Below are 142,015 nucleotides of genomic sequence, written 5' to 3'. Positions count from 1 at the left end.
AGGTCAGTTAGGCAGCCTTTAATGTCTATTTAAATGGCAATATTGCCATTATGTGAATATGTTCTAGTAGAAGTCTTTGCACTTGGATCCACCTGAGTGTAACATAATGGAGTGTCTTAATGTTGTGGAGCTTTTAAATAGTGATTTAACTGAACCTTAAAGGAAAGGACTTAAATTTCCATTTTTAAATATTTTTAGTTTATTCTTAAGTTTACTCTTAATTTGGTGCATCATAAACACGAGTTGTATCTCTAATATTCTCTATAGCGAGACATTGGAAAAATCATTTCATTTGAACGTGATTTCTTTTCTTTTTTTAAAGCTGATTTTATTTGAAAGAAACACCTTATTTGATAAAGGTGAAAATGGCAATGAAAGGTCTACTGAAATCCAGAAAAAAATCATATCAAAGTTGGCATTAAGAGGGAGCATTCAGAACTGGTTTGTGATCTGAGAAATCGATTTCCATTAAGTTCAAAGAATGAGTTTACATGCTTGAAGATGAAGTCCCCTGGGAGTTGTCAGCTATTGGAACATTTTCTTTATTCCTGACAGAGGCACTTCTCTGTACCTGTATTCAAGGTTGTGTATTACCATAGCTGTCTGAAACGTGATGTGTGCTGCTATCTCCTCAGCCATGTCTCCCTTGATAAAATCTCAGCAGTGCTAACCTGGCAGTTTTTTTAATGAAAATGTTCATGCTACAAATACAGCCAAAATATGTCTATTTGCATTATACTAACTTACTCAAGGAGCTTGTCATTTTATAAATGGTGTATGAAGTGTTAAGATTTGGCTGCAGTAAAATAATGGCTGCCAGCTAAGGTCTATTGGTTTTGAGTGAGACTTACAAGTGAGTACATTGGCCTATAATCGCAGCACTGGATGTCTATCTGCAACACAGAAACCATGTTCATCTGTTGCAATGAGTGCACACTGCAGGTACAGTGTGTGAGTAGTGTTATTTGACAGGACACTGCCATCCAGTGGTGTGAACTAAGAAGTCACCACATCTACCAGTGGTCATTTATAATACGTTACTGAGAATTTCAATAACAATCCTTGTAGTAATTAGACAGACAATACATTCTTGGCATTTCTTTAATAAACATTTGCCAAAGGAGCAGGGAGGGAGACAAAATCATTTTAGTACAAAAAAAAACGACATTTCGAACTTGGGTTATGTGTGTTTTTGTTTTGCTCATGATTATGAACACCTATTGGCAAAAAGGCATGTGGAATTTAAAGTCAAAACCGCCTTTTCTCCATGAAATCGGATCTGATTTGTCATCCAAGTGCTACCAGTCTGTCTGGAACTAACAGTCCTTTTTCTTCAAATAGCTCCCTGTGCCGATACCTACACCATCAAGCCAATCAACTGAACCATTTACATAATCATGGCCATAATAAAAAGAGGACACTACATTACTGGTCATATTCCTAATTGTGCAGATAAAGCACACCATCCATTTCCTTTCATCACTAAAATAGTTTCCGCCTACTTCAGTCAGTAGTGCAAAACATTAATACTAGTCTGCCCTGGAGCAATTACAGAAAGGCTAAGGTAGAGATTTAAAATGTACCCAGCCTGATAAATGTACACTCAATAAAAGGTAAAAGTTTAATTTAAAAGACAGCAGAATAGATTACAAAAAAATAGGAAAATGGTATGAGCAAGAAAAGCTCCTCCAAGTGTTATTGGGCTGTCCTTCTGCAACGTACTCCACATTCCAGACTGAGGAGGAATACAATGCCTTACACAGATTTAAGTTATTACAAACTGAGTGTGCATCTCCAGATCTCTCTGATCTGGCCTGAGAGGCTTCAGGCTCAAAACTGAGTCCTCTAGCATTTTGTCCATTGTCACAAACCCCCATTTCCAGTCGTTCAGAAAGGCAGGCCTCGTCCTCTGAGTGTTGCTGTTGAGTTCACATGTGGGACAAAGCCGAGGGGTAGTGGTGGAGCCCCAACTTGGGAAGGGGAACCCCAGGGTTGTCCTGGCGCTGGGATGGGTGGGGGAGGAGGTCCACCATCCTTTCTAGCCATAGCGTGGTTGTACAGGTGGATAGCACTGGGGTTGGGCTGTCCCTCCACGGGTAAGGGGCTGTGATTGTACTTAAAACGGTGGTCCTTGTCCCCAGTGAACACCATGCTGCTGGGTCCAGTGGCTCCAGCGCCTGGAGGATAGGGGTCTGAGTGGGCCGGGGCCAAAGCCCCTGCAGCAGACGACGAGCTGGCAGCCTGGCCAGGTCCGCCAAACACTTCTCTCAGAGCGTGAGGTGGCAGGCCTCCACCTAACATGTGACCCATGTAACCGTCCCCAAACCCTGCAGGAGTGAAGGGTGGAGGAGGTGGATGGATGTAGTCACCGCCGTATCCAGGCCCCTCTGCGGTAGGGAGAGGCGGGTAGTCTGGCTCTGGGGGTCTCCCTCCATCACCTCCACCTGCAGATGCAATAGGTGGAGCGTGGCCAGTCTTGGGTTCAAGTGGAGGCTGCCGGTAGTCCAGGTCGGCATGTGGAGGTGGCTCTGGAGGCTCAGGCGGCCTCTGGTCTGGGGGCAGGATGGACACACCACTGACTTCAGACACTGAAAGACAAGACATTACAACATTATATACTACTATATAATGTACTATAAGTACTTAAATGTATTTCTTATCATTTTATTTATTTATTTTTATAATTTATTTATTTATTTATTAAGACTTGTGCTGCTGTAATGTGAATTTCCTTACTTCTTATCCAAGTCTTAAAGTGCTCATATTATGCTCATTTTCAGGTTCATAATTGTATTTAGAGATTGTACCAGAATAGGTTTACATGGTTTAATTTTCAAAAAACACCATATTTTTGTTGTACTGCACATTGCTGCAGCTCCTCTTTGAGGCATCTTACGTCTATCCCATCTTTGTTGGTAGGCGCACATGCGCAGTAGCTAGGTAAGGATCACATCAGCTAGCGCTTTGTTTCTACAACTTCGGTCAGTACAAGGCAGGATTAGCTGGGAGACTTCTTCTAAACGAGGGCGCACTTCCAACTTTGCGTGGAATACCTGCAGAACAGGGACATGGAAGTAGCTCTTTTGTAGATTATGGTTAACTAGTGTGTGTTGTAGCAGTGTTTTGCCATTGAGGACGAGCTAACGTAGAAAGCCGTGCAGATTTTGAACAGCTCACCCGGAGACTGAAGGCAGAAGACATTCAGAAACCGTATCTCACTCAAAACAGCATGGAGGTGGACATCCAAGTTTGTATGCGTGTGGAAGCACCAGAGACACAAAATAACACCCCAAATCCCAGAAAAAGTGATTTTTTTTTTTTTCATAATATGGGCACTTTAATATATGGTTTGGGGAAAAGTGTTAATTTCTTATTTTGCACCAGGACTTTGATCCTAATGTACCTCACTGGTACTCCACCTGTTGAGCACTTTCCCAGGGATGCACTCTTAGCCTAATCTGTATTCTTTGAATATTATTCCATCTGGTAAACCAGTGTTCTTTACGGTCGTTGACAATTCTGTTATCGACACGTGGTTAAAAACCTTTTGAAAACAAAAATGACTCGCAGGGCCGCAAGTAGAACTAGATATTCCACTCTATGTCCAGCTGTTTCACTGAAAAGATTAAACAGAAGAAGGGTTACCTGGAGAGACTGGGCTGGGCGCTGGAGGCTGTTTGACCTCGGGAGGTAGAGCCTGCCCCCCTGGTGCTCCTCCTGCAGGGTTGGTGCTCTCCGCCCCTTCCCCGCCATCACTCGGCTCCTGCCTCTGGGCCTGCTGAGCCTGGAGGAGCTGGGCCAGCAGCATCGTCATGGCTGTCTGCGTGGCAGCTGCGGCCTCCCCTTCTGGAATACCTGACGCTGCAGACATGGGGGGTGAAGGAGGCTTGGGCATTGGGGGTGTACGGGGCACTCCTGCAGGAGCAGCAGGCTGGGGAGGCTTGGCAGGCGTGGGTTGAGGAGGAGGCTCAGCTGGGTCAGTGGGAGCCAGGGCTTTGGAGAGCTGCTGTAAGGTTTCCTGATTGACCTTCGTGCCCATGGACTGGACCAACTGGGCCGTGTTGACCGAACTCTTGGGCTGGCCGAGGAAGTTCAGGAGGACCGCTAGCTGTTCCTGGGTTAACTGGGAGTTTGGACCCTTTGGGTCTGTAAGAAGACAGAAGATACATTCAGAGACGCATTCCTAACCTCGGATAACCACAGCCGGGATGGAATATTCTGAAGTCAAGGTTTATTTTACTAACTTTTTGTTCTGGAGCATTCGACTGAAAGCCGTACTGTATATCACAACGAGTCGTAATAGTTTTCAAGAGCTTTTAATGCCAATTAAAATGACGCACTCACTCTTAAAAATCACACAATAACTCTGCCATGTGACATGAAATGTATACATGAAAACAAGTTAGACCAGTCAGACTACTGGTCCAGCTGACCAAGCCGGGTCATCACTAGAACAAGGACCAACAGAGTCATAGGTCTGAAGAATACTACACAGTTCAGTACTGTAGAAAGCGGGTACTGACTAAAGGAGCTCGGTTCAGTGTGTTGTCTGTGCACATATTCCCCAAAGACGTATGTCCTTCAGAAGATTTGGGAAAGACAGATTAACTAAGTGAGTAAAGGAATTAATGAGTATTATGGACTAATTATTATTGTCAAGCTTTTAGGACCTTTAAGGCTGACCTATCGGGTATTAATAAGTGTTCTATTATAAGTGTTGTACTTGTTTTGGATACATTGCATCATACTGATATCAGTATGTGCAATGTAAAGTTATTTACCAGTGACTGACAAGCTAACAATAAGACACAAAGTACAAGGGGTGGTACGGTTCACAAAATCCACGGTTTGGTTCGTATTACGGTTTTAGGGTCACGGTTTTCGGTTCTGTACAGTTCTTGTTATTTTTTCTTTTAATCTTTAACACTCCAGAAATATACTTCAGCATATGATATATAGCTAAAATTAGCATATTGAATGCATGTTGCACAATGCTTGCACACAGCTGCAGTTCTGCCGTTGTCATCATAGGTAACATGAAATCCAAAATGTTCCCACACACCAGACTTATACGACGCTGGCGCATCCTCCGACTCGGGCAGCCTTCCTTATCTCTCCTACTTACCATTTCTACACGTGACGTGACCTGCAGCACTCCACCTGAGGAGCCGTCGGCTCGGCGCCTCTCAAAATCTGACGAAAATTTTTTAAACTGAACTTTGTCGATCAAAAAAAAAAAAACAGACAGATTCAGCAACTGTGTGGCCTATTTTTCACTTAAAATGTTTTCAGAAACACGTTTCGGTGAACTATTTTCGTAAAATACGAGATCGTATTCAGAACGAGACGCCATTAGAGTCGGTTTTGAAATTCGGGAGCAGCAAGACCCACGTGACGCGTCCGTCCAATCAGCTGCCATGTGTTGCGTTCGTCACGCTCATCCAGCTCGTCATTTCCAGTAAATGTTTTAACATAGGTGTCGAAAGTAGGCACTACGGCAGTAAGTGGTTAGTGCACATTAACAGTGTACTGACGAACCGTGCGACGCGCACACGCTCCGAACCGAGACAAGCGAACCGAGCGGTTCGGATGTTTTTTCATGAACCGTACCACCCCTACAAAGTACAAATACAAACAGTAGTGAAACTCACCCAGCAGCGCGGAAGCAGCCACATTCTGAGCTTTAATACCTCCAGGAGCAGGGAAGCCCTGGGGAGTGTTACTGCGGCTGTCGTCAAGGCCCAGCTCTTTACGGGGCGCTTTCGGGGCTGCCACTTCCTCCGGCATCTGCTTCTGCCGCCGGCGTTTCTTACTCCACAGCTCGTGACAGTCCTGCCACAGTGGAAGACTGGAGAGATGGAAACGGTTAACATTGTAAATGCAGGTAAACCAGACCAAACATGTTGATGCAACACGACGCAAAACATACTCTGGCGGGGGCATCTTGTCTGGGTCCACGTCCTTGAGGAACTCGCTGCCCAGCGCTTGTTCAGCTGTACAGCGTTTACTCGGGTCCAAGTTTAACATGTGGTCAAACAAGTCCAGGGCAGACGGAGGGATGCTGGACAACAACAGAAGCACAAGATTTCAGTACAAGGTAGGGCTGGGCGATATTTTGTTTCATCATCTACATCGCGATGTGCGCATGCGCGATAGTCACATCGCAGGACGTTGCGATGTTGACCATGGATGTATTATGCAAAGACAAAACTAAATCACCTGATTAATGCAACGTAATCACGACATATCCCGGCCATTTTTCACCGCAGAAAGCTGCTACCAGCCAGGCTAAAGCTAACATAGTTAGCCTAAAGAAAGAAGGCGTCCGTCCCAACTAACGTTATGGTTCGGAGCTGCGACGCAGGAAACGTAACACTAATCTACAACAGCAGTCTGTTTCTGACATAACGTAATTTACACTGATTTAAGTGCTCTTGGATACACAGTTTGTTGCAAGAGTGTGACATGCAGGCTCTGCATGCTCAGCAAACCAACAATCATGATCAATTTTAATCAGTTTATCAAACAACCAAAGCAGGCCCCGCTAGTCGACCACAACCTGAAATTTAGAGGAAGCAACATGCATGCATTATTAATATCATTCACTTTAGCCTGGATTGATATTATATGAATACAGTGGTGTCATGTCAGTCAACCAGTGTATTTCTTCCTAATTTCCCTCTCCAAAATCTCTTCAGAAGAGTAGTCACAGTGCTTACTTGCTTTGGTTTTTTGTAAAGCATTAAAGTTCAAAGAAAATTTACTTTTTCATTTTCTTTGTAGATGCACTCCCGTACAAAATCACCCCAGTAGTTGAGAATGATTTAGTACTTCTAAATAGGGATATTTATGTCCTCTTGTAAAAATTTGTCTTTTTTTTCATATCGCAATATATATCGCAGGGGAAAAAAATATCGCAATGTAAGTTTTTTCCAATATCATGCAGGCCTAGTACAAGGCATTGTCCAATCTTCACATATTCAATTTGACACCATACACATGAACTTACAAAGCATACTCCTCTCGTAGCCGTCTCCTGTACTGTTTCTTTGGCTTCATGGTGTTGAAGAAGGGAAGTTTTATTACATCTGGCCAGACAGCAGGGCAGGGGCTGCCACATATTCGGCTAAAAGACAAATTAATTTGTTTAAGCAGAACTCAGCAATGTGTGGGCATAACAGGCAATGGTGACTTCCTACATATCTCCAAATGACTTCATGACAACACCCAGAGAACTGGCCTGACTTGTTGCTTTAAATCACATTCGCCTTCACTGGAGCTAATTTCCACTTCTCCCTCACTACCACCAATGCTGTACCTTGCAAAGTGATAAAGTGATTAAAGTAAATGTCAGAACAAGTGAAAAAATGTTTCTTGCATGTTATGCCGCGCATAGCTCACAGCAAAATAAGATCTTTGCAAACGTTCAGGGTTTCCCCCAGGAGAGGCGGGCTGCCTCCACTAGATTAATCACTACCTTCACCTTTCCTCCAAACAAGGGAAGTCATAACAAAACAAGCAAGGCCCGTTAATCAAAACATCATGTGGTGGCGTAGCTTTATGGTTGATTGAGACGATAAGTGGAAAAAATGAGTACAGCGTTCTCTTTCTGTTTTAGATAGCTGAAACCCACTCCCAGTTTGTGTCTGGCTCAAGTGGGTGCAGCACTATGTGTGAATCAACTCTAGAGTTCACAACTAAATCTAAATGTCAGACGTTAACATTGAACGGGATTTAGCCTAAACTTACCTGATAAGCTCTAACTGGGCAAGCTCCTGATTAGCTTGAAAAATTGGTTTCTTTGTGAACAGCTCTCCAAGAATGCATCTGTGAGAGACAAAACAAAATACAATTCACCATTATAAGTAACAGAAAAACAACACCGACAGGGCAGATAGGCAAGTGACCTACAGTAATTAGACTTGAGTCAATATCCGTCCTGCTCTTACCCGCAGCTCCACACATCTATAGCCGGCGTGTACCTCTCCTCTCCCAGAAGTAACTCTGGCGGACGGTACCATAGTGTAATCACTTTATTGGTGTATGGACGACTGAAAATGAGAAGAAAAGACAAGAGATGTTAGTATTATCACACACAAATGAAAATGCAAGTAGTAGTAGTTTATTCAGCCTTCATAAAAACAATAATGATATACATATCACAGTGTAAACTTAAACGGTAAATAGTGTCTGATAAGATTAGGCCGAGTCAAAAGCTTATATATGCCTATCCTATGTTCATAATCGATTAAATCTAACCACCTCAACAGGAAAAGGAAATACAAATTAAAAAAAAGATATAAGTAAAACAATTGTCAGGGCGCGACAGTTTAACAGGTGTAGTGTATATTTACCAAAAACATAGGAGACTCACCTCTCTTCAGAGTTATACAGCCGCGCAAGACCAAAGTCTGCAAGCTTTATTTGACCTCTGAATAGGAGGGGGAAAAAAATCTTAATTAAATGTAGTCGGGAAAACATGCGTGACCACGTAATGAAATAAGATGTATAGAGGACTCACTTGTTATTGAGCAGAATGTTGGAGCACTTGATGTCTCTGTGCAGAAAGTTCTTCTTGTGGCAGTAATCAAGGCCCTCCAGCAACTGTCGCATGAAAGACTTGATGTGGCTCTCGTTGAAATGGACCAGGCCAGACTCGAGCAAACCCATCAGGTCGTGGTCCATGTATTCAAATACGAGATAGAAAGCACCTGAGATGAGAGGGGAAAAAATAGAGACCATGTATTAAACAGATCACTGTTGTGTGGCAGGATTATAGAGCCACTGCAGAGTGAAAACATAATGTACCTTTATCATTCTTGAAGTCTAGAGCATCTTCCTTGTCTGTGACGATCTCCTTCATGTTTATGATGCTCTTGTGGTTGAGCTGTCGCAAAATCTTAATCTCTCGGATGGCTGTGATTGGGAAACCCTCCTTTTCATTGTCCAGCCGAACTTTCTTCAAAGCCACCATTTCAGCTACGACACAGAAACAAGAACAGTGTGTCAAGACGACATCACAAGCTGGCCTCACGCTAAACAGATTCCTATCTATGACCACTTGCATTTCACAGAGAACATTCGAAATAAGAGCTCATCGTCATCATCAACCTTTATTTCACCTCAGCAGAACATTGAGAATGGATCTATGTTTACAATGTTGATGAGGAGTTAGGAATGAACCTATATCTTCAAAACACTCACCAGTGTCTTTGTCTTTAGCTTTGTACACCTGACCGTAGGTGCCTTCTCCTGTGATTCCAATGATTTCAAACTTGTCCACGCAGCGTTTGCCCCAATCTATCTCTGTTTCCTTAATCTCGCCGTATCTTGGGCCACAAATTCTGGAAATAAAAAGAAAATATTTCAGTGGAAGCAAAGTGAATATGCAGCAAACAATAGCAAAAGAGGATATAGCACTAAATGCCAGGTAACATACTTAGGTCTTCGGCGAACTGTTTGGGACTTTTTGTCGTCGGGTGGGCTGTGCGGGGAAGACGTGCCACCAGGAAGTTCAGGGGGAAGAGGCAAGTCGGTAAGAAGCGGACGGGCCTTTCTCTCTGACTTTTTCTTCCCTGAGAGCAAGCTGTCCTTCAAGCTGATAGTAGAAAAATGCAGGAGAAACAGAGAGTGAGTAAGTCTTAACAATCAAGAATAAAAAAAAAGGTGGATAAGAATTCTAGGTCAATTGGCACAACAACACACCCATACCTTTCTCCTTTATTCATGTGCTCAAGAACTGTTTGTGGCAATGGTAGGGATGGCAGAGTAGAAATGAGTGGACCAGTGGCTCGTTCCTTGTCTTTGCTCGGTCCAGATGCTGGTGCTTTCCTTTTGTCCCGGTGTAAAGAGTCATCTTTCCTTTTTCCATCTCTGTCCTTGCTGGTCTGGTGCTCAGTGGTCCTCTTGGACGACCTGTCAGAGGGGGACTGGGGCTGGCTCGATGTGGGAGTTCTGGGACCTTTCTCTGGTTGTGGTGGAGAGGGAGGACGGCCCTTTCGGGAAATGTGATTGGACTTTGGGCTGGGTTGATGAGCAGACAAAGAACCCTTGGTTGGAGTAGATGTGTTGCTGGAGTTCTTGGCCTTGGCAGCTGCTTCTGCAGCTTTAGCCTTTTTCTGCTTACTGAGTTCAGCAGCAAGACTGGTTTTGAAGGTGAGCGTGCTTGGTGAGAGGCTAGAGGGCCGACTGCGGGAGCGAGAGTGGCGGTGACGGCTGCGAGAACGTGAATGCCTTGTGGATGAATATGGACTTCTGCTGCGTGACCGAGCAGATCGCCTGAAAAGAAAAAAAAAAAAAAAAAAAAAACAAGGACACCTTTTTAGACTTTGTTCCAACATTACAAACTTTATGGGACCGTTATTTTACTTGCATGAGATAGAAACGCAGTGGATATCTAAATTTGGAGACATAACATATAAAATGAGTTATAACACCAATGTTACATGCAGGACTTCTTCTCTCACTCTCACAGTCTGGCAAAGGTTTTTGGAAAGGCATAGGTAATCCAGCAAATATTGACAGAAAACATAAGGCCTCATTAATAATAAAAGTTACAACTTTGTCCTTGCTTGGGTTGCATTATATTTTCAAACTGTACAAATCTACACCCCTTGTTGTAGAGAGCCAATGTCCAACGAGTCAAACAAACAAAATTCCACATAAGCCTAAACAATCAAGTCTGAAGAAAACGCATCATAAAAATACACCACAAAATTAGACTACAGCCAACAAATGAAATACATCATAGTATTAGCTGCTATATAAAAGCTCACCTGACATCTGGACTTGGGCTCAGGGACTTTCTGTATGGACTTCGTGATCTCTTGCGGTTTCCATAAGGACTTGAACTGACCTCTCCTTGTTCATATGGACTGTGTCGGCCGTAACTTGGGGACCTGCGCCAGGTTGCTGGGCTCGCTGGGGATCGCTTCCTTTTGTTGCTGGAGTATGAACTGGGTGACTTTGGCATACCGTATGCCCCATACCCATCTACATCCCGGCTGTAATATGTGGAACTGGGAGAGAGTCTTTTGCTCCCATAAGTTGGACTTCTTCTAGATACTAACTGGTTATAACCACCAGGAGACTGGTAGTTATATGAATATGATGTCCCATAGGGACTTTCTGCTTTGAAACCAGGACTTCTCCTGTATGTCCTGAGGTCTTCACGGTCATCTCTGTAAGATTGTGGAGCATCTCTGTAGGCAGATGGGGGCTCTTTATCAGATCTTGTCTTACTTTGCCTTTTTGAATCCCTTTTATCTGCAGATTGTAAGGACTGAGATGTAGATGTCCTTTTACCGTTTCTGTCATTGCTCCGTGTAGTGTCTCTGTGATTTTTAGAGCCACTAAGGCTGCCTCCACTCCTAGCTTTTGAAGAGTCTCTCTCACGGCTCTGGCGGTCCTTTTTCCTGCCTGGCTCCTTCTCTTGCTTGCTTCTCTCAGATGGCCCCCTTGTTTGCTCATCCTTGCCGATGCACACTGCCTCCCGGTCTCTCGGGTGACTTCTGTCTGGGGATGCTGGTCCATTATAGTCACCAAAGTCAACATCGCTTAGTCGGTCCACTGAGAGCCTGTCAGCATGGGGGTCAAGTTTAGGAGAGGGGCTCCCAGAAAATCGCTCTGACTGGGAGCTCACGTCATCATACTCCACCAATGTCCGAAGGTCTGCGTCTTTATCAAAAGTGCCTTTTCGGTCATTGTCAGGGTCTCCTGTTGTACCCGTATGCCACAAGTCTCTTCCCTTGGCCTGTCTGCGTTTCTTTCTCCTAGAAGCCGATGAGCGCCTCTTCTCACGGTGTCTGTCTCGCTGAGCAGCAGCAGCAGCAGCGGCAGCGGCAGCGGCACCGCTCCCTGGTTTACTACGCCTGTCCTGTCGGTTAGCATTTCTCTGAGCAGAGGGGCTCCGTCCCCGACCCTCGCGAAGCACCTCTGAATTAGGCATCTATCTACTGGATAAACCCTATACCTACGTTGAGAATAATCCTTATATACTTTACCTATGTTCCTTGTTGTGTCGTGGAACAAAACATTGGGCTAGCTGTGTGACAGGCTAGTTAGCAACAGCAAATCCACAATTAAGACAGCCAGCTAAATAGCTAAATCACAAGCTTAACATTAGCATTACAAAGCTAGCTCGTTACAGGTTCACCCAAGTTGCCCCCGACAATAGTTATTTTTATGAGACTTTGTGCCTGTAGATCCCGTCGCATAAAATCCACAATATGGTGTTTAGTTATAGAGTCAGTCGGTACTCAACCATTGTACTCCAGGACGGAAATCTCCCAGATGTGGTATCTAGCTAGCTAATGGTAGTCAGTTTAGCCAGCTAACGTTAGCCTCTAATAGCTAGCTAACTGTTTCCAGCTAGACAGTCGCATTCATGGTCAAAGCACAGGCCCAAAGCCCCTCCAAATTTGAAATCCAGTTCTTCTGTAAGGTTGCCGTTCGTGCAATCGTGTAAATCCATTAACAAGATTGTGTTAAAGTGGAAGTAAAAAAGTCCGTCTCCTTCTCACAAACTTCTTCTCGCCTTCCATCACACTCCAGTGTGTAACAAGGAAGTGAATAGCACGTTGGTTGGATAGCCGCCGCCAGCTAGCCAGCTAGCCGCTATCGCATTAGCCAGCTAGCTTTATTTTCTCCTTTGCGTGGAGTTCAATGAAACTCAGTCAAGATGCAATATAACAATGATAATGCTGTTCAAAAACACGTCCGCTTTCACGTATCCCTCCGGGTTGTTGTTCCCTCTTACCACCGCATGGTCCAAAGGTAGGAAACGTGTTTTGTAAAATGGCTCCACAATTCCTTGAATTTCTTTCAAAATATTGTAACTTTGTTCGCAATGTGGCTAAAATGGTACAACTCGCCAGGGCCTAGACAGCTTTCAAACTACAGGCCTTGTGCGTCGGTGTCAACCAATGACACCCGTTTGCGTAATCAAGATCAGCAGTTACGTCACGCCAAGGGATACCCCTACATTTTCCTCTTCTTTGTCATTTGTTTTATCCACGTATAGATGTATACCAGAATATTTCGGAGTGATATTCAACATTTGATAAGAAGAAAACTGGACAAACAATTCAATTTGAGGATAAAGACATTCTTTGAAAAATATGTCATTTTTTGTGCAGTTAATTTTATTATTGTGAAAATTCTACATTCACAAGAAGAAATGGACGGACTCCAAATCAAACTTTGGACATTTTTGATCAAGAACTGCATCAATATGGCAACATTATAAAATATATTAAAAATAAAAAGGCAATTAAGACTATTCATTTCGTGTATATATTTCTTTTTTTTTTATTTCTATATGCACTTCTGGTATGGACAGTGGTATTAAATACTATTTAAGTACTTGTGTTAAATATATATATACATATATATATATATATATATAAACAATTAAGTAAAAAAATTATACTGTACAGTAAAAAAAAGAACTTCTTCTTTGGGTTTTAACGGCAGCTCTTGCACTACTGCCATCTTCCACTCCTGCTGTTATCCAAAATCGTTTCATTTCTTTCAACATGTCTTTTCTCTCTGATACATTATTCCTGCAACTAACAAGCATATGCTGTTATTATGTTAGTTTCCAGTACACACAAAAAAGTGCTGGGTTGTTTCTGTAAACACATTGTTGGGTTGATTATGTTGGGTCATAATTCTGGGTTGTTTGGGGTACTGTGGGGGCAGTGGTGGCCTAAATGTTAGAGGAGCGAGCTTGTGACCGGGAGGTCGTCGGTTCAATCCCCAGACCGACAGGATTAAATCTGAGTGGGGAAAGTGAAAGAGCAGCGCTTGTCCCTCCCTCATTACCACCACTGAGGTGCCCTTGAGCAAGGCTCTTAACTTCCAACTGCTCCAGTGGAGCTGCTCAGTGGCCAGCAGATCAGACTGTGGTTGTACTGGGCAGCTTCCAGGTATGAATGTGTGCAACTGTGTGAATGTGATCAGGGCGTTCCTGCAAAAGAGAGGTTGCCTCTCAGTGAACCTTCCCTGACTAAATAAAGGTTAAAAAAAATAACCCACAAAAAATAACCACAAAAAAACAGTTGGATCATTCCCTATAATGTGATTTGTGCTGTTAAAGTTACTGTGTCAGCCTGCTTATTGTTACTTGCTCTTTCCATTTTGTTCCCCTTTCTTTTTAGATTGAGTTTAAATGTCTCCCTCTCTTTTGCTAAAACCCCTACTTTCAAAATATAACACAAGGTAAACATTTCAAAAACAATGTTTCAATTTAAACAAAAGGTAGCGTCTTATTGACCATGAACCACATATGAGATCGTTCAAAAACTGGCTTTTCAGACATTAGATTAGATTATTACATTGATTATCCCATAAACATCATATATGCTATATACAATACTATTATACTGCAGGTAAAATACTAAAACTGTAATTGATTCCCACATTATCTGGAAAATATGTTATAAATCTGTGTTCATGTTACCAGGTATACACTGATTTCACGCTAATGAAAAAAAAGGCATCAGTAGTCTGCATTGTGCACTAAATGCTATTTCTTTAACACTCAAGTTCCACTGTTATAAAACGGCATACACCAACTGCAACATATCCATTTCTGTACTATGGTAAATCAATATTCCCCTTGTCTTCCTCTATGACATTGACATAACCGAGCATTAGGAGAAACATATTTGCAGCACAAAGAATCTGTGTGATTGTGCAAACACAGATATATGGGCTGTCTGTGCTTGCGCATGTATTATAATGTGCAACAACAATTTGATGCAGTCAAATGTTGCCGTAAAACCTGCCTACAAACATGACAAGTTTGAGGTGAAGTCATAAGAAAATTACATAATAGAGTAAAAAGATATATCTGAGAATTCACTGCTTGGATAGTGTTAGTAGTGCTACTGTAGGTACTTCTTTCTTTCTTCATCGGATCAATAAAAAAGGTCAGGGTCCACAGGTGGTCAGTGTGTTCAGAGAAATATGAGCAGCAACATGTCCAAAGTCCCAGAGGAACCTTCTGCCTGCTCAGTGTAATAACTCAAGACAAGACATACATTTCCACATGAAAAATATCTGAATACATTTGGAAAATGTTATTAGTAATATCCACTTTATTTGCCATTTCCAAATAACTCACACAAAAAAAAATGAATTGAAATGTAAGCGTCACCTCTGGCATTCACTAACAGATAGGCTACATTAGTGGCTATGTACATGTTCAAAGTAAGTAAACATGAAGGAACCATTTAATTGATGGCATACATACAACCATCCAATCAAAGACATAGATGTCTGTTCTTTATTCCAAGGGTATTTATATAAAAGGCAAAACAAGTCATTTGAGGACAGTTAGCTTTCCCACAAATATCTGTTTTAGTATCACCTCTTAAATCCCGCTGAACATATTTGGGTCATCAAGTCTATTAACACGAAGACAAAGAATAGAATTATGAATATTTTCTTCTTCTGAAAAAAGCACTGAAACAATATTAGCCTGTGTTACGGCAATGTTAACAGTATAGCAAGCACTGTGATGGTCACTTTAAGCATAGCTTCTGCAATCCTCAACGATGAAGACACACAGCAGTTAATGTAATGGCCGTAAGCTGAGGAAAGTATGCCATAACAAGATTTAAGTGCCTGCCACTTTAACTTTCAGGTGTGTTTCATGGTACGGTGTACTGGAGGTTAGCCCTTAAAAAAATATTCACCCAAAACTACTTTATAAACATTCTGATGCCATGAGTTCCAAACATTTTGGGTCTGCCTCACATATCTTTAAACTCTAACTCTCTCTACTGTGTGCTTTTCAGTTAGCAAGAAATACCAGACAGACATGTTTTGCATTACTGTGTTTTTTTTGTACAATTAACACACTGAAATATGTGACAAACAAAGCCGGGAATTATTTAGTGTTTATGTATTAACTCGGGGAATCAATGAGACGATGTTAAAGGTGCCGTTAGGTAGGATTGCGAAGATCCAGGACTTAGCCAAAATTCCTGAACATCAACAACTCCTCAGTCCCTCCCCTCTGTCCGCTAAAGCCCAAAACGGTCTCCTAAGCCCCTCCCTCCCCAAGGGAGAATGAATAAGAGAAATTCACACTTTTTACTCTGTTAGTACATGATTGACACGCAGTTAGACACCCCCCCCCCCCAGCCCTGATTGATGCATCTGAACAGGGAGCGGTGGATTTTTGCAAATCGCACTACAGGCTGTAGGTGGTGCCAGAGGAGCCAGATTATTTTTTATTACCTGCTTCATGTAGTTCTACTGGAACATAGGGTCAGTTTCAGCAAATATGACAGAAAGTTAGTTTTATAAGTCTTACCTACTGCACCTTTAAGTAAAACAGTTCACAATGTTGGGTTTTCTGAGCTGGGTTCAGATCATCTGAATTCAAGCGTTCAGTGCACTCACGGACACTGTTTTGATTTGTTTCCAAGTTCCATATTCTCTCCCTCTTTGCATTTACAACAATCACTTCATTTTGCATAGACTGCAGTGTCGGGCATCCTATTGGTTGAGGAAATCCTTTTATGTAATATGTGAGCTGTTGCTGTTAATGTACATTTACTCTTTAAACTCAGAGTGTCAGGGTCAGAGTGAACCGTGGCAATAACCTCTGGAAGGTGGTCTGACTTAAAAAAAAATAAAAAAAGTTAAGTTATAAAAAAAATAAGTCAAAAGAAAAAAAGAGTGGCTCAATCATAAAGGGAACTAAGAGAATGGGGGGGGGTGGGGGGAGGGGAGATGGGGGTCAGATTTCACAGTGTGTTTTGGTCTATGCAATTTAGCTGTTAATCATTTATAGCTGGGTCATTTTACCAATTTGTTTACACTGCTTCAATCCTCACCTGCCCGTAAAACTACTGCACGAGGAGCAAAGTGGAAATTCATTAATCAGGTAGTTCATTAAGATGTTACTTCAGCTTTATAACATCGGGTTTAGCCTTGCACAAAATGGAACAAAGGTAAACAAAGTACAATGTCAATGACCTCTAGTCTCTGCACATCATTTGCAGGCTAAGATTACAGGCAAATAGGATGGGTATGGGAGGAGGGTTCACATTCACAATGCAAAGAGAGGCAACAGTGATGCACTGCACATGAATTACTAAATACCTCGTAACTTAATATTTTCACCAGGCCATTCACAATGAAATACTTTAAGTTCCCCAACTTTTGCCTCCATTAGCTTTACAAAAGGTAGATTTGACACAAACACTGCAGTGCTTCCTTTTGATGCTCACTATAACAAGTTATCATTTACTTCCATTAATTAATGGGCACTTGTTTGTACTAGCTGGCCATTTTCTTTGGTGACTGAGAGCAACTTTATTGGTCAGGTACCACCGTACTTCTATGAAGTCTGCATTCATTTTTGATTTTTAAATGACTTAAAATTCATCTATCCATTATTTTATTTCCAGTTGAGTCACTTTTAAAACATACATTTAAGTGAAACAAAAAAAATAGGGGACTACAAGGTTGGTGATTAAAAGTCTGAGTTAGGAAAAGTAAAATTGGCTAAATAAATCTTTACATGTTTGGAAGCAATTTATTCTATCAACTGTAAGATGTGTTTAAAAACAGCATGGAAAGGATGTGTGGTTATGGAATCACCTTTTATCAGAGCACCAGGGATTCCTTTATCGCAACAACAACAACAAAAAGGGCAATGAAAGTCATTGGCTGAGTGAGGTAAAACTTCTGAAGTGTTATAATTAAAAAAGGTTCAAGTGTTGTAAAATCCCTCACAGATTTAAGGGTAGTGATTAATGCTGTGTGTGCATCTGAGAGGACTCAACAAAGTGACGCAAAGAGGAAAGAAAATGGAAACATTAGTGCTCTTAAATTACATTAGAGGATATGATAGGAGGACAAGAAAAGAAAGAAAAAGTTTGACTTCACAGATAAATAAGTGTTCAGAACCTTACCAGGTGGCAAAATTGAGGTGTAAAACAACAAATAGAAATGGCATAAAATCCCGGCTCTTCATAACAATTCTTCAATTAAAATGCTTCATAGATTCACCAGTGCAACGTACATTTTCTTGGTGGCACTTGATGAATGGGTTGACACTACACTGCCGAGTCTGTTCACTTACTGTACATTTCCTACCCAAGCTCCAGTTACAATTTCCCCAATTTTAAAACCTTGGCTCTGACACTTAATCTTTTCTTTTAAACTGCACAGTTGTCTGAATATATTATACACATTGAACTTTACAATGAAAGGTTTTGTAACATTTCAGGGCTTAGCCTCTTGTCAAGCTTAGGCTTAAATTTAACACCATCCATCTATTAAACTCTAATGTGGTCAGAGTAAGAGAGAGAGTACATAAATTATTTGGAGTGTCAGCACATAAAAAGTTATATGGAGTGCCACCTTACTACTCCCTGACACACGGTCAGATGTCCTGTTAGCTAGGAACAGAAAGTCATGGTCAGGTATGGGCACAAAATAAATGCAAAAGTCTGAGAAATGTATATATACATAAGCAGCCATCCTGCTCGCTGTTTCCACTATAAAATGCAGCATCTCTCTCTAATTCTCTTGGCCAAACTTTTGCTTTTCTTCTTGCCATTCTTCTCTTTGCTGTCCTCCATTTTCCTCGCCCGGATCTCTCTCATCAGGTCAAAGAACACCTGTTGAAACAAACAGTAAGGGGTTCACGTTTCTCTGTTTGCTCAATGTCGACGATGTAAACTTAGCCAGTTCGGCCTACCTTGTCAACATTGGCACGGGTTTTGGCAGAGGTCTCCACATAGCACACGCCCCACTGCTCAGCACGTGCCTTCGCCTCGTCTGCGCTGACCTGCCGTCGGTCGTCCAAATCGGACTTGTTACCAACCAAGAGAAAGGGCACGTTCTCATCCTCCTTCACTCGCAGAATCTGCTCTCTGAAAAAAATAAATAAAGAAATATCATTCAGCCATGAATCATGTAAATAAACAGACTACTTACTAAAGTAAATGAGGTAAACTTGTAGTAAAATACAGTTGTCTTTAATGGTGTTCCAAAATGTCAAATCAGCATACGTTGTCTATGCATTTTAGCAGGGGAAAGATACCTAATAGTAGGGTTGGGTATCGTTTGGGTTTTTTCCGATACCGGTGCTAAAGCGATACTTTTAAAACGGTGCCGGTGCCTGAACCGATACTTTTTAATAAAGTTGAAAAAAAGAAGAAAACAAAGAAGGGTACTAAACAGTCGGCGTCATTAAAGAACGGCTTGTTTATTGTTAAGGCCATATGGTCAAAATTAAAGATTTAATAACAATGTAATAACTCTAACTTACAACAATAACTTATTTAATCAGTACATTGTTGTTGAACAACAAAAACAACCACCAGGTGGGAAAAGGGTATTTTACAATAACTTTGAATGCACCACGAGGCTACCTGTTTAAGTGAACGCACCGTCTGTGTTGTTTAATTCCGACAACGGCAGCTGCTGCGCTGCAGAGCAGACTGTTACTTCCCGCTGTTGGAATCCTCTACAGTGAAATACAGTCACACTTTACACTGTCGAGTGTAGTGTAAAGTCAGGCACCGAAATGAGGCACCGAAATTTTCGTTCTTATTCGGTCTGGTTACTACCGTTTACGTCGGCACCGGTGCCCTATTGGCGCCGCGTTTCGGTACCCAACCCTACCTAATAGTCACTGTCATTAAATTCTAACGGATGAAAAACTGCCTCGTTCAAATATCGTTATGCCGCCGGACCTGAAGTCTACTGTTGCTGCAAATGATTCCAGCTCAGTGATGGAGAACACACAGAGAAAACCCTCGCCGCTGCGGAAGTAGTTATCCCGGATGGCTGCATAGTCCTCTTGTCCAGCTGTGTCGAGGATGTCAATCTGTACCTCCTCTCCGTCCAGCACCACTTTCTTCCTGTAGCTGTCTGCTTTGGTGGGCTCATAGTCTTCAACAAACTATGGAGGGGAAAAAAAAAAAAAAACATGTTAACAACTGTGGTCAACTTAGTCATCCAATATGTAGTCTCGCTATGACAGACCTTCCTCCACAGCTCGGCGGAGGAGGGTCTGGCGAGTCCACACAGCCTTCCGGGGTGGGAGAAAAACGTGCTCTGGTTTATTGGCATTTCTTTAAACCAATCACAATCGTCTTGGGTGGCGCTAAGCGCCCGACAGAGCCGCTGCAAAATAGCCTCGGGAAGGAACTTGTTTTGGTGAAACGTGTACGTTCAGAGGACATTTTAGTTGTGCAACAGAAAACTCAGATTGGACAGATAGTCTAGCTAGCTGTCTGGATTTACCCTGCAGAGATCTGAGGAGCAGTTAACCATAGTCCTCACAAATCCACCGGAGTTTAAAATTCAAACACAAAGAAAGAGGAAGGTAACGGACATCCGGGTGAAAAGAGCGTGATCCGGCAGAATTTCCGGCAGCACCGGAGCAATGGCGGAAGTGGAACGTCGTGGATATAGACTATCCATTATGCAAACAAGAGAAGCTTTCCTCAACAACTTGGGAATTTTTGTTGACTGTTGTGATGCACGTTGCTCACCTCGTCATACATGAACTGGAGCGTCAGGGCTGATTTCCCCACTCCTCCACTGCCCACCATTATCACTTTGTGAAGGGCTAGAGAGTTCTGCCCTTTTGGCTTTGCAGCTGCCATGGCTCTGTGTACCAGGAGATCTGAGTGTGAAAGGTAGAAAGTTCAAGGTGGAGCTGGAGGGAAGGATTGTGAAATGAAGACGGTAAAATCCAGCTGCAACAGGGGGCCGAATGATAATTCCTGGGGAGAAAAAAGAAAAAGAAAAGAGAGAAGAAATCCTAAGATGTTTCATCATCATTTCCGAGGCTCTAGATCCCATTTCTGCAGTTAGATTGCAAAGCCATCACTGTGTCTCATAGCAATCAAATAAAACCAGGAGAAACTGCCTTTCCACTATAAATGTAGTGCAGAGGAGTACTTTCTGTCCCTGGTTAAGACTACAGCAAGATAAGATGTGTTAATCACCCCTGGCACTAGATTGATACATTAGAAACTGCTTTATAATCAGTATTTTTCATTATCACTCCTCCCTGCAGCTATGTGTCTGCAGAAAGATTATATGTCCCTTAATGTAGCTAGTGAATACGGTCCCTTTACTTTTTCTTTGCAAGGACAAAAAAAAAAAAAAAAAAAAAGTAATAGAAATAGATTTCATTACTGGAAAAATAATACTCATGGCAGTATTTCCCTGTACAATATCCAGAAATTATTTGGGTGAGCCAAACAAAACAGATATCTGCACAAACATGAAAGTTTATGAGAAAAAAAGGTCTGCCCAAAAGGTGAATTATGGTCAATTTTATAGATCAGCAAAATGCCAAAAATCAAGAGCTTAATGCAATGCTATTTTGCAGACAAGTTTCACATGCTGGATATCAGACCACCACAAATAAATTTGCAAAAGACTGCTTGTGGCATGCTTTGAGAAAACACTAAAGATATATAGATAAGCAAACAGTAGGCAAAGCCCAGTAACTTAAGAGGAACCTGTAAAAGCCATTTAGCAAAGAAATATAACTTCTTTTTAGAGCTTCTGGGGAACATCAGTCAGTATTTTTTAAAATTTTGACAGGACTGGATAAAATCTGACATATGCGCAAGTCATTTAGTGGTCAGTTTCCTATAGTGGACAGTTCAAGAGGACTATGGGAAAACCATGGCGTGTGTGTTAATGCCCTTTCCCTATCACAGCCCCACACAGCCCTCTGGGGACCAGGGATAAAGATGGGAGTGCAGCCAATAGGTCATTATACAAATTAACAAAAGGGGTGTATGCACTTAAAGTCAAGATTACAATTTAGTACAGGAGGCAATGTTCTTTTACCTAAAACCCCCATAAGTAAGGAAATAGTTATCTTCTTATAAAATAGTTTGTAGTCTGTTAATCCATGTCGATAGTATCTAACATTTTAAGTAACGTTAGGTAAATTAAGGTCTTAAAGACATGTTTACAATGACAACACAAAGTATAGGTTTCAATGATGACCTCATAATTAGGTGTAGCTGTAATTAGGCGTGTCATCATAACCGTTGAAGGTCTATGCTGTTAGTTCAGCAAGCGAGACGCTTACCTTTATTATTACAACAACTGACTGAAATCACAAATAACAACGCAACATACTCTCATGATCACATTAACTTATTAGCAAGTTAGCTGGTGACATGTCAACAGCAGGTACCCTAGCAGGTTGACTACAGTGGGGCGATGCGGCTAACAAGCTAACTAACCAACCCAAGCAAGTTCACGTCACCTGGACGTTAATTAACATTTGAGGATGTTCAACATGAAGGTAAGGGCTCAGATAACGCATTAAAAGTCAAATCTTTAAACTCGGATACCCAGCAACAGATGTTCGGTCGATCCTCGCTAGCCACAGCTAGGCTGGCCACACAGGCAAAAAGGCTAGCAAGCGATAACAAGCAGCTAATCACAACTAACGTTACATTATGCATCGTAAAAAAAAAAGAAGAAGAGAGCAAACACGCAAGCGGTAACGTTACAACAGCAGCATTTGAATGAATAGTATCACCTACCTGTGAATTAAATAGTGTTCACCTTGGCACGACGTCTGACAAAGGTTGAATTATGGTGGCAAGATGAGAAGACTCAGCTAGCTACTTGTTAGCTCATGGCTAGCTCCCTACAAGCTACCTCCAGAGATTTAGCAGCAGACTGACTGCACGTCCTGTGGGCTTGGCTCCGTCTGACAACGCCCGCCCGCATGGGAGAACCAGACAACACTCAGCTTTACTTTTTGTGTGAACGTAACATTAATTTCTCACTTATAAAAACATCGCTTAACAGGTATAAATAATAATACATTTATTTATTTATTATTAAATATGTTATTTCGCTTCGTGGGTGAACATGAAATACAGATAAAGGCAGTGGATTAAACGTGCAAGATAATTGATTGGATAATCCGCATAAATGTTGGCACGTTTGTTAAAGTGGAGACCCTTTGTCAAATCAGCAAGAGTGATTTTCAGGAGCCAGGTAACGTTAATGTTGGTTTAAAGTTGTTGTTTTTCTTGTTTTAAATAGATACATTTTTCTAATCATTAACTCCAAACACAAACGTATATTTGTAACCCAAAGATATTTTAAAATGGACGAAAAGACCATTTCAAAATTAAGCTTCTGGATATACTGACGTTTTAGCATTGTAACTGTCAGTGTTTTTTCTTCTTTCTGTATGCTTTAGTCATGAAGTCCATAATATCTGGGCTGCACTTGAAATTTGCAGAGAAGACCTGGAATGAAACCTTTCAGCTTGTCCGAAGATGCATGGTAAGACAAATTGCAGTGAATGCTACATTTGTTGCATCAGCATGTTGGCTGTAACTGCGCTTTTTTTTTTAAATACCACAGTGCAAATCATGGAGATCACACAAAATTCCCATTGGCAGGATTATTTGAACGTATGCCCCTTTTATTAGTTCTATGCAAAAAAAAAAGAAGTGAAGATTGCTTAAATATAAGTTATTAAACTTGTTACTTGATGGCTTCTCTAATATGATGATGTGCTGCAAATCAGTAACTGGTGTGGTCAAGCACTGAGAATGAGATCATCTATCCTGGAACACACAAGTCTTTGTTGTTGGATCAGTTTGTGCATTGACAGTTAGGCCTAGTTGTTGTTTTTTAAGGTTCTGTTGTTTTCTATATGTTTAAACTGCCCTGCTTTGCAAAACAATCACTTTCTGTTCATTAGAAGATGCATTTTCAGATGTATATCATTTGGCTACAGGTTTAGGGCCAAACATGCAAAGCTTCATAGATTCCAATGTCTTTTACAATTGACAAAAAAAGGCTGCAAAGTTGCTCTTAAAGTGTTTTAGCACTTCTATACTAACGTGTATGCTGAGGCAATGAGAGGGCGTGTTAGATTTCTTTAGATTTGCCATGGGTGGAGCAGCAGGATACATAATACTTGTGGGTTAATGCAAAGTGGAGCTTGGCAGTGGTCAGTCTCTGGAGTCTGGTTGATTACTTGGTGGTCTGAAGTGGTGTGGTCCAAGGGGATAAGGCAGCTGAGGCTAGTCATATGGTTTCCTGCCAGCAGTTATACTGAAGAAGATTTTTTTTTTTAGATCCAGGCTTCTCAAGAACGAAGCACTGAGTGCAATGCAAAAATATTTTCACACACCCAGGTGTGGCAGCCTCCCTGTCTTTTAAAAACATACCCATCCCAACGTGCAAAGCGTCCACATGTCAACATTACCCTTTGCCGTGGTGTCATGGGATGGGCTGGGAGGACCAAAGACTGTTTACACAAGGAGGACTTTGCCACACAACAGGTCCATTGTTGTTTGTTTCTTCCCTTTGTCCCCCAATAGGACAAACCCAAAGATGAATCCAAACCCTGTCAGCTGCTGGTTAGATCTCTGGAAAGGCTCCAGGAAGTGGTTACTGGTAAACAAACAATATTCCAATGATTTTTTATATATATATATATATATATATATATATATATATATATATATATATATATATATATATATATATATATATATATATATATATATATATATATATATATGAGTACAGTACATTTGGGTCACTTTACCTGCAAGTAAGTCGGCCTCTGTATGTTTCAGTGTCCTCTATGAATACCATGAGGTCTCGCCTGGAAATGATTGCCAAACAACAAGGGTAGATGGTTGACTTGTGATATTTGACTCCAAAGCCCTACAAGATCTCTTTTATTGGTCTAATGTTATTTTATTTAACAGAGCTTAATTTCTCTTGTAATCCAATGTGGCGGCACAAATTTCCTCCCACATTCACGTTCTGTCCTCCCTAGAATGGGCTTCCATATTACTGAGGCCACATGCTACCTGACAGCCGATCTGTTCTACCTGGAGGTGGTGTTGCTGCCGTGTGGCGGGACGAAGGAGGTGAAAGTGGCTCCACATGGAGGATTCCCTGTTGTAAGTGGATTACACTGCCATTCACATTACTCCCCTTTACTCCTGATAATAAAAATTTTAATTGTCTTGCAGCCCAGTGAGTCCCTTCTTCAGCCGCTGAGGTAAGCATTAGAGCGATGCTAAATTTTAAATGTTGACATTTTGCTTGCGAGATGAAGAATGACGGTGGTGTTTAAATGATTACTTAAAGATAAATTGCATTAGGTGCTGATTGTACCGTTTCTCCACAGGTCAAAACATTTTGCTGAGTTCTCTGGGAAGTTGGCAGACCTCTTCACTCAGTACAACATCCCTGGAGACAAGTATACCTACTCTTAAAATGTTATTAAACTGTTAAAATGTTGGGCCTCTTGCAGTCATTTAGCTTTTATGTCTTTTTTTATGTTTTGTTTTAGTGAAAGCAAATTAAAATTGTTTGCATCTCTGCAATGCCTCGGGAAAGACTTGGAGCAAATATCACATTTACCAAGGTGAGTGACTTAAAATATAACTTTATTCATCGCAAAGGAAATTGTTGTGCAGCAGTCGCAGTATAAAGGAGGAAAGAGTGCAAATAAACTAAATGTAAAGTTAAAAGATTATCAAGGAGCTCCAAAAAACAAATGTACACAATGCCAGAAATCTTAACAGGTTAACAGTAAGCTGCAAAAGAATACCCCAAAACTTGTGCAATAAGACCTGCGATGATTAGTCGATTGTAACAATTTATCAGCATCTATTCTAGATCACTGATTAATTGCTTCAAGCAATATGGCAAATATTTACTGGCTCCAGCTTCCCAAATTTGAGGACTTGATGCTTTTCTTTTTCATCATATGTTAGTAAATTAGATATATTAGATTTTGGCTGATATTCGGATAAAATGGCAATGACATCACTTAGAGCTCTGGGAAGTTGTGATGGGCTTTTTATACTACTTTTTTTTTTTTTTTTTTAACGTGTCAAACAAAAAAATTAATTGAGAAATTAATCGTTTGTTACAGCAATAATACAAATTGGAATCAGCGCAGTTGTTCTGCTTTCAGGTTGCCAAAGGACTCTGACCCCCAAGCTGACATGATTAACAATGGCAGGATTGGGTGTCTGATAGCTGGAAAAGAAGGTACATAACACCAAGAAGTAAAAACATGTTATGCATACATCTTTCTCTTCCATTAATATTTAATTCATCGCTTTAGATAGCCCAATGAAGATCCAGTTCTATATCACCCCGACTGATGGAATGAAGACCTCAGATTTACGTAAGACATGTCAAGTCTTTAAAGGGCCTTCAACAATTGTAGCGTTTCCTCAAAAGATGCCTATTTTTTTTTTTGTTGAAGAAATGACAGAGACGGTCGTCCAGGCAGCCCAGGTGATTGTCGGTGCCAGTGATGTGACCCACATGCTTCAGATGGCATCTGTGATCCCACAGCCTCCACAGCTGGATGCTCAGGGGTGACATGTTTTGGTTTAATCTGTCACTCAACAGGATACTTTGATTTGACATCCCACAGTGAATTTGAATGACACTGCTGGTGGTATTATTAGGGATCGACCGATACTGGTTTTTCAAGGCCGATGCAGATTATTAGCAGTTAATGTAACCGATATTTGGAACCGATATGCATTTACAGTGAAAATGAAAATCTTTAAGTCAAAATTTAAGATTTTGGAATGTTACAAACTCCAACACAAAACTTTGTTTAAATGATTTAAGCACGTATTTAATAAATTTGAAACTTTGAACATAATACCCAGTAAAAGAGAGTCAGATAGTGTTGTGGGCGGGACATTAAGTCAGACTCAGTGGTGAGAGAAAACAAAGTAGAGGGACAGACACAGAGCTGTAGCCGAGCCAAAGTAGCACACTTTTTAATTAATTAACTTTATCGGTTATCGGGCAAATAAAACGCAGACACAGATAATCTGAAAAGTGCCAAAAAAAGGCCCGGGTCGATAATCGGTCAATCCTTAGTCATTATTGTAAAATTGTGTCCTGTGGCAGTCATCCTGTGTTCCTGACGTTGAGTGAGGCGCCGCATGAGGCGCTGCCTGCCTGCTTTCTCCTCAAACTGCAACCCGCAATACCAATGACGTTGTCTTTTGTGAAAAAGCTCAGCCACATTACAGGTCAGTGTAAAAATTATACTTTTTTTATTATATATTATATTATCTATTTGAATGTATAGCCCACAAGCATCACTCCATCACATGCTCTCTTGTTCATCTCATAGATGTGGCCATACCAGATGTTGACCTGCAGTGGGCGCCCTTACCCAAGCTTCTCATGAGACGTTCACGTGCAAACGGCCATGGGGAGACATTAGATGAGCAGGATATTATTTGTACAGTGGTATGTGGGATCAACGCACTTGTGTGAAGCTCAATGTGAAAGGTAACTGGGTTCATTTCAAGCTAAACTATTATGCAAGCTTTAGATGTACTTTACGACCGGGATCTTCAACGGTGTGTCCGGGACCCCTAGGGGGTGGAGGGTGGCCCCCAAATTATTGTTTATTTTTGAAAGTTAAAAAAAAAAAAAAATTTAAAAACTCTTAACATGAATCCAACATATTATTAGCAAATATAAATCCCGACTGATGAGAGGCTTACTGGCCTATAGGTGAGGTAGCCATCCACAGATACAGTTAAACCTAAGGATTCAATGTGCCACATGTATGTTTTTAACATTAAAATATGATTCATAAAATCATGCCAACAATTTTTAGGCTATTTTAACAGCTTAGTATTCTATGCATAAAAGGTATATATAAAGGTTTTAGGCTGCCCTACAAGTTATTGCAGGCCCAATTTAATATGCAACTTCATTTTATACAATATATGTAGGAAGGGGGGGGGGTCCCTGCTCTTTCAGTTAAGGGGTCCTTAGTCTTGCATTGCCAGACCTTCCTCCACAGAGCTCCGGAGGAGGGTCTGGCGAGTCTACACAGCATTCTGGGATGGGAGAGAAATGTGCTCGGGTTCATTGACCTTTCTTTAAACCAATCACAATCAGCCGCACGGCGCAACGGGGCCTCTGCAAAATAGCCTCAGGAAGGAACTTGTTTGGGTGGACCATGTGTACGTTCAAAGTGGGTTTAGTCGTGCAACAGAAAACTCAGATTGGACAGATAGTCTAGCTAGCTGTCTGGATTTACCCTGCAGAGATCTGAGGAGCAGTTAACCATAGTCCTCAGAAATTGACCGGAGTTTAAAATGCCAACACGAAGAAAGCGGAAGGTAACGGACATCCGGCCGAAATGAAAGAAAGGTGAAAGATTTCCGGAAAATCACGGAAGTGGAACGTCGTAGATCTAAACTAAGGGGTCCTTGGCTTAAAAAAACATTGAAGACCCCAGTTTTATGACATAAAATGAATTGATACTTTTTTCTGTCCAGCCTCTTCCTGGTGGTGTGATGCACAGTTATATCCTCCCTGGAGATGCATGGGAGGTGCCTGCCCTGAGAGGGACTGTAGTGGACAGTGTTCCCTTCGCTCACCCAGCCCGAGTCCCGGCCCTGCTGGACCTGCTTCGACATCAGTGTGCCATCAACACCCTGCTGAGGAGCTGCATCACTTCTCAGTGTGCCGGAACAGGTAGGAGGCGTTTTTAACGTCACAAAACCGGTTAAATTGGACAAGGTCGCCCATGCAAAGTTGGCAGAAATAATCAAAGGAAAATCATCAATGACTTATGTGATGGCTTATTGATGGATTCTGCTATCAGATTTGGCGTGTGACCTGCACTTTGAAGTCCTTCCGGAGTCTGAGACCAGCTTTTCTGTTACCTTCCACCGACCTGACGTCGACTCCCTCGCTGTTTGTGAGCATTTGGCACAGAATGTTACTTTTATCTGATTAGTTTTGGATCATGATTTTTTTTTTTTTTTTTTGTTAACCCATAGGGTGTATACTTTTAAGGTAATAGCAAATAACGACATAGAAATCTGACTTATATGACTATTGTTTTTGGCCACAGTGCTGGTGAACGTATCTGGTTTGCATCAGATTACCTGCACTTTGTTCGGGGCAGGAATAGGGGAGGCTTCTTTGGATGAATACCTTTCCACTGTCATGAAGAGGTATGGCTTTATGACTTCTATCTACCCCTTATTTCTCTACAGTTGAGAGAATGATGGCTCTGGGCCTCCCTCCTTAGTAGGTTCCACCTTTTGCATCATGAGGAAAATCTGATATTGTTTTGATTTGCAGCAGTATAACATTTATTGATTTCAACATAAGATCAGTAGATAAAAAATGGACCAAACTTTTTCTTTGCATTCTGGTCTTAGCTTGATCTCTTTTTCTAACACTATCTCAGGTTCATGTCTGTTCCTGTTACATTGAGGACATTGTACAGCAAGCTAGAGAAGATCACCTCTGCTCCATTTTCTCCCAGCCGCCCTGCCACCACAGAGGCCGAAAATGACCACTCGGCTCCCTCAAGCACCGCTGTGATGGACACCAACGGCGCCTTGACCACGTTGTCCCAGAGTGCAGCTGTGCCAGAGGTCAGCTTCAGTGTTTCTGGATCGTCTGTAGACAAGTCTGAGCTCTCTGAGCTCCTTCCTGAAATAAACACAAGTCCTGCTGTCAACCCTTACCCGTTCGATCCTGTGGGTGTGTCACACTCGATGACCAATAGTGGCCAACTGTCAGAGCTGACCTAAAACTGTGTGTTTACATGTGATGACCTTAAGTTTAAGCCTTTTATAATGTGTCATTTTTAGATTTGAATAAATATTTTTGGGTAAAGCAAGTTTTATTCACACTTGACCTCTGGCTTACCATAGTCTATATCCACGACGTTCCACTTCCGGGATCGCTCCAGTGCTGCCGGAAATTCCGCCGGATTTCATTCTTTTCGGCCGGACGTCCGTTACCTTCCGCTTTGTTTGTGTTGGAATTCTAAACTCCGGTGGATTTATGAGGACTCTGGATTTACCCTGCAGAGGTCTGTGGAGCAGTTAACCAGACAGCTAGCGACTAAACGACTAAAACAACCTCTGAAAATACACGTGTTCCACCAAAACAAGTTCCTTCCCGAGGCTATTTTGCAGTGGCACCATGGCTCTGCCCGGTGCTAGGCGCCGCCCATGACAATTGTGATTGGTTTAAAGAAATGCCAATAAACCACAGCACTTTTGTCCTCCATCCCGTAATGCTGTGTGGACTCGCCAGACCCTCCTCTGCAGCGCTGTAGAGGAAGGTCTGGCAAAGCGAGACTAGGGTTACCATGAAACATAACTTGTATTTTCTGTCAGCTAGAGATGCATCTCCTGCAGAAAGCTGAAGTGTTTCTTACTATGCATTCCAGTGTGGCAGAGATTGCTGCCTGTAAAAGGCTTGAGGTTTGGCATTTGACCTCTCTCAGACAGTTTATTGGTACCATGTGAGCCAATCAAACATTGTTAAAGTGCATTATTTATGGCTCGTAAGAGTAAGGTAGAGATCAACACACTACACATTAAAATAAGAAATGGCTCTGCTGGATGCATAAATAATAATGATAGGGCTTGATTGTGATCAATAAAATATTACAGACCACACTTTTTCCCCTTTTTATTAAACACATTAACACATAGTTTTTGTACAATAAAGAAATGGCAGTTGAAAGTTGGTGTGAAAAGTTTATGGGTTCAATACCTTTTGTGGAGTTTCCATTCCACAAGTCTTGTATCTTAATTTTTCTGGGTGCCAGCCAGAACAGCTACCAATATAGCACACATATATCAGACTTATTTTGCTGTAATGTAGAAAAGCTAAATATGCCTTCATAAAGCTTCATAATAAAAAAAGCTGTTTTCACTTTTAAAGAAACAGTTTTTGGGGTCTATAGCTGCCTTGAGTTAGCCCATTGACATTAGCGAGCTAGTTTAAAACCAGCATTCCCTCTACAGTATATCTTCAATCTTCTTTTTTTCTGTTTGTGTATAGTTTAACTTGTTCCATACTCCATTCAAAAGTCTTCAAATTGTGAGCATATGTGTGGATATGAAGCGCATAGTAACATTTGACTTTAAATGTCCTACTCTTTAAAGATGTAAACAGAGAGTGACATCTGGTGGTCATATTTTTTTAGATTTGTTTTCTTTTTAACCCACATTTTCTCCAGAAAATTAACTTTTATTGTATTTATCTTCAGTTAAAGGCATTTCACATTGTACCATAATAAAAGAGAGGTTTCTCTTGACTTATGATTTTGATTAGAGGATAAGATTTGAGATTAAAAAAAAAAGTAGAGCTATATTAACCTGTGTATCTAATTAGAGAATGTAAGTCATAGACCTAAATATGTTATCCTCTGTAGATCTGTGGGCTGAGTGCATTTAGAAAGGAATTTCAACATGTATGTAGAATATTAAGTCACCTGTCAACAGCAGACAACTGGTTCTGTCCAGCGACTTTACTTCTACATATCCAATGACCTGTGTTGCTGCTATTCATAGACACATTCCCACATGTGGTTAAAGCATTCTCTTCTTTCAGCAGGACTATATCCTCAGATTATGTGTCCTCAATTCTGATTGGTTGGATTTCTTAAAGTCACACCTGTGATGACCTAATACTTAAATATTAATGAGGCATATAAGGGAAAATAACTTAATGGGATTGTGACTGCTTAATATGTCATGTATGGACTATGGTTGGGTTATTTCAGTGGAGGCAAGTAACTAAGTACTGTACTTGTACACAAGTACACATTTGAGGTGCTTTACTTGAGTATTTCCACTCCACTTGAGAGGCATATATTGTACTTTTAACTCCACCATATTTATTTGATAACTTGAATTAGTTACGTTAAAGATTTATATTAATAATACAAAATGGATGAGCAAATACATGATGATGATGTGTTATAGGTTAAGATAAAACTGTATCGGTAACCGGGATTCACAAGCTACCTGGCAGTATATATAGTAATTATAATTACCAGTTGCAACATTGAAGTAATGTACATATCAATAATCATAATCCTATAATCTACATTATTCTAAAATGAGCCACAGATCTGCATAATGAGTAGGCCTACTTTTACTTTTGGTGCTTTAAAGCATAATATGTACTTTTAAAAGTAGGACAAATTGAATTCAGGACTTTAACTTGTACTGCTACTTTTACTAAGCTACAGATCTGAGTACTTCTTCCACCACTGTTTGTGAGTCACAGTCTGTCTTTGGCTTATCTTTCTTTAAATATCCACATCTCCCTCCCTGGTCTGCGGTCTCTTTAAATCCAGTGGAGGAGAGCTGCGAGTCCTCACAAAGTTGTCTGCCCGCTATGATTGCCCGCACTCAGCCTGATAAACAGCTGCTTACCATTTAGGGCACTTCACAAAAGTTTTCTCCGAACTCCTCGAATAGAGATTTTTTTTCTGTGTGTGTGTGTGTGTGTGTGTGTGTGTGTGTGTACATCGTTCTTTGTCTGTGGATGTTCAGATATAGAAAGTCTGCACCGCTGGAAGCTCGAGTCTGGACTCTAGGTTTGCGTAATGCTGAGGCGTCTTCTGCTCAACATCTGGATTAACTATTTGGAGTCAGAGCTAGCGGCCATACACACAACTTTGACTGTCTAGCCTATCTTTTGTAAAAAGACTGCCCTTTTTCTCTGGAATTTAACTCCTTTTGATACACCGAGTTTTGCGCATAGATTATGTATTCTTTAAAATGGGTGCGAACAATGGAAAACAGTATGGAAGCGAGGGTAAGTGCTCAAATTACGACTTTAAAACACGTTTTATTTGAATTCCACATAAAAGAAAGTATTTTAATCAAAGTAGACTCAACAACGGCTGCATGTTACCGCTCTCTTTCTCATGAACTAACCGAAAACAATTGTGCGGTTGCTGGGTTCTTTAGCTTCATTGAGTTTGTCCCTGGACATTAGAGAGCTAGCTTAAAACTAGCACTATTCCCTCTTTATCTTTCATTTCCCCACAGTATAAGGGTTTTCTCTGTATGTGTAGAGATGAAGGGGTATGCCATACTCCATTAAAAAATCTTCAAATTGTGAGGATATGTGCTGATATGGAGCTAAAAGCAACGTTTGACTTTAAATTCCCTAGGCCTACTTTAAAAAAATAAATATATATTTTTAAAGATGTGCAACGTTAATGTTCGTCATAGCCTATAAGATACAGAGTGACATCTGGTGGTCATATTTTAAAAATGTATAACATTTGAGACAAAAAACCCACTTCCAGACACTTTTTTTTTTTTTTCCAATATTTTTTTACTCACATTTTCTCCATTTAATTAACTTTTATTTTCTGTTTAGCTTTAGTTAAATGCGTTTTACATAGTGCTACAATAAACATGTAAGAAGTAACATGTCCTAAACTTGCATAGGTATTATTTGACATGCAAGTATTTATGTTTTAACAAAAAAAAAAAACATTCATATAGTCAGTTTAAATCAAATATCATCTCACATAATCAGTCAAAAACAGGTGACTTGTCAGGGCAGCCAGTTCATCAGAAAACTCCAATAGCCTAATTTATGGATTTTTTTTTTTAAAGTGTATTCCTGCAGGTTTAGGGGGCATGTGGGCTCGTATTAGTCACTCTTATCTTGATAAGTCTAAGGCTAATTCCAGAGATTTTTGTCCACGACGCTTTAACCCATTTCTTGTTTGATTTGGCAGCCATTTTGTGCATATTGGTCAATGCCATATGATCCTTATGTAAACAAAACTATATAGAAGGCACCCTGGAAAGACACAAAATAGCAATGTTAACAAGAAATGTGTTAGAGCTTCTATGGAAACAGCTCCTCTTAGAAGGTTTTTTTTTTTTATAGTGGATACACGTAAAAGTATTTCCACATATTTAACCGTATTATTTAATTCAATAAGTACATCAAATAAAGACCAACAAAAGGCATTTGTAATATAGAGCTGATGGTCAAGACATTCACCGCCCATCTCACTCTGCTATCACATATATTCAGAAAAATGGTTTCACCCAACTGGGATGCAGCTTTAAAGCCAGGGAAAACAAAACAAATGTGATATTATTATAATAAGCCTAACCAAAATCCATATCTTCCGACTCTCATAATACTGATTAAAATCTTCAAACATGGCATTAATGAGCTCAGCAGGAGAGTCAAACTCGCCTTTACTGCTATGTCAGCCAGCCCCCTTTTAGTTTACATTCATAGAAGACTAAGGAAAACAGCACATTTTGAAATTGGAGAAGTTGGAACAAGAGAACATTAGCAATTAATTGTTATCCAAATAGTTGACAATTCATTTTCTGTCGGCTAATTGACTAACCATCGCAGGTTTAGTTGTTTTAATTAAGAAGTCAGTCAATAATTTACTTTTTTCTAACCGTGACTTATTTCATGCTTTTCAGCTGAAAGTATGAATATGTCGAGAATGGCAGACTCCGCCACTTACGATTAAAACTACCATATAGAACGGTAATCACAGAATGTAAATACGTTGAATTGCTATTTGCTAACAAAATGCTGACCATTAAATGTATCAAATATTTGATTGACTTCATGAAAATCTTAAGGATTGTAAGTTTAAAGGTGCAGTAGGTACTTATAAATCTAACTTTCTGTCATATTTGCTGAAACTGACCCTATGTTTGAGTAGAACTACATGAAGCAGGTCATTAAAAAATATCTAGCTCCTCTGGCACCACCTACAGCCTGTAGTGCGATTTGCAAAAATCCACAGCTCCCTGTTCAGATGCACCAATCAGGGCCAGGGGGGTGTCTAACTGTGTGTCAATCATTGCTCATGCACACACATTCATTCTCCCTTGTGGGGGGAGGGGCTTAGGAGAACATTTTGGGCTTTAGCAGAAAGGGGGGAGGGACTGAGAAGTTGTTAACATTTTTTGGCTCCTGGATCTTCCCAATCCTACCTACAGCACCTTTAATATTCACATTATACATGTATTCAAAGTATAGTCATTTCACAAAAGGAAATACTGCATAGTGGTATCAGCATCTTTATAGTGTATAACACCAGCATCTTAGTTGCAAGTGCAAAATTCTGCAGTCCGTCTGTCCACATCTGTTTTCAAGTGTGATACCACAATTAATTACACACTGGTCACAACTATGCAGAAACCCTCCACCAACACATTATATAAGCATAAAACAGGAAGCAGAAGCTTTTCTGAAAGTTGTTTTTCCATGAAAGACAGAAAAACAATCGGCCTTGCACAGGTCCACATATGCAGTGGAAAAGAATCCTGTAACCAGACAAATATTATATTTACTTGTGTTTAACCAGCCTTATGCTTTTTGCTCTTCTTAGATATTAGAAAAGTGGACATCTGCAAGCTACTCGTGAATTTCTGAGTCATTTCTGGGGACTGAAGGAGCCGTAGCAGATGTGCCGGCTCACTGATGTCACCACAAAATGTCATACCATATGAGCGGCATTGGTTTAAAATCATTTTATATGTATCGGTTTGATTGTGTGTCTTCCATATGGAGTCACAGGTTGCTTTTTTTCCTCCCTACACAAACTTATATATTTATGTGCTTGATGCATGTGGGTGTGACTGTTTGGGAATACCTCTTCGTGCTGGGTGAAAGGCACATACTTAGTCTCAGGAAAGCCACAAAGCTGCATTTATGATCTGACAGAGGAATGAAATGCCATAAACAACTACTCCACAGGCAGCCTGCAGTCACCATGGCAGTCAAGCCTGTTGCACAAGGAATATCTCTCTGAAATTTAGCACTGTTGTGTGACTGTATAGAAATCTAAATCCAACAACACAAGGACAGCTCCCAAAGTAAGAGTTGTAAACTTAATAGAAAGCACTTATATGTGGCAGTTGTACAGACTGTATGACCTAAGAAGTACGTGGCTGATGATACATGTTACTGTAATCATTCATTAAAGAGAGTGGTTGCTTGTATCTTGAGTGTTTCCTCACTCGCCCTCCATGGAAGTGAAGGCTGAGGGAGATTTCAGGAGACTTTATTCTTCTTCCAAATATATAAAAAAAAAAAAAACAGACACTTACTTAAACAAACCAGCAGAGACTTTGTGCACGTGCCAAGCCTAGCCATTCATCCAAAAGTGAGGAGCATAAAAGTCATAAAAAAGAGAGTGATGGACTTTATATTTCCTTACACTTCATACCTCCTTACCGATTTAAATACATCATGAAATACCTTATCTCTGACGTTCTTTAGGAATTAAGCATAAAAAGTGTTTTCTCTCAACTGAAAAGATTTTCTAAGGCTGTGCGGTCAAATAAATCCTAACTGCAGTTTGTCATCTTAAAGTTGCTATACTGTGTCCCAGCAGATTTGTTTTTCTTCCCATTTCCCCTGCAGGTAAAGGGAGCTCAAGCATCTCTTCTGACATAAGTTCGAGCACGGATCACACACCAACCAAAGCTCCAAAGAATGTGGCTACCACCGAAGGTAGGGCATCTGGTGCTCATTAACCAAACTCCCCTCCCTTCTTCTTCTTCTTCTCCTCCTCCTCCTCCCACCCTTCTCTTTCCTCCTCATCAACTCTCTGTACTGCCTATTTTTGGAGAGAAACCTGCGTGTTCCTGGGATAACCTTTAACTGAAAACAAACTCACAGCTCCCATCAGAAACCAAAGGCATTTCTTGAGCTTTGCTTGAGAAGAAGAAGAAGAAAAAAACAAAAAAAACCCTTCTGGCTTCTCATTGTGGAAGAATGCTTATCTAAACTGTGGTCGTATCAGGCTCAAAGCGTTGCCAAGGAGGGAGGTACGTGTGCTCGAGAGAGGGATTTTGCTAGAGAAGGTGTGGGGAGCGAAAATGGGAAAAGAGAGCTTCACCTTCTGCTGTTACTCCTCTTCATGCAGCTCTCTGGCTCCCTCTCGCCTCCTGGCTGCCAAGGCAATCTTCCAAACCCTGGCACACCGACTGTAGAAAACCGCTCCTCTTTGTCAGGAGTGTATGTGTTACGAATGTAAACTATTTGCTCACTGTAATGGTTCAAAAATAATTTGCAGCTGACAAATGCCTTTTGAAGCCTCCTGTCAGCAGGTCCGAGACACTTTTAACGATCTGTCAATCATTTTTGAATGAACAAAAAAAAAAAAACAGAACAAAATATCTCTAAAGTCATAGCTTAAAAGTACCACAATTCCAGGCAGTGGCGCCGGCAGCTGTAATCCTGTACGCACTGTGCGTACATTTTTTTTCAAATTAATTTGATACAGTTCTGGATTAAGGAAGTTCTAGAATAGCAGAGCCAGTCTATCATCTCCCATCTCTCTGCCAATCACGTGAAAGTTGAGTTCATGCATGGTCAGTGTGCGTGCTGCTGTGTGGTGGGTCTGCCCGGCTTATGACGTCATCTGTGTTGTTGTTGTTGTTGTTGTTACCGGGGCTGTTGAGAGAGAGCGCTGTTTTCTGCGAGACTTGCGACACATCTGTAATTTTAACAAACCGGTAAAAGCTATAGTGCGTAGTTTCTGTCTCCCCCATAAGGAATTCTAAGTAATGACAACAACATTGTCGTTGCATTCACATGACCCAAGCCTTTCGGTGATCGCGCACCCCCGCCCTTGTAACGGATGTCGATTAATAGCTGGAACACACCAGGCGCCTAAGTGTCGCGTAGCGTAGATATGTGCCTGATCGTGCGCCTGGCCATTCATACCGGATGCGTATTTCTACATGCGTCACAAAGCCATTCCTCTCCTCTCTCTCTCTCTCTCTCTCTCTCTCTCGCTCTCTCTCCGATAGAAAGAGACATGATGAGTGAGGAAAACTCTGGTAATTGTAGCCTATATGTGGCTGTGTGTGTGTCTGTGTGTGTGTGTGTGTGTGTGTCTCGCTGTGAGAAGTCAAGACACCCAAAATCACCATGAACCTAGGTGATTTTTATTTTGAATGTGTTTTATTTTTGTAAAGTATCCGGCTGCACTGTGGTCTTCCTGTATGTGATTACCTGCCTGGCTTGACACATACGCTCGCGTCTCGCACAAGAAATAGAGGAGATGCCGAAACTGTCACTGCAGCACTCGGTATGAATGGACAGATTGGATAACATGGGCGCCGAAATAAAAATAGCAGCGCTACGCTGCATTACGCGATGCTTACGCGCCCGGTGTGTTTTGGCTGTGATATAATATAGTTGCACACTATAGCTTTGTATGCAATAACTTTGCTCGTCTCCAACTCGTAGTGGAACATTACAGTGAACATGTGTATACAGAACTAAATAAATGGATTGTTGAATCCAAAGCACACCGGACATTGGCTTATTTTGCCCAGAAAAGTAGTGTAATTAGATATATTAGTTTTGTTGAAAGTCACTATGGATATGACTACATTATTTTGACCATATGAGAGCTCCAAAGAGGATAGTGTAAACCTGGCCTGTTGGCTGGTATTTGAAATGCATGCCGTAGGCTAATCAGAGTTTTATGGTGGTGTTATATCGATAACATTAGTACAGAAAAACAAAACATGAATCAATCTCTACCTCGCTTAGTAGACTGTGTATGTGCACGTGTGGGAACGTACTAGCAGGCGGGCGGTTTGTGTGTGTGCGTACTATGAAATAGAATCCTGCCGGCGCTTCTGATGCCAGGTGCTATATTCTGTATACAGCATAGTGTCTTGCAAATCCTTGCATTTGAGCTTGGGCTCTTCTGAATGTAATCCAATATTTACTCTCCTTTTAGCTCTGTTTTGGTCTCCACTAGATCCTGAGGTAAACATGTGGCTAAATGCGCCACTGTGTTCATCAGCTAGTCGCTAACTTTGTCTGCTGTTTGGTGCTTTGCAGGTAGCGTACAGTGGGTTTATCAGAGATCTTTCACTGAAAACAACTATCTGCTGCTGCGGGAAGCAAGGTTGATGAGAGCCGTGAGAGTGAATCAAAATGATAAAGTTGTAAAACCAAAACAATTAGCTGAAAGAGGCTAACATTTTCTGTAGAGCTGAGGGAAACTGCTGGTGATAATTCTCTGTGGTGACTCCTTTCACATTACACATTGTCATTTGATCTATCGTTAATGTAAAATTATTGATTAGCACAGCTTTAAGCATTTCAGTATAACAGGCTAATATTCATTAGCTTAATATCAGTAAAATGGCAATATATGTCAAAGTGCTTTACAGATTTTGGGAGTGTGTTAAACCTCCACTGGGCAGGGATCTCCAAAAGAGTATGAGTCAGACAGTTAAAATTAAATCTCAGAACCCAGTGAAGTAATCACTGAGTTATTGATTTTGACAAAAAACCTGATCAAACCCCCCCGCAGATACATTATGGTCTCTCTCTCTCCCTTTGTCCTGTGGTCTCTTTGTCTGAGTTGACCAGTGACTCATCGACTCTTTTGCACGCTCACACACACATGCACTCACCCAGTTCCTCTCATGCATTGTCATCACCAATCTTGAATTTGCTCTGGCATGATGAGTGTAGTATTCTTGTGGTTTCGGAGTTGCCCACAAGAAAACAAATAGCAGCTACAGCCTTTGTTTATAACTGTCACTCAGCTGAAGATTCCAAGGTGTTTCTCAGAGAGAACAAAGCAACGAGACATCAGATGTGCTTTTGGTTTCACGCAAGATGTGTGTCAATTAGTCTGTTTTAGTGAAGTTAATTCACTGATTAACCTCACTAAATATAAAGATGTACCATCCTCCGGTGGGCGTGCATTAAGACGAGGCAGATTACTCATTTCACTTCGCTGGAAATGCTGACTCACTTGGGGAGCTGCTGGAAGTGTATCCGGAGTATTTTGGGGGAAATTGATAATTGTCCTGACTGTGTCTACTTGGAGAACAACCTGTGCAGATAGAAATATATAGACAGATTATAGACCATGACCAGTGGCTTCCCCACCATAATTTACCTCCTGTGTTATGACTGAAATTGTTATTTTTTTTCTCCGTGCTAAGTGGGAGTAATTACATGGTCTAGAACCACCACAGCCACAGTCAAATCCCCCATCCTTAAAAAGACACACATGATGCGCGCGCGCGCACACACACACACACACACACACACACACACACACACACACACACACACACTCACATGCATACTCATGTTCACACACTCACACAGTGGCAGATTGCACAGTCCTTGCCCACCTCGTCCTGTGGTCCACTAAACTAATCAGGAAGCAGTCTGGTCTGTTTCCCCACCACACACACTGGGAGTATTCATATTAAGGTCCAGTATCCTCATGCTGCAGTAATGTAGTTAGTTAGTTAGTTAGTTAGTTAGTTAGTTAGTTAGGACACAACACTTTCTGGGAACATTATAGACTTGTTTAAACATGTTTTTATGCAAATTGGAAAAAAATAAATATTACAAGCCAAAGGTTTATTCCCATGAAGGACTTTTTTCCTTGTCTCCCAGGCTTTGTCCAAGTAACAGGCTAACATAACTGTTTTGGACGTGAAAAAGACAACTTTGTTTCTGTTTTCATCTGATGGACTCATGGAAGACAACATATTGTTTGGTTTCCAGTAAAAGGGACAAAAGGAAGCAAAGTTGTTTTCTATGTCATTGAGATGGCACATTGAACAAATCCGCCCTTCTTCATCCAGACTGACATTCCACCCAGTTCCAACATTATTAATCCAAAGTGGATGCAGTTTTGAGTAATTCAACCTAAATAAAAGGAATACTTTTTTCTGTCTGATAGGGCAGGGCAATATAGTTGAAACTAATATCACAACATTTGTGTTTAGTTTCTTCAGGGTATGAAACAGTTAGGCAAAATCACATGTAAAGTAGCCAAACCTGATGACCAATCGCTGTTATGTATTATTAGATACAACTTTTCCCTCTTGTAAATCAATCCTTTAATAACAAATTGTAGTTGTTTTTAATTACAGCTTGCTTGAAATGTTATTTTGGTACAACTGAACTATACTATTATGCAGAATGTAAGCTGCTGGTCATACCAGACCAAGTAAGGTTGTATCTGCAAAACCCCACAGTGTATTAAATTGAGAAAGAGTGGGCTTTAATGCTCATGGATTCAACTTTTTATTTGTAAGAGAACAATTGTTATTTCTGCTTTTAAAAGACACATAATCTCCCTTTAAAGCCCTGCATGTAAGATCCAAACCAGAGCCACTGAGACGGAAGGACTGGAGACTGCACCACGTCTTTCTACAAACAAAAAACGTATGTCACCAGAAGAAACTGGAATATTTGATAATAATCTCAAAACTCTTTAAATTCAATGAACCATACTATTGAACCCTAATATCAGCAGATGGAAAGTAGGCCATTGCCTATAGCATGTATTCCCACAAAATCAACATCAGGATGTTACACTCATTCTGCTCCTGAAAATATACAGAGTCGAGCAGTCATCTGGCAGGTTTTTGCAACGTGTCTCTGTTTTTTTTTATTATCTAGACGGGCTTGTGGTGGGGCTGACCCAGATGCTTATTAGCCGCAGACTGAAAGCCACAGTTCTGGACAGTAAATCCTTCCTGTGGGATGAAAACTGAGTATCTCCCAGCAGGGGTTACACTGTGACCCTGTCTGGGCCTCAAGGGTTTGCTTTGGCACAGCCCAACTCAGGGTACCTTAGGAATGTGGCTCAGACATGGCGGGAGCTTAACTGACAACACCCGGAGATGTTCGGCCTGTGTGTCGTAACTCTCGAACACCGTTTTCATCCTCCTATATCAGCGGTGTCAAGTTTTGGATGTAACACAGACTCACAGGGGCGTTGATCATGTCAAAGCAGCCATGCTTTGGGGTCAGCTCCTTCCCCCATTTATAATGGCACCAGGAAGGTAGCTGAGGAACAGGGAATGGTGGGAACAATGAACACGCCGACTTCCTCTCTGTTTGCCAAGGACCACAGAAACAGTGATAACAGTGACGGGGGAAAAGCTGACTCTGTCCTTCCAAAGATTACACTGTAAACATGTAATGATTTATATGCAATTCTCCAAAAGCAGTTTAACATTTAGATTCTTCTTCTTTACAGGTCCAGTAATGGCTCTAATCAGAGAGTTTTTTTACATCAATTTCTCATTATATATATGTATGTACATCATAGTGGAAGACATATGCATTCAGGATGTTTCACAAGTCACTGACAGAAAGATTAGCGCATAAGAATGTTTCACCTCCTTAAGTTTTAGATGTCTACAAGGTATAACATGTCCTCAGTGCACAAATGTGAACATGGTGAAGAAATCCTGCCCATTGTAACCTTTATTTAATTGAGTAAGTCTCATTTTCAAGGGAGGCCTAAGTACATATAAAATAATACAAGATACTGAAAAACAATGGACCTTTTTCACAGCAGACATTTTGACTTGTCATAGTAGGAAAAGCACAGCTGAAATTGATAACCTTAACAATGGCTCAATTCCATCAAGTGTCCCAGTAAGCTATTTCAGTGAGTCAGCATGCACAATACCAGGACCTCTCCTAAGTGGAATGCAGCTACCATTAATGGTTTTGAATACACCTGTGCTTTTCCTACTATGACATGTCAACATGTCTGCTGTGTCTATAGTATACATAAAAAACAAGACCAAAATTATAAATAAATAATGAGAATATATGTCATTTTTGAGATTTTACTTTTGCATGTTAAGCAGGTTATGAGAGACCGCAAGCAATGATTGGCCGGGGTTCAGTGTGTCTTAGACGTCTATGAGCCAAGTCATAGAAGGAATTAAAGGCACCATGATCACCTAACCTGGCACGTTATGTTTGCGTCACATTCATGCCTCTTCAGCCACATTCCCACTTCCTCAAACCCATTCATTGCTGTTGCTCACCACATGCCCTCTGACTTTTCCCTCCAGTCCCAGTCACCTGACCTTCCTTGCTCACCTGTTCCCACTTTCTCTCATCAGCCCTGCACATATATAACCAGCCCTTTACAACTGCTCTACTTCTTGCCTTTGCTTCCTAGCCTCTGTATTCTGATATCTGAAACCTGGAATCTAAACTTGTTACTTGCCTGTTTTGAACCTCTGCCCATATCTTTTGGAGTTTGTACTTCCTGCGTGCCCCTTTGGATTTGTTTACATGTGTGGGCAGCCTCATGGTCCCATAAGCTTTTGTACCTTCATTTGGTCAATAAGTCCCTGAACTGTATCAGTCTGCCTAGCTGTCTGCATTTGGGTCCTATCCCCGTTTTCGCTCTCGTATTTCAAGCTACCAATGAATCTAGCAACATGGCGTGCCAGTTGCTGCTTTGCACTGAATATTTAGTTTTTTAATGAAAACACGCATCGCTTCTGATCGATGTGAGCATGTAGCCACCATGCTAACCCTGTCTCCAAGACATCCCATTTTCATGAGTTAAGAAAAACTTTTAAGCTTTGTGATGAGTGTCCCCATGTCTCCCATTAAAAGAGCGACAGCATGTAGCCTAACTGTAATCATGTGTTTTGTATCAATGACCATGAAGGTCCTCCAACCTTGGCAAAAATTCGTTTTAATTTACTTGCATTTACTTTGCACACCCACGCAGATGTTTTTAATTACTATGACTAAGAAAAATGTAATGTTTATTTGGCTGGATGATGATGAAATCACAAACTCTAATATAATACTGTTACAGCAATACACAGTCCTGATATTGATCCGTGTTAGTTCACAGTATTCCCACTTGAGGGTCAGCTGGGCAGTCTAAACAGTCCCTCCACAAAGCTCCTGTCTCCACCATGTTAATATTTTTGCCCTCCCAAAGGCAACAAATCCCTCACACTTCATCTGCAAACTAACCTCACCGCTGACGACCCATTTACTGATGTTTACTTTAGCAGATATATAGTGTTTCACTGTTGATTTTTGCTGTGCCAAGTATGAAAGAAGCTGCAGCAAGGTGTTTGTGTGTGTCATTTCTGTTGGGACATTTTCACCGCCGAGAGGAGTTTTAAGTTGTTATCCTCCATTTATGTTTAAACTGTAACTTTCTATCATTCATCAGTAGTCATTACTGCAGTATATCTTTCAAGCCAAACAATTCTGTGACAAATTTATCTACTGGTGAAACTTAATGCTGCATTTGTTCTGCAGAAGAGAAGTTTGTTCAGATGAAGAAGCATCTGTTTTTTTGAGGGAAATGTTTGGAAGGTGATTGACTATTTCATGGAGGATTAGAGTAAGTTGTAGATTGTTCTCATTTTGTGCAGAATTTGTGTACTTATTAAATGCAGGCAGTATTGGTGGAAGAGAAAAAAAGTCCCTTTTCACTATATTCTTTCTTAGGACACAAAGCAGCAGCCTGCAGTTATTGTTAGACTTGTATTCAACAAGCCTGTAGCAATTGCATTGAGAAATATCAGTGCTTTACTTCAAATTCTCATTGGAGATTGTCTACGTAAAGAGAGAAAACAGAGAGGCAAAGAATGCCACTGCTATTTCCCCCAGATTTTCTCCATCAGCTGTCCTCGCTCCTCCCCCTTTCTTTTCTACCGCTTGTAGGGCCAGGAAATCTGAGCGAAAAAGCACAGAACAAGGCGGCGAAAGAAAAAAATCAAACGAGTGAAAGCAGTTTAGCGAAGGAGATGGAGGAGGAGGGGAAGGAAAGGCAGTTCAGTGAGCAGATCTCATAACTCTTCTCTGATTACTGCTCGGCCTTCTTATTCTCTGTCTCAGGGAGGAAGCGCCGGCCCTGTTGTTTTGAATGCCATTTTCTCCAACAGGGCCACATCTTTTAGTTCTACTACAGCAGCGTGTTTGACAGGAGTTGGGAAAGACGCCACTTGGCTTCGCTTGCTTCCTGTAAGAATTTTGGCTCACAAGTGATGTTTTTACTGTGATACACCTGGGTCTTTGGGCTTTTCATGTGGCAATGACCACAGTTGTGGACCAGCTGAAACGGACACGTTGGACTTCCCCTCCCCTCTATTTGATTCTGTGGTTTGTTTCATTACGTAAGCAGCAAAGTGTCAGTTGTGGCTGAAGCTGCAATGGTCCAAAAATGAAGGGGAAACTTCTCTCTACACAGTGTTGTTGAAGAGGCTCTTGGTTGGATGAATTGAACCAGAACTTTAATTACTTTTTCTTTTTTTCTTTTTTGATTTTTAATACCAAATTGTGGTTGTATTTAACACATCTTTAATATGAAGGATAAAGATTACTCAAAAGTTTGACTTCATCTTTCGTAGAAATTGTTTTGGTTGTCGACTATACATAAAATACATAAAATAGAAATACAAACTCACAGGGCCAGTTGGTGAACAACCTGAAAATTAGTTTTCTTTCTGGGAGTTAGAAAAGAGGTTTGATACCATATGCATGTCCGTATGGTAAAAATGAAGGTACAGCCAGTACCAGTTAGTTAGCATAAGGACTGTTAGCAGAGAGAAACAGCTAGCCTAGTTAAACTTGCTAGGTTACAAAAAACAGCCTACCAGCGCCTCTAAATTTCCCAAATTTATAAACTACCTTCTTTGCCTCATACCGTGCACAACATAAACGACAAGTTTTGATTTTATGAAGCGCTTTTTAAACTTTGGACAGAGCAAGGCTAGCTGTATCCCCCTGCTTCCCGTCTTATGCTAATCTAAGCTAGCATAAGACGGGAAGCAGCTGGCTCTAGCTTCATATTTAATGTACAGACATGAGAGTACTATCAAACTTCCTTAAAATTAAAGATTTCTCTATCCAAATTAATGTTGTTTCTGTTGTGTAACTTTTTCTACCTCAAAAGTGTGTTCCATGTAGTGGCTGCCCAGTAGGCTACTGTGATATTTTGCAAGTATGATGATCCTGCACAATGGCATCTTTATTCTGTATACAAAAAATTCGATAAACCGTGAAAGACCAATCACAACCAAGCATAAGGCTTAAAAAAAACCCTTTTTAGCTGTTAACTTGAGAATTTATAAAGATTATAAAGCATTTCTATCATTTTGAGACAAAACAGCCTCTTTCTGGAGTTAAAGTGAACCATTTTTCTTCAAGAGTTTATAACCACAAAAGTTCCAGCACTTCCCTTGTTCTGTTGCTTCAACCACATGAGATCATTACATTTGCTCCTCATCACAACCAAATCAACCGTTTAGGCCAGCGCTCGCTTTTCCATTCCTGTCTGAAGTGCAGTTCTTCTTGCTGTTTGCTGTGTGTAGTCAACGTTACCCTACTCAGTCATTTAACACGACTGTCACTCCACAGTCTAACCCCCCTCATACACCACTGCCAAAAAATATAAACTGTACAGAAAGGCATTTCATGCACATGATTCCTTGCAAAAGAAATATCATCTTTGACATCCTGATTTAACAACCTGTGAACGAAAAAGTATGTCATCTTGAATTTCAGTGATTTGCCAAAAGCCAGATCAGTTTAGCATGACGCCAAATTGCTTTTGGAGTCTGAACTGCCATCTCTATCCTGGAAAAGTTGTGCTGTTATGAATGCACAGTCACAAATGCTCATTTGAGTAGGCCTAGATCAGACTTTCAAATTTGGCTTTAAGATGTCCATGCGTCTGCTGTCCTCCTCAGCTGTGGATTCATAAAGAGACAAGGCCAGAGTGTGGAGACGTATGTGTCTTTTAAACTGACAGAAGGGCTTTAAGAGGCGGAAAACTCCCTTGAGGAAATTAGTCGTGTTGGGGAAATAGTGTAATAGTTCCTGGCGCATGTGTAGCCCAATCTGTTGCTGCACTAGCTTCAAAAAATGAATCCTCGAAGCTGAGTGAGTGTGAGAATAGCTGCAGTCCAGAAGTAGTGGAGTTCTGGGGGTTGTGGGGAGCTAAGGAGTCTGTTTCCTGCCCAAGTGTAAAGGAACCAGCAGGCCCTATTGTCTTTCAGGTTGTCCAATGACGTTATACCTTCCTGTAGTGAAGGCTTTGCTGATAGCCCAGCCGCCACACTGTACTCGGTACACGGTAATATCAACTTCCATGTATTCAATAAAACCCAAGACAGACCCAGATGTTTTTTATCCCAATAGTTCTCTCTCTGTCGGATGTTTCCCTTTTAAAAAAAACTGAAGCGAGTAACCGTTTAGTGCTGATAAATCAATTCTCTTTCAGTCAAATCCCTTCTGCCTGGTTGCGTTTTATTAGCTGATACTTCTTCTTTTTACCCCTCGTGTTGATTTGAATTTGATTTCCTGACCCCCGGATAGAAAATAAGCATCTTTGATTCCCTCTCATGCACGACGCCACCCTGTCACAGTCTCGGTACGGGAGGGAGGGAGGGAGGGAGGGAGAGGAGCACAGTGAAGCTTGCTGAGCAGGAACATGTCACAGGGCTAATGGCATTGAGGTAATGGATTGGTCTGTTCTGCCAGATGCAGCAGTAATAATCCTACGAGCTCCAGACAAGGTCTTAGCAGAGCTTCGCAGCACTGCAAGATCCTGAAAAGAATCCCTATAGCTTTAGTTTATGACCAGACTGCGTCAAAGTCTGGATTGACCCTGCCTGTGCACTTGTCTCTGTCTCTGCTAAAGTCTGCAGACTCTTTTGCCAATTTATCTTCCCTCTCTCTTTTCCTCTTCCCCCTATTTACTTTAAGAGGCCCTGAAATGACGCCCTTAAATCTGTTTTTGTGCGTTACTTTTTTTTCAATAAGTTCATCAGGTTTTTGCCATTAAGACGACATCACTCCGAACATGCAGCTGCAGCCTCTTCATCACGCGAGCATCATGTCTTTTTCGGCGATCGCTTCCATTGATTTACATTAAACTTCTGGAATCAAAGCGCGATCCAGATGTGTCTCAGAAGTAAGTTGATGTTAATGGGATCCTGCTGCTGCACTGCTGTGGATCAGCTTAGATTTGGGTATTAGTGGCAAATGATTTCAGCCAAGGATGCCTTTCTGTGGCTATACGCACATTCAAAATGCATGAGTTTCTCTTTCATTTCACCACTGTTCCGTTGTTCTTTGTCCAGGGTAAAGACCAGATGTTCCACTGTTTCTCCTCTGATTTCCTAAACCCAACTGACTCTTCCACCATCTGCACTTACAGTCCCTTCAAGATCATTTTAACAGCTGCATGGTATTTGTTCTGTTAATGATAGGTTTGCAGTGATACAGAGATATAAAACACGACACCGCACTGGTTAACTTATACAGATTCCAGTGGTATCTGAGGGTTACAAGGAAGTTTATTCTTTCATGCTTAGCGTTTGTAGCTGCAGGTATATATGAACCCAACAATCCACTTACAAGGTCCACTTACTAGCTTTATCTGGAGCTTTCAGTTGTCTCAGATGGTTCTTATTAGTGGATAAAGTTTGTTTCGTTGTCATGGAGATAGATCTGTTGATATGCAATGATTTCATCCCGAGCACTTCTAGGACTTTTTAAGCATGAAGTTCATTCGTCACCTTAAAAATTACTTTTAAAAAGTAGTGTTTGCTCGTTACTTGTTACTTCTTAAAAAAGCAATCCGTTACTTTACTTAGTTACCCCCTATGGAAAGTAACTTTTTACTTTACTCGTTACTTTTACGTTACTTTTAAAAGCAGGCGTCTCTGGCTGAGACTGAAGTTAATTATACAAAAACTATCTTTGACCATAAAGCCAATCTCTGGTTTATCAGTGAAGTGTCTGAACTACACTGCAGGCTGGATTCTCTACTCACAGAGTGACGGCTGATTCATTATGAACGAGTCCAGCGCGGGTTGAATGCACATCAGCAGGTCATCGGCGTTACACGGTGTTAGTGTATACTATTAATGTCTGTATCGACTTGTACCGGTCGCGCAGCCACGATGGTCCGTGCATTGTCGTAGACAAATGCAGCCTCTTTTCTGGAAATCCTTGCGTGTCCGTCCGTGCAACCGACACAAGTCCACAGCGGTCCGCTGCGTGTATGTATGAGGCCATCTCCACCGCATCCATCTGTGAGGTTGTCAGCTTTGTGTCTGCCTGGCTCAAAGCGCCATCCAGCAAAAAGCCACAAAGCTTAAAACGCTCTCAAAAGTTAGCTTTGGCTGCTTCTCGCTTGCCATGATTACTCTGCTACCAGCCTCTGTCATGTCCCGTGTGGAGCTTGTGAGCACGCAGCTGAAAAGGCAGTGTCGCTGTCAAATTTGTCCCTGGGAAAAGTAACGTTGCGCCGAATTGAAAAAGGAACTACGTTTCGTTACCAAATTTTCAGTAGTAGCGCGTTACACTACTTTTTACCTGAAAAAGTAGTTACGTTACTGTAACGCGTTATACCCAGCACTGCATGTGATACAGTTGAAAGCTCTGGTAAAAGCAAGAACAGTAAGTAGACCTTGGGTTGTCAAACTTTTTTCAAAGGGCAGGTCAAGAGTGACTTTCGTAAGCCGATAATTGAGAATATTGGGAGTTTTTGTAAGACAATGATTTTGACTTTTTATTTTAAAGACAGTAAAACTATATTAGTAGACATACTATAAGTAGTGTTTCTGTTTTTAATGTGGAAGGTGTGTATGCAGGTGATTGATTTTATCATGAAGATGATGAGAACATTTTTTATTCCAGATTTGAGGAAGATTTCTCAGAAATGATAATATACGTTCTGCACCTGATGAATGCCTTTGCTTCTTATTTGCATACAGTAATATGCTTCATCTGGATTTTTTTGTCATTATGAATTCCATTCATACCTTCTATGCCTTAATTCCACAGCTCTTTATTTAGCCTTTATCTGCATGGCTGGGTTTAAAACAATGTGTTTGTCCTTGAAAATGTCTGTTGATTGCAAATTTAAAAAAAAGGCTCAGACAGCAACTAGCAGCACACACTAGAGGTTCTCCAGATGCAAAAAGGACTTAATATCCAGAAGTTTTTTTTCAGCACATTTAACAGCATTTATTGTGTGTGCAGCATCAATAATCAATGGTGATTGGAGAAACATATGCCTTTTTCAACAAGAAAACATAGATAACACCTAGGCGTCCTTAAAGAGACCCAGTTGCTATCTATCCCAAATCCAGTGCAACCAAGCAACTGCAAGGCTGTCTTCATTTAACTTTTCCCACCAGCTGTGTGGAAGTGTAACTCTGAGAGGGGTGGATGTAGTGTAATTAGCACTGTGTTTCTCTGGGCTTGCAGCTCTCTTCTGATCAGTGACACATGTAATTACGTAATTTGGGAGTTGCTTCTTAGCCAGTGGCAGTCAGATGAGTTTGTCTCCTTTGTGCAGAATCCCATCGCATTAGCTCGACCCTCGAGCAATGTGTCTGTGTCACACCTGCCAGTGAAAAATCAGGGCCACGTTCAGCGCCAACAAAACGTAGCAAACTGTTTATTTAAACTGAAACAGGTGCGTTGAACACCGTGCTGTGTGTGCAAGTGCACTGCCTTTTTATGACCACAAGTTTACATGATGTCGCTACTGATTGGGTATAATTGAGTGTAGTCTATATCCATGACGTTCCACTTCCGGGATTGTTCAGGTGCCGCCGGAAATTCCGCTGGATGTTTTTCATTTGGGCCGGACGTCCGTTACAACCTTTGAACGTACACGTTCCACCCAAACAAGTTCCTTCCCAAAGCTATTTTGCAGCGGCGCTGTTGCTCCGTGCGGTGCTCAGCGCCGCCCAAGACGATTGTGACTGGTTTAAAGAAATGCCAATAAACCAGAGCACGGTTTTCTCCAATCCCGTAATTCTTTGTGGACTCACCAGACCCTCCTCTGCAGCACTCTGGAGGAAGTTCTGGCAATGCGAGACTACACTGGGTGTGACACAGCCACTAAACGAGAGCCATGCCCACAAAACGAGAGAAAACATACCTCAAAGCTCGTTGCACAGCGTTGCATGTCGTTTAGTCTATATCCTAGACGTTCCAATTCCGGGATTGCTCCGGTGCCGCAGGACATTCCGCCGGATGCATGTATGTCTGTTTCCTTTCGCTTTCTTAGTGTTGGAATTTTAAACTCTGGTGGATTTATGAGGACTATGGTTGACTGCTCCTCAGATCTCTGCAGGGTAAATTGAGAAAGCTAGCTAGACTATCTGTTCAATCTGAGTTTTCTCTCGCACAACTATTTTACAGCAGCTCCATGATGATTTTTATTGGTTTAAAGAAATGCCAATAAACCAGAGCACGTTTTTCTCCCAATACTGGAATGCTGTGTAGAGTAGCCAGTAGCCATTATTTAATAAAAAAAAAAAAAAATGAATTGCATGGACCCAAAACAGACTGATTTCCACTTGTTTGTACAGCTCTGTGTTGCATAGTGTGTGGTTTCCAGCCCTTTTGGATACATCCACTAGGTAGCACTAGGTATTAACTCAGGAATCTTGCAATATTTGCAGTGTACTTGAATAAACATAAAAACCCAGCACCACTATTGTCATGACATATTTGGACAGGTGTGTGAAATTTAAAATAGATGAGGTGTTTACAATGACCTCGGACCATTAAATCCTTTGTATTAAACTACAAATACACCGGCCAAGATAAACCAGATGACCTCAAGGAAATTATCCCACACATTTAAAGTTGAGCTAATCATAGGTAGACCACCCAAGAATGTGATGCATGAACCCAAACTGTGGTCAACCGTAACCTACAAGAACCATTAAATCATCCTGTTAGCTGAATGAAATGAGGTTTGATGCAGATTTTTATCACGCAATGCTTTTTGTACTGTGGCACTCGTCGTTTAGCTCAAATCTGGATGCGAATGAGAATTGTAAGGGCACACAAGAGAGGGGTTTTAAAGTAGCCGTGAACTGGTGGACATGTTCCCGGGAGGACGAGTCTGCGGATGTCATCAGAGGCGAGGCGGTAGGCGGACCGAGCCGAGGTCTGGAATACAGATCTGCAGGACAGTCGTAAGGACGGTGTCACTGCCCAGCTGTCCGTCCCTGCACACAAATCCACATGACAGAGGCAGGATGCGGCCCGTTTGTCATGAGGATGCTGATATACGGAGTGTAAAATCAGCGGACTGTCCTGGTCCTGAAGCATCCATTAACCGTCACGGTGCAATCTACATGACTGAGGCTAGAAATGTAGGTTAATGCAGTGTTGATCCAATTACTGTATATCTGGGTAAATGTATTGGAATCATAGGGAAATGGTGGGTGGTAAAAGTACCAAATCAAAAGTTACCATAGAGTTAACTCAACACTTTCTTACAGTTTCAACATAAACAAACATTATAAGCAGAATATTGCAGTTTGGGCAAAAGGTGGAAACAGCACCTGAGTAATCGTGGCCTCTGAAAAGTAATAAGGATCGGCTGAGGTGTTTTTTTTCTGTTTTGTGCATAACCACATTGAAACAATTAGCAAATTCAGTGTAGCTGTTTTCACTAGCCTTCTCGCTTTTTCTCTCTTTATCTTGCTCTTATTGAGACTTTAAACCTCAATAACAACTACAAGAAATGTGCACCCAAAGTCCTAATATTGACCCCAGAGACAACAAGTGCTTGCTTGCATTAGGGATTAATTCTATACAGCTGTACCTTCTGTTTTAACAGTCAGAAATGATAGGCACTAGTACAGTAACTCAACCTCAATAGTTCCTGGGCAATCAGAAGGTACGAGGGTGGAGTTTTTTGGGGGGGTATAGGAACCACAAACCAGGTACCACTGGAACTACATTCCTGCAGTAAAAATTTGTTTTAGAAATGTTCCTAGAAAAATGATTGTGGTGAAAAAGTTCCATTTGGTGTTTGTTATTCTTTTCACGAGATTAGTAATACTAGGAATTTAAATGAAATCTTTTGACCAAAGTTGATTCTGTATATTGCCTTTTGAAACAACAGTCCTACCTCAATAACTGTTATCACTTTCTGTCCATATTTTAAAGGAACACGCCAACTTATTGGGACTTTAGATTATTCACCGTATCCCTGAGTTAGATAAATCCATACATACCCTTCTCATCTCCGTGTGTGTTGTAACTCTGTCTGACGCCCCCACCGCTAGCCTAGTTAGCACAGATCCTGGAGGTAACCGGCTCCAACTAGCCTACTGCTCCCAATATGTGACAAAATAACGTCAACATTTTTTCTATTTAGATGTTGTGATTTGTATAGTCACAGCGTGTTCAAATAACAACATCACATGACACAGCCATTTTCTAACCATATACATACTGGGAACTATATTCTCAGAAAGGTGAAGCACTGCTACTCTCTGCTCCTCACCACGGCGCTTCTCAGGTGCTGCAAGCAAATCACTCCGCCCAAGTAGCAGTGCTAAAGTCCCAATAAGTCGGCGTGTTCCTTTAAGACTCACTGAAGAGAGATTAAAAGATAAGTAAAGTTATTAAGTTACTGAAAACGTTCCTCAAAAAGTTATTTTGACCAAAATGTATAGGATATATTTCCCTATGGAACAATTGGCAAGTTCCCGAGTTCCTATAAAGGTTCCTGGGTTCTTGGAAAATTAAGTAAAAGGTTATAAAAATACTAAATACATAAGCCTTTTGAGCAAAACTGATATATTACCTTTTGGAATAATAGTCTTAACTCAACACTTTGTAAATGTTTTGTTGAGACAATTCACTGGAGGAAATTGAAAAATAGAGTTCTGGACTCGCCCTTATCATCACATAACTATTGGTTTAAAACATTCCGAATATTATAATCTTTATTCTGAAACATGATAACACCAATTTGTTTGCCCATAAAGCCTGCAGAGCCGTTGGACAGCTGTTAGTGACATCATACTCGTGACTACTTGAAATGCTTTTAGTGATGACTATCAATCCAACTGAGCTCCTCGAGATTGGACAAGACGAGTTGGAGGGGTGATGAGGAGACGCAGATACCATCAGAGAAGAGCACTCAGTGTCCCGGGGTGATGGGAGCCGGAGCCCCGGCTTACGGAGGCGGAGGGCTCCGCCGTCTCACGCCACGGTGATGGGATCCAGCCACCGCTTCTCACAGCTGCGTCTTCAGATGTGGCGGCAATCAGCGCACATCTGTCAGGAGGGCCTCAGTGTTTACACAGGCTCTAGCCTACAGTGTCAGCCAAGCTCCTGAGCTGGTGGCTTTAAAGCAACAAAGTTCATCTGATGAGAAGGTCCTGTGACTGCGGCCTGAATGCCGGGAAAATATATGTGACACATTTTTTCCCAAACATCCAAAAACATTATAACGAGATCCATGTAACCTCCTCTTCATTGATGATGAAAGCTGGTGTGGCTATGGCACTGTCATGATGAACCCTTTGACCCATTTAATAACTGACAAGTACAACGTGACACTGTGTCATTTCCAGCATAGATACAGTGAAGATTAATGGAATGCATGAATTTCCCTGCTCTAAGACAGCAGCGGTAAAGATGTGGTGTTCGTCCTTCAGGATGAAAAACTGAAGAGTTATACAGCAGAAAATTCATCACAGAAGAGGAAGTGGCCTCAAAGATCCAGAATGCAATGCAGCCAAGGAGCATTCCACCAATTTAACACATCAGTTTAGTGGTTTACTGGGGAACTCCACCGTCTGTTTACAGTTCTTGTGTGAAAAAAAGTTGTATAAAGCCTTTCGTGGAATCTGATTAATTGACTCAGGTGATGTCACTTGAGTCGGCTTCGGTTGGGACTGAAGACGTAACATTTGAAAATTGAAACAATTTTAGAAAGAAGTGAGCTTACCATCCCTTTGCAGCCAACTCCTCATCTCTGCTTGAGGCTACATCAGCAGCTACTAGCATAACGCACACAAATCACGGTGGTCAAATTGCATTGTGGGTGATGTAGGCGCCAGGTTTTGACATGGAATAAAAAAGATGGTTCTGCTACATTGATTTTAATCCTTTGTTAACTATCCATCATGAGTCCGACAACGTTATAGAGAAGCAATGCTAAATCTGTGGAGTATTCTTTCAAGTGGAGTACAACCCTGCCTGTGGAAACAGCTGTATAATGTCTTCTGTGGCTCTGAAGGGAGCTTTGACGAGTCTTGAGAAAATAACCCAAGGGTTATCTCAGTCGGGGCTCGGAGTCTACAAGCCTGCATTACTAACTGGGTGCAGGGAGTTTGAAAGATGTTGGTATTTATCTAGGCAGGGAGGGTCTAATGAAAGGATCCTGTTGCATTATGGGAAATGTAGAATCCTATGTTTTTGCAATGTGACCTATATGGCCTAGATTATTTTATTAAAATCTCATGTCACTTGTTGTTAATGTAAAGCACATTGAGTATCTCCGTGCGATATAGATAACATTGCCTCACCTTGCCTAAAAGTCTGAATATTTCCGCCTCTACTGCTTCAATTTTGACCATTCTTTTTTCACTCTGTCTCATGTGAGGCCCCCAACTTTATGAAAGTGCAATACTAAATCTTTGGAATACCCCTCTTGCACCTTTCTTGCATGGAAACTCTTTTTCACCATTAGCTGCTCTCTCTCCACTTCTTTAAAAACCCAGAGATGACAGTACAGTCATTCTGTTTTTACTTGTCAAGTCATTCTGGGAAATTAAAGGGGCATGAGTCAGATTTAAGGAAAGAACAGCAAAAAACTAAATGACAGTTTTCATTGCAAAGTTATTCCTGGAATGCAGTCAACATTGATGATATAAAAAAATCTTGAGGTGGCTTTTTTCCTTTTTAGAGAAGTTGGTACAGTCTACGGCACATTGAAGGATGGTTGTGAAAAAAGTGGTAGACTTTACTAGCCTGACATCGTCATACTCAGATTCTAGTCAGAGTATGAGTCTGATACTGCTCCATTGGGCTGTAATTATGGTGCGTGTTTCAACCGAGAATGCCTCTGCACTCAATTGGATAGACCAATCAGAGCAACGGAGACAGACGTCACAGAAGCTGCAAGTCAAAGGCAGGCTTCGACAGAGCAAAGGCAGAGGCGGCAGTTTCCGTGTCATGCGGACGGGTGTGGCAATGTGTTTATATACGTGATCGCGGTTCTCTGTTCCTCCTTTTAAAATTAATCCGCTGTCGATATCTTCTATAACAGACGCGATGGCGGAATCTACACATCTCAATTCTCCAGCGGCAGCCATCTTTGTTGTAAACAAATTCAACCAAAGTGCTCATTGGTGACGTGGTTGATTACATTACTGTTGATCATCTATCCATCATCGTATAAAGCCCGTCCTGACAATTTCATTGGTCCGAACAGCTCTGGTTTGAGCACTGTTGCTCCACAACGGATCAAGTCCAGACCGAACTTCCCGCCTCAAATGTTGTGGGCGGGGCTAAATTCGGCTGGCATCCAGGCTAAGACTTAGTACAGTAAAACCCACTGTCTGTTTGTGAAAACTTTATTTTATTCATGAGGGTGATTACAGTGCCTTTTTCCATCCAAATCACATTAGGCCAGGTCTTGAGCCAAAAGCTAGTTACTGTAAACTTGTCAACAACAAAAAATGAATGTGTGTTCTGTATGAGAAGAGGTTTAATCTGATGGGTTGATTAACAAGATTGGAAATAAGAAAACAAAACCTTTATCTCCAAAGTTTTACCTCTCCAGAGAGACATATGGCACGTATTAACATTCCTTAGCTTTACAGGTCATTTGAAAATTAAGAGTTCAAAAAACAAAGGGTTTTTAAACAAAATGAACTTTGAACTAACTCTGTCCCTCTCTTTCCTCTCTTCTTATCAAACTTGTCCTCCTCTTGTTCAGGTTTAGACTCCAGCACTCGGACTCTGAGCACCCCCAGCCCCGGTCTTATCCTGCCATCCAAGTCCTCCTCCCTCTCCTCACCCGCCCTCTCCAGTAACGGCCATGAGACCAACTCCTCTTCCTCCTCCTCTGCCCCCGCCGAGACCGTCGCCGTGGTCCACTCTCAACCTGGCACTCACACTCGCTCCCGCCAGTCCAAAAGCCACCACCACGCTCCTATTGACCTCCTCCCCGACCACGCCCTTCTACAGATCTTCTCCCATCTCCCCACCAATCAGCTGTGCCGCTGCGCGCGTGTATGCCGCCGCTGGTACAACCTGGCGTGGGACCCGAGGCTGTGGAGCACCGTCCGCCTAACAGGAGAGCTGCTTCACGCCGACCGTGCCATCCGGGTCCTGACCCACCGGCTGTGCCAGGACACCCCGAACGTGTGTCTGACCCTAGAGACGGTGGTGGTGAATGGCTGCAAAAGGCTCACCGACCGTGGGCTGCATGTGGTGGCTCAGTGCTGCCCGGAGCTACGTCATCTGGAGGTCGCCGGCTGTTATAACATCTCCAATGATGCTGTGTTTGAGGTGGTGTCCCGCTGCCCTGGCCTGGAGCACCTAAACCTCTCAGGTAAAAATTAGACGAAATTAGGGCTGTGTAAGATATGAGAAAAATATGCAACAAGTTATTCAATATTGCGATAGTCGCGTATTGCCAGACCTTCCTCCACAGTGCTGCGGAGGAGGGTCTGGCGAGTCCACACAGCATTCCGGTATGAGAGAAAAACATGCTCTGGTTTATTAGCATTTCTTTAAACCAATCACAATCGTCATGGGCGGTGCTAAGCGCCAGACGGAGCCACAGTGCCGCTGCAAAATAGCCTCGGGAAGGAACTTGTTTTGGTGTACATTCAAAGGTTGTTTAGTCGTGCAACAGAAAACTCAGATTGGACAGATAGTCTAGCTAGCTGTCTGGATTTACCCTGCAGAGATCTGAGGAGCAGTTAACCATAGTAACGGACATCCGACCGAAAAGACGGACATCAGGGGGAATTTCCGGCGGCACCGGAGCAATCCCGTAAGTGGAACGACGTGGCTATAGACTAATATTGCAATAACGATATTACTTGCGACAAATAAACCGATATACTTTCTACTCAGTTTTGCTGCTTTCAGTATTCTGCTAAATTAAAACAAATTGCTTGTTGGAAATCATTTCCAACATCATTTTATTGAACAAATTGAACTTTACGGCAGTTACATTTTAAAGTGCAGTATTCTATTTTCTTTCAACTAACACAAAACGTCTGTGGCAATATGTCACAGCCTTTCGCGATGTGTTTATTGCGCCACTTGATATCACGATGATGATAAAGCAAACGATATATTGTGCAGCCCTAAAAGAAATGTACTTCTGTGACATCTTACTGTGATCGGTGGCTAATAGGCTCTCTCAGTTTTATTACTGCTGCCCTACATCATGCACATGTGTGGATTTACCTCAAAGAATTCCCTCTCCTCGATCCCTCTCAGTCATTTCTACTAAAGCTGGTAAAATCATTAGAGGAGCACGAGAAGCTCTGCCAACCTTAAGTCCCATGTGAGAGAAGAAAGGCTTTCTTTAGCTGAAAGCAGAACTTACCTCAACGTAAGGAGAGTGGTCTGCTGCTTTCATTAAGGAAGTGACACAAATAACATTGACTTGGACAGGACTCTGGACGGAGCCATGTCTACACTATTAGGACCAGGAAATAAGCCCTTTGTTGTAAAAATAGCCTTTAAAAAAGTGGCTTTTATGTGAAAGGCACAATATACTGAAAATCATTCTCTATTATATTCTCTCACATCAGCCTTTGATTATTTTTCCCCCCTGAAAAGTGACCACAATTTTGGTTTTCTTGGAGTTGTTTGCACTCAAACATGTTAATGCTTCTAGTTGCAGGCGTGCAGCCAAATACAGCAGGTTTTACTCTGGCACCCTCAAGTGGCTACTCATAAAGGGTCATTTCTTTCTTTAAAAAAAAAATACTCACATGCCCATATGTGCATTAAAAGTTGGAAGTTTTTTGCTTGCTGTAATCATTCCTCCTGTTCACACTGGCAATAAGAGATCACCAATGTGCTTTTAATGTAATATGGATGGACAAAATACAAATGTGTTTATCTGAAGCTCAGGATTTAGCAGTCCGAATTAGACAAATAAGTGGGTTAGGGTTTTTTTTTTGTTAGAAATGAACTTTCTAAAATCATTTCCTTGTTCATATGAAAACACATGTTGTATTAAGACAGCCTTTAAGAATTGTAATCTTCCTATATAAAACCCTGGAAACAAAAACAACCATTTGTTTCTGAACCTCTGCTTCCTCTTCCTCCAGGCTGCTCCAAGGTGACATGCATCAGCCTCACCCAAGAGGCCTCCCTCCAGCTGTCCCCTCTGCATGGCCAGCAGATTTCCATCCACTACCTGGACATGACCGATTGTTTTTCCCTCGAGGATGAGGGCTTGCGGACTATCGCCTCCCACTGCCCCCGCCTGACACATCTGTACTTGCGCCGCTGCACCAGACTGACAGATGAAGCCTTGCGCCACCTGGCTCTCCACTGCCCTTCAATAAAGGAGCTTAGTCTCAGTGACTGCCGCTTGGTGGGGGACTTTGGCCTGCGTGAAGTCGCCCGCCTCGAGGGCTGCCTGCGCTACCTGAGTGTGGCCCACTGCACCCGCATAACTGATGTAGGCATGCGCTACGTGGCGCGCTACTGCCCAAGACTGCGCTACTTAAACGCGAGAGGTTGCGAGGGGCTGACAGACCACGGCCTGAGCCACTTGGCCAGGAGCTGCCCAAAACTCAAGTCCCTGGACGTGGGTAAGTGCCCGCTTGTGTCGGACAGCGGGCTGGAGCAGCTGGCTATGTACTGCCAAGGCCTGAGGCGAGTGAGTCTCAGAGCATGCGAGAGCGTGACAGGCCGAGGACTCAAAGCTCTGGCAGCCAACTGTTGCGAGCTGCAGCTTCTCAACGTGCAGGACTGCGAAGTGTCGCCAGAGGCTCTGCGGTTTGTTAGACGCCACTGTCGGCGCTGTGTCATTGAGCACACAAACCCCGCTTTCTACTGAGACGGGGAGTTCTTGGACTGGTCTTCTGACAAATGGATGTTCTAATATTCCTGCTAGGGAGTTGGTAGAGTTCAGCGGCCAATGTGACAGAACTGGTTGAAAACTGGTTTGCAATACTGGCCAGAATTTGTCTCTTTAAATCCGCTTAGTGGCTGTTCATGCTGAATATACTTCCGTAGATTGTATTTAACATATTTATCTGTAAAAAGGCAGAGAAGTACAGTATTTCAGCATATAACATCTTTCAACATCCCACTTTACTTGCTACAACACTGAGCACTGGGTACAGTTGTGTTGCCATTTAAAAGCATTGTAATATATTTTTATTTCAACGCCTTTATGGCCCTGAAACATAATCATTATCATACGTTACTGCATCTATTTCAAAAGAAACAGCAAGTATCTTCAGACTAAACCACTAAGAATGTAGCTATAGAACAGCAGCAACTACAGCAGATCTGATTCAAAATGTTCTCAGTTTCCCTTTCTTTATGTTGCATATGCACTTTATGCAATTGTGCTGACAATCACTTCAGCTGAGCTCAAAATGTCATCATTTTTAATTTTCTGTAAATTAAACTATTAGCAAGGTTGTTGTTTTTTTTTTTTTACAGCCAAATAGAAACTGTTGTTGAGAATAAACAAAGAACACATTGCTGCTATAACTGTGCCAATAAATTCTTCAAAATCCGCCTCCACTGTGAGTGTTTTACTTAACTTCATTACAGCCTTAAAGGATTTAAGCTTGCACATATTTGTGAGTCATTAAGGTAACAGAAATATCCAGGAATACCATATATGGATGTTTTAAGGACTGAAGCGTGTGGGCTCAAAGGGCATTGCTTTCTGCTTCCAGGCCAGTGGCTGAATAAAACCTGCTTGTATCCTAACACAGTAGTGTTACACCTGTCTGTCCACCCCTAAGGTAATCCATTTGGGACCGAGTTGTGCCATTGTCTGTAAGTCATTATTGCTGCAGTTTCTGTATCAGGCATCTGTCAGCTATGGGAAACCTTCTCCTCCACCTGTTCTTGATGGCTGTGGTCCTGCAGCATTCCTTGGCTCAAACGTAAAGTATATCACTGGAGGATGTATGAGTTTTCAAGAATCCAAAGCAATAGTATTTCAGAAAATCCATAATTCCAAGTGCACCTCAGGATGAATTATAATGACTTTGGTGAACCCTTAATATTTCCTCTAGCACCATCATAAGATCATCATTTTGAGTAGTAATTTTGCATGCAGGCCAGCCTCTGTTCCCCTTCTGTTACTCAAAGCAATCTGTCATTCAACATTTCTTTTGTTTTTAAATGAAGCGTGTTCCTGAAGTTTACTTTCCATGTTCTAAGACTAATTGTCATCCACTCCAGCAGTTGCTATAAGAAGTTGAAATATTTCTGATTTTCTTGAAAGTTAAACATACAAAAAAAGGACAGCTACAATTACATTTTACCAGCACAGTTATTTAGGTCATTGTAACTTGGTTACATCTATAACCATACATTTCACCAGCCCTCTCTTCTGAAGTAATGATCCCAATTTTTCAGCTGTACCCTCTGCTGTTTGTGTTATTATAAAAAATGTCTGAACTAGACCTTTTTTAGACTGGCTTATGGGAAATTGTGTTCGCCCAAAATTGAAACATAAAATAAACAACAATATTAGATTGCTTTTCCAAAGAATTACAGTCCTAACTACTCATATGAAGAGACATACTGTGATTAGAAATGTGAATAGGATTTAGAATTTAGAAGTTGTTCTACTTCTAAAATAGAACCCAGAAGTTCGATAGGAGTGACCAACATGTGTTATGTCAGAGATTACAATGCATGGCAGAGTATATAAGTGACACCTCGATAATAAAGTATTTTTTAAATGTTATAGTATTGTATTCTTGTGCCTGAAATCTCTCATTATTTTCTTTTTAGTTGACATATTGCATGTACTTGTGATTACTCCTAGGATCTCCTGGCTGGGGTCAAGGGATGAAGAGGGAATATTTGATATTAGAGTGATGCTTTATTTTCATGATAAATACACAAGAAACAGAAAAACAAATAACTTCCTTCAATCATTCATACATATACAGTAAAAATAAATAAATGCTCCTATACATTTTTTCTTCTTCTCACAACCTCTTTTTTTTTCCTCTGACAGGCCTCAGGCGCAATTCAACTAATATTGAATGAATACCTACAACAGGATGATTCTCCAAAGAATGTAGGGGACACTTTCACAGAGATACTTGGTGACATGGTGCTCGTTCTTCCTGTCCTTAAAGTGTCCGCATACCACAGAGTTGCTTTATAGTGAGTCAGAATCAATTACAGCCCTTGGCTTCACAACATGACTCGCATTTGAATTCCTCCTGACAGATGCAGGTGTGCCTCTGTGTACGTCTATGAGTTTCAGCATTCGGCTCTGATGCACAGTGGGACAAGAGCCGCTTTTGTCAAAGCAGACCACTATGATGATGCTTTGTTTTTTTCTTGGATCTATCTGCCTTCTGTACCGGGAACACTGTGGTTACAGGTACTTGAAACAGGAAGAAGATCCCTCATTCATGTTGCACCTTTGATAAAGTAAATAGTGTTATGGGCAGTGCAATAATATCTCTATCTCTCTCTCTCTCTCTCTCTCTCTCTACGGACACAAGAATGGGAGGAACTGAGCAAGCTCGCAATGGCTTACATTGCAAACTTTGCACACAATAGGTAGAGTTATTCGTTTCACTCTATGCTGCTTTGCTCCTCTTGGGAGGTGTTCATACGTGAGGGTCGCATTTCTTTTTCACAGGCTGTTTAAGTGTCTTTTTATGTGTTTGCTTCCTAAGTCTCCTAATGGGCCCAGGCTGGTGGATTGGCTTCGTTACATGAAGCTGAACCTGACAGCAGACAATCGGCCATGGACTGAAACAGAACAGAACTAACTTCCTTGATGTTGTCCTGCGTGATAAACTAGCAAAGTCTCACCCTGCTAATGATGAACTGTGATCTGAGACAGGCGACATACATTATCACACAAAGAGCAAGGATGTCGTTGTGTTTTACTCTTTGTTAACGTCTTTGTAGCTGGATGAGGTGCTGGTTAATCTGGCGGACCTCCCAGTTTGTCGCTCCATTTGTGCAGGTGCATTCAAGTGCAGACCGCGGTGTCCGAGTCAACTGTAAAAACAGAGACACAATATTAAAGTCATCATGCCTTAATTCTATATTTACTGTATTGAGCATGGCAGAATACAATCACATAAACTCCGGATGGTGAGTTGTACCTTAGATTTGAGGACATGTAGCTCACTGTGAACTTTCTGAAACTTCTTCTCTTGTTCCAGATACTTCTCCTTAAGCTTCACCCTGTCTTTCCGCTCCTTCAAAAAGTCTTCCTTGTAGACTTCGGCCTGAAAAATGGACAACAAGGAAACATGAGGATTAAAATAGGGGAGTGCATTAAAGGAATAGTCAACAGTAGTTTGGGAAATACCCATATTCACTTTCTTGCAGAGAGTAAGAAGAGAAGAGTCATACCAATCTTGTGTTTTGTGCTACATATGAAGCAGCTGTTTAGCTTAGCTTAGCACAAAGACTGAGAACGACGGAAAACGGCTATCCTCGCTCTGTTGGAAGGGGAAAAATACGCCTACCAGCCCCTTGTAAAGCTCAGTGATTAACATGTTATATCTAGTTTGTTTAATCTGTACAATCACCAAAGTTGAAAAACAACAATTTCTGTTTTTACAGGGGCTATGTGTCTGACTATTTCTTGGCTGGGAGCAGTAATCTCGTAACTTGCCAGGCAACCATTTTTGTACAGACTGAGCAAACACGTAACAACTAATGTAACATGTTAATGTGTAGACAGAGACAGGCTAGCTGTGTGCAGTTACGTATGCTAAGCTATGCTAACTCCTGCCTAGGGTTGGGCATTGTTTGGATTTTAACAATTCTGATTCCAATTCCGATTCTTCCTTTCGCTTCCGGTTCTCATCGATTCTCGATTCCAATTCTTTGAGGGGTGGAGTTGAAATGGGTCACATGCCTATCTTCACAAATAAGAGGAAAGTTTTATTTGATTCAATGGTGGTTTGCAGTTTTACAGGGCTTTTTCAATGTAAAATAAAGCCACACTATGACACAATCGTTAGCCTATTTTTACAAAAACGCCGGCTACGGAGCCATAACGTGAGGTACAAGGTAATGGAGCCTTTTATACATTGTCGTGGTTCTTTAGAAATAAACAATGGACAAATAAAGTCTTTAAACGCTTCAGATGTAAAGTTATTTGCTGTCAAAGTGGCGCCAAAATGAATGGCAGTCAATGGAATGCTAACAGGAAGTGATGGCTTGGTAGCATCAAAATGGCGCCATAGGAGCTACGCGGTCCGAGGAGAAGCTTACCCCCTTGGCTCTAAGGCTGCAACACAACAATCACCTGGCTGCTACGGAAACCAAAACTTGCGCATATTAAATTGGGAAGCGATGATCGGATTTGAAACCAAATCCTTTAAACAATTCCAAGCGATTCCAAAAAAGAAACGATTCTACTGGAATTGTAATTTTTGAAAGGATTCCAAGTAGGAAGCGGTTCTCGATGCTCAATCCTACTCCTGCCTTTAGCTTCATATTTAGCATTCGAACATGAGAGTGGTATCAATCTTCTCACCCAACTCGAATAAAAGCAAATAAGCGTTTATATAAAAATGCACAAATATGATATATAAAGCTCACCTGCTGTTTCCAGACCTGTAGTGTCTCACTGCTCACATCGAGAGGTTGAGTAGTCTGAAGTGCCTCCTCTAGAGCCTGTACAAACATATCAAAGCAGCTATAATTCCACTGTTGTTGCAGGGAACAAACACTGAAAAAAACGCATTCTGATATGCAAGGGTGTAACTTTGTTTTGAGAAGTGGGGTAGAGCTGGGTCCCGGGTTCGGTCTTAATTTCTATCATTTTACACGGACTCGGGCCGGGCTTGGGCTTGCGCTCCGGGTTGTGCTCCGGGTTGTGCGGTAAATGAGCGGTCAGGTGATGCGTTTCGATTAGTGCGAACATTGATGCTGAGGAGGTGAAACGGAGGCTGGCCTCTAGAGGACTTATTTTATTTCTTTGTTCCAACTTCCAAGTGGCCTATAGCCCACGTTAGTCATGAATAAATTATGTTAAAACATTTAAAAATGACTAATTCTTGTCAAAAGGCAAAAGAACTGTGTGCGTGTGCACATTTGAATAATGTTGGGCTATAAACGGGTTCGGGCTTTTAAAAAGCTGTCAATCAAAATTTACTTGTCAGGGGCGGGCCGAATTCTGTCAGGCTCGGGCCTTGTCGGGCCTAACTTTTAAGGCCCGATTACAGCTCTAATGTGGGGGGCTCTGGGGGTCCTCTGCCAAAAAAAATGGCACAAACTGGATTTTGAAAAGTGGGGGGGACTTGTGCCCCCTGTCCCCAGTGGAAATAACGCCCTAGCTGACTCACCTTGTTTAGTCGTATGATCTCCTCATGCTGATGCTGCCCTCTTCGGGTCAAAGTGTTGTTTTGTGCTCGCAGCTCCTTTGCCTCCTTTTCTGCTCTTTGTAACCCGTCAACAGTCTGTGCGAATTTTCCCACGAGAATCAAATTATTAAACGTATTTTCCCAGATGTAATCCTTTAACATTTTAAATGAAATGTAACTGGAATAAAAAAAATACACAACTGGATTTACCTGTGTGCTCTCTTTATCTTTTGACTTTCTTGTACAAGGTGTCTTTTTCTCACCTTCACACATCTCTTCAGAGTGATCATGTTGCAGTAATGCTTTTAAACCTTGGACCTGAGGTATAGAGGAAAGGAGACATGACACATGGCATGAAAGCACTGAAATGACATGTGAGCAAACAATCTGACAAGTGCTGAATAAAAACCAGCACTGTGGATTTACCTTCTCTTTGTAGTACTGTAACATGGTGCGGTACTCTTTTGCCCATCTCTCATTAATGCAAAGAAGCTGAGTAAAAAAGAAACAACATGAATATTTTAAGTACTGAAAAGAGTGTGTTCTGGGATGAATACAAATCTCACTTCTGAAATGTACTCACCTCCTCCCTTTGCTCCTCCAAGATAAGTATCTGTGCTTTCATTTGGACCTCACTGCTGGCAGCTTCTGACTGTAGCACATAGCAGAGACAAAAAGAGGAACTATTCAAATCTGGCACACGGTATGTCCTTCTATGACTGCACGGGCAATTATACAATATGACTGTATCCACTAACTTCCTCTTGCACATTTTTGGAAGTTTTGCTTTGTAGTGCTTCCAGTAACACAAAGAACAACATGGTAATTTCTTTGCGGTCAGGGAATCGGACGTATCTTCCAATGTTGCAACTGTTAATATTACCTGTGTGACTTCCAGCAGACTGTCGGGATGATAAACTGCAGCTGTGGGACGCGTTTCTCCAGTGGAGGGGTCCGCCACACAAACATCGTACCTGAAAACATTTGATCACATGAACAAAAAAATGAACATTTGGTATTATTTAGCCTTTTATGAATAGCATCAAGCCAGCAGTGGTGGGATGTAACTCAGCACATTCACTCATACATACATGTTATGCTACTTTATACTTCTACTCTACTACATCTCAGATGCAAATATTGTACTTTTTACTCCACTACATTTATTTGATACCTATAGTTAGTAGTTACTTTTAAAATTAGAAAACATATACTAGTATATCATATGATGCTGTACTATACTACTAATCTACCCAAGAGTATTACAAAGTATCTAAACTTGGCTCCAGATGGACAAACTACAATGTTAAAGTGCTCTTACGTGTACTCGGTAGCGATACAAAAAAACACTATAATAATATAACTTTTTTTGGGGGGAGGGGCATTTTTAGGCCTTTACTTTCACAGGACAGATGATGATATGAAAGGGGAGAGAGAGGGGGAATGACATGCAGCAAATGGCCACAGGTCGGAGTAGGAGTAAAAGGAGTCAAGGAGTAAACCTCTACATATGTGTGCCCGCTCTACCAACTGAGCTAACCAGGCCACATAATATAACACTTTTAAAGCTTTTTTTAAAAGCTATCTGCATCATGAGTACCTTTACTTTTGATACTTTAAGTGATGATAGCACTTTTGTACTTTCTGATTACCATTTTGATTCAGGACTTTTACTTTAGCCAGCACACCGTAGGAAGAACTCTGCATGAAGTAATAATATCTGATACCTGTCTATGTTCGGCAGTGATGGATACAGTCTGTGGCTCTGTCTGTTGTCTGTGCTTTCTGATCTCTCCCCAGGCAGTCTGTCCATTGTGTTTTCATGTAGTGACTGTCAAAACACACACGAGGACATGAATTATACATAACAGCCATTTTAAAATCCTTACTTCTAACATTCATATGGTACAAATCAATGAGAGAAACATCTGCCTGCGGGTATCACAACTTTAATTGATTTTTGGGAAGTTTTTATCCAAAATATGTTATGTTATGTTATGTTATGTTTAATATACATGGTTGACTGATGTTGCATAGTTGTCTCCTTGTAACATCTTGATTTTCTTTTATTATTAGGGAAACTTTAAGCCGACATTACCAATACAACAGATTCAGGGGCATCGGACTGGGGTTGAAAAAGGGGACCGAGTACCCAGGGCCCTCATGTGAGGAGGGCCCAAAAAGATGCTAGAATGAATAGCTGTGGATGTGGGGAGGGGCCCATAGAAAATGCCTTTCTACAGGGCCCAGAATTTTGTGCTACGCCCCTGAACAGATTTATAAATATTCATTTAAATTCATAAACAAATATTTAAAACAACTGCTGAAAATAATTACACATAAATAATAATGAATACAATTGTAAACCAGCAGAAATATATAATCTATAAATAAATGAAATTAAACATGTGAAAATAATAATAATATAAGAATGTAGGGACTTTTAAAACTAGTTAAAATCCCTTTTTTATTCTTAGTTTTAACATTATAAGCAAATTCTCTCTGTAGATTACAATGAGTACTACTGGGGTGGCCTGGTGGTCTATGACAAACATGTTCTGGTTTAACTTGCTCAGATGTTTTTTTTTTTTTTTTTTATAGCCTACTACACAAGAGGCTTTAGTGTTTTGAAGATGTCACCTTCAGCTCTCAGCATTTGTGATGGGCACACAATAATAATAGACTGATCCATTCAAAAGGATAACAGTTTGTTGCAAGCCCTGCCATTGTCTACACAGTAGCCTACATTTTGGAGATGCTGTGCTATAATGCAAGGCGCCTACATGCGAGCTGAAAATGGCACATGGAGACAGCTGACTCAAAACCCACACAGAAGATGTGTGAATTATCTCCACACAGTTACACGATCACCTAAACAGGCTGCAGTAAAGCTTTCAGATATCTATATGTCACCTCATTTTACAATGAAAACAAAATGTAGCCTATATGTCCTTTAGGGATCAAGCATGCCTACATGTTGTATTAAGAAGAGTTCTCTAAACCTAGTAATAATACAAACTTTTAAGTAACTTTCTAAAATATGCACAGACACACATTAAACAATAAAATAAATAAAAAAAAGATCTCACCATATTATTATGTGTTTGGGTCCTCGACATGCGCAGATCCCACAACAGCTGTGATTAGAAGCAGCGATTCTCTCCGCACGTTATATAAGCTGGCACTACTGGCAGTGCTGAACATTCCGCGTGACGTGGTAAAACCAGCATTGTCCAATCAGCTGCCGGGATTCCCTCGCGTGGCCGTGGTGTAATCACAGGGCAGAGCCGCTGACGGACTTTGTTGAAGGAAAGGAAAGTACAAGTACTTGATCAGCAGCTCGAGCGGTAATTATCGATGGAGGTTATGGATCGATGACTACGAGAAATACCTGACTCTACACTGCAAGAAATGACACGACATGGGCGCCTTAGTTTCTATTGTATTTATTTATTTTGGCTATATATATATATATATATATATATATATATATATATATATATATATATATATATATATATATATATATATATATATGCTATAGGCTATTTAGCTCTTCTTTAGGGCTATTTCATTTTTTAAGCTAGCTTTATAGGGAAACTCGCCTTTCAACTACCAATAACCCGATCGATTCAACTCTCAAACAAACTAGCAAAGACAGACAATAGACAAAATAATAATAGAGAAAAAATAATTTTAATACATGCAAAATTGTAATAAGTTAAAATAAATAACCCATAGGCCTAAATAAAAACATAAAGTAAAATGAAGTAAATAAAATTAACTTCATTAACTCTCCCGTTATTAGGGGTCCACATATATTGGATATTAATAAATACATTTTTAATACTAATATTATTAAAAATGTATAACTAATAAATTAATACAAATAATTATATGAAAGCCTATTTAACTATTAACTCTTCCATTATTACTAGTTGGGGTCAACATTTTGGATATATTTCAATATTTTAATTAAATAAACAATATTTTCATTTTTATTGTTTTAATCAAGTAATAGGCTACTGGAAGATAGTAAGATTTATATTTATATATAATATACCAGAGTGAGATATTAGGCTACTCTACTTTTGTTTGTTTGGAAAGATCGTCATTTTTTATAGTGCACAGCCTGTGAGAGTACTGACAGGCTGTGCACTGTAAAAAGTAGCGTGTTTTCTTCCTGGATGGGTGAACTGCTCACACTCAGAAGCCGGAAAACGTTTTTAAAAGACATACATGTCGAGATGAAACTGTCCCCAAAAGACACACACACACACACACACACACACACACACACACACACACACACACAGAAAACTAACTTGCTGCGAATTGTGGGAACATCACACGTCTCTAGGTTTATCATGTTACTCAATCTGCTGAGTCAGAGCGGACTTGTTTCAGGAAAGAGAGAGAGGGGAAAACACACAGCCGCTCCTCCTCCAGTAACCGGCACCCAGTGCAGGGGAGTCGGCCCATGGGTGCTCTTTTATTCTTTCTAGAAACGTGTTGTTTATTTCTTCACATTTAAAGATGTAAGACTCGTTTTCTTACTTTAGATACTCGTTAAAAAAAATCAATAATAATAATTATAAATAAAACATTAAAACAACCTGATGCCCAAATTAAAATACAGAATTCCCCTTCACACTTACTTGTTTTGGGGTTTTGGATTTTTTTTTTTTTTTTAAGTGGGAGCTTCCACCTCCATTGATTTTAACAGATGTTGGTAAGGTTTCAACCAGGGTACTGTGGGATATCCCACTTCACCAAGTGGGCAATTTGCTTCTTTTTAGAGATAGTCCCTCCCCAGTAAGGATGTTTTTTATATGCCATATGTACAAGATATTTCCGTGCCGAGACCAACGCAGATGTCTATATTTGCAAATCCCTGCATGATTTAACTAGATATTTAGCCTACATCATTTTTTCTGCATTGTGTCTTTCAAGAAAATGTGGTTTCACTGAGAAGATGGCCTACACTTAAAGCAGGCTACAATCCTGTGTAGGTTTGTGTAGGCTACTTTTGGCCAGAGGCAGTTTTAGTTTTAGGCCTATTATATTTGTAGGCTATATTTGTAGTTTAACTGCAGGTAATTCAGAAAAATCTTAAAGAAAATTTCCAACATTTTGGGAAATATTCTTATTCGCTTTCTTCCTGAAAGTTAGATGAGAAGATCTGTATGCTAAGCTATAACCAGAAGAGCTTATTAAGAAGGGGGAAACAGTTAGTTTGGTGCTTGCCAGGCAACCAAGAATCCAAGAAGTCACTGATTTCCCCCCCCCCATAAAATTACAACTTGTCGTTTTTACACTTCAGTTTTTATCACAGACTGTATATCAATTAATATATACAGTCAATGGTTTTTATACAAACTAAACAAACACAAACTAACGTGGTAATTAGTGATCTTTAGAGGTGCTGGTAGGCAGATTATTTTTACATTTGGCCAGAGCCAGGCTAGTTGTTTCCCCATTTCCAGTCTTTATGGTAAGCTAAGTACAACCGCCTGTTGGATATTGCTTTATATTTAGCATACAGACATAAGAGTAGTATCAGTCTTCTCATCTAAAGGCCTTTTTATGCTTCTGCGTAGAATCGACAGCGTACCCCTGCAGACCCCTCTGCGTCTACTCCGGACCCTATGTTGTAGGGTCCGGAGTCTGTGTCTGATAGCAGCTAGTGGTAAACCCATATGACTTGAAACATTCTCTTCATAATAACCAATTGTGTTGGATGATATCAAAAATGCTCTACACATGTTTTTTGAGTCCCATACCCAAGACGGTGCCTAAAATTTTACCCTTAAAAATGCAACAATGAAGCCTCTTTGTACTTGAAACAGGGAACCACGACCATGGTGACCCCTTGGTCATACAAACAAACAGACAGACAGACATACAGACAGACAGACAGACATACGTACAGACAGACAGACCGACAGACAGAACTGTGTGAATGATTTCAGCTTTTAACCCTTCTATTGTCCTCGGGTCAAATTTGACCCGTTTTTAAAGTTTCTATGTCAGAAATTTGAGTTTCTTTCAACCAAATTGCACAAACATTACATGGATGGTTTCATAGAAAGGCTCCTCGAGTATAATTAATGATCAGTTCTCTACTTTCATTCAATTTTGGGTGTTTTATTCAATTTTATAGCATTTAGAGAGAGAAAAAAGAATTAGTTTCAAAACAGTATCCTGACTAAACTTTGACATAAACCAGTCTGTGATTCTCTAAATATGTTCCTCTGATTTTAAATATTAGTCAAAATAATTGATAATTTCAGCTTGTGTGAAAAAAGTGAAGAAACAAGTATAATTTCATATAAATGAGGTTTATGGGTCATGAATTCCAAAAATAAGTGTACAACTAATAAGTTGGTGTTAGTGGTGGAAAAGAAGCACAGACAAAAAAAACAAAAACCCTGAAAAAAGCGACAGAAACTTCAAAAAAGTGCCAAAAACGCTGACCAAAAACGTCCTAAAAAAGGGTTAAGTTTAGATTTTTTTACCCAGGAGGACAACACAAGGGTTAACATTAACTTTCTTGTCAAATGATGTATGTCTAGGGAACAGTGCCAAGTAAAATGTAAGTAATAGTTTAAGTTCACTTTCATCCAAAGTCTTTGATAGATAACTGTGTGTAAATGTCAAAAATATGTCTTCATATGTTTCACTGTAACCACATCAACACTTTTATCGTCTTTAATGTGCTACATAAAGATTATTATTAGTAGTGTAGTGTTGGTGGCAGCAGCAGTGACTAAATCTGTGACGATGTTTACCGACAGCACAGTCCCTGTCACAGTACCCCATGTTGTGGTTTTACAGAAGGGGCCTTTCTTCATGTAACACCTGTGCAGTATGTTCCCAGCACCGGCAGCCACCTGTTTACGGTACGTGTGACACAACAGCAAGTCAGTAGAAAGGAAAGAGGAGGTTATTACTGTGCTCCTTCTTCCTGCCACAAAAATCTTGAGAGATTCACACTTTAAGTTCCTGTCTGTGTCGCCATGATGAACACGCTTTCAGTTCACACACATAATAGATAAGACATATTGTGGCCTACACCTACAAATGTAAAAGCGGGTGTCATTTTTTTATGAGCACTTTCTATTCTGTTCGGTATGGTTTAGTGGTTTAATTTGCATACACCTTTGTCTTTGACCTTAGGTTCCAGTTTCACGTGAATCAAAAGAGAAAAAAAAAATGGAAACACAACTAAGACAATCAGCTTAGCATGTTTGCTAAAGTGTATACATATTAAGCCCTAGGGTATTTCTGACAACTTATGGTATATTTTATTTTCTAAAAAAAAGCTTGTAAAACATAAACACTGTTGTGCACAGTCAATCTATAAACATCATTTTTTCCGGGACAACTTGGACTATTAGAATGTTTGTGCTGCAGCGGTCACTCAAATGTAAAAAAAATAAAAAATAAAGTTAGGGGACCATATAGACAAAAAAAATTTAATCTCACAGATATTTATTGATATCACACTCACACAGCAATGCTACACAAGCATTTCTGTTGTCTAAAACAATTCTCCTATATGTCTTGGGAGTCAAACAGTGTTTGGTGTTAAGAGCCCCCAACGTCGTCTTCCAGGTAGCGCTGCATGGAAGGCACTAGGGTTAGGTTATGGTTAGGTTTATGGTTAGGGTTAGGTGCCTTGAAGTCGACAGTCAAAGCGCTGCCTTGAAGTTTATCCACTTATACAGTGCACAAAATATCTTAATTTCTTCAACAACAAAAAAAGGTCCAGACGTTTTTGCCCTCATGAAATTCACTTATGCCAATACTCAAAATAGTATTGCCATATTTATTGATAATCACACAATTCATTTATTTTGGTTTGTTTAAAGCCTCTGAACACCCACACGTGTGATTTCAAGTGGAAGGAAATAAACAAAATGTGGCAACAGCAGTGGGAACAACAACAAAAGGTTAAGACATTTATATAACATCCAAAATAGTGTTGGTAGTGTAAGTAGAGGAGGAGGAAATAGGAAATAGGAGACAGTCATCACCATACTGAGAATTGTGCATACTTATTTAAATAGTACACTTTTCATCATGGGGAAACATCCAACAGGGCTGTGTAATATATGTCAAAAACCAGAAACTGTGCAACATGTTTTAACTAAATGTAAGAAATATATGTTAGAGAGAAGAATCACGATGGAGGGAATGAGCAGAGCAGTGAGTTCAGTTATTCTGGCTGATTAGACCTCTGCTCAGGTTGTAGGTTGGCCAGAGCTCAGATGGGAATTTATTAGGTCACAAATCTTTTCTACCAATAATAATGATAAAGCTGTCACGTGTCCTGCCCTAGGTGCAACAAAGTTAACTAGAACTGCAAGCAATTATGATGGGGTCCAAGCCTCCCTGGCGCGAATCCCCCCTTGCGCAAGTGGCCCCTGGCGACCCGCGGAGCCTGCGAAAGTGGAACCCAAAGCGCGACGACGGCGAGGCAAATGTCAGGAAATATTGCAATGTGCGAGCTGCAAGGCCTGTAGTAAATTACAATAGCAAATTTCACATAGGCCAAACCCATCTACCTTGTTTATAGCGCCCCCTTATGGCCGATCTTAACCAAATTTGGAACAGAGCCTCAGATCAGCATGCCGAACAATCACAAGTTTCATGTTGATAGCATTTACTGCAAATGCAAATTCACCATTGAGTAATTGGCAAAATGCGTCTACTTTGACAATAGCACCCCCTAATGGTCGATCTTCAGAGTCGGATGTCAAACAATAATCTCAAGTTTTACATTGATAGCATGTATACATTTGGTCGAATTTAGGTTTTAAGTCGAGATATGATAAAGTTTGTTTTTGGTAGTGAGCAATGGAATTTTTGTTTGTTCGTAAATTGCACGTTTTTTTTTTAACGTAGCAAAATTCTTTTGATTACTTTTGGTCAGGTCCGTCTGTTAACAAGAGACTCAGAAATATGTCAGTCAATCAGTCTATAGAGTAGGCCTACACACCCACACAGTCCTGGGAAGAGGTAGCCAGATTAACTGAAAACACCTGTGTGGATGTTCATATGACACTTAAAAATGTAGCTCAGGTGCCGACCATTTCTCTTGATCACACCTTGATGAATTCAATTAATTGGACATGAGTTGGAAAGGCTATATAAGCTCTCAAAACCTGCACTACCGTATTTGCTTTTTAATGGTGTTTTCAATACAATGATTTAGTTCACAGTGATGATGCCACGTGCTGATTCTGCAAACTAACAAATGGATGAAGAAAGCAACGTGCATGTGCTGTTTTTCTGTCATTAAACTCACACAAAGAATGAAGGCAGGGCCTATATTCAAACATTTGGGAGCACAGCGGCAGTAACATAATGTTCTATTTGAATTCCACGAGCTGGCAAAATGGCAAAAATACAAAATAAAAACAGAATAATGTATACTTCAATGGTCTTAATATTTGTTTATCTCAATAATCAATTAAGTTGGTAAAAAGAGTGTTACATAACGTGCAATCCCTGAATATGGAACTCTCAGTGGTGTTGTTGTACAAATTCATAGCTTGGATACCTGGGAAAATAACTATTTAATATTTAATTAAGTTATTTAAGATGGTAATCAAGTGTCAGAGGTCCAGTTTTTTAAGCTGTAAACCCCCCCCCCCCCAAAATAAATAAATAAATAAATAAATAAATAAATAAATAAATAACATCAACGTTATTTCACCCATACAATCACTCTTTAAGAATCCAAAGACAATTTCACAACCTCATATTTTCACATTTCATTTAAAAACATTTCATTCTGCCAGCAGGTGGGAGTGATGGTCGGTCAGTTGAATATAACTAAATTAGCTGCACTGGTACTTTACCCTACAGTACATGGCATGTTACCACAGATCTTTTAGATTCGATAAAAAGCTGTGTTGTCATATTGAAAAAAAAAATGTAATATACAAAAAAGAATATACTGCAATAGATTAGTTCACACGTCTTCACCAACAGGCTCCACAGGTTATCTCAGGATTGGAGCTACACTCCTTGATCTGAGCTCTGCAGAGAGAGAGAGAGAGAGAGAGAGAGAGAGAGAGACACATACTGTGAGGCATACAAATGTGGTGACATCCTCTCGCACAAACATGCTGTACTTACTCAGTCACTTCCTTGCAGTAATATTGAATTCCTGGTTTCAGCTCTTTCTGTAAATCCTTTAAAGATGCATTTGTGCAGTTTGTCCTGAAGAGGATGCAAAAAAATGACATGACATTAGGATAAATTTCCTTTCTGCATTTGTGTGTGGTACCATTACAGTTTAACCACTTTGGAAGAACATCTAGAACATTCACACATTAACGATGAACACAACAGGGACAATAGTGTTGCAGAAGTCTTGTACATAAGGAGAAAACGTACACAGCGCTCTTCTCCGTGACCAGAACAACATTTAGGCTTTTCACCCTCGAGGAGTCGAACCTCTTCACCTCGATGCTCGCAAAAGTACTGCCAACAAAAATAAAAACAGCACAATTTACCTGGCCAAGGTAAAATAAATAAATAACATACAGGATGGGATATCATTGATATAAAAGAACTAAAAACTTAAAGATGTTTCTTGTACTTTGTCTCACCAAATTGACTTTATTTTATTCAAAGGCTTAACTATTGGACATGAAATCCCCACATGCAGCCACCACTACACACTACATATTCCTTGGTCTATATCATTTATATACCATTTCAGGTATAGTTCAGGTGCTGCCGGAAATTCCGCAAGATGTCCCTCTTTTTAGACCGGATGTCCCACACCTTCCTCTTTGTGTTGGCATTTCAAACTCTGGTGGATTTATGAGGACTATGGTTACCTGCTCCTCAGATATCTGCAGGGTAAATCCAGACAGCTAGCTAGACTATCTGTCTAAAACAACCTTTGCACACACACGTACCACAAAAACAAATACCATCCCGAGGCTATTTTGCTGAGGCACAGTCATTATGTCCGAGGCTCAGCGCCGCCCAAGACGATTGTAATTTGTTTAAAGAAATGCCAATAAATCAGAGCACGTTTTTCTCCCATCCCAGAATGCTGTGTGGACTAGCCAGACCCTCCTCCGCAGCGCTGTGGAGGAAGGTCTGGCAATGTGAGACTACATATTCCTTAACTAATACTGCACCTGTTTCATTTCAGTTTGTCCCTGTTGGTATTGTGGGTATTTAAAGAATGTGAGGTCATCTCAGAGATATATTCTTTTGCTTTAGAGCGCCTTTATATTTGTGACACTCAAGTAATTTTAAAAGGGAAATAATTAAATCCCAAAGAAATCCACACACATTTAAGTGATGCGGAGCAGACCCGTTATGATTCAAGGCTGATTTAATACGAGATGTTGAGCATCTAAAAGTAAGATATTAAGATAAAGTACGGGTATGTAAAAAGTCATAAGCCTGTCAACCAAAAGAAAGGTCCAGAGCAACTCACCTTTTAGGATTGAATGGTGTGGCGATGTCTCCGTTTAGCATTGCTGTGACATCACCACAGGCAGCATCTGCAAACTACAGACATGGAGATGACGTTAAAGAAAACATAGTAAAGGTTTTGAGGAAACACATTATCTAAAACACACTCTGACTGTTACATTGCTGAGTTACTTTTGCAATGTAGACATTGATGATTACAGTAATGCAGCAGTGCATATAAACTGATGCACTGATATACTGACAACCATACAATCAACTGAACTTTTCTTATCCCCAGTAGTCCTAATCTTGAAATAAGGTCAAATAATCTGTTATTACACAAGAGAAAGAGGCCGTGTTACACTTTTGTCATTAGAAACAAAATATCACTAAGAGACACCTTTATTCTACTATTGGCATTATGATACAAGGGTCACATTCCCTTATAGTTTTACTGTGAACATGTTGCCAATATTGCAGCAATCACTTTTTCAAAATGGCTATAGTAGTTCAGTGATTTTCTTCTCCTAATTTGCTACTCTATGATCCACTCTGAGTTGTGTTTCCATGTAGGTATTCAAAAGTCCGCGAGCAGACAAAGCAGCAGAACAAGATGTAGCCTGCCTTGAAAAGTCGCCCTGACAGTGACTTCTTCTGGTAGAATTTGGAGAATTTATTTTTAAAATTTTATTATTTGGAGGACATAGGAGACAGAGGAGATAATAAGTAGATAGACAGCAACATATTCCAAACATAACAACAATTCGAGGTCTCTCTGCTCTACAGACACTTCCCCAGCTGGTTGGGGCTGTGTGCAGCCGTCTTAGTTGGACAAATCTACTTTTAGCCAGCAACAATAGTATGTCATTTGCAAAACAATTTCTCTTCTCTTCTTCCACAACATCTCGTACTGTGTTTATATTTTAAAGTACATCTTTCTTTCACTTTGTGGTACTACAGTTTTCTCAACAGCTGAACATCTCGTTTTTGCTGACCTCCAGTTGTTGAAGTTGTCGTCTTGTTCCCTCACATCACTGTAACGCTGGGTTTCCACAGGCAGCGTAAATAACGGCAGAGCGGAGCGATTCAATTCATTCCCTATGAGAACAGCGGTACGAGCGAAATCCGCTGACAGCGGCGAAAGTGCCCAGATGTTCCCCGCTCTCCAAAACTCGGTGGTAGCCAATGTGAGGGCAGACTCGTGAATGTGCCTCCAATATATTCTACCATGTATACACACCTGCTCTACGTGCAAACTAAAATATCATAAATACGTCTAGCTTGGCAAAAAGCTGTCCAGGCAGTTGGTACTCCTGGTGGATTTTTATATATATTTGTTTTAGTAGTAGTAGCATTGTACTAACGTTTGCATTGTAGCAATGACAACTAGCTTGTTGCTAGTAATATAACGTTATTCAAACTAAACTAAAAACAACTTTTTAAGCAGCAAAGTGTGTGACTGGATTAGAAATCTTACCAAACTGTTGTGTTTTAGGCCAGATAGAAAATGATAGAAAACGTATATATCAACACCAACGACTCATGGTCTGCAAAACGTGTACACCGTCGGCATCATGTTGTGGTGACACAATCCAGCTTGAAATCCGCTTGAGTTGAAACTATTGATAACAGTGCCTGTGGAAACCCAGCGTAAGGTGTGCTTACAGGTGCAACAGACAAACTCGCTGAAGGAGGACAGCTGCAGATTTAGGTGATCATTCTCTTTAGGTTCATAACAATAAATGACCCCTTTCACGGTGTTTTCCATGTCGTCATTTGATGCATTTTTATTGCAAAAATATTGGTTGTAGTCACAGCTTGCTGAAGAGAAAAAAATCCATGATTTGACTTTTTGTCACTTAAAACTTTCCAAGGTGATGTAAGTTTGGGTTTGCCTCACATCACACCAACTGTGTAGCTGCTATAACTTCTCAAAGATGCCTGCCGCAGCTTATGTGAATTTGTGTTGAGCTACAGTCGTGAAAAAATTAGGACACCCATGCTAAAGTTGACTAAAAAGAGGAATAAAAAAAAATCATCTTTTGGAAATTGATCTTAATGCCTTAATTAAAAAAATGAGGAAAAATCCAATCTTTAAGGACACCAATTTTGTTTGTGAATGAATAATGTATCGTAAATAAATAAATGTTCTTCCTTAAAATACAGGGGGCATAAGTAAGTACACCCCTATGTTAAATTCCCATAGAGGCAGGCATATTTTTATTTTTAAAGGCCAGTTATTATCAATTATCAAAGAAAATTGGTGTCCTTAAAGATTGGATTTTTCCTCATTTTTTTAATTAAGGCATTAAGATCAATCAAAAAAAAATCAATCAAAAGCAGGTGTGTATACATGGTAGAATATATTGGAGGCACATTCACGAGTAAAAAATTTGGAAAAATCCAATCTTTAAGGACACCAATTTTCTTTGATAATTGATAATAACTGGCCTTTAAAAATAAAAATCTGCCTGCCTCTATGGGAATGTAACATAGGGGTGTACTTACTTATGCCCCCTGTATTTTAAGGAAGAACATTTATTTATTTACGATACATTATTCATTCACAAACAAAATTGGTGTCCTTAAAGATTGGATTTTTCCTCATTTTTTTAATTAAGGCATTAAGATCAATTTCCAAAAGATGATTTTTTTATTCCTCTTTTTAGTCAACTTTAGCATGGGTGTTCTAATTTTTTCACATGACTGTATTTAAACTTTTAGTGTTTTTTGTCCTGTATCCTGCTTCAATTTTATACACTTTGTTTGTTTTACATGCCGTTTGTTTTGTTTCTGCATGTCCATGTTTTATGATGGATTGAATCTGTGTGTTTTTCTTTGTTGATTGTGTGAATATGTGGAAAAGGGTGTTATGTGTTGGTAGTTTTTTGGCAGGATAAAAGCCAGACAAACCAAACCAGGGCTCCTCTGAATGTGTGGGTTGCCACTGCTCGCTCAGGAGAGAGCTACGCAATGTGGGTCCATGGAGACGGACACAAAGCCTCATTGATGAAATACCCGGCCGAGTGACCTTTTCCTGTCCTCCTTTCCTTCATGACCACTTATAGACCGGAGAGATTCCACCTTATGCTTCACATATGTGTTGTTTTAACCCCTTAATGCTTAATCCCATGACTGTCTTATTTTTGGCAAAACTAGTTAATTCTTGTTGATAACTTACAGCAGCTGAGACTCTGTTCCAGAATGAGCGAACAGTGTTGTTCTCACAGTCTCTCCATCCTGGGCAGCTGTCAGTGAATGTTTCTAGAACAACAAACACAGAGTCAATACTCACAGGGCTGTAGTCAAGTCCACCTTTGTCGAGTCCAAGACAAGTCCAAGACCAGGACTAGTCGAGACCGAGTCCAAAGAGGTTCAAGTCCGAGTCAAGACTGAGTCCAAATGAGAGACAGTCAATCCCGAGACAGAAAAAAAAGAATCCTCTTCAAGACCCTTTACTTAACTGTTCATAATTTATGTGATGTGAGAGACAGTATATCGTCTATTAAGATAATAATTTTACTTTATCATGATAATCAAAAAGCAATCTCGATGCCTGTTCTAGATGGATTTTGAATTAAACTAATACCTGTTTTCTGAACGAGCGCACTTCATCAGTGGTTTTGTTTTGAAGGAGGAAGTTACTTTATAAAAAAAGCATATACAGTGTGTTCCAAATTATTATGCAAATTATATTTTACACAGATTTTCCTAAATAGTCGATGCAAATGACAGTCAGTATAATTTTCACGTCACCAACCGTTAGGGTATAAGTCAAATTTCATTGAACAAACCACCCAATGAAAACAATATTTTTTTCAAAAATAAAAAACTCAAACTGCACTGTTCCACATTATTATGCACAATAGAGTTTCAAAACATTTTATAGGTTGTAAAGAACTGAAAATGGTCATTTGCTGAATTTGCAGCATTAGGAGGTCATATTTACTGAAATGAAAAGCTATTTCAATCAAACACATCTTAACAGGGCAACACACCCAAAGGGCATGAAAAGGTATTTTGCTAAAAGGTTGTTGCCACAAATCATAAAAAAAATGTTTAGATGCCAAATACTTTACATATAAATGACCACTGCAACTCTGCTTTCTGTGCCCGTTATCTTTGAATCTATTTTGCAAAAATAAACCAATCTGAGCTAAAAGTTCCCCAGTTTTGGGGAGTCTTACTTGTGCTACCCTCCTTTCCACACCAGGTAAGGCCATTCAGCACAGATCCCAACACAGTGTCCTCCACTGTGAGAAAACAATCTCTCTTCTTCTCAGTGAAGTCATGGACCACATCCTTCGTTTTGCTCCAGAACATCAGCTAAACCCAAAAAATACAGTTGTTAGATGAATTATCATGCATTATAAAAAGGAGTCTTGAGTGGATACAGACAGACAGTCTAGTGATGAGCAGTGTTTACTCTGTTGCATGCAGGTTTGAAGTCGGCTGCAGCAATGAAAGGGTCATAGGCTTCCGTGGGAACTTCACAAGGGTCCCGCCCCACATAGGCTTGTTCAAATGCACCCCATATCTTTTCACAGTCGGATCTGAAAAATAAATAAAAGTGCTGCTTAGTTTCAGGAACGTGCATCAGCCTCATTCTGATAAAAAAAAAGCTTAAGTGTAGGACTAGATTTGTTGCATGCTGTGTATGAATTACAGTTTATTTATTAGATTAGTTTGCATTTGGGAAAGGGAAACAGGGCATTTCCTCCCTTCCTTTAACATAAATAATCAATTTATAATAATCAATCAATCAATGGTGACGAAGCAGTAAGTCCATGTTATCAGTCAATATTGGCTTAATTATGATGCATAATGTAGACATATATTACAGTGCTTGTGGATCAGCCTGCTATAGCGAAAGACCAAATTTGGTGCAGTAGGGATGTATATGTACGAAGTACAGTTTATTTATTTGACAGAGGGCATTTACTCCCTCCCTCATTTGGATCTTAAATATTTATTTCACTTTACACCTGTTGGTTTTATGTGTTTTGTGAAGCACTTTGTCACTTGTTTTTTTAAAAGGGATATAAAAAAAGTTATAATAAAAAAAACTATGTCAAAACTGTGTCATGGTTAATAAAGCACCCTAAACAGTATGTCAAATTAATATTTCCTGTCAATAATGGCTTATTACAGTAAAAAAGACAGAAAGTAGGTAGTTAAGAAACTGCATCGTCATTACACTGTATGTACAGTGAACAGACACAAATGGAGCTTACAGTGCAGAAAGGAGGCCAGACAAGTAATCATTGATCAGAGTAACAAACAGGCCATGGCTGAACTCTAACTTTAGCATTACATTTAATTTAGCTCTTTCTGGATAGCACTTCCTTTTTACTTAATACAAATGTCAATCATTGGTCCATGCCAAGATTGCAAACAAGCATGCTCACACTTCAACTGTTATTGATGAATTCAATATTTCTGCATTTCAATTTGTTCAATATTAACATACACTCAGTTGCCAGTTTATTAGCTACACCTACTAATGCGGTCTAATAAAAGAGTGCAATAAATCCTACATGAAGTTTTTGTTCAAACTGTTTTAGAGGTGTTGATATGATCATGTTAAAGGATGCAGTTTGTGGAGATGCTAACAATGGTAATACTTTGTTGTCAGAACAAGTCTGAAACGTGTCTAGTATCCCAGCAGCTCCATTTGCAACATTAACAAAGACAAAAATGTAAACAAGAAACAAGGATAGCCTACATTTAACATAACATTACAGTGACAAAAGAAGAAACGTACATTTGATCTGGGATTGTGGTGCTGTTGAGCTGTAGCCTATTGCATTATACAAAGAGGTGTTCTGTTAATTAGCCTACCCTTTCTGATGTGAGTTATTTGATGGACAAAAACATGTCACCTGTCAGTACAATGCAATACAATTAAGCACCACAACTACATTCTCTTCTAAAATGACCATAGCCTTCTATTAGACTGCATTAGTTTTAGCTAAGTGTGCCTATTAAACAGACAACTGAGTGTAGGATATGTTTACTGCACCATATATTGAACATATCTTAAATGGTATTCCTAATGTAATTATTCTCAGTTTTTGTTTCAGAAATCCCGGTTTATCGCCGGGCTTACATGATATTCTATTCATGAACTTTAAAAATAAATTTAAAAAAATGCTTACCCCTTGAACTCCTTACACCTTGCAATGAAAGTTTCCTTCAGTGTGTCCGTCTTCGGCCAGAGCGACACTCCCAACACAACTGCGACAACAATAATGAGAAGCAGCCCAGCGACGACACCTAAAATAATGCAGCGTCTCCTCCGTCTCTTCTCCGGAGGAGGACACGCTTCAGGTTCCATTTTAATGTAAGATATTACAGTGGAAGTTTGGCTGTCAAACGCTTGCTTCTATTTATGGAGGGCACTCACCGTGCGCGCGCGCACGTGCGCTGGCTCGTAGCCAGGCTCTGCTCCAATCAGGATTGATATCTGTTGATGTGGCGCTGCCCATACTGAGGATCACAAAGAGACCGTTGAGCAGTGGAGGAAAATAGTTTTACTCAAGTTAAGTAGCCTATACTTTTGTGATACTTGTAGGCCTACTCTACTTGAGTATTTCCATTTTCTTTTTCCTCCTACTCCATACATCTCAGAGGCTATTATACTTTTTACTCCTCCACATTTATTTGATATCTTTGGTGCACTAACATGCGCTAATAAGCTTGTATAAATGACATGTATGATGATCAGTGGCGGAAAATAAGTAACATAGTTAAATATAATATCGAGACGACGCTGAAGTTGGCTTCCGATTCGCAGCTTCCGATTCGGCAGTTAAGGGGAAATTTAAGGGGAAAATAAAACTGTCCGATTTACATTGCTAAGAGACTGATCCTCCGTTTTTTGAACCTCTTACTGTATTGAATGAGTGTTAGTCATTAAGGTAAATTATTAATTATGTCTAAAACACACTTTCAGATTTGTGAAAGCTTTATTCTATTTGTGAAAATGCAATAAAGGGAGATTTTACTGTTTTTTTCACACATAGACAACATTAGACCAGGACTAGATCCAAAACCGCAATACATAGACTTGTCAAATCTGGACTACATCATCCCAGAGAGTCTAAGGAGTGTTAAAAACACAGTTTCAGATTTGTGAAAGCTTTATTCTATTTGTGAAAATGCAATAAAGGGAGATTTTACTGTTTTTTTTTCACACATAAACCATATTAGACCAGGACTAGATCCAAAACCACTACACCTAAACTTGTCAAACCTGGACAAGAATGAACCCAGAGAGGCTAAAGAGTCTTAAAAACAGTTTTCAGATTAGTAATGCCTTTATTTTATTGCCACAGCATGGCCTTTTCTAATTGACATTCAACGTAGAAGTCCACGTCTCTCCATGTCATTTCTTATATCCATGAGCAGGTCTTCCTTCTCACTTCAAAAGAAAAGTAGAAAACGTTATTTTTACCTTTTGGAAATCAATCAAAATATCTTCATAGATTTGCCAGTGGTTTAATTTACTCTTCGAATTGTACTTCACTTGAATATCTGCATTTCATGCTACTTTCTACTTCATACATTTCAAAGGCAAATATTGTACTTTTTACTCCACTTCATTAATTTGACTTTTAAAATTTTAAAATTTATTTATTAGGACAAAGCACATTAATCAACATTTCTGCATGTGCCAATGTTAGCCAGAAGGCTAATTTTCAGCTGTAGTCCTAGTTACCTAGCACGCATGTCTTTATTGCAGATTCTGGTTAATAATAACATACAAAATACAATTAACACATACATTATGATGTAGGATATTATTAAAAATTAGATTTTATTGAGCTCTGGGAGTAAACTCTCAAGCTACTTAGCAGTATCTGCGCAGTGAGAAGCCGCTGCTGACGGACGCAGAGCTCCGCCGGAACTCCGACTGCTGTCTGTCTGCGCGGCCGTCTGACGGCATCAGTATTAAATTGAGACAGTTTCATTACTGGTTAAAAACGTCTCGTAATCACATTAAATAGTAGTCTTATTCGGTACAGTTGGTTTTAACGCCTGATGCGAAGTGTATGCCTAGGAGTACACATGAAAACCCTGAACAAGCAGCGTCGTTCTGCTCTGTCTTTCTGCTGTGCCCCATTCACGTAGTAGTTTTACACTATGTAGGTTAAACTCTGCAATTAATCCGCGGTTCACATGTATGTATGAACTGTGGTTATCCGTTACACTGTAGGCTATATTCAACATCACTGATTAAGTAGCCTCAGTCAATCCTACATTTAATTTAATTTAATACAAAAATGCTGCTAATTAAACAACTGGCCTTTGGGGTCAAGTGTTGTCGCATCCGGCCCATGTCCCGGATGTGAAAGCCCCCTTACTGGACTACTGAATATAATAATATTCCATTATATTTTGTATTTTGAATTGTTACCTGCCACCAGAATTTTGTGATTTCCTTGCAATAAATATTGACACATAAATATTGACAAACACGGACAATCGAACAGACAGTGACAACAAAGAACAACATACTGTAGAGAATGACAGTAACAGCATACAAACGGCATAAACAGGCAGTACGTGTAAATTTGTTATAAACGTGTGCTCTTTAAAAAGTAGTAAGCATTGTTTGCCAGTTACATTAAATGTTTAAAAATCTGTTACATAAGGTATTGCTTATATTATTTCACCATCTGTACACAAATGTAAGTAGTGAATGCACGTGTCCGTGGGTGGGGCTGCATGGGCGTGGTAATGTGGGCTGGTGTGGCTACAGTGCCAGGGCTGAATTTTTGTTGAGCTGGCAAAAAATAGCCGACGCTGTAAATGCATAAATCACAACGCTTATCAATGTCTTCCCCATCAGTCAGGCACTAGATCTGACCATAATTACACTTGTGCTGTCCATAAACTGCCGTTGCTTTAGCCTTTTATTTCAGTTGCTACCCTGGCAGTGGAAGCGATCGTAAATAAAATATATAAAAACATAATTCCAACCGATATGCGCATTGGCAACACACGGCTCAAGATGCCGATCCCTCCCATTAAAATCTATATATTTAATAAAAATACCAATCAGAATCATGTATACTTCAATTTTATTTACAGTATCAAAATCAAGATATATCTCAAGATACAATAGTCTTGTTAATATTTTTTATCTCAATAATCAATTAAGTCGGTACAAAGAGTGTTACATAACGTGCAATCCCAGAATATGGAACCCTCAGTGGTGTTGTTGTTGTACAAATAGATAACTTGGATCCTATAATAACTTTAATATTTAATTAAGTTATGTAAGATGGTAATCAAGTGTCAAAGGTCCTGTTTTTTAAACTGTAAACCAAAAAAAAAACAAAAAAAACTATCACTCTTTTTCACAACCTCATATATTCACATTTCATTTAAAGCCCATGTTGCAGGTTAACCACCACTGTTGATTAATGGCTACATAAAGCACTCAACATATGTATATCATTGTTAAAAATGTCTCCAAGTAGTGTTAAAGGCCAGTTTTCGTCGTTTTAGTCGTTTAGTGGGTTTTTTAACGCAATTCGGTGATGACGTCACGTTGGGGAGACGTGCCTCAGCCTAGTACTAGAACTATGGTGACTGACTGGGATGAGGAAGAGGTGTTTTTACTGTCAGTGAATAGCACCAAGGGAAAGTCAAGGTTTTCTTTATATCTAGTGACAGTGATCATGTTGTTAGTTCAGATAAGTACCGGTAAACCTATCTAGCTAGATCTAGAAATAGAAGGCATCAGGAAACTCCGAAGGCAGTCGTAATATTTACCTAGCTGTCTAGTAACGCTGTTGTGCTAACGTTAGCAAACGTCGGCGTAGCTAGCTGTCTAAACTTGTGAAAAGCCGAACAGCATCCCCGTCCAAGCTGTGTTTTACTTTCCCTCCAGTATTATTATACACATAATAAAGACACATGGACTCGGTTGAGACCAAAAGCCATATTTTGCAACACCAGTGGCACAGACCGAGACCATAGACAGTGAACCTGAGACGGGGCTTTCGTCTGTCGTCTCCCCAACGTGACGTAATGCAATGCATTGTGGGGGAAAGGAGAATCATTTCAAACCGCTGTAAAATAGTACTACTTTTTCGTATTTTATTCGGTTTTGTGATATCCATTGTATTTGATGTTGTTGGGTAACAGTTTAAATGTTTATTACCAACAAGCAAATTGCGCAAATTCGTTAGAAAATAAACCCTGCAAGATGGGCTTTAAAAACATTTCATTCTGCCAGCAGGTGGGAGTGATGGTCGGTCAGTTGAATATAACTAAATTAGCTGCACTGGTACTTTACCCTACAGTACATGGCACATTACCACAGATCTTTTAGATTCGATAAAAAGCTAAAGATAAAAAGGTGCGTTGTCATATTGTAAAAAAATGTATCAGTGACATTTCTATAAAAATAAAAAAATAAACAACATTTCACATTAAGTCAAACTGGCCCACATGTACAAAAAGAATATACTGCAATAGCATATTATTTATTTCTTCTTCTTTTTTAACAGCTGGTTATTATTGTGTCTCTGAATTAGTTCACACGTCTTCACCAACAGGCTCCACAGGCTATCTCAGGATTGGAGCTACACTCCTGGATGTGAGCTCTGAGAGAGAGAGAGAGAGAGAGAGAGAGAGAGAGAGAGAGAGAGAGAGAGAGAGAGAGAGACCAACATACTGTGAGGACAGAAACATACAAACGTGGTGACATCCTCTCGCACAAACATGCTGTACTTACTCAGTCACTTCCTTGCAGTAATATTGAATTCCTGGTTTCAGCTCTTTCTGTAAATCCTTTAAAGATGCATTTGTGCAGTTTGTCCTGAAGAGGATGCAAAAAATTACATGACATTAGGATATCAATTTCCTCAGTATAACTTTGTCTTTCTGCATTTGTGTGTGGTACCATTACATTTTAAAGGTGCTGTAGGTAGGATTGTGAAGATCCAAGACTTAGCCAACAAATGTGAACATCGACAACTTCTCAGTCCCTCCCCCCTTTCTGCTAAAGCCCAAAACAGTCTCCTAAGCCCCTCCCCCCACAAGGGAGAATGAATGCGTGTGCATGGGCATTGACTGAAACGCAGTTAGACACCCCCCCTGGCCCTGATTGGTGCATCTGAACAGGGAGCGGTGGATTTTTGCAAATTGCACTACAGGCTGTAGGTGGTGCCAGAGGAGCCGGATTTTTTTTATTACCTGCTTCACATAGTTCTACTCGAACATAGGTTTCAGCAAATATAACAGAAAGTTAGTTTTATAAGTCTTACCTACTGCACCTTTAAACACTTTGGAAGAACATACAGAACATTAACAATGAACACAACAGGGACAATAGTGTTGCAGAAGTCTTGTACATAAGGAGAAAACGTACACAGCGCTCTTCTCCGTGACCAGAACAACATTCAGGCTTTTCACCCTCGAGGAGTCGAACCTCTTCACCTCGATGCTCGCAAAAATGCTGCCAACAAAAATAAAAACAGCACAATTTACCTGGCAAGGTGAAATAAATAAATAACATACAGGATATTGATAAAAAATTACAGATGTTTCTTGTACATTGTCTCACCAAATTGACTTTATTTTATTCAAAGGCTAAACTATTGGACATTAAATCCCCACATGCAGCCACCACTACACACTACATATTCCTTAGTTTATATTGCCGTCGTTCCATTTCCAGAGGCCTGTACTACGTTAATGAGGTAACTTCAGGTTCAACCCAGGGTTTTGTGTTTCACGACGGTGGATCACTTGTTACCGGGTTCAATCGCATAACTTATGCTGAACACCTAACCTGCTTGGGAGCAGGTTATGTTCGAGATTAGAGATCAACCGGTGTAAAAGCACCACCTACTGACCAATCAACACTCGATTGATAACAGTGTCACCGTTCTTAGAAGATCAGGTGGAGCTTGGTGCGCTCATAAAAGTTAAAACATTTAGAGACCGACAACCCCGTTAACATTCCCTGATGGGTACTGTTATGAAAGATTTTAAGCGGAGGGAATTACGTATCTTTGTTGGCTTCTTGAGCCGTGTGTTGACAATAAGACACATTGGTTTGAATTATGTTTTTATATTTTTTATTTGCTCTCACGATGGCTTACCACTGCTAGGGTAGCAACTGAAATAATAGGCTAAAGCAACGACAGTTTATGGAAAGCACAAGTGTAATTATGGTCAGATCTCGGTCCTGACTGATGGAGAAGTGATATTGATAAGTGTTGTGATTTACGCATTTACAGCTATTTTTTTGCCAGCTTTCCTTCCTGTTTTAGGAAGCAGCGACTGTATTGCGTTTTGCTGTAAAACCGTGTTTGTGTTCTTCATATTTATGTAGTATTATAGTTTCCTCTTCTTATGTAAAATATGCGGCTCTGGTAGATGTTTGTGATTGGTCATGCTGTGCAACACCGCCTCTTTTATGTGAACGTGTTCACGGGTTGATTGAACTAGTTGTTAATCACCGTCGTGACACACCTTATGCAGGACCGCGGTTGTTAGGTTAGTTGAAGCCGGGTAACTGAAATAAATCCAGGGCATGTTGATCTTGATTCATAGTATACAGGCCTCTGGATAGTTCGGGTTATTTATGAGGACTATGATTACCTGCTCCTCAGATATCTGCAGGGTAAATCCAGACAGCTAGCTAGAATATCTGTCTAGAACAACCTTTGCACACACACGTACCACAAAAACAAATACCATCCCGAGGCTATTTTGCTGAGGCACAGTCATTATGTCCGAGGCTCAGCGCCGCCCAAGACGATTGTAATTTGTTTAAAAAAATGCCAATAAATCAGAGCACGTTTTTCTCCCATCCCAGAATGCTGTGTGGACTAGCTGGACCCTCCTCCGCAGCACTGTGGAGGAAGGTCTGGCAATGTGAGACTACATATTCCTTAACTAATACTGCACCTGTTTCATTTCAGTTTGTCCCTGTTGGTATTGTGGGTATTTAAAGAATGTGAGGTCATCTCAGAGATATATTCTTTTGCTTTAGAGCTCCTTTATATTTGTGACACTCAAGTAATTTTAAAAGGGAAATAATTAAATCCCAAAGAAATCCACACACATTTAAGTGATGCGGAGCAGACCCGTTATGATTCAAGGCTGATTTAATCCGAGATGTTGAGCATCTAAAAGTAAGATATTAAGATAAAGTACGGGTATGTAAAAAGTCATAAGCCTGTCAACCAAAAGAAAGGTCCAGAGCAACTCACCTGTTAGGATTGAATGGTGTGGCGATGTCTCCGTTTAGCATTGCTGTGACATCACCACAGGCAGCATCTGCAAACTACAGACATGGAGATGACGTTAAAGAAAACATAGTAAAGATTTTGAGGAAACACATTATCTAAAACACACTCTGACTGTTACATTGCTGAGTTACTTTTGCAATGTAGACATTGATGATTACAGTAATGCAGCAGTGCATATACAGTATACTGATGCACTGACAACCATACAATCAACTGAACTTTTCTTATCCCCAGTAGTCCTAATCTTGAAATAAGGTCAAATAATCTGTTATTACACAAGAGAAAGAGGCCGTGTTACACTTTTTATCTAATTTTTCTTCTTTGTCATTGTAGCAACTATACCTATCAGAATTAACTTCATGCATTAATATTAACAGTCACTATTGATGTTACACTGAAAAATGGAATAACCCAGAATCCCTTTTAATAAAGGGCTATGTGTCTTTGACAGGAAGTATGAGAGTGGATACAAAATATCACTAAGAGACACCTTTATTCTAGTATTGGCATTATGATACAAGGGTCACATTCCCTTATAGTTTTACTGTGAACATGTTGCCAATATTGCAGCAATCACTTTTTTTCAAAATGGCTATAGTAGTTGAGTGATTTTCTTCTCCTAATTTGCTACTCTATGATCCACTCTGAGTTGTGTTTCCATGTAGGTATTCAAAAGTCCGCGAGCAGACAAAGCAGCAGAACAAGATGTAGCCTGCCTTGAAAAGTTGCTCTGACAGTGACTTCTTCTGGTAGAATTTGGAGAATTTATTTGGAGGACATAGGAGACAGAGGAGATAATAAGTAGATAGACAGCAACACATTCCAAACATAACAACAACTCTCTGCTCTACAGACACTTCCCCAGCTGGTTGGGGCTGTGTGCAGCCATCTTAGTTGGACAAATCTACTTTTAGCCAGCAACAATAGTATGTCATTTGCAAAACAATTTCTCTTCTCTTCTTCCACAACATCTCGTACTGTGTTTATATTTTAAAGTACATCTTTCTTTCACTTTGTGGTACTACAGTTTTCTCAACAGCTGAACATCTTGTTTTTGCTGACCTCCAGTTGTTGAAGTAGTCGTCTTGTTCCCTCACATCACTGTAACGCTGGGTTTCCACAGGCAGCGTAAATAACGGCAGAGCGGAGCGATTCAAGTCATTCCCTATGAGAACAGCGGTACGAGCGAAATCCGCTGACGGCGGCTAAAGTGCCCAGATGTTCCCCGCTCTCCCAAAGTTGACTCCGAGTCAACATTTGCAGAGCGGTAGCCAATGAGAGGGCAGACTCGTGAATGTGCCTCCAATATATTCTACCATGTATACAAACATGCTATACGTGCAAACTAAAAGATTGTGATTTTCCTATAGCTTACTTTATGATACATCTCTGTATGACTACAGGGATGTTAACAGCTAACTTGACAAAAGGTTGTCCAGGCAGTTGCATTGTAGCAATGACAACTAGCTTGTTGCTAGTAATATAACGTTATTCAAACTAAACGAAACACAACTTTTTAAGCAGCAAAGTGTGTGACTGGATTAGAAATCTTACCAAACAGTTGTTAGGCCAGATAGAAAATGATAGAAAATGTATATCAACACCAACGACTCATGGTCTTCAAAATGTGTACACCGTCGGCATCATATTGTGGTGACACAATTCCACTTGAAATTCGCTGCTCGTGACCAAGACATTGGAGTTGCAGTTGAAAACTGCCTGTAGAAACCCAGCGTAAGGTGTGCTTACAGGTGCAACAGACAAACTCGCTGAAGGAGAGCTGCAGATTTGTGTGATCATTCTCTGTAGGTTCATAATAAATGACCCCTTTTTACGTTGTTTTCCATGTCATCATGTAATGCATTTTTATTGCAAAAATATCGGTTGTAGTCACAGCTTGCTAAGGAGAAAAAAATCCATGATTTGACTTTTTGTCACTTAAAACTTTCCAAGGTGATGTAAGTTTGGGTTTGCCTCACATCACACCAACCGTGTAGCTGCTATAAGTTCTCAAAGATGCCTGCTGCAGCTTATGTGAATTTGTGTTGAGTTATTTAAACCTTTAGTGTTTTTTGTCCTGTGTCCTGCTTCAATTTTATACACTTTGTTTGTTTTACATGTTGTTTGTTTTGTTTCTGCATGTCCATGTTTTATGATGGATTGAATCTGTGTGTTTTTCTTTGTTGATTGTGTGAATATGTGGAAAAGGGTGTTATGTGTTGGTAGTTTTTTGGCAGGATAAAAGCCAGACAAACCAAACCAGAGCTCCTCTGAATGTGTGGGTTGCCACTGCTCGCTCAGGAGAGAGCTACGCAATGTGGGTCCATGGAGACGGACACAAAGCCTCATTGATGAAATACCCGGCCAAGTGACCTTTTCCTGTCCTCCTTTCCTTCATGACCACTTATAGACCGGAGAGATTCCACCTTATGCTTCACATATGTGTTGTTTTAACCACTGCTTGATCTCAGTCTTATTTTTGGCAAAACTAGTTAATTCTTGTTGATAACTTACAGCAGCTGAGACTCTGTTCCAGAATGAGCGAACAGTGTTGTTCTCACAGTCTCTCCATCCTGGGCAGTCGGTAGTGAATGTTTCTAGAACAACAAACACAGAGTCAATACTCACAGGGCTGTAGTCAAGTCCACCTTTGTCGAGTCCAAGACAAGTCCAAGACCAGGACTAGTCGAGACCGAGTCCAAAGAGGTTCAAGTCTGAGTCAAGACTGAGTCCAAATGAGAGACAGTCAATACCGAGACAGAAAAAAGAATCCTCTTCAAGACCCTTTACTTAACTGTTCATAATTTGTGATGTGAGAGACAGTATATCGTCTATTAAGATAATAATTTTACTTTATCATGATAATCAAAAACAATCTCGATGCCTGTTCTAGATGGATTTTGAATTAAACTAATACCTGTTTTCTGAACGAGCGCACTTCATCAATGGTTTTGTTTTAAAGGAGGAAGTTACTACTTGTGCTGGACTCTGTCGAGACCAACTACAATATTTGGCAAGTCCAATGGCCGAGTCCGAGACAAGTCGGAATCCAAAAACCAACAAGTCCGAGACAACAGAAAAGCATCTTGAGTGACCCAAGTACTACAGCCCTGGCTGCTCCATCAGATCGTGGTTTGGGTTAAATTTAGTACATTTCTTACGTTACTTGACGTAGTGATGTAGGTGACAGAGAACTTTACGTAGTTCTGTTTGTTCCTGTGTTGGAAAACATATAGTTAGGCCTATATGACTGTCCTTAAATCCAACATTCTGTTTAAACTGTAAAGTTCTTATTTGCATTATCTTAACAGACTTTCTCGGTCTTAATACCACATTACATGACTTCGTGCTTTGCCCCCGTCATAACTACTACAGCCACTAGAGGCCTAACAATAAAACATAAATATGGGTCGTAAATTAATGCTGGTACAAACGACCTAAGGGGTCGTTTTTATTTTGTTTGTTTTTTAAGACAGTGTGGAAATAACATATCTGGCATATTACATCAGCATGTATGACTGATATCAGGTTTTATTCCTATGTTCTCATGTTGCAGAGGCATGCAACACACCCAAAGGGCATGAAAAGGTATTTTGCTAAAAGGTTGTTGCCACAAAAAAGTTTAGATGCCAAATACTTTACTTTACATACGTGTATATATATATATATATATATATATATATATATATATATATATATATATATATATATATATATATATATATATATATATATATACAGTAGTTAAATGACTGCTGCAACTCTGCTTTCTGTGCCCGTTATCTTTGAATCTATTTTGCAAAAATAAACCAATCTGAGCTAAAAGTTTCCCAGTTTTGGGGAGTCTTACTTGTGCTACCCTCCTTTCCACACCAGGTAAGGCCATTCAGCACAGATCCCAACACAGTGTCCTCCACTGTGAGAAAACAATCTCTCTTCTTCTCAGTGAAGTCATGGACCACATCCTTCGTTTTGCTCCAGAACATCAGCTAAACCCAAAAAATACAGTTGTTAGATGAATTATCATGCATTATAAAAAGGAGTCTTGAGTGGATACAGACAGACAGTCTAGTGATGAGCAGTGTTTACTCTGTTGCATGCAGGTTTGAAGTCGGCTGCAGCAATGAAAGGGTCATAGGCTTCCGTGGGAACTTTACAAGGGTCCCGCCCCACATAGGCTTGTTCAAATGCACCCCATATCTTTTCACAGTCGGATCTAAAAAATAAATAAAAGTGCTGCTTAGTTTCAGGAACGTGCATCAGCCTCATTCTGATAAAAAAAAGCTTAAGTGTAGGACTAGATTTGTTGCATGCTGTGTATAAATTACAGTTTATTTATTAGATTAGTTTGCATTTATTATATTAGTTTGCATTTGGGAAAGGGAAACAGGGCATTTCCTCCCTTCCTTTAACATAAATAATCAATTTGTAAGTACAAATACATACATGGTGAAGAAGCAGTAAGTCCATGTTATCAATCAATATTGGCTTAATTATGATGCATAATGTAGACATATATTACAGTGCTTGTGGATCAGCCTGCTATAGCGAAAGACCAAATTTGGTGCAGTAGGGATGTATATGTACGAAGTACAGTTTATTTATTTATTTGACAGAGGGCATTTACTCCCTCCCTCATTTGAATCTTAAATATTTATTTCACTTTACACCTGTTGGTTTTATGTGTTTTGTGAAGCACTTTGTCACTTGTTTTTTTAAAAGGGATATAAAAAAAGTTATAATAAAAAAAACTATGTCAAAACTGTGTCATGGTTAATAAAGCACCCTAAACAGTATGTCAAATTCATATTTCCTGTCAATAATGGCTTATTACAGTAAAAAAGACAGAAAGTAGGTAGTTAAGAAACTGCATCGTCATTACACTGTATGTACAGTGAACAGACACAAATGGAGCTTACAGTGCAGAAAGGAGGCCAGACAAGTAATCATTGATCAGAGTAACAAAGGCCATGGCCATGGCTGAACTCTAACTTTAGCATTACATTTACTTTCGTTCTTTCTGGATAGCACTTCCTTTTACACACCTCCCTGTTTACTTAATACATTGGTCCATGCCAAGATTGCAAACAAGGGTGCACACACTTCAACTGTTATTGATGAATTCAATATTTCTGCATTTCAATTTGTTCAATATTAACATACACTGAGTTGCCAGTTTATTAGCTACACCTACTAATGCGGTCTAATAAAAGAGTGCAATAAATCCTACATGAAGTTGTTCAAACTGTTTAGAGGTGTTGATATGATCATGTTAAAGGATGCAGTTTGTGGAGATGCTAACAATGGTAATACTTTGTTGTCAGAAGAACAAGTCTGAAACAGTCTAGTATAATGCAATACAATTAAGCACCACAAACTACATTCTCTTCCAAAATGACCATAGACCATCTTGCTCAATTTGACGGACAGTTGTGAGATTCACAATAGGCCACTCACCTCTTCTTTCATAAATTCTGTTTTAATTTAGAGTACCAGTGATGCAACAGTACATTTCATTATCTGTTTAGTAATATGCCCAGTGTTGTTGTTATTTTTTTTTTCTTCCTTTTTTTCTTTCCTCTTTTATTTTCATATTGGCATATTTGCCAATGATTTTTTAATCCTATTCTTTGTCCCTTTGTATTATACTACTTGGAAAACACTTAATAAACATATTGAACAAAATTACCATAGAGTTGTATTAAACTGCAATAGTTTTAGCTAAGTGTGCCTATTAAACAGACAACTGAGTGTAGGATATGTTTACTGCACCATATATTTAACATATCTTAAATGGTATTCCTAATGTAATTATTCTCAGTTTTTGTTTGATGAACTTTAAAAAACAAACAAAAAAACGCTTACCCCTTGAACTCCTTACACCTTGCAATGAAAGTTTCCTTCAGTGTGTCCGTGTTCGCCCGGAGCGACACTCCCAACACAACTGCGACAACAATAATGAGAAGCAGCCCAGCGACGACACCTAAAATAATACAGCGTCTCCTCCGTCTCTTCTCCGGAAGACGACACGTTTCACGTTCCATTTTAATGTAAGATATTACAGTGGAAGTTTGGCTGTCAAACTCTTGTTTTTTACGTCGCTCGCGCTCGGGCTTCTATTTATGGAGGAGCGCACTCACCGTGCGTGCGTACGTGTGCTGGCTCGTGGCCATGTAGGTTCTGCTCCAATCAGGAATGATATCTGTTGAGGTGGAGCTGCCCAAACTGAGGTCCGAGGATCACAAAGAGACCGTTGAGCAGTAGAGGAAAATAGTAGGCATATTTACTCAAGTTAATAGCCTACACTTTTGAGATACCTGTAGGCCTACTCTACTTGAGTATTTCCATTTTCTTTCTCCCTCTACTCCACTATACATCTCAGAGGCTATTATACTTTTTACTCCTCCATATTTATTTGATATCTTTGGTTACTAACGTTACTTTACAGATTCATTCAGATCAATAATACAAAATATGATCAACAAATACATTGTGATGTATTACTCTGTCGCATAGCCTACTTCTGTAATTTTACTTATACATGACTTGTAATATATAATATAGTATTATTAGAGTGTGGTATTCACAAACAGAAATACATATTTAACTATTTCACTTTTAACATACTCGCTTGACAATAGCTTTAATATGTAGGGGTGTGCGTCAGACTGTATCCAGTAAGTTAGAAATACTAATGTCAAATAAAAACACTGAAAAATACTTATAAAATATGAATACATAAAAAAAAAACTAAATACTGAGTCTGCCCCACTCATTGTACACCCCTATCTATTTTTTTATATCTTAATAATTCAGTTTCCTGTTCAAGTGAATTTTCTGTAGTCTACAGCCTTTCATTTTCTGTCCAACACGTGTTTGTTTTTATTGACCTACTGTAATCACCCTCAAATGGTATACAGCTTACAGGGACCTCCTACCTCGCCTTCATTCAGAAAACACAAAAATATACTTGTGGTGCAAGCATCATCAAGTTCGGACCATTGACATGTTTGTCTCTCTCCTGACTTTATGGTTTTTAAACTTGGCTGCTCTTGGGTGCGCCTGGATAGCTCAGTTGGTAGAGTGGGCATCCATATATAGAGGTTTACTCCTCAACGCAGCTGACCAAAATAAATATTTAACTATTCCACTTTAAATATACTCGCTTGACAAAAGCTTTAATATGTAGGGGTGCGTGTCAGGCTGTATCCAGTAGGCCTTAGTTAGAAATACTAAAGTCAAATAAAAACACTGAAAAATACTTATAAAATATGAATACAGGCTTATTATTTGGTGGATGCTTCCTGCGCTAATAAGCTTGTATAAATTACATGTATGATGATCAGTGGTGGAAAATAACTAAGTACTCAAGTAACTGTAGTTACATATAATATCGAGGTAGTTGTACTTCACTTGAGTATCTGCATTTCATGCTACTTTCTACTTCATACATTTCAAAGGCAAATATTGTACTTACTCCACTTCATTCATTTGACAACTTTTTATTTTTTTAATTTATTTATTAGGACAAAGTACATTAATCAACATTTCTGCATGCGCCAGTGTTAGCCAGACAGCTAATTTTCAGCTGTAGTCCTAGTTACCTAGCATGCATGTTTTATTGCAGATTCTGGTTAATAATAACATACAAAATACAATTAACACATACATTATGATGTAGGATATTATTAAAGATTAGACTTTATTGATCTCTGGGAGTAAACTCTCAAGCTACTTAGCAGTATGTACATTCATTGAAATTAGCTTCACTTTTACAAGCAACATTGAACACATGAATGCATCAATAATTATAATCCAGTGAATATACATTATTTTGATATGGGGCCCTTCTGCATATTGAGTAATTTTACCTTTGATACTTCAAGTATATGTTCAAGCTATGTATACTTTTGTACTTTTACTTAAGGTAAAATTTGAATGCAGGACTTTTAACCGAGTTTTTATACCCCATAGTATTGCTTCTTCTACTTAAGTAAAATATCTGAGAAAGTAGTGTTTATTTAAATAGGAACTTTCACAGATACACAATCACAGAGTGCTTAGCTCTATAAAACCATAACCTATTTCTTCCACCACTGATAGTGATAAGAATTGCTCAAAGTTCAAATCAAACTTGAAACTGTGGTTTTGATACTACCAGAATGTTCCCATCATGAAACTGAAAAAAAAAACAAATAGCTCAGGTTGCACACTGTTTATGGGTGTGTCAGAGCCTGATGGTTTATACTTGTGAAAACTGAGCAACACTAAACAAAATACTTGCAACTCTTAACTCTAGCTAATACAATACGTTCAGGTTGTGCAGTATTTCTCTTGTGACATTTGGTCCCATAAACACAGCAGACAGCAGGACAAACATGGCCAGACTGCTGTGAGGCTCAGGGCGATTATGAGCTTCTGGACTCCAATTAATCCCTTCTTCATCCGACAGATTGGCTGTGTGGTAATTTGATTAAACACACAAAGCACAAAAACTAGTTTTTGACATAGACAGGGCTTCAGAATTGGTAACGACCCACCTTGAGGCCATTAGGTCGGGCTGATATTTTTGCTTTAGCGGTGCTTCTCCCACACAGTCACATTCGATTAGCATAATCCAGTCAATTGTAAAGCAGAAGCTTTTAAATTTGGAAGCAGATCAATTTTGCACTCCAAGAGACTCTCTGACCTAATGTGCTAATGAAATGTGATCAATGACAAGTGTGTGGTATAAAGAAAAACACTTTAATTCAGGAAATCTTTTGAGCAGCCAGTTTAATTGTAGCCACCTTCAAATATCAATATCAGAATACATGCTATTCACTGAAATGTGAGGCTCTTTCTGTGTGAGAGGCTGTTGGCACATGTTTGGCAGGAGGACTGTTGGGGGTTCTGGATACACTGAAGGATCATCAGGGTCCTGTGAAGAAATATGATTTGTGTTACTCCAGGGTACTTTGGTCAGGAACCTCTCTGTTTGTCTATGAATCTGTCTGTCTGTGTTGTTCTAGGGCAAAGAACATATTTTGTTGTTTAATTTGTTGGACTTGTTGGACGTCACTTACTGGTCCTTGTCTGTGCAAGTCCAGCGGAAACCTCTGGACTGGAGGACCTGGATCAGGTCCACAATGGATCCTTCACTACATGTTTCTTTGTAAAAGAAGAAAAACAAGAGACTTGATTTGTGGATCTAAATAGTTACCACTTACTGATAAGTCACCATTTTTAAAGGTTGTACTTACTGCAGTATGGATAGCTGATAATAAATCTTTATATATCAGTTATAAGCCATTAATGCATTATCAATCCATTAATCCAATAATTGGTCATACCAGGACGCATAGTCTTGTTCTTCCAATATAGAAAAAAAAATCATTAAAGCAAAGCATTACTTGTTGACATGTATTAATGAGAGCATTTACAAAAGTCCCCCAAAATCCGCAGAGGGAGGCATGTAGAAACAGCTGTTTGCACCGGTTTGCAGTTCTCACTCTCTCATTTGAGGGGGGGGGGGGGGGGAAATTGTAATAAAAAGTATTCAAAAAAAGGAAAAGAAAAAAGAAGAGCTCTTCCTCACCCTATCACAGGGCCAGGTCTGTGGCATGGCGTAAAACATGTGACGATAATGCTCCACTGTCACATTACAAGAGGACTGACGGACAACCGCCTCTTCAAACTGTCTCCATATCTCCTCACAGTCCAACCTACACATGAAAATGAAATGTATCTTTATTTTACTTTAGGGCTGCAGCAAATAAGTGTCTTTTTTGATAAAAAATAAATAAATAAAAAAGTTGTTACACTACGCTTAATCATAAAAAAAAGGGAAATATTTTGTGCCTGCAGCTTCTCAAATGGGAAGTTTTGCTGTTTTGCTCCAATCCAATATCTTTGAGTTTTTGAAGGCTGGTCAGACTAAACAAGACATTCGATTACGTCACCTTAGATTCTGATTTTTGTCATAGACTAAATAATGAATCGATTTATCATAAAATATGCCCAAATTCTCGTTTCAGCTACTTAAATGTGAATATTTGCTAGTTTACTTAGTTTATTTACGAAAGTAAACTGAGTTATCTTTGGGTTATGGACTGTTGGTCAGACAAAACAAGACATTTAAAGATGTCACCTCTGGGTAACTAGGGACTATTTTATAGACCAAGAGATTAATCGATAATGTTAATAATCATTAGAGCCCTAATGTTTTTAGATATTGAAATTAGCAGTATGTTTCATTCAACTCCCAAGTCAGATCCAGAGAATTGAAATTTGTGTTTCCAGACCTAAACAAGCCATAAAATGGTCTTTAGTAAATTGAATGGTATATCAAAATGTAAACACCAACAGGATAATAGTTAGTAGAAGGGCCTACATGAAAGACACACCCTTTGTGATCCAACACAAGTGATTACTGTTCAACTCTTCAAAAGCAAACCAAGCAAATTCCACTAAAGTGAATTAAGTCATGTAAACAGCGAGAATTTCGCATGAAATATATTTTCTTTTCATAGAAAAGTGTAACGCATGACCACGTTCAACAGTTACCCTCTGTGACTCAGTTTCTATTTTTCTACAGAAGCACAGAGAAGAAAAAGCTCATTCAACATCACATAAAAACAAGTTTTACTGCCCTTCATGTGTGGGTGATTTTTGACACATAATGATAGCTGACCTTTAGAAAACACTACGCCTCAGAGCATATCAAAGAGATACACAAAAGATACACATTTTTGTTTTATGTTACAGTGGCTAGCATATGCAGTTATAAAATATGTGAACAAACATGCCAGGTTTTGCAACCCTATGAGGAAACATTGGCCTGGGAAAACCCTGACGAACTTCCGGCAAATTTGAGATTTGCTCTGCGAGTCAGTCTGTCCAAGAGCCCATTCAAGCCCATTGTCAAATTTTCCAAATCGAGGCACCAATCATAACCGTTAAGGCGGGCTTTACACCAATCACAACCGTTGAGGCGGGCTTTACACGATGATGATAGTGCAGCGACGGCGAGCAGCTTTTTGTTTACATTCAACATGACGTCTACCGAAGCACAGCAACCCATTGATGCCGCTGTCACTGCCACGTCACCCGGATCGTTGGTCTGATTGGTTGAAGGACTATCCAATGCGCCCAGAGGCATTTGAGGGGCATCCGTTGGTGACGCCCCTTTGGAAATGGGCTGTGAATGAAGCTTGCCCAGACCCACTCTCAGTTACAACTAAGAAGGGTCTGGTGTCAACCAGGCTAAGGAAACATAGAAGTAAATGCTCACCTTTTTCCATGTAGGAGGTTAAATTGCAACATGTGGCTTTGTTGTTGTGATGTTAAAAGCTTTGCTCAGGTAAGAATTTGCAAAATATCTTCATTTCTTCAAAAAAAAATTCCAGACACTTTTGCCCTGATGAAATTCACTTATGGTAATACTCAAAATAATATTGCCATATTTATTGATATCACACACACAGCAATGCTACATAAGCATTTGTGTTGTCTAAAACAGTTCATTTTTTGACCTGTTGTGATAACAAAATGTTGGCTGGGTGTTTTGAGGCCCCGTGGCTTTAGATTCAGGACAAATGAGCAAATGCCTGTAAAATGCTAAACTTTAGCCATAATCATTGCAAAAAAGCCAAAGAGAGAAGAGACCATTTGTTTCAAACTATTTAAAAAAAAAAAAATCAGTTTCATAAACTCACATTTGTCTTTTGTTGTCTATACAAGACAACAAGACAAAAGACACAATTTTATGAACTGTACACTTAATCTGCCAGGAATCAAGAATAAGCAAGCTTAACCAAAAATAATTAAAGGCCCTGAAACACCTTTAAGGGTGTTTTTTAGTTGATCTGGCTGATTACACCTCTTTTCAGGACTGTGTGGGTGTTCAGAGGCTTTAAATTCTATAATCCTGTTTATACTTTGTCATTGTGGGTATAGTTTGCAATGGGATTTTTGTTTGTTCATAAATTGCAAGTTTTTTAATGTAGCAAAATTCTTTTGATAACTTTTGGTCAGATCCGTCTGTTAACAAGAGACTCAGGAAGATGTCAGTCAGTCTATAGAGTACACACCCACACAGTCCTGGGAAGAGGTAGCCAGATTAACTGAAAACACCTGTGTGGGTGTTCATATGACACTTAAAAATGTAGCTCAGGTGCCGACCATTTCTCTTGATCACACCTTGATTGGAGTCCACCTGTGGTGAATTCAATTGATTGGATATTGGAGTTGGAAAGGCTATATAAGCTCTCAAAACCTGATTTACCGTTACCGTTTTAATGGTGTTTTCAGTACAATTATTTAGTAACACAGTGATGATGCCACGTGCTGATTCTCAACTCACACAAAGAATGAAGGCAGGGCCAATTTTTAAACATTTGGGAGCACAGCGGCAGTGACATGATGTTCTATTTGAATTCCAAGACCTGGCAAAATGGCAAAAATACAAAATAAAAACAGAATCATGTATACTTCAATTCAATTTTATTTATAGTATCAAAATCAAGATATATCTCAAGATACAATGGTCTTGTTAATATTTTTTATCTCGATAATCAATTAAGTTGGTACAAAGAGTGTTACATAACGTCCCTACATAACAATCCCTGAATATGGAACTCTGTGGTGTTGTTGTACAAATAGATAACTTGGATACCTGGGAAAATAACTATTTAATATTTAACTAAGTTATGTAAGATGGTAATCAAGTGTCAGAGGTCCCGTTTTTTAAGCTGTAAACTAAAAATAAAAATAAAAAATGTAACATCAACGTTATTTCACCCAGACAATCACTCTTTGAGAATCCAAAGACAATTTCACAACCTCATATTTTCACATTTCATTTAAAAACATTTCATTCTGCCAGCAGGTGGGAGTGATGGTCGGTCAGTTGAATATAACTAAATTAGCTGCACTGGTACTTTACCCTACAGTACATGGCACGTTACCACAGATCTTTTAGATTCAATAAAAAGCTAAAGATAAAAAGCTAAAGATTAAAAGCTGTGTTGTCATATTGTAAAAAAAAAAAAATGTATCAGTGACATTTCTATAAAAAAAGAAAAACATTTCACATTAAGTCAAACTGGCCCACAGGTACAAAAAGAATATACTGCAATAGCAAATTATTTCTTTCTTCTTCTTTTAACAGCTGGTTATTATTGTGTCTCATATAATCTGATAATTAGTTCACATGTCTTCACCAACAGGCTCCACAGCCTGGATTGGAGCTACACTCCTGGATCTTAGATCTAGAGAGAGAGCAACAGGTTTGGAGAGAGAGAGAGAGAGAGAGAGAGAGAGAGAGAGAGAGAGAGAGAGAGAGAGAGAGAGAGAGAGAGAGAGAGAGACCAACATACTGTGAGGACAGAAACATACAAACGTGGTGACATCCTCTCGCACAAACATGCTGTACTTACTCAGTCACTTCCTTGCAGTTATATTGAATTCCTGGTTTCAGCTCTTTCTGTAAATCCTTTAAAGATGCATTTGTGCACTTTGTCCTGAAGAGGATGCAAAAAAATGACATGACATTAGGATCAATTTCCTCAGAATAAATTTGTCTTTCTGCATTTGTGTGTACAGTATACAGTTTAACCACTTTGGAAGAACATACAGAACATTCACACATTAACAATGAACACAACAGGGACAATAGTGTTGCAGAAGTCTTGTATATAAGGAGAAAACGTACACAGCGCTCTTCTCCGTGACCAGAACAACAGTCAGGCTTTTCACCCTGGGGTAGTTGAACCTCTTCACCTCGATTTTCGCAAAAGTACTGCCAACAAAAATAAAAACAGCACAATTTACCTGGCAAGGTGAAATAAATAAATAAATAACATACAGGATGGGATATCATTGATATAAAAGAACTAAAAACTTACAGATGTTTCTTGTACATTGTCTCACCAAATTGACTTTATTTTATTCAAAGGCTTAACTATTGGACTTTAAATCCCCACATGCAGCCACCACTACACACTACATATTCCTTAGTTTATATCGCTATTCCAGTTCCAGGATAGTTCAGGTGCTGCCGGAAATTCCGCAAGATGTCCCTCTTTTTAGACCGGATGCCCCACACTAGAGGGCTGCATTGGGATTGGGTCCCGCCGGGTCCCGCGGGACCCAACGCAAATCTCGCGGGAGCGGGCGGTTTTAACTTTGCTGCGGGCGGGAGCGGGCGGCTAAAAAAAACACTGCGTGATCGGGATGTAGCCTGGAACCCCCCCACGCCAGCAGAAACCATAGATATACATATATACTGACTGAGTATATACTGTATAGGCCATCTATGAGTAGACACCAGCGTGTCTGAGCCTCCCAGGACGGGGGAGCTCCGAGAGGCTCCGTCCATCCTCATCCTCGGCTCCTTCCTCCCCCTCTCTCCCTCTCCTTCTGCTCCTTCCTCCCCGTCTAACAGCAGCAAGCACCTGCCTTCTTTGCCTTCATCTTCTCCCTATTAACCTATAAAATTACATGTTTTCTCATGCGGGACGGGAGAAGATATAACATCAATGCATCTCTATTATTGTGCGGGCATAAATTCTCAGTTTTGCGGGTGCGGGCGGGAGTGGACATACACATTGCGGGAGCGGGCGGGAATGTAACACACACGTTGCGGGTGCGGGCGGTAATGGTCAGAAATTCGCCGGGAGCGGGATGAAGAAAACAGTCCCGCGCAGGGCTCTACCCCACACGTTCCTCTTTCTTTGTGTTGGCATTTCAAACTCTGGTGGATTTATGAGGACTATGGTTACCTGCTCCTCAGATATCTGCAGGGTAAATCCAGACAGCTAGCTAGACTATCTGTCTAGAACAACCTTTGCACACACACGTACCACAAAAACAAATACCATCCCGAGGCTATTTTGCTGAGGCACAGTCATTATGTCCGAGGCTCAGCGCCGCCCAAGACGATTGTAATTTGTTTAAAGAAATGCCAATATATCAGAGCACGTTTTTCTCCCATCCCAGAATGCTGTGTGGACTAGCCAGACCCTCCTCCGCAGCGCTGTGGAGGAAGGTCTGGCAATGTGAGACTACATATTCCTTAACTAATACTGCACCTGTTTCATTTCAGTTTGTCCCTGTTGGTATTGTGGGTATTTAAAGAATGTGAGGTCATCTCAGAGATATATTCTTTTGCTTTAGAGCTCCTTTATATTTGTGACTCAGGTAATTTTAAAAGGGAAATAATTAAATCCCAAAGAAATCCACACACATTTAAGTGATGCGGAGCAGACCCGTTATGATTCAAGGCTGATTTAATACGAGACTGTTGAGCATCTAAAAGTAAGATATTAAGATAAAGTACGGGTATGTAAAAAGTCATAAGCCTGTCAACCAAAAGAAAGGTCCAGAGCAACTCACCTGTTAGGATTGAATGGTGTGGCGATGTCTCCGTTTAGCATTGCTGTGACATCACCACAGGCAGCATCTGCAAACTACAGACATGGAGATGACGTTAAAGAAAACATAGTAAAGATTTTGAGGAAACACATTATCTAAAACGCACTCTGACTGTTACATTGCTGAGTTACTTTTGCAATGTAGACATTGATGATTACAGTAATGCAGCAGTGCATATATACTGATGCACTGATATACTGACAACCATACAATCAACTGAACTTTTCTTATCCCCAGTAGTCCTAATCTTGAAATAAGGTCAAATAGTATGCAGTATAACAATACAATAGAATTTAGAAATTTACAAAAAATATACAATAACAATTGAAGAGAGGGAAGGAATAGTGCAATATCAGTATAGTCTGAGATTTAAGATTTAAGATTTAAATATAAATATAAATTCAAAAGTCCACGAGCAGACAAAGCAGCAGAACAAGATGTGGCCTGCCTTGAAAAGTTGTCCTGACAGTGACTTCTTCTGGTAGAATTTAGAGAAATTGTTTGGAGGACATTGACATGCTAGGAAATATTAGACAGAGGAGATATTAAGTAGATGGACAGCAACACATTCGAAACATAACAATTTGAGGTCTCTCTGCTCTACAGACACTTCACCAGCTGGTTGGGGCTGTGTACATCTTTCTTTCACTTTATGGTACTACGTTTTTGCTGACCTCCAGTTGTTGAAGTTGTCGTCTTGTTCCCTCACATCACTGTAACGCTGGGTTTCCACAGGCAGCGTAAATAACGGCAGAGCGGAGCGATTCAATTCATTCCCTATGAGAACAGCGGTACGGGAAATCCGCTGACGGCGGCGAAAGTGCCCAGATGTTCCCTGCTCTCCCAAAGTTGATTCTGAGTCAACTTTTGTAGAGCAGTAGCCAATGAGAGGGTAGACTCGTGAATGTGCCTCCAATATATTCTACCATGTATACACACCTGCTATGCGTGCAAACTAAAAGATTGTGATTTATCTTACTTTATGATACATCTCTGTATGACTACAGGGATGTTAACAGCTAACTTGACAAAAGGCTGTCCAGGCAGTTGGTACTCCTGGTGGGTTTTATATATATTTGTTTTAGTAGTAGTAGCATTGTACTAACGTTTGCATTGTAGCAATGACAACTAGCTTGTTGCTAGTAATATAATGAAAAATAAATAAACAAATGACCCCTTTCACGTTGTTTTCCATGTCATCATTTGATGCATTTTTATTGCAAAAATATCGGTTGTAGTCACAGCTTGCTGAAGAGAAAAAAATCCATGATTTGACTTTTTGTCACTTAAAACTTTCCAATGTGATGTAAGTTTGGGTTTGCCTCACATCACACCAACCGTGTATCTGCTATAAGTTCTCAAAGATGCCTGCTGCAGCTTATGTGAATTTGTGTTGAGCTACAGTCGTGAAAACATTAGGACACCCATGCTAAAGTTGAATAAAAAAAATCATCTTTTGGAAATTGATTTTTCCTCATTTTTTTAATTAAGGCATTAAGATCAATCAAAAAAAAATCAATCAAAGGCAGGTGTGTATACATGGTAGAATATATTGGAGGCACATTCACGAGTAAAAAATTTGGAAAAATCCAATCTTTAAGGACACCAATTTTCTTTGATAATTGATAATAACTGGCCTTTAAAAATAAAAATCTGCCTGCCTCTATGGGAATTTAACATAGGGGTGTACTTACTTATGCCCCCTGTATTTTAAGGAAGAACATTTATTTATTTACGATACATTATTCATTCACAAACAAAATTGGTGTCCTTAAAGATTGGATTTTTCCTCATTTTTTAAATTAAGGCATTAAGATCAATTTCCAAAAGATGATTTTTTTATTCCTCTTTTTAGTCAACTTTAGCATGGGTGTTCTAATTTTTTCACATGACTGTATTTAAACTTTTAGTGTTTTTTGTCCTGTGTCCTGCTTCAATTTTATACACTTTGTTTGTTTTATATGCCATTTGTTTTGTTTCTGCATGTCCATGTTTTATGATGGATTGAATCTGTGTGTTTTTCTTTGTTGATTGTGTGAATATGTGGAAAAGGGTGTTATGTGTTGGTAGTTTTTTGGCAGGATAAAAGCCAGACAAACCAAACCAGAGCTCCTCTGAATGTGTGGGTTGCCACTGCTCGCTCAGGAGAGAGCTACGCAATGTGGGTCCATGGAGACGGACACAAAGCCTCATTGATGAAATACCCAGTCGAGTGACCTTTTCCTGTCCTCCTTTCCTTCATGACCACTTATAGACCGGAGAGATTCCACCTTATGCTTGATGTGTTGTTTTAACCCCTTAATGCTTAATCCCAACACTGTCTTTTTTTGACAAAACTAGTTAATTCTTGTTGATAACTTACAGCAGCTGAGACTCTGTTCCAGAATGAGTCAACAGCGTTCTTCTCTTCCCTTCCTGGGCAGGCGAAGGATCTGAATGTTACTAGAACAACAAACACAGAGTCAATACTTCCTGCAGTTCATTGCAGCTGATAAGAACTTGCTTTGGTGAGCTGCTCACAGGGCTGTATTCAAGTCTTTGTCGAGTCCAAGACAAGTCCAAGTCCAAGACCAGGACTAGTCGAGAACGAGTCAAGACCGAGTCCAAAGAGGTTCAAGTCCGAGTCAAGACGAGTCCAAATGAGAGACAGTCAATACCGAGACAGGAAAAAAATGAATCCTCTTCGAGACAATTTACTTCAATGTTCATAATTTATGTGATGTGAGAGACAGTATATCGTCTATTAAGATAATAATTTTGCTTTATCATGATAATCAAAAACAATCTCGATGCCTGTTCTAGATGGATTTTGAATTAAACTAATACCTGTTTTCTGAATGAGCGCACTTCATCAATGGTTTTGTTTTAAAGGAGGAAGTTACTACTTGTGCTGGACTCTGTCCAGACCAACTCGAATATTTGGCAAGTCCAATGGCCGAGTCCGAGACAAGTCGGAGTCCAAAAACCAACAAGTCCGAGACAACAGAAAAGCATCTTGAGTGACACAAGTACTAAACAAAACATATAGTTAGGCCTATATGACTGTCTTTAAAGCCAATATTCTGTTTAAACTGTAAAGTTCTTATTTGCATTATCTTAACAGACTTTCTCAGTCTTAATACCACATTCATTAATCATTAATACAAATGACTTCGTACTTTGCCCCCATCATAACTACTACAGCCACTAGAGGCCTAACAATAATACAGAAATATGGGTTGTAATTAATGCTGGTACAAACAACCTTTTTTGTTTGTTTTTTAAGACAGTGTGGAAATAACATATCTGGCATATTACATCAGCATGTATGACTGATATCAGGTTTTATTCCTATGTTCTCATGTTGCAGAGGCATGCAACACACCCAAAGGGCATGAAAAGGTATTTTGCTAAAAGGTTGTTGCCACAAATCATAAAAAAAAAAACGTTTAGATGCCAAATACTTATATATATATATATATATATATATATATATATATATATATATATATATGTATATGTATATGTATGTATATATATGTATATGTATATATATGTATATGTATGTATATGTATGTATATGTATGTATATGTATATGTATGTATATGTATATGTATATATATGTATATGTATGTATATGTATATGTATATATATATGTATATATATGTATGTATATATATATGTATATATATGTGTGTATATATATATATTATATATGTATATGTATATATATATGTATATGTATATGTATGTATATATATGTATATGTATATATATATGTATATATATGTATATGTATATATATATGTATATATATGTATATATATATATGATATATGTATATGTATATATATATCAATATACTGTGCTATGTTAATTGTGGGGTCAAGGGTAGGTGAGCGAGGCATTGTTTTGTATATTGTTTGTATTTATGTATATGTACTGTATGTCTAATTTTTGTGTTTGTATATATGTGCAGGACCCCCTTGAAAATGAGATGCTACATCTCAAGGGGTTATCCTGAAATAAATTCAAATTCAAATTCATATATATGATATATGTATGTGTATATATATATATATATATGTATGTATATGTGTATGTATATATATGTATATATATATGTATATATGTATATATATGTACTATGTATATATATATATATATGTAAAGTAAAGTATTTGGCATCTAAACTTTTTTTTTAATGATTTTATTTATATATATATATATACACAGCAGTTAAATGACTGCTGCAAATCTGCTTTCTGTGCCCGTTATCTTTGAATCTATTTTGCAAAAATAAACCAATCTGAGCTAAAAGTTTCCCAGTTTTGAGGAGTCTTACTTGTGCTACCCTCCTTTCCACACCAGGTAAGGCCATTCAGCACAGATCCCAACACAGTGTCCTCCACTGTGAGAAAACAATCTCTCTTTTTCTGAGTGAAGTCATGGACCACATCCTTCGTTTGGCTCACATAGCGCACTTTTGTTTTGAAGGAGGAAGTTACTTTAGAACAAAAGCATATTGTGCTGGACTCGGTCGAGACCAACTAGAATATTTGGCAAGTCCAATGGCCGAGTCTGAGACAAGTCTGAGTCCAAAAACCAATGAGTCCGAGACAACAGAAAGGGTCTTGAATCCGGACTCGGACTCGAGTCTGACTCAAGACGCTTTTCTGATATGATTTCCAAGAACTGTACACTGGAAGGAGGGGGAGAAAAATCTAGTTTTTTATTATTTTTCACAGTTTATTATATTGTTGCACTACGCACTAAGATTCAGTTTTCTTTTCTTGAAATAAAGTTCTTATTTGCATTATCTTAACGGACTTTCTCGGTCTTAATACCACATTACATGACTTCTTGCTTTGCCCCCATCATAACTACTACAGCCACTAGAGGGTGCTGCCTAAAAATAAAACATAAATAAGCGTCGTAATTAAAGGTGCTCTAAGTGATGTTGGGTGACGTCACTTCTTGTTGACGTTCGGAGTATTGTCAAACAAAACGGATGCTAGCTCGCCCCTCCCTCTTCCTCATCCCGTCCCCTCCCCCTCCCTTCCGCGCACTAACCCCCCCAACCCCCAAATCCTTCTTGTCGGTTAGTGGCTGGAACACTGTTTATGTTTCATGGTGGAGGTTAGCGTAGTTTGTTTTTGTTGCCGTTTGTGGAGCCTGGGCTGTCTACAGAGACTGCGGTTTTTTTTTACAGTGTGTTCAGGGGACAGGCAGCTAGCAGATAGTAAGGAGATGTTTGCTGTATGTGACAAAAAATGTTGTAGCCTAAAAAGCGTGTGACATCGCTTAGAGCACCTTTAATGCTGGTACAAACAACCTAAGGGGTCTTTTTTTTTTTTAAGACAATGTGGAAATAACACCTCTGCCATATCACATCAGCATGTATGACTGATGCCAAATACTTTACATAATAGTTAAATGACTGCTGCAACTCTGCTTTCTGTGCCCATTATCTTTGAATCTATTTTGCAAATAATAAACCAATCTGAGCTAAAAGTTTCCCAGTTTTGAGGTTGTCTATTGCATGAATAGTCTTACTTGTGCTACCCTCCTTTCCACACCAGGTAAGGCCATTCAGCATATATCCCAACACAGTGTCCTCCAACGTGAGAAAACAACCTTTCTTCTTCTCAGTGAAGTCATGGACCACTTTATTCGTTTTGCTCCAGAACATCAGCTAAACCCAAAAAACACAGTTGTTAGATGAATTATTTTGCATTATAAAAGGGAGTCTTGAGTGGATACAGACAGACAGACAGTCTAGTGATGAGCAGTGTTTACTTTGTTGGGATCAGCACTGAAGTCGGCTGCAGCAATGAAAGGGTCATAGGCTTCCGTGGGAACTGTACGAGGGTCCCGCCCCACATAGGCTTGTTCAAATGTACCCCACATCTTTTCACAGTCGTATCTGCTGAAAAATAAATAAAAGTGCTGCTTAGTTTCAGGAATGTGCATCAGCCTCATTCTGATAAAAAAAAAAAGCTTAAGTGTAGGACTAGATTTGTTGCATGCTGTGTATGAATTACAGTTTATTTATTAGATTAGTTTGCATTTGGGAAAGGGAAACATGGCATTTCCTCCCTTCCTTTAACATAAATAAGTGCAGCCACTCTACCAACTGAGCTAATCAGCCACATCAGTATAGGTTTAATTATGATGTGTAATGTAGACATATATTACAGTACTTGTGGATCAGCCTTCTATAGCGAAAGACCAAATTTGGTGCAGTAGGGATGTATAAGTACAGTTTATTTATTTGACAGAGGGCATTTACTCCCTCCCTCATTTGAATCTTAAATATTTATTTCACTTTACACCTGTTGGTTTTATGTGTTTTGTGAAGCACTTTGTTACTTGTTTTTTTTTTAAAGGGACATGAAAAGTTATTATCATAATAATAAAAAAAACATTGTCATGGTTAAAAAAGCACCCTAAACAGTATGCCAAATTCATATTTCCTGTCAATATTGGCTTATTACAGTAAAAAAGACAGAAAGTAGGTAGTTAAGAAAGAAACTGCATCGTCATTACGCTGTGTGAACAGACACAAATGGAGCTAACAGTGCAGAAAGGAGGCCAGACAAGTAATCATTGATCAGAGTAACAAACAGGCCATGGCTGAACTCTAAGTTTAACTGAAAGTTTACTTTCACTTTTTCTGGCTAGCACTTCCTTTTACACGGCTCCCTCTTTACTTAATACAAATGTCAATCATTGGTCCATGCCAAGATTGCTTAAGGCCTCCTGCACACTGGCTGCATGGCGTAAGCATGGCATTTCTGTTGCGTGTCAGTTGCGGGCGGCTGCGTGGATTTTTCTATGTCTTTACACACCAGAAACGTGTCTGACGCGGCGCTGCTGCTGTTTCCCATTGATTTACTGCACTCAAGCAGTAGTATACTTCATGTTAAACATAAATATATACTGATTTGATTACAGCAAAGACAACGTCGGCAGTATTGACGGCAAAATAGGCTACAGAATATTTTGTTCTGTATGACAGGTGCAATATTTTAAAATTGATTTTTTTATTTTGAATTACATTTATATCTGCATTTATGTCAAAACCTAGAGACTTTCAACTATCAAAATGTCATTTATTAAATGTATTTGTGTCAAAATGACATATAAACATTTTTTTGTTTTCTATTTTGCCTGGAAACACTTCCAAAACACTTGAATGTCGCGTGAAAAAATAGGCGTCGGTCCTATTTCTAGCATGCACGCGTTCTCGGCGCCTGAGATGTGCGTGTCACGCAGGCAGTGTGCAAGCTCTAACCTGTTAACATGGGAGCCAAAATAAACACGCCACGCAGCTGACACACGCACACGCAGCCAGTGTGAAGCCGGGCTAAGCTTGCAAACAAGCATGCACACACTTCAACTGTTATTGATGAATTCAATATTTCTGCATTTCAATTTCTTCAATATTAACATACACGCTTCAGATAACGGGGGGTGATCGCTTTGTAGCATTAAAATGGCGCCATAGGAGGTTCGCGGTCCGAGGATAGGCTTACCCCCTTGGTCCCAACAGGTGACGGTACGTCAGCGCGGACAGCAGTGTGTCCAAGCTGCTGACAGATTATTAATGTTTTGGCTTGCTTCACATAAATATCATTTCATCAGCTGTGGAAAGTAACTATGCCATAGGCTACTTCAATACAACTGTAAGGTATTTTTAATTAATTTTCTCCTACTTGCCTATTGTACATTTTACTTCTCTATTTTTATAGTTGTAGTTACTTTGCATATTCATTAATTATACAAAATATTATGAATAATCTATGATGTATTAAAGTGGATAAAGAGGAGACTTTATTGATCCAGGGTGAAATTCACAAGCTACCTGCCAAGTCAAACTTCCGCTGTTATTTTGGTGAAAGTAACTCAAAAGTAATGCGAAAGTAGTGTAAAGCATTACAATTCAGAGACAGTAATATTGTAATATATCTAATTACTCTCAAATAACAGTAAGTAGTACTGGGCAGTATACCGGTTTATACTGTATACCGGTATTCATTTCCCGTATGATATGAATTTTTCATACACCATAATACTGGTGCATTGCCACAGAGGGCGATACATCCAAAGTAATCTGCCAGTGAATTGAGAACGAGAGCCAGGTTAACTGCGTACCCTTCTCACTCATGTTACTCACTCAGTAACTTTATAACACAACAATTAATAACCCACAACTAACTTTCTTCAACAGGATACAACACCATAGCACACAACAATTTGTGACTTAAACAATTTCTAATAAACTAATAATTTTACATACAAATGTACACCACCGAACGGCATGTTGGCTAACATTATAGCTGCTCTCTAGCCAAGTAGCATAACAGTCTGTTAAGCTGGGAGAGGCTCCGGTCACTACTACACATTCAAGAACAGAGAAGAAAGTTAGAGGATGAAGAAAGACCGGAGATACACCAGAACGTTCTCACATATCTGGAACAAACTCCCAGAAAACTGCAGCTCTGCCGCAACTCTCAGTTCTTTTAAATCAAGGCTGAAGACCTATCTCTTTGATGTTGCCTTTCTTTAAATAACTGAATAACTTATACTGAAGTTGCATTGTTGACACTGTATGACCATAAAAAGAGAAATTCCTATTTTATCTGCTTTTATATATTTAACTGTTTTAATTGCTCTTCAATGTTTCATTTCTTATACTGCACTGTAACTTTTATTCTCGTATTTTATCTGTTTTAAATTTTTTAATCTGTTTTCATGTAAAGCACTTTGAATTGCCCTGTTGCTGAAATATGCTATACAAATAAAGCTGCCTTGCCTTGCCTCAAGAGAGGAGCCGTCTGTTGTTCCGAAGTTTTTTGTTACAAAAAAATCTGACATAATTTAGCCACAGTTGTTGCCCGTCGCTCTAACATTTACTTGGTTGCACTAACATTACTCGGCCGTACTAACGTTACTCGGCCGTGCTAAAATTAAAGGCATGTCACTTCAAGCATGCAGCGGAGCAACATTGTGAACGCAATAACAATCCACCTACAGTCCCGCTACAGACCGTTGAGAAAGACGGGTTCAGAGCATTGGTTAAAACACTGGATTTAAGATGTGTTGCCTCGCTGAAATACGTCCGCTAACCTACAAACATTATTCAAACACCGAAGGAGGCTGACAGCGGAGCTACGTTCAGTCGCCCACTTTTCTACAACAACCTAGCTAACTTACCTGTGGCCAAGGTAGTGTTTATACAACTATCTTACAACTATTTTGTTTTGAAAGGGAAACAATGTTAAAGTTGTTTGTATGTGTATTCATTCGATTTAAGTTTATTTTACTACTTTGCAGTTTGCTGACAGTAGAATACACCATTATAAACCTATATAAAGGACCAGTCAAGCGAAAGAAAGAAAATACTGTCATGTACCGTGAAACCAGAATCTTAAAAAATACCGTGATACGATTTTTTTTGTCATACCGCCCAGCACTAACAGTAACTAGTAATCTATAATGTATTACATTTTGGAATTAACTTGCCCAACACTGAAGATAAAAATGTAAACAAGAAACAAGAATAGATAACCTACATTTAACATAACATTACAGTGACAAAAGAAGAATTTAAGACCCTTAAACGTACATTTGATCTGGGATTGTGGTGCTGTTGAGCTGTAGCCTATTGCGTTATCCAAAGAGGTGTTCTGTTATTTAGCCTACCATTTCTGATATGAATTGGATGGACCAAAAAAAAAAGAAACACCTGTCAGTATACAGTAATGCAATACAGTTAAGCACCACAAACTACATTCTCTTCCAAAATGGCCATAGAGTTGTATTAGACTGCATTAGTTTTAGCTAAGTGTGCCTATTAAACAGAGTGTAGGATATGCTTACTGCACCACATATTTAACATATCTTAAATTGTATTCCTAATGTAATTATTCAGAAAGCCCGGTTTATCGCAGGGCTTACATGATATTCTGTTCATGAACTTTAAAAATAAATAAATAAAAAAAAACGCTTACCCCTTGAACTCCTTACATCTTGCAATGAAAGTTGGCTTCAGTGGCCAGAAAATCACTGCCAACAGAACTGCAACAACAATCAGCCCAGCGACGACAACCACACTTGAAATAATACGGCATTTCCCCATTTTAATGTAATATATTACAGTGGAAGTTTGGCTGTCGAACTGTTTTTACGTCGCTCGCACTCAGGCTTCTATTTATGGAGGAGCGCACTCACCGTGCGCGCGCACGTGTGCTGGCTCTGCTCCAATCAGCAATGATATCTGTTGAGATGGAGCTGCCCAAACAAAGAGACCGTTGAGCAGTTGTATTAGAGTGTGATATTCACAAACAGAAATACATATTTAACTATTCCACTTTTAATATACTCGCTTTAACTATGTAGGGGTGCGCCTCAGACTGTATCCAGTAAGTTAGAAATACTAAAGTCAAATGAAAACACTGAAAAATATTTATAAAATATGAATACATATGAATACATAAAAAACCTAAATACTGAGTCTGCCCCACTCATTGTACACTCCTATCTATTTTATAATATCGAGGTAGTTGTACTTCACTTGAGTATCTGCATTTCATGCTACTTTCTACTTCATACATTTCAAAGGCAAATATTGTACTTTTAACTCCACTTTATTCATTTGACAACTGTATTTAGTAGTACATTTTTTAAAATGTTTTAATTTATTTATTAACACATACATTATGATGTAGGATATTATTAAAGATTAGACTTTATTGATCTCTGGGAGTAAACTCTCAAGCTACTTAGCAGTATGTACATTCATTGAAATTAGCTTCACTTTTACAAGCAACATTGAACACATGAATGCATCAATAATTATAATCCAGTGAATATACAATATTTTGATATGGGGCCCTTCTGCATATTGAGTAATTTTACCTTTGGTACTTCAAGTATATGTTCAAGCTATTGTATGAATATTTTATTAAGAGTAGGTGTGTATGTGCTAAGTTGCAAAAGAGCTGTGTGTGCAGTCAAATTGAGGAAGTGGTTAAAAGCACTCTGGGTGACCTCTTGATGCACAGATGGTTAAGCTAAAGTCATGAAAATAGTGTAGGCCTTATACGGCAGGGCGAATATGAGCTTCTGGACTCCAATTAACCCCTTCTTCATCCGTCAGATTGGCTGTGTGGTAATTTGATTAAACACACTGATTTAGGAAAATGCATCAAAAGCATAAAAACTAGTTTTTGACATAGACAGGGCTTCAGAATTGGTAACGAACCACCTTGAGGCCATTAGGTCGGGCTGATATTTTTGCTTTAGCGGTGCTTCTCCCACAAAGTCACATTCGATTAGCATAATCCAGTCAATTGTAAAGCAGAAGCTTTTAAATTCGGAAGCAGATCAATTTTGCACTCCAAGAGACTCTCTGACCTAATGTGCTAATGAAATGTGATCAATGACAAGTGTGTGGTATAAAGAAAAACACTTTAATTCAGGAAATCTTTTGAGCAGCCAGTTTAATTGTAGCCACCTTCAAATATCAATATCAGAATACATGCTATTCACTGAAATGTGAGGCTCTTTCTGTGTGAGAGGCTGTTTGCACATGTTTGGCAGGAGGACTGTTGGGGGTTCTGGATACACTGAAGGATCATCAGGGTCCTGTGAAGAAATATGATTTGTGTTACTCCAGGGTACTTTGGTCAGGAACCTCTCTGTTTGTCTATGAATCTGTCTGTCTGTGTTGTTCTAGGGCAATGAACATATTTTATTGTTTAATTTATTTGGACTTGTTGGACGTCACTTACTGGTCCTTGTCTGTGCAAGTCCAGCGGAAACCTCTGGACTGGAGGACCTGGATCAGGTCCACAATGGATCCTTCACTACATGTTTCTCTGTAAAAGAAGAAAAACAAGAGACTTGATTTGTGGATCTAAATAGTTACCACTTACTGATAAGTCACCATTTTTAAAGCTTGTACTTACTGCAGTGTGGATGGCTGATAATAATTCTTTATATATCAGTTATAAGCCATTAATGGCTTATCAATCCATTAATCCAATAATTGGTCATACCAGGACGCATAGTCTTGTTATTCCAATATAGCGATTCATAAATGTTGGTCATACTAGGTATTTGTGGACTTTAAACAATACGAAATAAAGTTTTCAGTTATAATTGTTAATGACATAATAAATTCATTTTGATCCAGATTCTCCACAGGTTTTTCCAGAAGTTTTACATTAGACGGTCTTCCTGGTGAATTAACTAAAGCTAGAGCTAAAAAGAAACATTTGAACCTGACAGAGGAATTTTTCACAACCTGGTTTTTATTCACTGCTTATAACTAACCTATAAATCATTGACATGAAGTGATAAGTCATTAGTTACAACTTTAAAAAAAACACTTCATAAAGGGTGACTTATTAGAAAGTGGTACTGTTTTAGGTGAAAGTAACATTCTACTATAATACGAAATATCAGCTGTTTTTATCCTCACATAAACGGTCCCTCTAGATTGGTCACCACCTTTATGTTGACATAATTCACCCTGTGTGGTTTCAGGCTGTCCAGTTCAACACTTCCAAACATGCTGTGAGATAAAAATAAAAATAAAAAAATATTTTATACATACTCAAACACCATTGCTAAAAATGTTTATCTATTTCTTTTTACCTTTTCCTACTGAAGGCATTGACAATAGACCCATTCAGTAAGACCGTGATGTTGCCACATGCCATTTCTGCAAACTAACAAACAGGTGAAGAAAGTCGCATGAGAGTAATTATTCCACTGCTGGTTTTGGAGCAATATGTTGCATATGAATGATAAACAACACAGCTGTGTGTTGGACATTAAACTCACATTCTGCGAGGCTTGCCTCCACAAGGAATACACCGGATGATTTCTACATGCCGACCACTCTGGACAAGAGCTGAAATCAAAACCTGTGTGTCATATCCACAGCTATCAGTTAAAACCAGCTTGATACTTTTTAAATGAGAATGAATAGTGAGAAAAACAAGTTTACAGTAGGTGAAGTGTTGACGCGACGACATGTAGTTAATCACTCAGCACTACACCTGTATTAAAAAAACGTGGAAACATTCAAATCCCAGTGCTACCAAGATCTCTTCTAATTTTCCTAATTCTAAAAGCACATGAATGAAAGCAAAATTGATTACACTTTTTGTTGTTAAGATTTTAAAAGAATTTTTAAGGAAATATGTTGGTATAGTTTTGGTACTTTGGTACATTATTTTAAACAATTGAAAGATGCATTAACTGACTTTTTGGCCAGCTTAGGGAAACCGAAACAAGCTGAAACACAACACTGACATATTTTTAACTTTTAGTTGTTGTCGTTGAGATGGCAAACTGTTTGCTAATTTACACATCCAGCAGTTACGGAGAAACATTATCATTGGTTTGGAGTCGTGTTTGTATCCACTTGATGACTGTAAGTCCAATTTTATCTCTCTTTAACCTCTGCTTTTGGTCTCCACCAACTCTTAAAGGGAAATATTTGAGTTTTTAGCTGCTAAATGCTCCACTATGTTCACCAGCTAGTTGCTAACTCTGTCTGTCTGCTGTTTGCTGCTGAGCAGGTAGTGTACAGTACAGGGAGGATTTTTTCACTACACTTTTACTACTGTAAAGTTGTGGGTTATAAAACCAAAACAATGAGCTGAAAGACACTAAAACGCTCTCTAGAGCTAAGGGGATTTGCAGAGTCGGTCGAGTTAATATGAGTGACCCCATATTACAGACAAGTGTTCATTTGATCCATTGTCAATATAAAACCGTTGATTAGTGCAGTTTTAAGGAACTTACATGTATCATTGCATCTTCCATTTCCTGCATTTTATCTTAATCTTTTTCTGGTAAATAATGAAAGGGCATTGACGATTATCATAATAGATTGTTAGTATAAAAATATGGATTGTAAATGCAAATATCTATTCTGTGTTGTTTGTGACATGATGCAATATAGCGCAACAAGTGTGACCTTACGGTTTCATATAAAATGCCTCAATTGTGTTGATAATGAGAACTATCAGTGGTTCATTTTAACATTAAATGCAAGAAGATGAAAAATTGTATATATATGTATAGACCTTTTCAATGGAATTCCATTGCAAGGCAAAAGTCATTCACATAGTACATTGCAACAGGAAATCAACTTGGGGCCATTTAGAATGTTTATGTTTACAACTGTGAAATGGAATATCAGATGACTAGGGACTAGTAGGCATTATCAGTGACATCTCAAATTAGCCGAAAATAATAAAATCAGTAGTCATTAGTTAATAACTAATTCATATTTTATTACATTATACTTAATTGTTGTTCAGTTTTATGTCCTTGTTTTTAAATAATGGATCTGATTGTGTCCTTTTGGTACCTTATGCCACCAAAATTCAGTTACAGGAAATGCTATATCATGGTTGGGTCACTGCAGTGTTTCCTAACCTGGAGATCAAGACCTCTTCAAATGATCACAAGATAAATGGGAGGGTTTGTGTAATAATTAATTTAACAGGAGAGAAGAAAACTGTCCTTCTGCTACAACCAGGAATTTTCTCTAATCTGTGCTTGTTATCATGTGAATGTTTCTGAAGAGACAGCAGAGATGTTCACAAGTCATTTTTTGGAAGTCCAAGTCCAGTCTCAAGTCTCTGGCCATCAGATCTGTCCCTAACACTGTATTGTTAAATCTTATGAATGATGTCAAAGCATGTCCTGTAGCTACCATCCATACAGTACAGTATCAAAATTAGTTGTGGGATAACTTTATATGGTCTACTGCAATGCAATCTGAAGAAACACAAATTAGTAACACAAATTAATAACTCTGTTTCAATTTCATAACTGTATTTTTCAACATTTTGGTATCTGCACCAAAGAATACATGTTTTTCAGTGTTCAAAGTTTGAGGAAAACATCTGTATAGAAAGTTAATACACTAACTATGGTGCAAACGTGAGAACTGATACTTTCCGTATTGCTATTCAACAACCTGGTGAAATATTAACTTAAGTCTGTCACATCATATGGATACAACTATAAAGACAGAATTTGCCTGTTCCCAGCATTAGCACAACACTTTGCGATGGTTAGCTTGTTACCTGTGAGATACATGCTAAATTTAACGTCTCTTTCACATTAGCAAGTGACTGACCTATCTGGGTGCGTTTTGAGATGCCTGATAAAGTTTGACGTTGTTGATCCGGCATCTTTTATCTTGGTGCCACACACCTTGCATGTAGCTGTTCACTTACTGCCACTGTTTACAAAGTTATTGAAAGCAAAACTAATGACAAAAGGCACAACTCCGGGAGAACTTGGTGTCGCCATCGTCAATGCATTTATGTGAGTGCGCGCCGCGCACATAAGCATAGCGCATGCGTTTCCCCAACATATATGCGCCAATAAAAGAAAATATAACTACATTAACGAATTTAGATTTAAAAAACAATAATTGCATGAAAACAGGTTGTTGACGAGTCTCGAAGCACGAGTCCGAGTCAAGTCTGAAGTCTTTTGGGTGGAGTCGCAAGTCAAGTCTGAAGTCAGCTGTTTGTGCGACTTGAGTCCGAGTCTCAGACTCAAGTCCCCATCTCTGAAAGACAGTGCCTCTTTTCTTGTCATTCAGTCATCTCGGTCTTGTTAAAACTAGAAAAGATCTACCGGAGTCTTCCTCTTGTCCACACCAGATGAGGTCGTTGAACATGTAGCCAGCCAGCGTGTCCTCCAGGGTCCAGAAGTGACGTACAACAGCTGCATAGCTGTGCATCAGAATCCTGGTTTTACTCCAGAAGAGGAACTGAACAGAAGGAAAGGAAAATGTGATAAAGCAGCTTAAGTCTTAAAAGATTTTGATATCTAATGAAAAATTATGAACGTGTATCTCATTTTGAAAGGTATGGTGGAAGTAGCCCAGTCCGTAGGGACCGGAGGGTCACTGGTTCAAGTCCCTGTCCTCCATCCTCCTGGGCATTGCCAAGGTGTTCTTGAGCAAGGCACCAAACCCCCCCCCCTCCCCCCTCAGGGCGCCTGTCCAGCAGTCGCAGCCCACTCACTCTGACATCTCTCTAATTGTGCATGTATAGGACCTGAGCGTGTGTGTATGTATTTCAGGCCTGTGTGTAGTGTAGTGGTTCTTAACCTTGGGTTGCGAGCTCACTTCTGGGGGTCGCCAGATGGTTGTGGAGACAAAAATTGTAATAACATTTTAGACTGGGGAATGGTTTTTACATTACTGTGTGAGTGGTACATTTCATGGGTTGTATATTTAGAGCTTCATTCGTAAATCTGGAGGTCCTGGAACACAGAAAGAGGTCTTAAGGCAGGTCAAGGGAAGAGAAAAAGTCACAAGCGCATCAAAAATCCACAGAGCCTGGGGCACTTGGACAAGGCTGGGTGCTAGCTGCTAAAACTAAAAATCAGTAAAGCAAAGCATTTCTTGTTTACATGTATTAATGAGAGCATTTACAAAAGTCCCCCAAAATCAGCAGGGGGAGGTGTGTAGAAACAGCTGTTTGCACCGGTTTGCAGTTCTCTTTTTCGCATTGTCAAGGGGGTGGGGGGTCAGGAACGCAATCCTCATTATTCTGGGGGGGGCGACTCGAAAAGGTTGAGAACCAAGGTATAGTGTGTAATACCAATAGAGTGTAAATTGTAATAAAAAGTATTCAAAAAAAGGAAAAGAAAAAAGAAGAGCTCTTCCTCACCCTATCACAGGGCCAGGTCTGTGGCATGGCGTAAAACATGTGACGATAATGCTCCACCGTCACATTACAAGAGGACTGACGGACAACCGCCTCTTCAAACTGTCTCCAGATCTCCTCACAGTCCAACCTACACATGAAAATGAAATGTATCTTTATTTTACTTTAGGGCTGCAGCAAATAAGTGTCTTTTTTGATAATTAGTGGTTACACTTACACGCTTGCAAACTGGCAAAATATTTTGTGCCTGCAGCTTCTCAAATGGGAAGATTTGCTGTTTTTCTCCTATCCAATATGTTTGAGTTTTTGAAGGCTGGTCGGACTAAACAAGACATTCGATTACGTCACCTTAGATTCTGATTTTTGTCATAGACTAAATAATGAATCAATTTATCATAAAATATGCCCAAATTCTCTTGTTTCAGCTCCTTAAATGTGAATATTTGCTAGTTTATTTACGAAGGTAAACTGAGTTATCTTTGGGTTTTGGACTGTTGGTCAGACAAAACAAGACATTTAAAGATGTCACTGTCACCCTGATCATTTGCCAGCAAAGATTCTTCTGCATTGGGAGGAAATCTTTCAAGTTTAGAGGCTCAATTTGAGTCCCACCCAAAATTGGAAATGTAAGGATATGAGTTTAAAGTCACCGTACAGTACCTCAAGCTGGGGTTAACTAGTGTGATGTAATTGTAACACCTTCCAACCACAATGTGTTTAATGTTGGCTGTAGTCCCCAGCTGTGCTCTCAGTTGACCAGGGCAGAGCAGGAACATAAGAAACCCTTTTGGAAAGTGGACACAAAGATGGATGAATACATTATGTATAACATTTGGGATGGGTGCATCAGAAGGAAGAAAGGGATAGAAGAAAATGTGGGAAAGTTACTTACATACTGTCACGCTGATCATTACAGAGGGCACAGATGTTTTAGGGGAGATACCCTGGAGCGCCCCAGCCTCGTGTTTATGCATGCCTTAATCCGCCTCACTGTAGATCAACAGCAACAAAACATGTTCTATCAATTTTGAATTTGACTCCAGGCCAGCAGGTACTTTTCCTGGTGACTAAAGTAGAGTTGCACGATATTGACAAAATGTGATATTGCGATATTGATTATGAATATTGCGATATCGATATTAATTTCGATATTTTTAAACATATGTAAAATTACAAAAGTTACGGGAAAACGCATCAAAATAGATTCATAACAAATTAAACAAGTTTTCTCACAACACAAGGTTTATTTTAACTGACGGTCATATTGGACTGGTACAACATGAATGAATAAATAACGACCGTGTCTACAGAACAGGACATGCATTACTGGTTGTACAGTATAAAATATATAAGGAGAACAGGACACAACTTTTCTTTCGCTTCTCTGATTCGTTCCGTTTTTTTGTCACTAACATGTGGCCAATGAAACATGATCATTATAGCGTTTCAAGCGGGCTCTAAATCAAACACAACTAAGCCACACAGCCAACGGACAGGACGCAGTGCTCCACAAAATAATATATTATATCGACAATATTAAGTCGATATATCTTGCACCCCAAGATATAATATTGCGCAACGTGATATTGCAATAACGATATTGAGTCGATATATCTTGCACCCCTAGACTAAATTTTCTCATGGCATGTACAAAACTTCCTCCCACAGTTTTCTTTTTGTCTCAAACTATCAAACCTGGCAGCTGTTCAAATACCCTGCAGGTGATTTTAACACATAATCATAGCTGACCTTTAGAAAACAATACGCCTCAGAGCATATCAAGGAGATACACATTTTTGTTTTAAATTACAGTGGCTAGCACATGCAGTTATAAAATATGTGAACAAACATGCTAGGTTTTGCAACCCTATGAGGAAACATAGAAGTAAATGCTCACCTTTTTCCATGTAGGAGGTTAAATTGCAACAAATGGCTTCGTTGTTGTGATGTTAAAAGCTTTGCTCAGGTAAGAATTCGGCACAAATTGAGTCCAGCTGTGGTGTAATGTGATGTGTACCCTCCACTCAGGGCTAATGGCGGACATGCCCAAGAGACTTGTCTTTATAGCTGGACACACACAGCTCCTAGTCAGCCCACAGATAAGTGATTTAGGGACAGATGCACTGTTTTTTTCCCCCAGCCTCCTGTCACAAAGAGTAAATCCACATGACTTCCATTATGGTACCAATAAGAATCTCCCCACACAGAGTGTTCCCTGTTCTTTGGGTCATGGTGTGATGGGTTGGAGGAGGAAAAATGCGTTGTTATTTGCGTTACTGGACACACTGAATTATGAATTTCAGCAGGGCAATTTGTAGAGTATGCTTCAAAATGAGCCCACAGTATTAGGTTGAAGACAGTAAATGGTATTTTGTGAAGTAGTACTTAGGTTTAGGTTTCAGAAGAAAATACAATGAGAACATGAGATTGTTAGTTCATACAGGTAATGCAAAAAGTAATGCAACACTGGACCATTTTCCTTCATTCTTCACAGTTAATACTTCTATTGCAATGCTTAAATACTGAGTATTATTCCATTGTGGTAGGCCTAGGCCTGCTGATACTTTTACTTCTTACTACTTACTTACTACTTTCACTTTTCCATCACTGGGAGTGGTTTTAGTAATGAAGGGAATTCTTGGAAAAATACAAGGCCCGAAGGCCAGAAAAGATCTGACTCCAATTACTCTAACCACTCTAATTCCCGCCCATCTGTTGATGAGACTTGTGATACCAGAACTCACAGATCAAATCTGAGACGATAGATTCAAGTTGAGCAAGTTTACTGAAGTCCAGCAGTTAAGTTTTACAGCACATATGTGGGTTCACAAAATGACACTAAGTATACGGAGCTCAGGTCCACTCAGTCTCTGTCAAATTATGAGCCTCAAATCTAACTGTCCCTCTCTTCTTATCCTTTTCCTTGATGTAGTGTTGACGAACTGACCAAAGAGCCGGTTAATTAACCCAAGTCGTGTCACTGAACCAGGAGAATCGAGTGCCATACGTCAATGAACCGACTCACTCCTGTTTTTTTACCTCATTCGTGCCGTTGTGTGTAGCTGGTATTCTTCTGCTACCGTGTGTGTAGAAGTGAATGTTGCTACATGGTAGGTAGGCTGTCATGAGGAGACCGCGCACCAGGCTACTGAACGAGACCGTAAGGACCTTAACCGAGGGTACTGCATGAGTCTATTTTCAAACGGGTGTCTAGGTTCTTGGGAAGTTTGAGTTATCAAGCGATCCCAGAAGCCTTTATTTCTCATGCATCTTAGGTGATTGTGTACATAGAAATTCATAGGCTACATTATCGATGGATATCATATACAAATGCATGTCATGTTATATTGGTAGTTATGTTAAGTTAAATGTTTGTTACATGGAAGGTAGGCTGTCACAAGGAGACCGCGCACCAGGCTACTGAACGAGACCGTAACCGTGCCTAATGTATGAGTCTATGTAATCAAACGGGTGTCTAGGTTCTCGGCAAGTTTGAGTTATCAACCGATCCCAGAAACCTTTATGTTTCGTGCATCTTAGATAGATAGATAGATAGCTTTATTTGTATAGCGCCTTTCATACATCGATTGCAGCTCAAAGCGCTTTACATCCAAAACATTCAACACAACTCTCGCAGGAGCACATTTAAAGCACGCAAACAGTATATTTGCACTGTTGCACTGGTATTTTGCTTATTAGTTGACTGAATAATAATAATAATCACATACATAACATAACATAGCAGGGACAGATACAGCATGACATGAGGAGAGGAGAGGGGGAAAAAAAACAACTCTCAGACTATCCTCATAAAGATAAGAACAGTGTGGGAACAGGAAAAAAACACCTCAGCACATAGCACACAAGCAGTACATTTGCACTGCTGAACATAACATAACATAACATAAATGTACAGTTGCACATTTAGCGGCGAAGGCGTGGACTCGGGGGAGGGTAGGTTGGGGAGTTTGGCCTGCTGAGAAACGCACAGCCCGGCAGTCCCACTAGTGTCCCAGTCCGCAGAATGTTATAGCGATAACACAGCACGTTGCCGTGGTGACACAGCACGTTGCCGTGGTGACACCCTTGAACAGTCCAGAGCCGATACGACAATCAGCAGGCAGTGGGGAAGACGGGGGAGGAACCAAGAGAGTCTCGCTTGCAGAGCCCCAACAGGGTGACTGTTTGTTCCAAGAGACGGCCTTGGCAAGGCCGTTCAGGATAAGGGAGCCGAAAGATAAAATGTGTTTTGTCTACACGAATGGCTGCTCTAATTTAAACATTCATTCTATTGTCCAACTACACACTGTTCAACTGGTCAATTTTAGTTTCCAAATCCATGACCTTCCTCATGATGGTAACCAAGCCGCGGGTCATCATTACCATGTTGTTTTCCATCAGGCGATTAATAGTCCCAGTTTGCAAACTGATCGCTTTTCCGACAGCTTTAGTCAGGCCAGGCAGCTTCCTTGGGCTTTGGACAGCTACCAAAGTCTTTCCAATTCTTCGATAAACCAGAGCGAAGCATCCTCCAATCAGCAACATTCCAGTTATCAGGGTTCCAAATAGGTAGATATCCTCAACGTCCTCCACGGAAAGAGCAGAGAGACACACGACACGCCGTTTCTCCCAGCCGTCCATCGTATACCTCGCAGCAAACGTCCCGTCAGGACATGCTGGCTCACCCGAACCAGTGCTCCTCCTCGAGAATACAGTGACAATTGCGTTGAGAGACCAGTTAATCAATTCCATGATTTTTAGGTATTTGTAGAGCCTTGCAGGGAGAGTCTCTAAAAAGTTAACAGTAGACAACACAAGACAAGATAGCAAGCAGGGTAGGCTTGGGAGGGAGAGGGAGAAAAAGCGACCGCCTTCGCTGAGAGCTGGAAAGAAGTGATCTTAGAATTATGTTCATGGAAATCCATAGGCTACATTACCAAGGGGGAAGTATTATATCACATACAAATACACGTAATGTTATCTTGGTAGTTATGTTAAGTTAAATAGAAGTGAATGTTGCTACATGGTAGGTAGGCTGTCACGAGGAGACGGCTACCGAATGTAACCGTGGCAGTGCGTGAGTCTAGTGTCGGTCAGTAAAGTGTATAAATAGTATAGTATAGTAATATGTCGAGACCGAATGTAACCGTGCAACCGCTCGAGTCTAATGTAATCGAGCGGTGTCTTGGTTCCTGGCGGAGGAAGTAAACGCGCGATCACTAATCCCCCCTGCCGCAGAGGGCACGTGAACCGGTGACCGAATCTATTAACTTGATAGGCCAACCAACGACCGTCCGGTTGAACTGACTCGCGCAAAAGAGTTGGTTGTCCCATCACCAATGGGGTGTCGCCATCCTTCTGTCTCTGGGCAGATTCTTCAGTTGTCACTTATACACACATCAGGTTTCGGGGCCTCTTTGTGGTGTAACTGCAACTTCCTCTTCTTGCTTCTCGTAACTTTTTCCCATCGACTGAACGCACGCACCTCCCTAACAGCCATTTCCTGTTGTTTTACTTCTCTGTCTGGTACAGAACGGTTTCCAACATACAACCACATTAATAAACTATAATAAACTGTATTCAAAGCTTAAGCTAAACCATCTGTGCTAGCCTATTCATTGTACAGGGAATACAAGTGTGTCCTCCCTGGAACTTGTGACCATCGTCTCATGATTTACACACAACTCACAGCAATTAGCAACACAATATAATATATAATTCTGATAACACATCTAGATTATAGAAATATTTCTACAGTAGGCCTAACAAATATAACGCTTCCTTCATTGATGAAGTAACTTCACTCCTTCTATTACATTTTAAAGCAGGCTGAAGCTATGCATACTACTGTAGTCATTTGTGCATCTGCTGCAGTGATTCAAATCTTAAGAACCAACTAATTGCATTTTATAATAACTCAATTAGATGAAAGCGTCTGTGTTGTCCACCACTTTGCTCTAGACAAGAAATAGACAGAGACAGAAATATCTTGGCTAAATGGATTGGCGTGCCTATTTGGCACGGCCTTTCCCGATCCCCAAAGGATGAACTGTAATAACTTTGATCCCCTCATCAAGTGAATATCATTAGGTCAAAAATTCACTTTTTGCAGCACTTCCAAATGACAATAATATCAGCCTCCGCTTCAATTTGTGTTTAGTGCCAATTGGCAAATGTTAGCATGCTGACACTCTGGTTAACATTACGCCTGCTAAACATCAGCATGTTTTGGTGCTGATTTGCATCTTCACAGAACTATAGCATGACTGCAGACTAAGTCTTGTTCAGAATAACTGTGGAACTACTTATCGGGTTGTGACAAAATTGATGAAAGGATACATTTCATCACTAGCGTCTTGTGTTTTTAAAATATCATAGATTTGCCAAAGAGGCATGATGCAAATAACTGTCAAAAGTAGTGCGACATACAGTATTTGGCTGTGAGGGCATCTGACACTTCTATCTTCTCTAGCTACTTAATGATTACAGATTATTTCAGATTGTTAAAGTGTGAATGCTAAAGTGTGAATTCAATTATTCATATGAAATGGCCTGATCTGACCTGTCTGAGTGACCTTATACACTGATAAGCATAAAGGACTTTATATTTGTTTCATGCAGTATTCACAGAAAATTGTAGGGAATTAAAGAGAGACCATAGATAGTTTCATCTCATGTCGTTTGTAACCCAATATACAGAATGTGTGAATTGGCTGAATGGGATTCTCGTTATGCTGCCTTGTCTTAAAACATACAAAAAACATTGCCCTATGTTGGAGGAATTAGATTTAATGTATGCCTAACCGTTGCCAGACTTCTCATTAACTGCTTATGATGATTTTGAATTTCTGCCACCTCTTTGCGAGATCAAGGCCGTCTGAGGTTAAATCTGTAAGACGGCGTGGATGAGAGAGTGCCCTCGTGTTTTCAAAGCTAATTGCGTTGTTAGAGCTTTCCACAGGAGGACAGAATGTCTCTGAGAGGTTAATAACCGAATGTAGCCTCAAAGAAAAGGAAGCCAAAATCTGATTCAGAGCCTTAAGCACTCTCATACATTCTTCACTTCTCCATTACATTGACTAAATGAAATGCACTCACACTGTATAGGCAGTTGTGGGATGTAACTAAGTAGACTACATTTACTCCAGTACTGTACTTAAGTACAATTTGAGGTACTTGTAATTTACTTGAGTATTTCATTTTGCATTAATTGTACTTAAAAGTAAAGCTCTTTGGGAAAATCTTCTATAAAATTACTATAACGTATGTGCAGATTTGCTTCTTGAAAGCAGCAACATCTTGCCATTGATGAATGTTTGGGAATTATTAACTCAAGTAAAGGCTCTCAATACTTCTTCCACCACTGCAAATAGACCTTGGGAAGATATGCTATAATAAATACTTCCATAATGTTCAGTAGCCTATGTGTATATTTGCTTCTTGGAAGTAGAACTAACATCTTGCCATAAAAGGAAGTTTATGAATTAAAGTTGAAGTTGTGTGCAACCCCGTCTCAACCTCTCCCTAACCTTTTAACCTCTTCTGCGGTGGTGATGCTCCTCTTCTGTATCCAGGCCGATGTGTGTGTGTGTGTGTGTGTGTGTGTGTGTGTGTGTGTGTGTGTGTGTGTGTGTGTGTACATAGACTACAATTAGTCGCACATCTTCTTGTCAGTTGCAACTATTCCTCTTCTTGTGACCTTTTCTCACGATTACACACATCTACCTGTAAGCCGTTTCCTGTCTACTTCTCTGATAAGCTGTTTTCTGTCTACTTCTCTGTCTGGCAACAGTCATATTCTTAAACTATAATAAACTATAATCAATAAAGCTTAAGCTAAACCATCTGTGCGTCTGTGTGTCTATTTATTGTACAGAGAATGCAAGTGTGCCTCCCTGGAACATGTAACCTTCTTTCTCTAAGACTGCACACAACTCATAGCCAAGAGCAACACAAATAATATGAATTTTATGCAGAAAATAATACATCTAAATAATAGTAATATTTCTACACTATGTAGTACTGAAAGTCTTCAAAGAAACAATTGCACATACAGTAGACTAATTGCATATTGAGCTTGTTTAGGTCTATGGGAATACATTTGGACATGGATTTCATCCTTAAATGCCAACACAATTTTAAATACCCAATGTCTTATAAGTCTGTACCAAGGCAGTCAATACATTTGTGCATTATCCCACAGTGTGCTCCTGCTGCTGCCACCTTCTGGCCTTAAGAGGGTATATATGTATATATATATATATATATATATATATATATATATGCTTGTGGTACCCAAACCTTTTAAAGAAAGCAATAGTGATTTCCTCCATGCAACAGTTTAAACTAAAATTACCTTCATAGATACCTTCAAGGATTCATTTTAAACGCCCTAAAACACACAAACAAGGTTGATGTAAAGTAGGCCTATGTGTCATAGATGAACTTTAATATAGGCACACAATATCAAATATAGACAGGCAGAGATATAAAAACTCATACTTGTGTAAATCATACATTGTTGCTGCCTCTCCTTCTGACAACATGGAAACAAATGTTACTTATATGTTTTAAAATACTCTGTAATAAAATTACTGAAGTTGTATAAGGTTAATGTGTGTTTATCTGTGTTCACACACCTCCCTCTTACATTTTACTGTTGAATTGGATTTTTATTTGTCTTTTTTGTCATATTGTTTTTTTCATGTATGATAAAGTGTTATAATGATCATTTTTCAATGTGATCATCTGATATTTGTACTTCTATGCACAATATTTTGTAATGTTTTAAGTATGATAAAAAAGGCTTATCAATTTCCTGTAAGGAGGATTGACAGCCATTGCTAGCCAATGAGAACGGTGACTTCACATCCAGTGGCATTTATTGACCAATAAGAGTGAGAGCTGCCTTTAGTCCCACCCTCCTATGGCTAAAAGTCAACAGGAGTCAGTCCAACTGGTTGGTTGAGTTAGCTAGCTTTGGAACCTCTGCTACTGTAACGTTAGCTTATTGGAACCCTTACTACTGTAGTCTTAGCTTATTACAACGTAAACCAAGACATTAGCTACATGGCTGCCTGGTTAAACCGTTAATTGTACGTTTTTAGCCGTAACTTAACTTACTTATCATTGTGCTCTGCGCCAGTTTATTCGTGTAAAAGAGCTAACGTTAACATTAATTTAGCTGTTACAACAGATTTAACGTTTATTGCTTCTTAATGACCTTTTCCAGCCAGTAGCTCCTCGGTTGTAAATGTAACCGCTACTTTGAATGTGAATTAACCTTCTGTGTCGCTTTTCCTTAACAGGAACCTAACGTTACAATCTGTAACTAACGTTATCAGGGAATATAACATTATTCAACGTTACTCCTCATCCCTAACTTTAGTCCCCAATCAACATGAGTTGTCTTTGGCAAGAGTGTATGGATCACTGTGTGGAGGTCACCAAAAAGGCTGGGAGGGTGAGTAAATCCTAGCTACTGTTATTGCTTCTTCTTTTAATGCTATGGTCTGGAAATAACTTGTGGTACAATATTATATTAGCTTAAGTTTTGCTTCCAGGTTTACCTTTATTGCATGCACAGCAGTAGCCTATAACTTGCAAGTCAAGTCAAGTCAGTGTATTTATAGAGCACATTTAAAACCAACCTTGCAGGTATATGATACCATTTTAAAAGTCTAATATTGCACATGGTCATGTTAAGATAATTATTTACAACATTCACATGTAGTACAATAACAAAGGCTTAAAGTTTGACAGTTTTCAGAAATCAGAATCAGAAAAAGGTTATTGCCACAATAAGTATACTTGCGTGGAATTTGCCTTGGTGGCTGGTGCAAACATAAACAAACAAACCTATTAATCATTAATATGAAATAAACAATAAATACAATAAACAAATGTATACAAAATAACTGTTGCATAAGAAAAGAAAAAAGAGGCTGAATGGGTTCAGTGCAGAATGTGCAAAGAATATATAGTATGTGCAATGGGCAGATGTATAGTCCAGGATGAAGGTAGTGCACAGTGTAGTGACTAGAGATTGGGGATGGAAGTCAAGGTCAGTTGTTTTCCTTTTAACATTAATTGCAAATGTTTCCAATAATGTTTGTCATTTAAATGATTCTAAGACGAGTCTCTTTGTAGAACAAAACTGCAGTTTTGCCAAGTTCAAAACAGACTCAGGCAACACTGAAGGTTAAACATTTTGATAATCTGGACAAAGAGCTGTTAGAAACAGGGAGAAGCATTTCACAGAGATGGACAAGAAATGATTAGATTAGATTAGATTCAACTGTATTGTCATTGTGCAGAGTATGAGTACAAAGACAACGAAATGCAGTTTGCGTCCAACCAGAAGTGCAAAAAAAGCAGAAAAGTGCAATGCGATATACAAAGTATAGACAGGTGGTGCATAGACAGGACAAGAGATATAGTGCAGTGTAGACAGTAGTATACAGTTGGTTTACAGAAGGTGGTTTAGAATAATATAAATTAAATATAAATATGTGCAGTGTATTAGCAGTTACCTTATAAGAGCAGAATAAATATGGCTATGTAATATGAACAATGTATGAACAACAGACATATGTGCAATGTAGTAGCAGTAACATTATAATATTAGTAAGAATAATATAAATAGAGAGAGCCTAGAAATTACCAAACGCTTTAAAGCTGAGAAAGTGCATATATATGAACCTGCTGTATTATCCAGTTAACATCTACAAATTACAGTGATGATGAGTTTGTGATACAACATTCAAAATAAAACCTAGAGATGAACTATAGACAGCATAAAGTAGACTGAACAAGACTTTTTCGTGCTGCAAAAAGAAAGCATTTATTAAAACCTAAAAAAATAAGGGTTTACAACAGTCACTGCCAACCGTATGTAACCATTACACACAACACATTATTATAATAATAATAATAATAATAATAATAATAATAATTACATAAAATACATTTTATTTATGTAGCGCTTTACATGGTACTCAAAGACATTTTACAGTAAAACCAGCATATATAGCACAGCTAAAACAGACAAGCAATAAAACCAACACATAAAACAAGCATATTAAAAGCAATTAAAAACAATAAAACCAGTAACTATCAGGTGAGAAATGTAAGACTATTGTATGTGGAAAGCTAATCTGAAGAGGTGTGTTTTCATTAGTGTTTTGAATGTGTCCAGGTCAGTACAGTCACGGATGTGTATGGGTAGGGAGGGGGCTGCAATGGTGAAAGTTACGCTTAACTAAAGCAGAAGATGTGGTTAGTCATCCAGAGAATCCCCTTGCTGAGTTTGTTACTGTTGTGATTCTGCCAGATGATCCGCGAGGCGCTCCAGAAAGACATCACCGTCATGCACAAGAGCTCACCAGTTGACCTGGTGACTGAGACGGACCAGAAAGTGGAACAGCTCATTATATCCTCCATCAAGGAAAAGTACCCCACTCATAGGTATTAAACCAGCAAATACGGACGGGCATCATGGCATTTAATGCTTCATTCCCTTTGCTAATCTGGTTTGCATTGTGGATGATAGTTTTCTATACCTACTATGTGTTATGAAGCATGTTCACACTCTTGCTCTTATCACTAATCCTGGCAGCGCTGTAGCCAAGAATTTAAAGGAACACGCCGACTTATTGGGACTTTAGCTTATTCACCGTATCCCCCAGAGTTAGATAAGTCCATACATACCCTTCTCATCTCCGTGCGTGTTGTAACTCTGTCTGGCACACCCACCGCTAGCCTAGTTAGCACAGATCCTGGAGGTAACCGGATCCAACTAGCCTACTGCTCCCAATAAGTAACAAAATAACGCCAACATGTTCCTATTTACATGTTGTGATTTGTATAGTCACAGGGTGTGCAAATGACAAGGTCACATGAGACACAGCCATCTTCTAACTGTATACAAACTGGGAACTATATTCTCAGAAAGGCGAAGCACTGCTACTTCTGCTACTTGGACGGAGTGATATATCATCATATCATATCATATCATATCATATTGGTCATATATCCACCAAGAAGTATTGCAGAATGTGAACTTTCTCCAGGATGCTAAAATTGCTTGAAATCGAAGAGAAAAAAAAACAAAAAACACTTTGGACATGATGTAGTGGTAGCTACGGCTACAAGATAAAACTACCTCATATCACATATTATAGACTCTAGTAGAAAAGTGAAAGAAAACACAGCAGGTATCAAGTGCAATTGTATTAAGTTTGCAGCTGAGATAACAGTCGTATGATGCATACATTAATAGTTTATTTTCTGTTTTGTCTGTGTGACTTTTGAAGCTTCATAGGTGAGGAGTCAGTAGCAGCAGGCGCTCCCAGTGTTCTAACTGACAATCCCACGTGGATCATCGACCCTGTTGATGGTACCACCAACTTTGTTCACAGGTACTGTATAAACCGTTGAGAAACCCGATACGGCACTGAATTTGTTTTATCTTTGTCGCTCCTCATCTATTCTTATCTTTTAATTAGGTTGTCTCTTGGAGTGTCCTCTCTGTCAGGGATAATTAGACGCGTAGAAGAAACTGAACTGATCATAGAAATTGATTCCCCTGAGCTTAAACCTAAATGGAGTTCATTAAAGGACTGTTTTTATACCGTGAATGTCTTTTGTGCAGGTTCCCATTTGTGTCCGTATCAATTGGCTTCACTGTGAAGAAAGAGGTAGGTTTTATTGTTTGTGAATCACATGCTTTTTTGTAACATCTCAATTAAAGGAGTCCTTAACATAGTAATTGCCCTGATAACCCAGTGAATTTCTGATGAGTAGTACAGTAGTTTTCTCTTTTTATATGGCTATTCCTTAATATCTTATATTTCTCTCGGTCTCAGATAGAGTTTGGGATTGTCTACAGCTGCATCGAGGACAAAATGTACACAGCACGGAAAGGGAAAGGGGCATTCTGCAACGGAGACCCGATTAAAGTGTCAGGACAAGAAGGCAAATATTGATAGCGACATTAGGCTTCAGTGTTGCAGTTTTTAACCAATCCAGCAGGCGGAGGCAATATCACAGCCAGAATAACAGCTTGTTACAGCTCTACACAGTGAAACCTCAGAGACAGTGCCAACTGATTCTGTGTTTTCAGAGTACACAAGCTGTCATTTGTTGACTGATATTTTTGTTGTGTTTTCATCCAAGATATAAGCCAATCTCTGGTACTGACAGAAATGGGCTTCAGGAAGAATCCTGAGCATTTCAAAACAATGTTGGCCAACATCAAGACCATCCTCACCATCCCTGTGCATGGGTAAATATATACACGTGTGCACTAGTTGTAATTCTTAAACATTTCAGTCTTGTTTGTTCTGGTGAGTCCCGTGAGTAGTACTTCAAGCAAACATTCCTTGAGCAGCTACTTTATCAGAAATACAAAATAACAGTAACTGTTGGATCTCTTTACAGTGCATCAAAACAAACAAATGTGTTGATAAAGAAGTCGGTTAGAAATAATTGCAACCGCATCTTGATTTTATGCTGTACACGGGGCGAGTAGTGTTGCACACAACGGCAAAGCACTTTGGAGGTGTGCTGCCTGTCACCTTCAGCTCTCTGTGGCTGCTCTTTATCCTTCTGTGACACACTTACAAATTATCCAATAATTCAAAATGCTGAAAATTACCATTGTCATGTTTTTATAGACACTTTTTACAGTGAATGATAGTGGTCAGCGCTAACCTCCGTGACATAAACTGATACATTTTTCCCCCTCCCCATGTTTGTCACTAACTTCAGAAACTAAACTTTCACTAAACATTCACAAAACCATCTGGAGGTTAACAGTGTGTCGTGTGCAGTCAAATGCTGATCAGACATCCCATTTCCATCCACAGCATCCGCTCCCCGGGAAGTGCAGCTGTCAACATGTGTTTGGTAGCGTGCGGATCGGCTGATGCTTACTACCACATGGGCATCCACTGCTGGGACATGGCTGGAGGGGCAGCGGTTGTTACTGAAGCTGGAGGAGTTATCATGGACATTTCAGGTGAGTCTCTGGAAAAAAACTTGAGCTCTTTTGCTAAACTTTTGAGAGGCTCCTGAGGACTCACTCATTCAAATCTAGGAAGTGGGAAACCTAGTGATTTACTTGTGGAAAAACTGCTTAAGGAGATTGCTGTTCTTTCAGCGCAAATACAACAAAAGTAATTATATTTATGAATTATTTTTACTGTTACCAATTCTCGTTTTTATTGTTTTTTTTCCCCCTCCTTTCTGCTCACAAATGCCTGTGAAACCCAGTCAGAGATGGGCACAGTAGTGCAGCTGGTGGCTTTGCACATTTATATATATTTTATGTTATCTAGCTATGAATATAAAATACATGATACATACATGTATAATATATCCAGGAACTATTTAAAGTTGAATGAGGGGGGCGCCTGGGTAGCTCACTTGGTAGAGCACGTGCCCATTTATAGATTGCCGAGATGATCTGTAGATGAGGATTTGTTGTTTGTATATAGTGTGTGTGTGCTCTGTGTATGTATATGTGTATGACAGTATATGTGTGTATACGTATGTATGTATGTATGTGTCTATATATTAGAGTGCGGATCGGGCCGCATTTTTCTGTCCAAGCCCGACCCGAACCCGACAGGCATTAAGATATTTATGTCCGAGCCCGACCCGAGCCCGACACAGTTAAAATCAAATTTTTTTCTCATACTAATGACACATACGTTTGTTTGTGTGGAAAGCCCGCTTTTATTAAGCAACTGTAGGAAGGTATTTGGAAATGTCAACAAATGAGCTCATCAACGCACACGGGGCAGCAAGCTCACGTTAACACAGGCGTGCACAAGAGGCGCGCTGATGTGACCGAATCTGAACATCATTTCTAAATTTCTAAATATCTGGTCAGGTATCCATCCTCTAGTATATATGTGTATATACTTGTATTCATGTATTTCTCCGTATGATTTGTATATGCGACCGGAAGATGTTTGCTAAATAAGTTTGTGGTGTCTTGTAATCCCATGTGGGATGGGCCAAATGTTTGCCCTTAATCCTTGACGCAGCGGCCGTGGGTTCGACTCCGACCTGCTGCCCTTTGCTGCATGTCATTCCCCCTCTCTCTCCCCTTTCATGTCTTCATCTGTCCTATGAAAATAAAGGCCTAAAATGCCCCCAAAAAATTATCTTTTTAAAAGAAAAAAAGTTGAATGAGGGGTGGGAAAAATGACAAGCTTCGCCTTCGTCCCGCTCCTTTTCAGACAGATTGAACATATTGTTTATAACACTTTATAGATATTGTTTTTCCTTTTGGTGTGTTGCTACACACTTATTGTGTTTTTATATTTTATTTTGTTGTTATTTTTTGTTCGAATTTAAAAAAAAAAAAAAAGGAAAAAAATAATAGAAAGCTGCTTGTCAAGTCAAACCTGCACAGAAGACAATGGTAGTGATGTTACCCTTGAACCCTCTGCTTCGAAGCATGTATCAAAGAAATGAACCTATTTGGAATGAAGCTTTGTATTGGAGCTTGATTCGTTTTGGGATAGTCACGTGACCAGTGACGTCCGAAGCTTCGTTTCACACCCCCCCACGTGACTGCTTCGAAGTTGAATTCAAAGCGGTTCACTGGGTGCGCCTTTGTGGGTTGTTGCAGTAGAAGAGTCAACAGAGTCAGGAAAGTTAGTTAATAGAGAGATTATTATAGCGATTATTATAGCCAGTAGAGAGTTTATTGCAAGTAAGTTTATAGCGAGTAGAGAGTTTATAGTGAGTAGAAAGTTGCTCTAGTCTAGGCTACGTACTCAATATAATCACAGAAATGTGTGTGCAATGTGTTCTTCATTCATTTCCCTCCCAAATTGATGTATTTGTTTACAAACACAACCAAAATCCTAACTTTGTTTATTTTTTTTGTGGATAAGGCAATTACATTTTTACTTATGCAAAGTCCCAAATAGGCTTAGTTATTTGTCATTATTTATTTATCCATCAATTCATACTAAAAATGTATTCATCTTTGACTCAAAGACATTCATGGATAATATCTGTGAAATCCTTAACTTCCACCACCAGATGTCCTCATAGAGTTCTGAAGCTTCGAGTATTGAACCTTTTTTCGATACAATTGGATTGAAAGCTTCACTGGTTCAGAAAGCTTCCGTTCGCCATCACTAGACAATGGCAGGGCTATTAAAAGAGTAAGCAGCTTCTACATTCACACTCCCTGTAGGAGCCACATATTGTATATTGTTTATGGTCTCATTTATATTATTTATTGATTATTATATTGTGCACTTATATTGTAGGTAGTGGGCATTTTCATCGCGGTTTGAGCGGAAGTCATAACATATTTGTTTGCTTCACCTGTTCACCTGGGTTTTTGGGCTTTGACAGAGCTCCCCTGGTGAGCCTAACTCACCCCCAAGCCGCACTAACGCACTTATTTCGACTCACAAAGTAACTTTACATTTGGTAACTGCAGTGCTAGTTGTATTTTACGTGTGGAGGAATAAATCATTGCAATACAATCTCGAGCGTGTCACCGTGTGTTTATGCATCTCTGTGTTTCAGCTCTTTGTTGGACTGCTTACAGCCCCAACACTCCCTTTTTTTATTTATTTAAAAAGTAAGGAGTGGAGGAGTGCATGGCATGTGGTGGAGCAAACTTGTAGCATGGATGGAGACTACTTTCTACCAGCACAGTCTTTTACTCCTTTGACGATAACTGGAGGTTATAACCTAGTTTTAACAGTCTATGGTTATAACTTACTGATCAGCTCTCCAGCTTAAATTCTGATCCAACAGAGTGTCAAATTTTAAAATAAGTGGGATCATTATCTTGGAAATTCATCGCCCACGCCTTCACTATCCAATTTATAATTGCTTTTCCCCTTGTGACTAGCTTAGTACTTAGCAATTGTTCTTCTAAACATGAGCATCTCAAAAGGAATGCATTGTGCTTGTTTGATCGATTGGGTGGTGTAATAAGCCAAATCCACGGAGGAGGAAATTTCCACTGGCATATATGTGCTCAACTGTTGCCCTAATGACTAGTATAGTCTTATTCTATCTTTGACAAGTTAATTAATTAAATCATATTAGTCAAGTAGGAACTCTTTGACTTAATGTGAAATATTATTGCCCTTACATTACCTGGTCAGTCAGTGCGTACCAACAGCAGTAAGGGTGAAATGGCTTCCCAAATGCCACATTAGGTGCTTCATCAGCTGTGCTGTGGTTCGACTGCTTACACTGACATTTTGATTTCATTCTATCAGGAAACGAGAAGAAGGTGTAACCTGATCTCTACAAGTCAATGAGAAATTAAAATTCTAGAGAAATGTAGATTGTTCTGCACTGACAAATGGCCACATCAGGAGCAGTAACTTTGGGAGCCGTCAGCTGGTTTATTCAGATTAACACAACGCACATTTTTACCGACATATTTCACATTAGTTTATTAGTCGTGTACTAATAAAATGTGAAGTTCAACTTGATTTCAGAAATACTTACTTTTTTTTTTTCGCTTTCATCCAGGTGGACCGTTTGATCTGATGTCCCGGAGGTTGATCATCGCCAGCAGCAGAGCAATAGCAGAACGCATCGCTAAGGAGATAACAGAGTTTCACGTCGGGAGGGACGACACAGATGGCGAGTAAATTTCCATCATTTCCTCTACCAACTTTTCAGTTATTAAATCACCTGACTGACTGCATTTACTGTAACAAGTCACGATTCTATCTTTGCCATAATAATAATAATAATAATAAAAATAATAATATAAGAACCAAAACGATAAACTTACCTCTGAAGAACTATACTCTGAAGTTTGTTAGTCAGCCCTTAGACTTTCAGTCTTCTTTCTGCTTTCTTTACAAGTCATTGTTGTGATTCTGTACTTTTACAGATTCAGACTATTCTGCTGTAACTCAGTGATATTGTTTGTGATGAGGGTATTATGCCATGCGTGTTTGTCTTTACACCTGTTTTTAGCCATTATTTATTCTTTATATTAGGACTGGGTGATATGTCCAAAATCTTCAATCCCGATCATTTGATATCTTGATAACGATATCTATCACAAGCATGTTTTCTGGTAATTCAATAAATAAATAAATAAATAGTCTTTATGAAATAACCACATGGCAAAGCCTATTTTTGTATACTCCTGTGTGAATTATATACTGAGAAATGAAAAGTATTTTCTCATTTTATTAGGATCTTTAGTGCAAAATGAACATAATGTGCAAGGATCCGAGTGTAACACGTCGTCCAAATGACGTAAATATTGCCGTTCAGCCGTTCAGCTGCTGGTTTTTTTCGACATATAGAAACGATATAGAAAAATTCAGACGATGGATCACGATACATATCGTCTTATCCCCCAGCACTTATCTATATTTATTAATGTGGACAATGCAGAACAAGATCAAGGAATTTTATTCCTACAGCACTATAGACAGAATCACCGTGACGTTGCGCTAACACTAGAGGTGTTGAAATTAATCAAATAATTGATGCATCAAATCGTGGACATGGACGATGCTGCATCGATAATCGACCGGGCCATAATCGATTATTTCTGTTTACAATTTAATGTATGCCTAACAACCTTTCTGTTTACATATTCTGTTATGTTTTGCACATTCAGGAAGTGCCATGTGCTCAGTGGTGTAGTTTTATGTATCCAATTTATTTAGTATTAGAGCACTGCAGAATGTTTTGTTTTTGAAGCTTGAAAAGCTATGAATTAAATATCCTATATGGCTTTAATAGAAAAATGTATTTGACGCATCGAGATATCGAATCGCTGACATGATAATCGTAATGGAAACGGGAGATCAGTGAAGATTCACACCTCTAGCTAACACAAAATGTTGCTTCCGGGAAGACAAATAAAAACAGAAGTTGATTTAAAATTGTTGAGATATGTAACGTAAGCATAACTTGTTTATTTCTCTTGTCATTTTCAGCCGTAACTGTGATGTTTAAAGAGATATAGATAGATAGATAGATAGATAGATAGATAGATAGATAGATAGATTAGTTGAACACGGTGGTCCGACCTATCTGACGTTTCTGCTGTGCTTACTTTCTGTACTGTGTTGCTTTGCTAGCGTCTTTGACAAATCTATCTCGTTACGAACGACAACTCACCACTGGTCGGACTAACTTTCGGTGGTGTCATTTTCTTTAGTCTGTGGCCCAACCGGTAAACTAGGTCTACAAGCTAATGTTAGTGAAAATGTTGATATATGAAAGCATCAAACATGAATTTAAGATGCACAAAAAGAAAGGATTGCCAAGAAAAGCATAAAAAACCATGTCCAGGCACTCAATGCTGTTTACAAAAAGTAATAAAAAAGCCTTTAATAAATAGGGAAAGACATTAAAAATACCCCCAACGCGTGTCGGCTTGAGCCTTCCTCAGGGTGTAGTATGTGTATGAATTTGAGATGATTGAGATGAGAGTATATCCAGTTGTTCCTTTCTCCTGTTTTCTACCTGGACTTTATTGTAAACAAACATTGTGATTGGGTGTATTGAAGTAATTTTAGTAGCCTATATGTTCAGGCTTTGACCAATAGTATTGCTTTTCCATGTAGGGTTTTATCTTTGGTTATTGTATTTAGTTATATTTATTTGATATTTCATTTGTTGTTTACACAGTAAGTAAATGAATGTCAGTGCCATCACTAGTTTGCACTATAGTCAGTTCAGGAATATGTACACCATATATTGTGTACATATAATTACTGTACTGTTTTTTTTTTTTTTTTTTTAAATCAAGTCCAGATTAAAATACCCTGATGGTGTTCTTGAAAACATGTTAAAGGTGTATTAATATGAAGTATGTTTTGGATGTAATAAAGAGCACTATAAACATCTCTGTCTCTTTCTGACACACCACAGATAAATACGTTCACGTCAATAAAACCCTACGGAGACAGGTGTCAGCATGCATCCACATGTTGGCTATACTCAAAAACTGAAGACTAGGCAAGGCAACAGAAGTAAAACCTGAGTACGAACATTTGGGAAGAATTTTTTTTTTTTTACTAAATTTGGGAGTTGAGAGGTATCCTGACTTGTTACCTCTGAAACCCACAAATAAAAACCAAAGACGAGAAAAAACAATATGCAATCATATCTGCCAAGACTGCTCCCATGCTGCCTTCACTGTGAGAAAA

The 142,015-nt window shown here is 39.6% G+C and overlaps 10 protein-coding genes and 4 long non-coding RNA genes across 22 annotated transcripts; 5 read left to right on the top strand and 9 right to left on the bottom strand.

Moving 5' to 3' along the window:
- Positions 1–1,085: 1,085 nt before the first annotated feature.
- cdk13 (cyclin-dependent kinase 13) lies at positions 1,086–12,921 on the bottom strand. The gene is made up of 14 exons (XM_031297751.2): positions 10,776–12,921; positions 9,712–10,278; positions 9,440–9,598; positions 9,205–9,344; positions 8,809–8,979; positions 8,522–8,711; positions 8,375–8,431; positions 7,950–8,051; positions 7,750–7,827; positions 7,010–7,126; positions 5,930–6,061; positions 5,652–5,848; positions 3,646–4,146; positions 1,086–2,588 (listed from the first exon to the last, which is right to left on the bottom strand). The coding sequence occupies exons 1-14, from the start codon at positions 11,945–11,947 to the stop codon at positions 1,888–1,890; spliced, it is 4,284 nt and encodes a 1,427-aa protein (XP_031153611.1). The 5' UTR covers positions 11,948–12,921; the 3' UTR covers positions 1,086–1,887.
- A 4,480-nt stretch (positions 12,922–17,401) lies between these two features.
- ralaa (v-ral simian leukemia viral oncogene homolog Aa (ras related)) lies at positions 17,402–22,767 on the bottom strand. 2 transcript variants are annotated; one of them, XM_035998126.1, is made up of 5 exons: positions 22,579–22,767; positions 20,529–20,762; positions 19,725–19,933; positions 18,725–18,899; positions 17,402–18,644 (listed from the first exon to the last, which is right to left on the bottom strand). In XM_035998126.1, exons 2-5 carry the CDS (start codon positions 20,640–20,642, stop codon positions 18,522–18,524), a joined length of 621 nt encoding a protein of 206 aa, XP_035854019.1. In that variant the 5' UTR covers positions 20,643–20,762; positions 22,579–22,767; the 3' UTR covers positions 17,402–18,521. The 2 variants fall into 2 exon arrangements, with proteins under 2 accessions (XP_035854019.1, XP_031153616.1); XM_031297756.2 differs by having other exon boundaries at positions 22,557–22,710.
- zgc:111976 (uncharacterized protein LOC553663 homolog) lies at positions 22,040–29,698 on the top strand. Of its 5 annotated transcripts, XM_031297752.2 has the most exons (17): positions 22,776–23,019; positions 23,228–23,313; positions 24,363–24,438; positions 24,624–24,678; positions 24,830–24,956; positions 25,029–25,057; positions 25,187–25,258; positions 25,352–25,426; positions 25,982–26,058; positions 26,135–26,197; positions 26,279–26,393; positions 26,944–27,068; positions 27,173–27,291; positions 28,338–28,536; positions 28,667–28,762; positions 28,919–29,021; positions 29,261–29,698. In XM_031297752.2, the coding sequence occupies exons 2-17, from the start codon at positions 23,230–23,232 to the stop codon at positions 29,607–29,609; spliced, it is 1,764 nt and encodes a 587-aa protein (XP_031153612.1). In that variant the 5' UTR covers positions 22,776–23,019; positions 23,228–23,229; the 3' UTR covers positions 29,610–29,698. The 5 variants fall into 5 exon arrangements, with proteins under 5 accessions (XP_035854017.1, XP_035854018.1, XP_035854016.1 ...); XM_035998124.1 differs by lacking the exon at positions 22,776–23,019 and adding an exon at positions 22,040–22,312 and having other exon boundaries at positions 24,830–25,057; XM_035998123.1 differs by having other exon boundaries at positions 22,774–23,019; positions 24,830–25,057.
- Positions 29,699–32,193: 2,495 nt separating this feature from the next.
- si:dkey-192l18.9 (F-box/LRR-repeat protein 7) lies at positions 32,194–60,194 on the top strand. Its single transcript, XM_031297757.2, has 4 exons — positions 32,194–32,643; positions 36,256–36,345; positions 56,405–57,022; positions 58,767–60,194. The coding sequence occupies exons 1-4, from the start codon at positions 32,607–32,609 to the stop codon at positions 59,501–59,503; spliced, it is 1,482 nt and encodes a 493-aa protein (XP_031153617.1). The 5' UTR covers positions 32,194–32,606; the 3' UTR covers positions 59,504–60,194.
- Positions 60,195–61,502: 1,308 nt separating this feature from the next.
- On the bottom strand, positions 61,503–69,319 carry LOC116048592 (TNFAIP3-interacting protein 3-like). Its single transcript, XM_031297759.2, has 11 exons — positions 69,140–69,319; positions 68,081–68,289; positions 66,719–66,822; positions 65,875–65,965; positions 65,575–65,643; positions 65,418–65,483; positions 65,202–65,309; positions 64,974–65,087; positions 64,228–64,302; positions 62,775–62,900; positions 61,503–62,667 (listed from the first exon to the last, which is right to left on the bottom strand). Exons 2-11 carry the CDS (start codon positions 68,108–68,110, stop codon positions 62,560–62,562), a joined length of 891 nt encoding a protein of 296 aa, XP_031153619.1. The 5' UTR covers positions 68,111–68,289; positions 69,140–69,319; the 3' UTR covers positions 61,503–62,559.
- A 5,439-nt stretch (positions 69,320–74,758) lies between these two features.
- LOC116048593 (ADP-ribosyl cyclase/cyclic ADP-ribose hydrolase 1-like) lies at positions 74,759–95,851 on the bottom strand. Its single transcript, XM_035998242.1, has 9 exons — positions 95,585–95,851; positions 93,809–93,935; positions 93,570–93,708; positions 92,234–92,316; positions 89,681–89,754; positions 87,829–87,915; positions 87,193–87,276; positions 86,727–87,061; positions 74,759–74,834 (listed from the first exon to the last, which is right to left on the bottom strand). Exons 1-8 carry the CDS (start codon positions 95,761–95,763, stop codon positions 87,004–87,006), a joined length of 831 nt encoding a protein of 276 aa, XP_035854135.1. The 5' UTR covers positions 95,764–95,851; the 3' UTR covers positions 74,759–74,834; positions 86,727–87,003.
- LOC116048594 (ADP-ribosyl cyclase/cyclic ADP-ribose hydrolase 1-like) lies at positions 74,946–82,818 on the bottom strand. Its single transcript, XM_031297761.2, has 8 exons — positions 82,601–82,818; positions 80,869–80,995; positions 80,630–80,768; positions 79,624–79,706; positions 76,465–76,538; positions 75,402–75,488; positions 75,141–75,224; positions 74,946–75,041 (listed from the first exon to the last, which is right to left on the bottom strand). Exons 1-8 carry the CDS (start codon positions 82,777–82,779, stop codon positions 74,984–74,986), a joined length of 831 nt encoding a protein of 276 aa, XP_031153621.1. The 5' UTR covers positions 82,780–82,818; the 3' UTR covers positions 74,946–74,983.
- LOC118494371 lies at positions 85,517–102,755 on the bottom strand. Its single transcript, XR_004896500.1, has 2 exons — positions 102,506–102,755; positions 85,517–85,794 (listed from the first exon to the last, which is right to left on the bottom strand). It is a non-coding gene; the product is annotated as an uncharacterized LOC118494371 (long non-coding RNA).
- On the top strand, positions 85,706–102,516 carry LOC118494372. Its single transcript, XR_004896501.1, has 2 exons — positions 85,706–85,751; positions 102,436–102,516. It is a non-coding gene; the product is annotated as an uncharacterized LOC118494372 (long non-coding RNA).
- LOC118494370 lies at positions 98,477–98,892 on the bottom strand. The gene is made up of 2 exons (XR_004896499.1): positions 98,785–98,892; positions 98,477–98,639 (listed from the first exon to the last, which is right to left on the bottom strand). It is a non-coding gene; the product is annotated as an uncharacterized LOC118494370 (long non-coding RNA).
- A 105-nt stretch (positions 102,756–102,860) lies between the features above and the next one.
- LOC116048595 (ADP-ribosyl cyclase/cyclic ADP-ribose hydrolase 1-like) lies at positions 102,861–115,340 on the bottom strand. Its single transcript, XM_031297764.2, has 8 exons — positions 115,131–115,340; positions 110,914–111,040; positions 110,671–110,809; positions 107,496–107,575; positions 105,095–105,168; positions 103,413–103,499; positions 103,138–103,221; positions 102,861–102,969 (listed from the first exon to the last, which is right to left on the bottom strand). Exons 1-8 carry the CDS (start codon positions 115,256–115,258, stop codon positions 102,918–102,920), a joined length of 771 nt encoding a protein of 256 aa, XP_031153624.2. The 5' UTR covers positions 115,259–115,340; the 3' UTR covers positions 102,861–102,917.
- Positions 115,341–116,570: 1,230 nt separating this feature from the next.
- On the bottom strand, positions 116,571–124,285 carry LOC116048591 (ADP-ribosyl cyclase/cyclic ADP-ribose hydrolase 1-like). Its single transcript, XM_035998241.1, has 10 exons — positions 123,733–124,285; positions 122,728–122,825; positions 122,496–122,619; positions 121,839–121,965; positions 120,796–120,931; positions 117,970–118,052; positions 117,781–117,854; positions 117,605–117,697; positions 116,913–116,999; positions 116,571–116,766 (listed from the first exon to the last, which is right to left on the bottom strand). The coding sequence occupies exons 2-10, from the start codon at positions 122,807–122,809 to the stop codon at positions 116,667–116,669; spliced, it is 906 nt and encodes a 301-aa protein (XP_035854134.1). The 5' UTR covers positions 122,810–122,825; positions 123,733–124,285; the 3' UTR covers positions 116,571–116,666.
- A 6,503-nt stretch (positions 124,286–130,788) lies between these two features.
- On the top strand, positions 130,789–139,959 carry LOC116048597 (inositol monophosphatase 1-like). Of its 4 annotated transcripts, XM_035998256.1 has the most exons (10): positions 130,820–130,837; positions 130,869–130,930; positions 131,144–131,298; positions 133,168–133,301; positions 134,150–134,254; positions 134,488–134,533; positions 134,702–134,810; positions 135,012–135,120; positions 135,704–135,855; positions 139,362–139,605. In XM_035998256.1, exons 3-10 carry the CDS (start codon positions 131,236–131,238, stop codon positions 139,481–139,483), a joined length of 840 nt encoding a protein of 279 aa, XP_035854149.1. In that variant the 5' UTR covers positions 130,820–130,837; positions 130,869–130,930; positions 131,144–131,235; the 3' UTR covers positions 139,484–139,605. The 4 variants fall into 4 exon arrangements, with proteins under 4 accessions (XP_031153628.1, XP_035854149.1, XP_031153630.1 ...); XM_031297768.2 differs by having other exon boundaries at positions 130,789–130,930; XM_031297770.2 differs by lacking the exons at positions 130,820–130,837; positions 130,869–130,930 and having other exon boundaries at positions 131,058–131,298; positions 139,362–139,959.
- Positions 139,960–140,835: 876 nt separating this feature from the next.
- On the top strand, positions 140,836–141,710 carry LOC118494378. The gene is made up of 2 exons (XR_004896510.1): positions 140,836–141,320; positions 141,399–141,710. It is a non-coding gene; the product is annotated as an uncharacterized LOC118494378 (long non-coding RNA).
- The last annotated feature ends 305 nt before the right edge of the window (positions 141,711–142,015 follow it).

This window comes from Sander lucioperca, chromosome 23 (genome assembly GCF_008315115.2).
Source record: "Sander lucioperca isolate FBNREF2018 chromosome 23, SLUC_FBN_1.2, whole genome shotgun sequence".
Taxonomy (NCBI): Eukaryota; Metazoa; Chordata; class Actinopteri; order Perciformes; family Percidae; genus Sander; species Sander lucioperca.
The sequence above is the reverse complement of the archived record's forward strand: the minus strand, read 5'-3'. Positions and strand labels throughout refer to the sequence as shown.

Coding starts and splice junctions, on each gene's coding strand:
- cdk13 (XM_031297751.2), bottom strand. CDS start 11,947: ATGCCTAATTCAGAGGTGCTTCGCGAGGGTCGGGGACGGAGCCCCTCT. Junction 8,052..8,374: donor CTGTATAACTCTGAAGAGAG/GTGAGTCTCCTA, acceptor TCTCATTTTCAG/TCGTCCATACACCAATAAAG. Junction 5,849..5,929: donor GACAAGATGCCCCCGCCAGA/GTATGTTTTGCG, acceptor CCATCTCTCCAG/TCTTCCACTGTGGCAGGACT.
- ralaa (XM_035998126.1), bottom strand. CDS start 20,642: ATGGCAGCTGCAAAGCCAAAAGGGCAGAACTCTCTAGCCCTTCACAAA. Junction 19,934..20,528: donor TCCAGTTCATGTATGACGAG/GTGAGCAACGTG, acceptor TCCCCTCCATAG/TTTGTTGAAGACTATGAGCC. Junction 18,645..18,724: donor CCCGTGCCAATGTTGACAAG/GTAGGCCGAACT, acceptor TTGTTTCAACAG/GTGTTCTTTGACCTGATGAG.
- zgc:111976 (XM_035998124.1), top strand. CDS start 23,230: ATGAAGTCCATAATATCTGGGCTGCACTTGAAATTTGCAGAGAAGACC. Junction 25,427..25,981: donor CAAATATCACATTTACCAAG/GTGAGTGACTTA, acceptor TTCTGCTTTCAG/GTTGCCAAAGGACTCTGACC. Junction 26,059..26,134: donor TCTGATAGCTGGAAAAGAAG/GTACATAACACC, acceptor TCATCGCTTTAG/ATAGCCCAATGAAGATCCAG.
- si:dkey-192l18.9 (XM_031297757.2), top strand. CDS start 32,607: ATGGGTGCGAACAATGGAAAACAGTATGGAAGCGAGG. Junction 32,644..36,255: donor AAAACAGTATGGAAGCGAGG/GTAAGTGCTCAA, acceptor TTTCCCCTGCAG/GTAAAGGGAGCTCAAGCATC. Junction 57,023..58,766: donor GGAGCACCTAAACCTCTCAG/GTAAAAATTAGA, acceptor CTCTTCCTCCAG/GCTGCTCCAAGGTGACATGC.
- LOC116048592 (XM_031297759.2), bottom strand. CDS start 68,110: ATGTCGAGGACCCAAACACATAATAATATG. Junction 65,644..65,874: donor GTCTGCTGGAAGTCACACAG/GTAATATTAACA, acceptor TATGTGCTACAG/TCAGAAGCTGCCAGCAGTGA. Junction 65,484..65,574: donor TGGAGGAGCAAAGGGAGGAG/GTGAGTACATTT, acceptor TTTTTTACTCAG/CTTCTTTGCATTAATGAGAG.
- LOC116048594 (XM_031297761.2), bottom strand. CDS start 82,779: ATGGAACCTGAAGCGTGTCCTCCTCCGGAGAAGAGACGGAGGAGACGC. Junction 80,769..80,868: donor TCAAACCTGCATGCAACAGA/GTAAACACTGCT, acceptor TTTTGGGTTTAG/CTGATGTTCTGGAGCAAAAC. Junction 79,707..80,629: donor TGGAAAGGAGGGTAGCACAA/GTAAGACTCCCC, acceptor TTGTTGTTCTAG/AAACATTCACTGACAGCTGC.
- LOC116048593 (XM_035998242.1), bottom strand. CDS start 95,763: ATGGAACGTGAAACGTGTCGTCTTCCGGAGAAGAGACGGAGGAGACGC. Junction 93,709..93,808: donor TCAAACCTGCATGCAACAGA/GTAAACACTGCT, acceptor TTTTGGGTTTAG/CTGATGTTCTGGAGCAAAAC. Junction 87,916..89,680: donor ACACCATTCAATCCTAACAG/GTGAGTTGCTCT, acceptor TTTTGTTGGCAG/CATTTTTGCGAGCATCGAGG.
- LOC116048595 (XM_031297764.2), bottom strand. CDS start 115,258: ATGGGGAAATGCCGTATTATTTCAAGTGTGGTTGTCGTCGCTGGGCTG. Junction 105,169..107,495: donor GGAACAGAGTCTCAGCTGCT/GTAAGTTATCAA, acceptor CCATGTCTGTAG/TTTGCAGATGCTGCCTGTGG. Junction 103,500..105,094: donor ACACCATTCAATCCTAACAG/GTGAGTTGCTCT, acceptor TTTTGTTGGCAG/TACTTTTGCGAAAATCGAGG.
- LOC116048591 (XM_035998241.1), bottom strand. CDS start 122,809: ATGCATAAACACGAGGCTGGGGCGCTCCAGGGTATCTCCCCTAAAACA. Junction 117,000..117,604: donor AATCTAGAGGGACCGTTTAT/GTGAGGATAAAA, acceptor CTTCTTTTACAG/AGAAACATGTAGTGAAGGAT. Junction 116,767..116,912: donor ACTTGCACAGACAAGGACCA/GTAAGTGACGTC, acceptor ATTTCTTCACAG/GACCCTGATGATCCTTCAGT.
- LOC116048597 (XM_031297770.2), top strand. CDS start 131,236: ATGAGTTGTCTTTGGCAAGAGTGTATGGATCACTGTGTGGAGGTCACC. Junction 134,255..134,487: donor ACCACCAACTTTGTTCACAG/GTACTGTATAAA, acceptor TCTTTTGTGCAG/GTTCCCATTTGTGTCCGTAT. Junction 135,856..139,361: donor AGTTATCATGGACATTTCAG/GTGAGTCTCTGG, acceptor GCTTTCATCCAG/GTGGACCGTTTGATCTGATG.